Genomic DNA, 122,304 nt, shown 5'->3' with positions numbered 1-122,304 from the left:
ATTCAAATAATGTTTCTGTAAAGAACTTCTTTTGATAAGTTGTTCAGAAGAGATGATGTTGTGTTGCTTTATTTTTTAACTTATTTTAATGTGTATTTATTTTTGAGAGAGAGACACAGAGCATGAGCACGGAAGGGGCAGAGAAAGGGAGACACAGAATCCGAGGCAGGCTCCAGGCCCCGAGCTGTCAGTGCGGAGCCCAACGCGGGGCTCGAACCCACAAACTGTGAGATCATGACCTGAGCTGAAGTCGCGCTTAAACCGACTGAGCCACCCAGGCGCCCCTGTGTTCCAGTTTTTGAGTCTGTGATGACTTCAATCACATTTCTATAAATGATAGTTAAAACTTTTTTATCATTCAAAAAAACATGAGGAATATGAGGAAAACACATGAGACTTAAAACACAGGAACAAGTCCAAGTTTATCTAAACTAGAGTGTAAATGTATAAGGGAAAGTGTGAAACATTGAAACATATGTGGGCTTAATTAGCAAATTTTTACGCTGTTTGACACGTTCTAAAATATTTTTTAAAGGTGATTCTTCAAAAAAATTATTTTAGGGGGGCACCTGGGTGGCTCAGTCGGTTGAGTGTCCAACTCCGGCTCAGGTCATGATCTCACAGTTCGTGAGTTCGAGCCCCACGTCGGGCTCTGTGCTGACAGCTCGGAGCCTGGAGCCTGCTGCGGATTCTGTGTCTCCCTCTCTCTCTCTGCCCCTTCCCCGCTCATGCCCTGTCTCTCTCTGTCTCTCAAAAATGAATAAATGTTAAAAAAAAAAAAATTAAAAAAAAATATTTTAGGGGCGCCTGGGTGGCTCAGTCGGTTAAGCATCCGACATAATCTCGCGGTCTGTGAGTTCAAGCCCCACGTCGGGCTCTGTGCCGACAGCTCAGAGCCTGGAGCCTGTTTCACATTCTGTGTCTCCCTCTCTCTCTGCCCCTCCCCCACTCATGCTCTGTCTCTCTCTGTCAAAAATAAATAAACATTAAAAAAAATTAAAAAAAAATTATTTTAAAGTCTAAGTGTTCCGAGGTAGAATAAATTTATGAAAGAGCAAGCCTACTCTTTCTGGTGGATAAAATGTGCTTTCACACCACACACATGTATACCACACACACACCAAAAAACACACGCACACATCCAACACACATCACACATACACGACACAAGCCTCACACAAAATACGCTGACTACACGTATACAACACACATACTCCACACATACACCACACACACACCACACAAATTCCAAAAAAAAAAATCTATCTTCATTTTTTACATGTTTTCTGGCGATTACTCTCTGTACTTTATTCCCATATAAATGAAAATTTAATGTTGACTTATTTTCCTTTGCTCATACCCAAATTAGGGTTAATGGAAATCAGTGTGTGTGTGTTTATTTTACTGAAGTTTATAATAAAATTGGAGAACACTGAAGTGTCCGTGAGCGGAAATATAGGTAAAGCGGATGGATTAAATTCAGCTGAACATCCCATTTTACTCTGAGATAAAAATTATGCTTTAATTAAATATGGCAGTGATCGGGCAAACCTGGAAGAAATGGGGTTGTAGTAGAAAGAGTATTCATTAAATTCTGCTTTTATTTTAACTGTCAGCCTGGCTTTCAGGTAAAAAAAAAAAAAAAATAGAGGGTGATAGTAATTGTTTTTGCAGGATTAATAGGGATTAAATGAGATAAGGTAGAGAACCAGGCTGAGATCTGGTTAAGGAAAGCCTAGGAAGCCATTGACGATCTTTCGGAAAGAAAGTCTTTGATTTGGCCATCTAAGCATTAAAAAGTTATCTTGTAGGGGCGCCTGGGTGGCGCAGTCGGTTAAGCGTCCGACTTCAGCCAGGTCACGATCTTGCGGTCCGTGAGTTCGAGCCCCGCGTCGGGCTCTGGGCTGATGGCTCAGAGCCTGGAGCCTGTTTCCGATTCTGTGTCTCCCTCTCTCTCTGCCCCTCCCCCATTCATGCTCTGTCTCTCTCTGTCCCAAAAAAATAAATAAAGGTTGAAAAAAAAAAAATTAAAAAAAAAAAAAGTTATCTTGTAAAGCGGAAGAAGGAATCAAATGGGTAGAAGAGATAAAACATGGCGGACTTTGGCAATAGCCCAGTTGAGAGAAGTTCATAAGTTGACTAGGGTGTCAGACACTAGGAAGGAATTGGATTGGCTGCTCAGGCCGAAAGGGCTGCATGGAGAAATGCAGTGAAGGAACAAAGAAGAGCTGTGACAGACCCCTATCCTCTTTGTTTAAAATTGGATAAGAGAGTCTTGAACCATCCCATCCTGGCACCTCACCTTAGTGCCGCCTATTCCCAATACATGCCATAAGCCTCATGCGTGTTGGAACCAACGACATTTTGAAGCAGACATCCACCAATTTCTGTTTGGAATGAGGAAAAATGGAAGCCTCTGGCCCTGGTCACATACCACACAAACTAAGCCTCTCTTTTTTTTTTTTTTTTTTTTTTAATTTTTAAATGTTTTTATTTATTTTTGAGACAGAGAGAGACAGAGCATGAGCAGGGAGGGGCAGAGAGAGAGGGAGACACAGAATCTGAAACGGGCTCCAGGTTCTGAGCTGTCAGCACAGAGCCCGATGCGGGGCTCGAACTCACAGACCGTGAGATCGTGACCTGGCTGACGTCGGATGCTTAACCGACTGAGCCACCCAGGCGCCCCGCTAAGCCTCTTTTCTAAGCCGATCCAAATTCTGTAGACCCTGCATGTCCGTCATATGCTGTTGTCTACTTAATATGTTTACTGAGCGCAAACTTGAAGCATTGTCAGACCTTCACATGTGCTATCTCAATGCCTCCCCCAAATATCAGGTGTCCTGTCCTCTCTATTTAAGAAAACTGAAGCTCGGTAAAGTTAAGAAACTTTTCACATGTATTAAGGACAGAATAAGAATAAGAAGAGAGCCCCAGTTTGCAAAGCTTGGTGTTTGTTTGTTTGTTTGTTTGTTTGTTTGTTTGTATATATTAGTTTGAAGCTTCTTGGTAGAGAATGCTTTTCCAGTGAAGATAAACTGGCAAGGGCCGGAGATTTATTATTAACTTTAAATTAAAAGTTTACACCATTAGGTTTGTGACTGTGCGCTTGCTGTATACTCAATAATTTAGCAGCCGATTGTTTCCCGAAAGTTGTAGGAGACGCTGGCTGGATGAGGAGAATTATGTGAGAAAATTCCAAGCACTAAATGACGCTTTTCGTTTGCTCCACAGATTACATATTGTTGGTTATACTAAGAAAAACAGCTGTGTTTACATCTCACCGACAGGAATTTTTTCTGAGGACTGTGACACAGACAATAAATGGATCTGCCAGAAAGAACTACAACCTGTCAGAAATAAGGCGTGTTCTGGCTCTTGACTATGCATTCCCTCTCAATTTCTCTACTTTCCATCACAGGCCTCTGCATCTATACAGCTAACCTGGGCCGGTGTATATCTAGAAGCACAAAGTGAACCAATACTGACTCTTCTAAAACTGTCGTGAATCTTGCAGAAGTTCACGGCTAACCTACTCATTGTATGAATGAGGAAGCAAATACATAGGGAAACCAAGTATCATTTTAAGATACAGTGACGTTCCCTGGAGAGGAGCCCAGACCAGCTGACTGGTTTCCAGTCTTGGCCTATACATGTGGCCTTCATTGATGCCCTCTATGCTTTAGCTCACCTCTAGAAAAGTTACAGTAAAAGATTTCTAAAGTCCTGTGGATATTTCATAGTCTATGATTTTTCATATTATCACACAACTGGATTGTTCCAGAACATTGGCCTAAGTCCATTCTCTTGACTCTGATATCAGAATCTCATGACCAAAGGATCTTGGGAAGGGACCTAAACTCTTCCGCCATTCCAGTGTTCTTCCTATTTTAATTTTCTCATTACTTCTTTATTTTCCTTCTATGTCCCCTTCTCTCTAGGCTCACACACAGGCGGTAGGAAATATGTAATTAAATTTTTCATTATTTAGTGAAAAATAAGTGATTTTTTTCATCAAAAGGGAAATATTTATTCAGATAAATGGCGGGAGTGTTCCCTTTTTAAAAATATGCCACATTTTCTATGGAGATCAAACAATAATAATCCTGGACTTATTCTGTAAGGAGGTTTACAATAAAATTTCTGAAAAGTAGGTATCTACTTACTTTGATCATTCAATGCCAATTTGAATTACATAAATTCAAATACATACAATAATGACCTAACTATTTCAATTTCTGTTTTTCATGATGACTTATAATACTTGTTAATATAAAATTTTGAATATATCCAAACCCCAAAGCATAATTCATTTTGTGTCAGATACTTGGGAAATAAATTACTTAGGGAGACATTCTACACAAGAGCGTCATTACAAACGATGTAACATAAAAGTGAGACTAGGAAATGTTTGGCACCCTTGAGGAAATGACCTGCAAAGAACAGAAACCTGTGTTGCAAGAAAAGAGTGTTTCCATAACTGACAACATACATTTCCACCCCTTGGATGACATTCAGTCCCACCTTCTAAAGCGAATCAGGGGGCGCCTGGGTGGCGCAGTCGGTTAAGCGTCCGACTTCAGCCAGGTCACGATCTCGCGGTCCGTGAGTTCCAGCCCCGCGTCGGGCTCTGGGCTGATGGCTCAGAGCCTGGAGCCTGTTTCGGATTCTGTGTCTCCCTCTCTCTCTGCCCCTCCCCCGTTCATGCTCTGTCTCTCTCTGTCCCAAAAATAAATAAACGTTGAAAAAAAAATTTTTTTTTTTAAAATAAAGCGAATCAGGATGAGGCTAAGTGCATCCAGTTAAACCAGAATTCATTCCAAACATGGGCCTGTTCCTTCTCCTACACCTGTTACATCTGAAATGAAGTGCCCCAAAAGTGCACGTCCATAAGAAACTTTTACAAAAAAAACTGACTCCAAGAACTTAGGGTCTTGGACTTTTGCTATTGCAGTATGAAATTATCAGGTAGGCTTACCGGTGGACGATAGCGGAGAGCATCTCTGAGACTCAGACTGTGAGGATGCAGTTTCCTGAGGAAGGCAGGTCTAACCGTATTCTAGGCAGATTAAGAAATATTAGGTCTAAGGAACAATTTTGGTTACGGTATTTGAGTCAGTGTTTGTTGACAATAAGCCGACTGCGACTCCAAAACACATCAAAAGAGATCCCGTGTCATTCAAGACCTGCCATCTACATTTTCTCTAAGCAGCCCATACGCTCCAGGCACAGACGCCTTGCCTGTCTCCAGACACCTCCTGATGTTTTAGGATTAGGAGTTTCATACCTGTTGTCCCGCAAGGGTGTGACGCTGTTTTCACACAACATCTTTATTCTTTATCTAGAAGAACCCTAGCAGTTGTAAAAGGCTTAACTCAAATGGTAGTTCCTTTCTGAATTTTTGCTCAAACTTCTCTGTCTCCCACAATTTGTCATTTATTTCTCTTTCCTCCTCTGAAATGTAATGACATTCCTCCTTTGCTGTCTTTTCGTGGGCTGCTTTTACGCTTGTAAGGCTGGTTCCACTGCTCTCCTGGCTAGGGTTGGACAAGTACCAAGATAGAACAATGGAAGGAAGAAAAGAGAAGTCCCTGACTCCTTTTGATACAGTGAGCTAAGCTGACTAACTGGCACAGTAACAGTCTGTTTATGTTGTAGGAGATTGACCTTGAAGCTGAACCAGTGAGATTCCTTCTGTTTCTTTTCTATGTTATGTGCTTGGATTTGAAATCTATTTGCTTCTGTTTGACCTTCCCACCTATTCACTTCACTGCTCTCTTCATTAGGCACCTTACCTGTTAAAAAGTAGGTCTCATGGGAAAACATGGTGGAAAAAACTAAAAACTAAAAATAAAATATCCTCGATACCTTAACCTAGCTTTGTTTTTGTTTTTGTTTTTGTTTTGAGAGAGAAGGAAAACCCAAGTGGGGGATGGGCAGAGAGAGAGGGAGACACAGAATCTGACACAGGTTCCAGGCTCTGAGCTGTTAACGGGAGCTCATTGGGCGAGGGCTCGGAATCACAAACCCTGATATCATGACCTGATCCAAAGTCAGCAGCTTAACCAACTGAACCACCCAGACACCCCAAACTTAGCTTTTTCAAAAAGTCGTTGTTTCCAATGCACAGATGTGTAGGCAGCCAGCTATGAGATTCTTTTCCTTTATAATGCAGGTATGGGTAAACCAGAATAACTTTTGACTTCCGTACCAAGCCTGGAAACTTGAAATACAAGGCCAACAAGGGATATGTACTTGTACTTCAGTGGTTTGCTGTGGACTCCATTCTGCCCCCTTGTGGACTTAAAATCACTGTACAGTAGATTTTGTTTATTGAATGGGTTTACCTAGATGGCTCTTGCTTGGGGTGTCTAACGCAGTTTGTGTGAAACGGCGATTGGGGCTGGTGTTATTTCAAATCCTTCCGCCTAACATCTGGGGCTCTTGATTCCGACCACAGACCTTTGCAAGGTGGCTGAGTTATAAGAACAGTTTTCCTAAAAAGCCCATTTTTCAAACAACAATACGAGCTGCATAGAATGACTTGTCAACATTCGGGAAATGACCCACTGAGAGAGCTAGAACCCAAATCGGACCTCCCAGGTATAGGAAGCCAATTGCGTGGCTACCTCTCTTTCTATCCCAACACAATCAGTCAGGGCCCTTTCAAAACAAACATTTGAACATTGCTACCCAGAGTGTGCTTTGGATTTATCATTTGTGCTCCCTGGGACACTTGCAAAATTCTGCTTTAGGTAACTGCCACGTGGCTACAAATTCCCAGGTGCAGGCATTCAATAGGCATAATCTCTCCATGTAATTCCAATTCTGATTTCAGTTTCTCTCCAGATAGTTTGTTTCTCCACGCTTTTATTCAGATATTTTTATTCATTAGTAATAATTTTGGGGCTGAAAGCACCAAAAACAGTATCCAATTATTAGTACTTTGTTTGGTGCTAATGAGGACATAGGATGATTTAAATTAATGATTATTTGTAAGTGAAGTGATTTTGCCCAACTAGCAATGGAAGAGTGGATCCAGAATGCAAGCTTTTGAATCACAAATTCTCTCTGCTTGTTTCTTCACTGATGTGTCCCAAGAACCTAGAAAGATGTCTGGGATATGGCAGGTACTCAGTGAATAGTGCATGAATGATGATTTAAAAAGAATAAATATTTTGGGGTGCCTGGGTGACTCAGTCGGTTGAGCATCTGACTTTGGCCCAGGTCATGATCCTGTGGTTAGTGAGTTCGAGCCCCATGTCAGGCTCTGTGCTGACAGCTCGGAGCCTGGAGCCTGCTTCGGATTCTGTGTCTCTCTCTCTCTCTCTGCCCCTCCCTAGCTTACGCTCTCACTCTCTCTCTCTCTCTCTCTCTCTGTCGAAAATAAATAAACTTAAAAGCATTTTTTTTAAATAAAAAAGAAAGAATAAATATTCTATATCAGAGTTTACTTTGTAGGAAATTTGGGGTAGTTAATAAAACAATATTTAGGAGCTGATATATGGGATGTGAATGCCTTTGTTCATGCTGCTTTTCTGAGTGAATGCCCTCCTTTCCTCTTTACCGGTTGGGAACTTCCAATATTTTTAACATTCAAATGAAGTCTATCTTCTAGAAAGTGACCTGTGATTGTTTTGGCACAGTATATGTTGTTTTCTATGAAATCTTGTGCGTTCAGCCTTACCCACCGACTTTGTATTACATATATTATCAATTCCTTTCTTCCTCAATTTTGTCATTATGCTAAGACAAATTCAGGTCTTTCGGGTCATTTATCTTACTTATTTTCAAATTTTCACACTACTTAGGGGCTTAGCATATAATTGAACTGCTTCTGGCTTATCAGTGTTTTTTTCCTGAATTAATATCCCTTGCAGTTATCAGGCAGCGACAGACAAAAACAACACAGAGGAGGGATTGCTACAACAAACCGAAATAATGTCCCAAATCTCTAACCAGTTAAATCAGAGCAAACGAATCCTCAGCAAATTATATTTAAATTTTTCACATTTAATTAACGGGATTATATAATGCCAAAATAGACTTACAAGAGAAACAATAAGTACAAATACAACCGTATTTGCTACCTGCATCAGTTAAGTTTTGCTACGTGACAGATCACCTCAAAACTCAGTGGATTAAAACACAATGATTTAGTTTGCTCACCAGATTATGGGTCAGCCAGAAGCTTCTACTGATCTGAGCCTGGTTTGGCTGGTCTCGTCTGGGCTCACTCATGTACCTGGGGGCTGCTGACTGACCAACTGAAGGCCGACTGGGCTAGGGGGACCTTAGTCAACTGTGGGCCAGTTGGCTTACTGTCCACTTGGCTAATAGGCCCACGCGTTTCTTATTCTCCATCAGACTATCTCAAGTTAATCAGACGGTGGCTGGGAGAGTTCCAAGAGGTAGAAGGCTCTAGGTTTGCAACTGGACTTGTTACTCTCCCCGCATTTGATTGGACAAATCAAGTCAAAAACTGGCCCAGATTCAAGGCGTGGAGGTAATAGACTTTTGGTCTTAATGGGAGGAAGTTCAAAGTCCCACTACAAAGGGCATGGGTACAATGGAGGGGGAGGGAACCAGTATCAGCCCTATTTCTTTTTATTCAATTTGCATATAACCCTTTAAAAAAACTTTTAAGTGTTTATTTATTTTTGAGAGAGACAGAGACAGAGTGCAAGTGGGGGAAGGGCAGACAGAGAGAGAAAGAGATTGAGAGAGAGAGAGACACAGAATCCGAAGCAGGCTCCAGGCTCCGAGCTGTCAGCACAGAGCCCGATGTGGGGCCTGAACTCACGAACTGCTAGATCATGACCTGAACCAAAGTCGGGCACTTAACCAACTGAGCCACCCAGGCGCCCCTGCATATAACCCTTTAAAGTGATTTCTGGTTGTACCATACTTCACGTAGTGTATATGCAGAATTTTCTCCTAGTAATTGGGATATTGGTACTAGATGTCCACAAAGGCATTTTTCAGTGGAAGGATTCAATAATTCTATGGTTTCAGCCCCAGAAATCAGAAGGGGGGGGGGGAGGTATAAAAGGGACTTCCGATCAGTAAAACTTGTCACTTAGTTTGAAGATATGTTTTCCCTATGGAATGGACTTGAGTTTTGAGGAGGAAAAGAGCTGCAAATGGTTTGATAATGGTGGGCATGATAAAAGAGGGAAGATCTGGTTGCTTCTGAAGCTCCCCGAAAAGATTAAAAGGACACCAGCTTCCTGGTTATGGCATGTCAGAAAAGTAGCACGGATCATGAACAAGATGAATTGGTGCAGGGTGAGAAAGACGAAATTCGCAGGCCAGTTTGTTCAGAGCGAGCTCTATTTCCTTTCCTTATCAAAGAAATGTATCATTTAAATCTTCCCAGATCTTTGTCTTGTGGCCTATTGCCCACTGCCTCTTCATCCCTTACAGTTTTGTTCCTTTACTCTCTCCACGTGGCTTACACGTGGGGTGACAATGCACAGAAGCAGAAGAGAAGTGATTGGCTCTGATGAACTGTCCACTATATGTATGTATATATGTTTTCAGAAACACCTATGCATGCACAGCAAACAGATATAGTGCACAGGAATATTTTATGGCATCTCCTATCATATAAGCATATCTTTTTTTCTTAAGTTTATTTATTTATTTTGAGAGAGAGAGAGAGAGAAAGCAAGCAAGAGAGGGGCAGAGAGAGGGAGAGAGAGAAAATCCCAAGCAGGCTCCACACTGTCAGTGCAGAGCCTCATGTGGGGCTCAAACCCACAAACCACAAGATCATGACCTGAGCCAAAACCAAGAGCCGGTCGCTTAACCAACTGAGCCACCCAGACGCCCCTACGTACAGTATATCTTAAGAGGAACTATGTTTCCTTCTCCGTAGGAAACTAGTCTCAGCAACAGAAAGTCAATTAAGTTATCAGGCATTTCCTTCTAGCATCAAGGTCTCTGAGGAGTTTTAGACTCAAGAAGTTCATTATTAGTTACCATATGCAAGTTGGACCAAAGAGAGACGTGACTTTTTTGACACATGAAAAGAAAGTGAAAGATTCCTGAGTCTATTTTGTTTTTTGTTTTTTGTTTTGTTTTGTTTTGTTTTTCGTTTTATACATGAGAGCTACTTATAGGTGACTTGGGTAAGGTCACAAAATTAAACATTAATTGAGCCAGGACGAGATAGTGGATTTCTCCCAGTCAGTCCTTGCTTCTTCCTATTTCAGTGTTTCTTCCACTTTCCTGCATGCCTATGTGAATGTTCACTACTCGATCTTAAGTGCAAATTTTTTCAGGGATTCTTAACCTCCCGAGATTTTTTACACACGTCATCTCCTAGAGCTAACAGTTGAGGATGTTTTGTTAAGTATTTTTTTTCTGGGGACACCTCAGTCGGTTAAGCATCTGGCTTCAGCTCAGGTCATGATCTCATGGTTTCTGAGTCCAAGCCCGGCATCAGGCTCTATGCTGTCAGCACGGACCCCACTTCAGATCCTCTGTCTCCCTCTCTTCTTCTCCTCCCCCGTTCACATTGTCTGTCTCAAAAATAAATAAATATAGGGGCGCCTGGGTGGCTCAGTCGGTTGGGCGACCGACTTCGGCTCAGGTCATGATCTCGCGGTCCGTGAGTTCGAGCCCCGCATCGGGCTCTATGCTGACAGCTCAGAGCCTGGAGCCTGCTTCAGATTCTGTGTCTCCCTCTCTCTCTGACCCTCCCCCATTCATGCTCTGTCTCTCTCTGTCTCAAAAATAAATAAACGTAAAAAAAAAATTAAAAATAAATAAATAAATATGTTTTTAAAAGTATTTTTTCTGGATACTCCTTTCACAGCAGGAGTGTTCTTAAATTCAAAGCGAATCTATCGCCACCTTGTGACTATAATGTGCCACTACAACTGGAAAAGCACAGTTTGGTGGGGGGGGGGGGGGAAGTTTCACATTCATAAAAAAGATTCTTACCTAGACTTTCCTTACGTAGATCTAATAATTGTTAGAACTTTTCCACATTGAACTTTACTTCTCTCTTCTGTTTTATGATCTTCTTTTCTGAATGATTTGAAAGTAAGTTGTCCATAGAAATTAATCTATACAAAGCATATATTCTAAGATATATTTCAATCCAAATTTTCCCAAGTGGTCTTGGAACTACCTTCCTCAATCCACTTCCTTCCTCAATCCAGGATCTAATCAAAGTTTACACTCTGCGTTTGGTTATTATCACTTTGATCTCCTATAATAAAGAATAGTCTATATGCTCTTTCTTTCTTATGCACAGCATTTATATATTAAAGAGTCTGGGCCAATTTTATTATAGAATGACCTGCATTATGAATTCTTATATTTTTTGCTTACAATATCAGTGTTCATTTTAATATGTTCCCCTCCCCCCCCCCCTTTTTTTTAACATTTTCCATTTAGGGCAGTGGTCTGAGTTTCCCCATCCTTGAATGTGATCAGGCTTTGACGATACCAAATGTGACATCAGATGCTAGATCACAAAACTCAGGGTAGCTTCTGCTTACACTGAACAGCTCATGGGAAGCTTGCTCTTGGAATTCAGCCTCCAGGCTGAGAAGTAAGACCACATGGGGGTGTTCTGGACAACTTCGGTCTAAGCTGAAGTTCCAAGTGACCGCCATCTTCAATTGCCAGATACCTAAGTGAGGGAGGCTTTGCAATGACTCCAGACCCAGTGACCTTCTGGCTGGAATTGCACTAGAAAGAGAGAACCGCCTGGCTGAGCTCTGTCAGCCCTCAGAACTGTAAGAGATAATAAAATGACTGTGGCTGCTTTAAGCCACTATGTTTTGTGGTAATTTGTTTTTTTGGCCACACTAAACTGGAACAGTGTTATTTACACTGCTTCATCCCCAACTTAAAATGTGATGCAGGTGTCACTAATGCTGCTGAATTATAAGGACCTGATACTTTAGTTTTCTTAAAACAAATTGTAAAAAACCCTCGGTCTCTGGAGTGCCTGAGCGACTCAGTTGTTTAAACATCCGACTCTTGATTCCGGCCCAGGTCATGATCTTGAGGTTCATGAGTTTGAGCCCCCTGTCAGGCTCTGTGCTGACAGCGTGGAGCCTGTTTGAGATTCTCTCTCCCTTTCGCTCTGCCCCTCCCCATTCTCTCTCTCTCTCTCAAAATAAATAAACATTAAAAAAAAAAAAGTCTTTGGGAATGCAAGCTGGTGCAGCCACTCTGGAAAACAGTAGGGAGGTTCCTCCAAAAACTAAAAATAGAACTACCCTGAGACCCAGAAATTGCACTACTAGGTATCTATCCAAGGGATACTGGTGTGCTGTTTCAAAGGGACACATACATGCACCCCCATGTTTATAGCAGCACGATCAACAATAGCCAAATTATGGAAAGAGCCTAAATGTCCATCAACTGATGAATGGATAAAGAAATTGTGGTTTATATACTCAATGGAATACTACGTGGCAATGAGAAAGAATGAAATATGGCCTATTGTAGCAACGTGGATGGAACTGGAGAGTGTTACACTAAGTGAAATAAGTCATACAGAGAAAGACAGATACCGTATGTTATCATCTTATGTGGATCCCGAGAAACTTAACAGAAGTCCATGGGGGAGGGGAAGAGAAAAAAAGGTTAGAGAGGGAGGGAGCCAAAACATAAGAGACTCTTAAAAACTGAGAACAGGGGCGCCTGGGTGGCGCAGTCGGTTAAGCGTCCGACTTCAGCCAGGTCACGATCTCGCGGTCCGTGAGTTTGAGCCCCGCGTCGGGCTCTGGGCTGATGGCTCAGAGCCTGGAGCCTGTTTCCGATTCTGTGTCTCCCTCTCTCTCTGCCCCTCCCCCGTTCATGCTCTGTCTCTCTCTGTCCCAAAAATAAATAAACGTTGAAAAAAAAAATTTAAAAAAAAAAACTGAGAACAAACTGAGGGTTGATGGGGGGTGGGGGGGAGGGGAGAGTGGGTGATGGGTATCGAGGAGGGCACCTTTTGGGATGAGCACTAGGTGTTGTATGGAAACCAATTTGACAATAAATTTCATATTTAAAAAAAAAAAAAAAAAAAAAAAAAGAAAACCCAAAAATGAATAAACAGAAAAAAAAAAAGATGTGGTATATGTATACAATGGGGTATTACTCTGCAAACAAAAAGAATGAAATCTTGCCATTTGCAACTACGTGGATGGAACTGGAGGGTATATGCTAAGTGAAATTAGTCAGAGAAAGACAAAAATCATGTGACTTCACTCATATGAGGACTTTAAGAGACAAACCAGATGAACGTAAGGGAAGGGAAGCAAAAATAATATAAAAACAGGGAGGGGGACAAAGCATAAGAGACTCATAAATATACAGAACAAACAGAGGGTTACTGGACAGGGTGTGGGAGGGGGGATGGGCTAAATGGGTAAGGGGCACTAAGGAATCTCCTCCTGAAATCATTGTTGCACTATATGCTAACTAATTTGGATGTAAATTTAAAAAATAAAATCAAATTTAAAAAGAAAAAAAGTCCTGGTCTAAAGGAGCTCCTACCCAATCATTTAAGTTATTACAGTATATATGCATTCGGTTTTTAAGTGTCTCAGCAAAAATTTCAATCTGGAAAATATTGTCTCTCAGTGTTACATATTAGCACTGTCTGATTTTTAATATCAGTCCCAATTCATATATTTTTAAAAAATTTTTTGTTTGCTTCAGAGATGAGATAGGAGTTCTGAGAGACTGTTGGTTAGCTATTATTTTGTTTTCCAAAAATCTTTTCTAAACAGAAACATCACATAGGTTATGCAATGAGACAATAAATGGGTCCAAGTCCTAATCCAGCAAGAGGAATTATATGATCTTGAGTAAGTGAGTAAACCTCTTGGATATTTAACTTATTCATCAGTAATAAGAACACTCAAGACAATGACCGTCTTTCTGGTTAGGAACTTGGCCGCAATCCTACACTTGACCCCTATCCCAGCAATGCCGTCAATATCATTTATTGTAAATACTCTGTAGTTATTGTTTGAAACTCTCTTCAGTTCAGGAATTATTTAGAAGAGTAATTTCCTTTTTTTGCAAGTATTGAGTTTTTTGTTTAAAATCTTTTAGTGGTTGGGGCGCCTGGGTGGCTCAGTCCGTTGGGCGTCCGACTTCGGCTCAGGTCATGATCTCGCGGTCCGTGAGTTCGAGCCCCGCGTCGGGCTCTGTGCTGACAGCTCAGAGCCTGGAGCCTGTTTCAGATTCTGTGTCTCCCTCTCTCTGACCCTCCCCCGTTCATGCTCTGTCTCTCTCTGTCTCAAAAATAAATAAAACGTTAAAAAAAATTTTTTTTAATAAAATCTTTTAGTGGTTTCTAAGATAATGACAATACATCTTCGCATTTTTTGAAAAAGAAAAAAAATCTTCGCATTTTTTGAAAAAGAAATGGTGTATTCTCTGAGGTACAGAACGGAAAGAGTACATAGATTTGTCTTAGTAGTTGTATTACAGTCTATTATATCCAAAGGAGTCTTTAGTCAAGTGAACCTAAAAACTACAAAGTCTGGTGGGTCAAAGCTTCCCAGTGTCATTCTGATTCTACACATTCCACACCTATTTTTAAACATTTCTGTAGGTAATCTGTATGGGGTCCATTAAAGCTCAGAATTAATTCTTCACTGAAAAAATACCGACTGACCTACAATGTCTGCCAGTTTTTGTCACTTGGGCTATGTCAGTGAACACAGTGGAGAAACATCCCAGACCTTGTAGAGCTAACATCTCGTAATGGCCAGATTAACAATAAATAATTGCTATAAGTAAATGCATAAAAGGCAATAAAATAAGAAAAAAGGAAACAAAGGGTGAAGGATTTGAGGGATGGTGGTGGTATAGACTGTTCTAAATAAGATGGTCAAGGGGCGCCTGGGTGGCTCAGTTGGTTAAGCGTCCGACTTCAGCTCAGGTCTCACAGTCTGTGAGTTCGAGCCCCGCGTCGGGCTCTGTGCTGACAGCTCAGAGCCTGGAGCCTGCTTCAGCTTCTGTGTCTCCCTCTCTCTCTGTCCCTTCCCCACTCATGCTCTGTCTCTCTCTGTCTCAAAAATAAATAAAAACATTAAATAAATACATAAATAAATAAGATGGTCAAGGGCAGATATGTTGAGCAAAACTTTGGAGAGATGAGGAGATAAGACAGGCAATGGAATATCACAGCAAAAGCAGATCTAGGTGAAAGGAAGAGCCAATGAAAACCAAAAGTATGGCCAGCATATTCCAGGAACACCAAGAAGGTGAAAATGGCCGATCCATGTAAATGAAGGCACAGTAGCAGGAACTGGTGTCAGGGAGATAACAAGGTGAGATCAGGTAAAACCTGTCGGTCACTGTGGAGAGTTTGGCTTTTCCTCTGTGGAAAACGGGAAGAAGCCATTGTGGGGTTTTGAGCACAATAAGGGCTTGATTTGGTTCACGTTTTAGTTTTCGGTGTTCAACTGGATTTCTGTATTGACAAAAGACCATGGAGGGCAAAGACAGAAGCAAGGAGGCAGGTGAGGAGGCAGTTGTGATAACACAGGAAGGCAATGATGGTGGCTCAGAGCAGGGTGACAGCAGTGGGGATGGTGAGAGGTGTTTAGCTTCTGGATATATTTTAAAGGTAAAAGTTAAGGGGTACCTGAGTGGCTCAGTCGGTTAAGCATCCGACTCTTGATTTCAGCTCAGGATATGTGGGCTTGGTGCGGAGCCTCCTTGGGATTCTCTCTCTCTCTCTCTCTCTCTCTCTGCCCCTCCCCAGCATGTGTACTCGTGTGTGCTCTCTCTCTCTCTCTCAAAAAATAAATTAACAAATAAATGAACTTTAAAAAATGAAGGTAAAATTAAAAGAGTTTTCAGACAGATTGGTATGGGACACGGAGAACAGTCCAGAATGGCTGCAGATTTTATGGCCTGAGCACGGGAAGGGGAGATTTGTTTTCAAGTGAAACAAGGGAAGACTTTGGGTAGAAGCAGGTTTGGGGTAGATTGAGAGTTCTGTTTTGAACAAGTGGGACCAAGATGTTCATTAGATATACCACTAAAGATTCCCCGCAGGTAACTCAATACACAAATCTCAAATTAGGGTGAGGGCTCTGGGCTGCAACCAGAAATATGGGGGTTACTGGCATAAAAAGCTAAGGAACTACATGAGGCCACTGAGAAAGGGAATGAAGGGTTATAGAAAAGAGAAGAGGGCTTAGCCCTGGTGGCACCCCACACTGAACAACAGAAACAGAGGACTCAACAAAGACTGTGGATAAGACGCTAATGAGAAGAAGGAAAACCACAGAGGGCGGTGCCCCAGTAGGCAAGTGAACAAGGGCATCAGGAAAGAGGAAGCATGTCAAATGGTGACGTTTCTTTTCCACGAAAGATACCTTATGGTTTACGTTCTTAAATCGGTTAGGTAGAAACTAGATAAGAGCCGGAGAAGGAATGTCCAGAGGCAGAGTCCCGAGTCGGTGAAGGGGAATGATGGAGACCTGAGCTGGGACGTAAGAATGGTGATAAATAAACTACACATTATAAGCCAGGGAGCTCAACATCCTGACCTTGTGGCTTCCCAGACCTTGGGCCTGAGAGATCAAAAATGGCGGTGGGGAGCATGCGTACTCCTCTTCCACCCCTGCCCCAGGATAACCTCTAGGCTCCTTACGATGCATTTGCATTGCAAGAACAGCCCAGCCCTAAGGAGAGAGGCTGCCACTCCTCTTCGGTACCTTGTAGGGTCAAAAACTCCCCCTCCCAACCTGTGGGAGGAACTTCCCAAAAGATTGGAAGCAGCCTCCGTTAGAGACCACTTGGGTGAGCCCCCCTTGTACAACCTGCCCCCTCTGCTACCTTGAGAATGTGCTTTCGCTTTAATAAACCCAGGTGTGATTGCTGCTTTCCCTCTGGCTGTCATTGTTCCCAGCCCGATCCCCATTCACACGAAGCGGACTCTCACCCCCGACAAATCCATGAATAATTTGATAACGCTCCGTGTAGTATTCTCAGGTCAAAATCTTAATACCAGCCTACACAAAACCTCTGTGGGGGTTCACTTGTAGACTTCTGGTTATTATAGCCTCGAAGTGGAGACCAGCCTTGTTTTTGTCCTTGGAAGTCAATCTGTGTGCTTCTCTGCTAGCCCCCAGTTTCCAGGCCCACCTGTACCCTTTTCTTAAAATAAAAAGGCAATTGTATAGTCTATGATTAGGCATCGACGTCTCTTAAGGGAGAGCTTTAACTGTATGCTGATTTTCAGTTTGTGTCAGCGAAATCCAAAGACGGACCTAATTGCTCTGTTTTGCCGATCTATACTTGATCCTAAAATAGAGAAGTATTAGTGGGATTATGGAAGAGTCTTATAAACATTTCCCCTGGGTTTTACTGCTCTTCTAAATAGAGACCATCAGATCAAGGTCTTTTTTGCATCAACCTTTTTTTTTTTTTTTTTTTTTTTGGTCTTTCTCCACTGGATCTCGTATACCTACGGAAGACAGTCTAGTGTCCACTACTCATGCAAGTTTTCTCTTTTTGTTTTTCATTCTTCTTTATATTTTGAGGGTTCTGGAAGAGAATAGTTCTGTGGCCACATTTATACTTCATCTCTAGCCTCTAGCTAGCTAGATTGCTGCATCATTTCCAGCTGTCCTATTTTACTATCCTTCAGGAAAAACCAAGAAAAAAATATCTTAAGTCTCTGTTTTCTTCCTTTTTTGTTTTTAGAGAGAGAGGGGGAGAGGGAATGGGTGAGAGGGAGAGAGTGAATCTTAAGCAGACTCCACTGTTCAGTACAGAGCCCAAATCAGAATTCAATCCCACACCCTGGGGTCATAACCTGAGCTGAAATCAAGGGTCAGTGCTCAACCGACTGAGCCACCGAGGCGCCCCTAACAGTCTTTTTTTTTTAAACGCAGAGCAATTCAGTTCTCTTTAGCTGTCTCCCCGAACATTTTTCTTTTATACATGCAATGATAGATACATTAACGTTCTCTTCTAAACTCAGCCATATGCTACGGTTCTACCCGTTTTCTTTCCGAACGCTTTGTTCAAAAAGTAAAATGTAGTATAGATAAACGTTTTCCACTGATGTAACCTATGTCTGTCTACTTTAGTGCTGAGATTTCTACCTTGATTTCCCACATTGACGTCTACCAGCTTCAGACAAGAACAAATCTGAGTTAGGGGCGCCTGGGTGGCTCAGTCTATTGAGCGTCCGACTTCGGCTCAGGTCTGTGAGCTCGAGCCCCGCATCGGGCTCCGTGCTGACAGCTCGGAGCCTGGAGCCTGCTTCGGATTCTGTGTCTACCTCTCTCTCTGCCCCTCCCCCACTCTCTCTCTCTCTCTCTCTCTCTCTCTCTCTCTCTCTGTCAAAAATAAATAAACATTAAAAAAATTAAAAAAAAAAAAAAAGAACAAATCTGAGTTAAAGCTGGGTTTATTAAGTGCTATTGCAAGGGATGCCCACACCACGGGTGCAAGATTTTGGACACTTTGAATAACTGAGCAATTATAAGACTCCACAGAGCGTACTCATGTCGGTCTTTCACCTAAAAGCCACAGATATAGTGCAGCCAGAGAAAGAATGTGTAGGAAACATTTGGGGTCCTTGGAGACTTCCATGGTCAGTCACCCCAGGGTTCTCAGCCACACATGGCTTGCATTCCATTTCCAGATTGAACCACCTATATCTATGCAAGGGAATGTAACTTTGGGAAAGCTCAAAACAGAAGTTTCCACCTATTTCCCATCCCTACTCCATTGGTGACATTATCGTCAGGCTGCCTAATTGGTTGGACCAGTTGAAAACCGTCAGTCAACAAACTAGCCCTAGGGGTCACCATGGACGTTTTGAAATTTAAACAGCACATCACAAATCTTACTGAGCTTTTTTTTGCCAAGAGTCAAAGACGGACAATCAACAGTCGTCAGAGATAAGGCTACAGTTTTCTGTTCCAGTTCACCTGTGAGTCAACTTTACCCTTCACAGCGGACTATTTTAGTAGGAAAGTATTAGGAAGGGCTTGTTAAAGGACTTGGCATTATGCTACGTGATTTGGGGGAGGGTTCCATAAAGTTGGTCTTGCTCTATATTTGATGCTTTCAAAAACTAGCATTTTGGTCCACAAATTTGATTGTTGAGTGTTGATTTTGATTATTGAGGGACAGAGCTAACCTGCAGCTGTTTTGTGGTAGCTCTGTCATTGTCTCCAGGGGTGCCTGAAGAAATTCACTAGTTTATAATTTATAATGTGAGGTTTAATGTGCCAAAAAGCACATGCGTGTGCCCTCTATCAGCTCAACTACATTTTTTACTGAAAACGTACAGATTGATGTTCTGTGCTGGGTTTACCTGGTTTCACTGGTAGGTTTTGGCTATGTGACCAGTGGGAGATAAGACACCTCTCAATAGACTTGTCCCTTGATTTCCCTGAGACGGAAATATCATCCACATGTCATGGTGGTTCATGTTCCAGAGACAAAGCATGTTCTGTGTGGATGGAAGAGGACCCTGGAAGATGTGCACGGATATCTAGAATCTTCGGGGTATTTGCCTATGTTTTCTTTCTCCTGTAAGCATAGATCTTCTGTCTGTATCAAAACTTTATTTAAGTATGCTCTTTGGAGATTCCTTTCACTGCGTAATTCCTGAAGGTTTCTTAACAGTCTTAATGTAGGAGGCAGGAAGAACACAGCAAGACCTGAGGTGTAATGGAGAAAGAAGCTGGAATCACGTATGTAGCTCAGAGAAGGAGATATGTGATCAGTCTGCCCAATGTGCTGATCTGTGTCTGTCCGAAATATGATTAGGCCTTGCTTTTGTCTTACCTTAACATGATCCCACAGTGATCTTGTGTAATGTTTGTATTCTGTAAAATTATTATGTTCAGCAGGAACACCAGCTAAGAGCTGCCAGGGATGCTTTTTTTTTTTTCTATCTTAAGCCCCTGCTTTTGGTTAAAGGAAGATGAATTCAAACCATAGGACATTAATCTGTGATATCCAGGTCTTTGCCGTTGCTGAAATTCTGCGAATCTGGAGATTTTCTAGAAAATGTTGCTTACACTCGTTTGTGCTGTTGTTAGAAGTTGCGGAATCACGGGATGTAATAATAACTATGCAGTAGCACCTAAGACCCAGGATAAAACGCAGTCACCCACAACACAGACTGCCAACAAAATGATATTAATCCTTGAAATAGATCACAGGGCAGGATCCTAGATAACTAAACCCAGACCATTAAAACATGTCTCAATATCCTTCTAGGTCGGTTTCAGAGAACCATGCGCCTTTTTCTGTTAGTTTAGTCACGCGCTGTTTACTGACTATATTCGTGACGTACAGAAAGAAGATTTGCCAAGGCACAAACACCCCCCACCTTGGGAGTTCCTTAAGAGGAAATCATTGGCCACGCTAAATCTGGTTGTGAGTTTAAAATGGCGTGTTGGGTTTTAAGAGACGAAGTGGTATCGATGCTAAGCAGTGATGCCTTAGATGGGCACCGTCCCCGTTGGTAGTCATTCATTTTAACAGGAGTGAATCAATCATCGGTCCCTTAAGGTGGTCACGTTTTCTGAGTAGAGTTCAGTAATTCCTGCAAAGCCACCAGGAGTGTCTCTGAGAAAACAGAAGAGACGCTATTTACCAGTGATAGTTCTGAAATAAGCACACTTTCTCATGGGCTGGATTTAGCTGATGAGAATGCAGTGACCTCAATAGAAGTATTCTGTTGGGGAATGGGAGAGTCAAGGCCCAATTTTTACAAGACTAAAGGTTACAATGAATAATGTAACGGTAATTTAAGTACCGGACAAGTCCTGCGAAAGAAAATCTACCTTTTGAAATCTTTTCACAATGTTTCCCAATCTTTCTTCAATTTTGTCCCCCTAAGGAGCCCTTTGAAGTGGTTTGTTTCTAATTGTCATACCCAAGAAATTTTAATACCATAAATTTAGATATGCTGTATATCTATTTATGCCCTGTATATATAATCATGCTTAAGCTTAAAAAAGTAAGACCTTTTCAACCCATTAGAACTATCTTTGCTCTCTTAGAGGTGACATCACTCCTGTTGAGAATGTATACTTTAAAGAAACAGCTATTGGTTGTGTGACAGGAAGAACAGATGGAGGATAATAGACCCGCCAATCAGTTCTTTGCTATGGTCTGCAGAAAATGCATACGAAAATTTTGCTTTTCTTAATGACAGAAGGCCACAGTGTGTCAACAGTAAAAAGATGTAGAAAGACTCCCTTGGGTGAGCTTGTTGGGAAATCATTCAGCCAGTCAATATGGGGTGGTAAAATACAGTCGGAGGCAAGATTAGAGAAGAGAAAACAGAAAGAAAGGAGATGGTGGGTAATCAAAAATTTTATTTTGTTTTATCACCTTGTGTGGGAATTTTTTACTCCGGGCAGCTGTCTCTTTTTAGAGGACTTGTAGGAATCTCCAACTTCAAGTCCCTCAATGAAGAGGACAGCAGTGATCAGACCAAGAGGATATCTGGTATAAAGAGAAAATGGCGTCTGTCTTCTTGGTTGGGAAATGTGGGTCCAGTGATCAACAGTTTGGAGCTTTACTGCTGTCCTAGTTGTTCCAATACCAGGTAAGATCCTTTGCTGGCGCTTAACCAGACCAGGGTGAATTTTTTGTATAGTGTTTCTTTGAGAGGACTCAATGTCCATGTTCAAGTTATGAAGGGATGTGTTGAGTGGTTATTCGAAAAAAACTGTACCTATTTAATAACACTGGTTGTATCTTGTTATATCTGTTCATAATAGGGAAGTCGCCTAATGCATGGGGCGGCCTGTTATTAATCTATAAGAGAGAGTCTGTATCCTGCGTACTGTGGCAATCCCTGAGGCAAAGGAAGTTCTAGACTCTCTAAGAGCTTTGCCAATTTTTGTTTTTGTTTTTTTTTAATTCCATTTGTTCTACTTTGCACTGAAGATGGAAGATAGAACCATGAAACTTTTTAAGTCAAAAGTAAAGCCTTACGTAGGGATTTAAGAATCTCTCAGTGAGGGGAGCCTGGGGGGCTCAGTCGGCGTCCGACTTCGGCTCAGGTCATGATCTCACAGTTCGTGGGTTCCAGCCCGACATCGGGCTCTGTGCCGACAGCTTGGAGCCTGGAGCCTGCTTCGGATTCTGTGTCTCCTTCTCTCTCTGTTCCTCCCCTGCTCTCACTCTGTCTCTCTCTCTCTCTTAAAAATAAATAAAGGTTAAAAAAACAAAAACAAAAACAAAAAAATCTCTCAGTGAAAGGCATTTCCGAAAATAAACAAATAATGGCCAGATATACGGGAACATGATCATTGTGTAAATGTTGATCTTTATCTTTTTTTTTTTTTTTTTTTTTGACCTTGGAAAGCCCAGATGAAGATTATTAACTCCGTCACGTGGATTGATTTAAATGCAGGAAGCGTATCAGGTTGCAAGATTGAATTTGAATCCTTAATGGATAGAGGATGATTTCAAGTTTTTGTTTTGAAGTGTAAACCACTATAAAATGAAATTAAATCAAGATTATCTAAGAGAAGTACAAGAGGCCTGTGTACAGCATGGAACATTTTTCTAGCGGAGATTAAACCACTGAGGAATTTCCTCAAGTAGAGAAAGGAACACTCCTGAATTCAGCATGCTACCATGGTGGATCTGATATGTAAGGAAGACTCAAATAAAATGGGACTTTAATATAATTCCAAGTGCCTGCAACTAACAAGAGTATTTAAATCCAGAATCCTAGAAGCAAAAGCTTTTTGTAAATAATTATTATACCAGTCTTTGTGCTGAAACATGAGTGTCCTTTTTTTAATCTTTTGTTTTGTAATCCTTTTTTTACAATCGCTGCTAATTCACATTAAGTTACTTAACTTTTATGTAATAAATCCAGAAAGCTATACTTTCTTCTAGATTTATCAGGTCTTTTAAGTTCAGTAAATAAAGTGTTCTCACGGTACTATGAAATACTCAAATTTTGAGGCTGACAAACATATTTGATTATTTTTATTATTCCTGCCTTATCCCTTTCAATAAAATTAAGGAATAAATGTGTTACCCGGGGCATTGCCAGGACCCAAAAATTGATTACACATAAAAAGATATCTTAACAGTTATATTATTATTCCAATTTGGGACCTAAATTTGAGACAGGCAGATTGACTACAAGAGAGAAACAGCATACTGTGTTTTAAAAACACATCTCCACAGAAAGCAAAGATTAATAGGAACTTTTAATGTTAAAAGAAAGAATTTTGTTAGAATACATCAAGGTAAAGTTTAACAGAATAGATTGGTAAACAAACTGAGCATTTGTTATCTGGGCACAGAAAAATAGTCACTTAGGGGGCGCTTGGGTGGCTTAGTTGGTTGGGCATCCGACTTCGGCTCAGGTCATGATCTCACACTCTGTGAGTTCAAGCCCCATGTCGGGCTCTGTACTGACAGCTGAGAGCCTGAAACCTGCTTCAGATTCTGTCTCCCTGTCTCTCTGCCCCTCCCCAGCTCACACTCTGTGTCTCTCTCAAAAATAAAATGAAATAAATTTTTTAAAAAATCTCTGTGTTACAGAACACATTTTTTAAAAACTAGTCATTTACAGAAAAAAAAAAAATTCCCCATTTTGCTCATGTGTACCATTTGTGTGAAAATTTGCAGTAAAAGGTGATTAACATATTTCTATTTCTAACATATTTCTATGCAGTAAAAGATGCATAAAACCCTGAGTAAAAACTCAGGATTCGCAAGTTTGAGCCCTGCGTCGGGCTCTGTGATGGATGACAGCTCAGAGCCTGGAACCTGTTTCAGATTCTGTGTCTCCCTCTCTCTCTGCTTCTCCCCTTCTCGCACTCAGTCTCTCTCTCTGGAAAATAAATAAACATTAACTATATATAACACAAAGTATATTAAATAGAACATTGTCTATAGTATATTACAATATAACAATGTTACACTGATAATTCATACTATATTGAAATCACCATCTTAATAAAGTGTAAAATGCCCTTAAGGAGCAGATAAATCATATCATCTTGTGTATAAATCCATGTTTCTCAGCAAACACTGGACCAAAAATATTTAATCATTTACATTAATAACCATGTTCAACCTCGCTGATAATTCTCTATATTATGGATAGGAGTTGAGTAACTAGTTTCTGGATTTCTCTCAGAGAGAAGCGATCCACCGCATAGCTGTAGGTTTGGCACGTCCACAGGAGCAGGAAATTCAGGAACTGCCTGTGTTTCCATCTTGGTGACATCTGTCTTCAGTGCATTACTTGAGCCAAGACTTTAGAGCAGCCTTTCTCAACTGGGTTATAAGAGAGAATTAAGTCCTGGGGTGCTTGACTGATGGGAATTTTTTTTTTTTTAATTTTTTTTTCAACATTTATTTATTTTTGGGACAGAGAGAGACAGAGCATGAACGGGGGAGGGGCAGAGAGAGAGGGAGACACAGAATCGGAAACAGGCTCCAGGCTCCGAGCCATCAGCCCAGAGCCCGACGCGGGGCTCGAACTCACGGACCGCGAGATCGTGACCTGGCTGAAGTCGGACGCTTAACCGACTGCGCCACCCAGGCGCCCCTAAACGTGAAAAGGTTCTTGTCTGATCCTCAAGGAACTGGAAGTTGCCTCTCACATCACACGTTGCCCCGCTACCTTCTCATTTCGCTCACTTCTGATTTCCAAGTCTCACAACAGTGCCTGCGATCGGTCAAATTTACATTACCTCCCTGCTCCCTGAATTCAAGCTAATCCAGGAATGGAGATTTCCAACTTCTTTTTTGGAAGCGAACCACATGTGTTGGAAAATTACCCAAGTCTACGAAAAACCCAGCAAATGGCCCGAAGTGTAGGTCTACACCATGTTACGAGCCTTGACAGCTGTGTTGCAAGATGATTATAGAATTAGAACGAGATTTATTGGGGGATTACTGCAATTGTGACTGAGGGATGAGAAATGTTGGAGGGCTTGTCCTTTATGCCAGAGATGGAATGTGGGGTGATTCTGGGAGCCAACGTGTGAACATGGCAGTAGCTATTGCAAAATGCTTGTTTTCCATTCTTTGGGAATATGAACTTTTCTGGTTTACGTGTTTTAGGACCCAGGAAAGAAACGTATTCAATGTTTATGTTTTGTTAATGTTTATTCATTTTTCTGAGAGGGAGAGAGAGAGAGAGAGAGACAGAGACGGAGCACAAGTAGGGGAGGGGCAGAGAGAGAGAGAGAGGGAGACACAGAATCCGAAGCAGGCTCCAGGCTCTGAGCTGTCAGCACAGAGCCCGACGCGGGGCTCGAACTCACGGACCACGAGATCATGACCTGAGCCCAAGTCGGACACTTAACCAACTGAGCCCCCCAGGCACCCCTATTTTTGTTAATAGGCTTAAGAATTCCATTGAGTTGGAAGCTGTTATCTGGATATTTGTCCACGTCTCTGGTATAACACATACAAACTGTCAAAAAAAAAAAAAATAGATTTCCTGACACACAATGGGAGCAGGCGTATGAATGCAACCAAGACGATCTCAAGAAGCCCCTCCATGTACCACCATGCAGTAATCACATTTAACATGTGCCCCTGGGTGCCCCTGAATCACCAATTTCAAATGCAATGTAATACAAAGGAGAAATCATAAGTAGTGACATGGATACAAATATTAATTAATTGATTAATTAATTAAAGGGGGAATTATGCTAGTGTGAAGATTTAGTTTACTAATATATTATCTTAAACCTGATGTCTAGGATAGGTTTTCCAAGAAATGAAAAACAAAAGCATCTTTGTTATACAGCATAGCATGGGTAAAAACCATGTGGTGAAAAAGACCTTCCTATTTGAGGAATTGAAAGAATTCAATTCCTTAAGGTTTTAAGAGTGGCAAACTTTAAAAAAAAAAACAAAACACGTTTGCTGTGGGGCGCCTGGGTGGCTCAGTCGTTTAAGTGTCCAACTCCGGCTCAGGTCATGATCTCGTGGTTCGTGAGTTGACAGCTCAGAGCCTGGAGCCTGCTTCAGATTCTGTGTCTCCCTCTTTCTCTGCCCCTCCCCTACTCACACTCTGTTTCTCTCTCTCTCTCTCTCTCTCTCTCTCTCTCTCTCTCAAAAACAAATAAACATTAAAAAAAAATTTTAAATAATAAAAACACATTTGCTTCTGTTCCAGACTTTTGTTGAGCTTGGACTGTGTTATTGTAAATTGGAGATTGAAAACTAAAGGCAAATTTTACTAGAAAACTTATGTTATTCTAAAGCTATGTAAATGAAATCTGTATAAAGCAAAGAGTGCCAGTTCTCCGTAACTTCGAAGAAACAGACAACCTTTGTTTATTTAGGTCCTGACCTCCATCAGTTACACTCGGTTCATGCAAGGTCAGCTCCTCCTGTTCACCACCTCAAGCCTCAGGGTTATTCTTGGTAATATTCATAAGTACAGTAAAGTCAATAGTCCAAGATATTATAAAAGTGAATGTGATTTCACTTAAATATTGAAACAGGAAGTGTTTTCGTCTATTTTTGGCTAACATTTTTTGTTCAATTGCACATTGCAAAGGCATTATCAAGACTGCATTCTTATAGATACGATGAGGCAAGACCTCGTTGAGTCAACATATTAGCTTGTTTCAGCCATGGACCAATTGTTTAAGAAGTACAAGTTCAAAGACACGGACAGAATGGGATCCAAAATACAAGTGGAGGAATATTTAATCTTCTGACATCATAAAAAAAAAAAAAAGGAATTGAGGAAAAACGAATTCAACTGTATTTGAAAGTTTGTGAGAGCAGGGCGCCTGGGTGGCGCAGTCGGTTGAGCGTCCGACTTCAGCCAGGTCACGATCTCGCGGTCCGTGAGGTCGGGCTCTGGGCTGATGGCTCAGAGCCTGGAGCCTGTTTCCGATTCTGTGTCTCCCTCTCTCGCTGCCCCTCCCCCGTTCATGCTCTGTCTCTCTCTGCCCCCAAAATAAATAAACGTTGAAAAATTAAAAAAAAAAAAAAAAAAAAAAAAAAGCTCCATTTCTTTCTTTTTGTTTAAGATAAGAGATTGGTGGTTTCTCTCTTTACTTGTTTATAATAAAGATATCACAGGTCAACAGACAAAAGAAAAAAATATATACACCATTCAGATCTTTACGAGGCTTTCAACAAAGACTTAGCGACTTGTGATTCTAGAATGTTTTCTCATTTACACAGTATTTAGTTTGCAAAGGAAAATGCCTGGCTTTCTGAAAACTCAGTTACCTTTAGATTTTTTTTTTTTTTTTTTTTTTGTCCCAGTGGATGGGTTGGTAAGGAAATCTGCCCATGTTTGTGTTGGACTAGATTAATCAAATATGGCTGTACTAATTTGCACAATTCCAGACCAACTAGGCTGAGCCCATGTCATAGCAAGCAGCTGATTCTCCTTCCTCCTTCCTGGAACAATGCAAATCACTGTCCTGGCACCAAGCAAATGACCACCTGCTGTCCTAAACAATTGATTCTATTTATTTCTTGGAATATCAATTAGTCTAACTTCAGAGATAGGATGTATAAACATAGAAGGAATCATAGACATTATGTATGGTTCAATGACCACATTCTACAAAAGCAGACGTGAAGCCAGGTCAAAGAGTTTTACTTTGCTTACACCAAATGTGTTAGCTCACCTTCTATGTCCTAATATTTACTGAGTTTTTATTACGTGACAAGGATTGTTCTAAGCACTGTATCTCTAATAACACATTTAATCTTCATAGGAACTCTGAAAGACTGATACCTTTATTTTGTGCATTTTGTCGATGAGGATGTCAGTTTCCAAGAGGTTTCAACATGTCCAATATCGATCGGTTTGTAAGTGAAAGAGCCTAGATTTGAACCCTGTCAGGCTCCACGGCCCACATTGTAAACACAATTATTCTAACCTCTCTTAATACTAGCAATATTGTCTAAAGAATTTACTATATGTGTAAAATCATACACAAGTATTTCCATTATTGTATCAATATAGCATAGTCACATTTTACATAGCTTATTTTTCAATGGTAAGAACATCATTTAAACTATACTTACTTAAATCTACTTTAACATATATTGTTTTTATTTGTTAAGACCATCGTCAATCCCTATCCAATGTCTGTACTAATCACAAATGCATTTGTGAAATGTAGCAAGCTCTTTACACTAAATCCATTAAATCCATTATCCCACAAAAATGTGTCTTTAGAAATTTTACACTACAGAATTTTCTCCCTTTTCTAGTCAGTTAATACCAACAAATCTCAATTACAATGAATAATGAATTTTTTTTTCCTAAGGCATAAACAAAACCCAGCTTTTGTTAAGTTTGTTTACTTATTTTGAGAGAGACAGAGACACTACAAGTAGGGGAGGGCCAGACTGAGAGGGAGACAGAGAATCCCAAGCAGGCTCCGCGCTCCCGGCTCACAGCCCTATGTGGGGATTGAACCCACAAACTGTGAGATCATGACCTGAGCGGAAATCAAGAGTCGATCACCTAACCAACTGAGCCACCCAGGCAGCCTTAGAATATATTAAAAATTTTTATCATGTCAGTGGGTGCTTGTTAACTTTGCATAACTGGATAGTTAGACCGAAGAAATGAAACAGCAAAACAAGAAATAAACCCAGGTATATATGGAAGTTTAGAACTTGATATAAACAACATTCAAAAAAACAGTGAGGTAATGAATGATGTTTGAACAGCTAGATAGCCATCTGGAAGTGGAAAAAGTTGGAACTAAACCTGACACTGTACATCAAAATAAACCCCAAATTGATCAAAATGTAGATATTAAGATATATATATATAAATTCTAAAAGACAATAGAGGGTAATCTCTTCCTTACCTTGGGTTGGAGAGCTTTTTAGAGATAACTCAAGATCCAGAAGCCAAAAGAGAAAAGGTTTTTTAAAAATTCATCTATGTAAAAATAAAGGTGGCTGCATCATTTAAAGAGGTCATTAGCAATGTCAAAAGACAAATGAAAAAATCTCAACATAAAGAGTTAATTCTGGTCCCCATATAAAAAAATTATGTGAGAGGTTATTGCAGCCCTGTTTCTAAGAGAAAAAGATTTGAATTAATCTAAGGACCCACATAATTATACCTCCGCTCCTGCAAAAGTCAACGATGGTGCACGCCATGTAATGATTCAGCAAGATTTCTAAGACAGATTAGTAAACGAAGAAAGAAAGAAGCAAGACAATGCATGGAAGGTGCAAATATTATTGGTAGGTAATTCTCCACAGAGAATTACCGCTGTGCACATTTTGGGAACAGAGACACGAAGGATATTTTCTTCCGGACTGTCTTTTCAAGGATACTTGTATAGCGAACAGCCTTATATAATACAGATGGTACTTCTCTCTCTAGAGCAGAAAGCAGATTCATTTGCCATCCGATATAATAAAAAGAATGTCTCCTTTATTTTTTTTTATTTTATTTATTATTATTATTTTATTTACTTTTTTTAGAGAGAGAGAAAGCATGAGCAGTAGAAGGAGAAAGAGAGAATCTCAAGCAGGCTCCATGCCCAGCACAGAAACCGATGCAGGGCTCAATCTCACGACAGTGAGATCATGACCAGAGCCGAAATCAAAAGTCAGACGCTTAACCGATCCTGCCACACAGGCACCCCTCCATTATTTTTAAAATAATTGATTTAATCTATTTTTAGTATTTAAAAAGAATGACCTATGTCTGAAGTAAAGATCAGGTAGGCTTGTTCAAAGCCTACTGCACAAGATCAAGGTTTCTTAAGGTGGGGACTGCTGAGCTGTGACTCAAACCCACTACTTATGGAGAATATCTCTGGGTCACTCCTTGTTGGCCCCGTGGAGCTAGGAGGGACCACACAAAACAAAGTGAACATGTAATTTACACGGCTTATCACGAATAATAAAGTTGCTTTGTCTCTGCCCCACGAATCTAATGTCTTCTGCTAGCATTCCTGAAATAGATGGCTACCTTGTTCCCCTGGAAAATAGGATAAAATCTCAGATTCTTCACAGTTGTTGACACTTTTGGAGGTTGAAATGGGATACTGACAGAAGCGTGCCTTCCTAGAAGAGAAAGGACAAGAGTTCCATGCATCAGGCTAGGGAATATCAGAAAAGTCCCTAGGATCTGCTAGTGAATGCTCGAGCAAGGGTACTTCACCATCCTAAATGTTAATGAATGCTTAAAGGCTGAGGGGCTAAGAGGTAGAATTGAAACAAGTCGTTTGAATGGTACCTTACTTGTTGCTTACTCTCTTCCAGGTACGAGGAGGAAGAGACGTGTGTGTAGTAAGCAGAGGTCTCCAGAGCAACAAAAACAGTAAGGGGTGTGTGTGTGTGTGTGTGTGTGTGTGTGTGTGTGTTTTATTAAAATTTTTTTTTCAACGTTTATTTATTTTTGGGACAGAGAGAGACAGAGCATGAACGGGGGAGGGGCAGAGAGAGAGGGAGACACAGAATCGGAAACAGGCTCCAGGCTCTGAGCCATCAGCCCAGAGCCCGACGCGGGGCTCGAACTCACGAACCGCGAGATCGTGACCTGGCTGAAGTCGGACGCTTAACCGACTGCGCCACCCAGGCGCCCCTGTGTGTGTGTGTTTTAAATAATGATGCCAGATCATAGATAGATACATGGATCATAAAAAGATAAAGTAGGGATGTATTATGGGAATCGGTTCACTTGATTGTGGAGGCTGGTATATGCCACAATAGGTTGTCTCCATCTGGAGGACCAGCAAAGGCCAGTGGTAGAATTTAATTGGAGCCCAAAGACCTGAGAACCCAGAGCTCTGATGTCTGAGAACAGAAGAAGATGGATGGGCCAACTCAAGAAGAGAGAGAACTTGCCCTTGCTCTGCAGTTTTGTTCTGTTCTGGCCTTCATTGGATCGCATGATGCCTGTCCACACTGGCCAAGGCAGATATCTTCTTTACCCAGTCTACTGACTCAAACGCTAATCTCTTCCCGAAACACCCTCACAGATACGCCCAGAAATAATGTTTACTGCCCATCCTTTAGTCAGGCTGACACATAAAATTAACTATCCGGGATGCCATTATGAAAATAAGGCCTGAAGTCTTGTGATCCCAGCCAAACTCCAATGTGGTTGTAGCTGCTAAGTCAGAGTCCTTAAAGTCGAAACAAATGGTGTCGGCAATAAATATGTCTAGCTTTGGGTGGGTAGAAGTCACTAGTACTTCCTTTGGTTGAGCCAAGAGCATTCACCATCTTCTCAGAACGGAAAGCAAATGTTCCTTCCTTACTAATACGGAACTTATTTCCTTCCATGCTCTCTGACCCCTGCCACACCTTTTACTGACCTCAGCGGCTCTAAGAGGAAAAGTGATGGGAGGTGGTGCAAAGGTCCCTCTGGCCCCACGAAGGACCAAAGACCATATGCACCTGTATGAGTATGCTGGGAAACTCTGGAGAGGGGAAGGACTCAAACTTTTTTGACAGCCCATCTGAAACCAGGCAGATACCCAGACCATCATCCTACCCAATCCTTTGGAGACTGGGGACATCCAAAGTCAACTGATAAGGGTCGAGCCTAAGGGATTTAACCTTAATTGTGCTCCAGCCATGTGGATTGTCTTTTTGGACTGACAAGGTCCTGGATTGGAAGAATAATGACCACTTGGTTGAGGATATCGCTTGCTGAGTTCCCGTACAATAGTCCATGCGGGCCAAAGTAGACACATAATAGGTCTCTGTAAATTCTATCCTTAAAATGCCCTTATTTGTCGGGGCGGCTGGGTGGCGCAGTCGGTTAAGCGTCCGACTTCAGCCAGGTCACGATCTCGCGGTCCGTGAGTTCGAGCCCCGCGTCAGGCTCTGGGCTGATGGCTCAGAGCCTGGAGCCTGTTTCCACTTCTGTGTCTTCCTCTCTCTCTGCCCCTCCCCCGTTCATGCTCTGTCTCTCTCTGTCCCAAAAATAAATAAACGTTGAAAAAAAAAAAATGCCCTTATTTGTCTTGTACCTGACAGTTTGGAACAAAAGATCAGGGTAGACCGAAGGGATGATTGAGAAAAATATATGAGGTTATAGCTACTCTAATGGGACACACTTTTTGGAAGCTGTAATAGAGTATGAATTCTAACTCCTAGGGAGGACATTTTGCAGACCCCAAGATGTATGGGGAAAGGAGGAATATTAGTGGTCTTTGTCTTTCCAAACACCTAGGTGTTTCCTCATGAAGGAACACGCCCTGGGTGCAGCTCTCTCCAACTGCTTCAAATGCCCTAACTTTAAATCGGTGCCTCGTCTGTCATCCTCCACCAAATAGTTCTAACCACGATTGGTTGTCCTTTCCCTTAAGTTTTCTAGGAAGTCCATTGGAAATGGAAAGGGATGGCTTCAGCTCCTGTATCTCTCCTGCAAAACTCCTGCCACCCCTCCAGTGTATTGCCCATGCCTGTCCGGTCTCTTTTAGTAAGTGGCATCTATGCTGCCCAGCTGTCGGCTTGGACAAAGGGAAAGTTGGTATGACTTTCTTCGGGCAGTCCCTCCAAAAAGAAAGAGTAGCCTCAATTATTAGAACTCAACGAGAACTCTTAAGATATGTCCGGGGCACTGTCAGTCTATGCCTTAAGACAGAAATCCCACTTGGGTGCACCAATGACGGTAAATAATACTGTCTTCTTAGACACACCCTTAGAATTATGCCCCCTGTGTGGAAATCGGGCATTAATTTGCCTTCCTCCCCAATACACGGTGACTGTCATAAGGGTAGTTAGATAGACTGAAATATATGGGGTGCTAAGGGAAACTTTTGCTATTTCCTATTTAGTTAGAATTAGCCCAATTATTTTCATCCCAGATATTCTAAGAATACTTCTGCTTTGATAAGATGGTCATTACATTTCCTCCATAGATGAGGACAGTTTGGATTTCATAGCTCAATAAAATAATATAAAATAAAATAAATAGGAAGTTGACAAAGGTGGCTGAGTGTTTTTTTTTAATTTTGCTGCTTAAGGAATGAAAAATTAAGAAGTATGATCATTTATTTTTACCATTATTCTGTAAAAGAAAGGACATATGATACCAAACATGCAGGAAGACGGTAAGCTCAGAATAAAGAGCTTAATGTTCCATCAGCTGTCCTTATCTCCCCAAGGATTAACGCACACTCTGTCCCCAACACCAGTATCTGATTCTCAGCTATTCTTGCATTATCATTTGACAAATACTGTTCCTGGTGGTTCTCAACTGGGGGAAATTTTGCCCCCAGGGCATACTTGGCAACGTCTGGAGACATTTTTGGTGGTCATGACGTACCAGCCGCTAGTCAGTAGAAATCACGGGTTCTGCGAAACATCTTACAAGGCAGAGGACAGCCCCCGCCACAGAGAATTATCCAGCCTCAAATGTCAGTGGTGCCGAGGCTAAGAAACCCTACTCCAGGGGATAAAAAGAGTGAAGAAATTCCTATAAAATTACTATAAAAATGGTAGCTCAGTGAGCACCACAAGGCAGCACTGTTTAGAAAGGAACGTTGATGTCTTGTTTCCTGGGATTTTATGACTCCAGTTAGGGACTGTTACCTGTCCCTGAAGCCACATGGGTCAGAGCTAGTTATTGTTGAATCCAGTTGCATTTCTTATTACCCTCCTTTCCTCAGGTTAAATTTGCAGGAGAAAGTATACTTGAAAGACTCCGGCACGATGATGTCTGGTAGGTAATTAAGTCTCAATAAGTGTTGCTTTCCTTGTTGTTTTTTTTTTTTCTAAATCTTTTTTTCTAATAAACCTTTTTTTTCATGTATAAATCCATTACGGAACTTAAGAACCTATATGAAACAACTCACCAAACATCCCCTCACCAAGGAAAAATGATCATCTTCCCTGCTGAAAAGATGAAGGATGGATGGACAGATGTAAATTTGTCCAGGTTTATCCGACACGTTCTGAATATTTTAATTAGCAAATTTGAATGCTAACCAGTCTTGGAACTTCTTTGAACACGATTTCAAACAGCTGTTCCTGTCACTCCCACAAGGAAAACACTGTAACGGATTACAGTTGCCCTTTGAACAACATAAAAACAAAATGGCCACACGATTTGGCCCCTCACTTTGCTGGCTGCCTCATATTTCACTACACCCTGTTCTCTCTTTCTGCGTTCCACCTACTCTGGCCACTCTGAATCCTTGTACTTGACAGACTTTCCCTTACTTTTATGTTGTGCACACTTTTTACCTTCATTCGAGACCGACTACTTACCCCAACAACATATGTCTACATTACAAACATATACCTTTCACTTGTATCATACGTTTAAGGAGGTAGACTTCCCTGATGCTCTGGTCTGTGGTGGGCAGCTCTCTTACTTGCTCCCTGTACACCTTGCAATCCTATCAAGGCACTTATCACACTATAGTATAACTGCTTTTTAAAATGTCTCCCCCCACCCCGGGGCACCTGGATGGCTCAGTCGATTAAGCATCTGACTCTTGATTTCAGCTCAGGTTATGATCTCACAGTTTGTAAGATCGAGCCCCGTGTCTGGCTCTGAGCGGACAGCGTGGAGCCTGCTTGGGATTCTCTCTCTGCCCCTCCCCGACTCTCTTTCTCTCTCAATAAATAAATAAACATTTAAAAAAATTTAATACAAAATTCATAAAGTAAAATGTCTCTCCCATTAAGTTGTAAAAGCTTTTACAGTGGGAATCACACCATGTCTTGTTAATTGTTGACTTCCCAATACATTTTTCAAGGTTTACCAGATAGTAAATGTGCAGTAATTATTTGTTAAAGAAACGACAAATTCTTTTAAACAAATTAACCTGCTTTTTACAGTCTTCCTTAGTTAATTCTTTGGAGGACTTCTCGAGCAATACTTAACTGATAGGCATTGGCAGGAGTCCAAAGACAAGAGGGAAATGACAAACTCTCACACATTATACAGAAGTAGGAGTTTGGCAATCATGCCCCAGAGGTATCCCTGAAAGTTCATGACCAGTTATGAATGGAGTGATTGTAGAATGGCATTTGAGCCAAATTACTGAAGTATGTCTTAATCTTGTTCCATGAATGTCAGGGTAGCAACTCAGCTTAATATGCTTGAGATTTATCATCAGAGACACAGAGTCAGAGTTAGAAAGATATTTGGACCAGCCTTGGGCAAAACAGACTGTTAGAAAATATATGTGAAATTATAACGCAGGCCGTACCAACATATATTTCCATTTAATGTATCTTTCCTGTATTCCTGTGATATTAGGAGAGAGTAGAAAGACTGATTCACAAAATTACATGACATAATGTGGCAAGAGTCATATATAAACCTATTCTTCTATCACCATGGTCATCACTATGAGCTAGGTGTCTAGACCAGAAAGGTCTACCAGAATCATCAAGGTAGCTTGATGATTGCCCAGATAGTCACAGCGAACTCGGTCAGATCCCCTCAGCTAAGGTTATTTTGCTTTACTATCTCGTCATTTACCCACTAAGGGAAGCATACACAAGAAAATAAGGATACAGCCTCCCAGGGCCTCCCTTGTTCTTTGAAAACCTTATTTGGTTTTATCCATCCTGTTGATGATAGAAGGAGAAAGAGACTGCTAGTTCAGAGGAATCCAGAACCCTGGAGTTTATACCCTTTTATTCTGGGGAAGAAAGAGAAAATCATACCTTATCCCTCATGCCTACCGTCCAGGTTCCCCTAGCTTTTCATAACCTAACTTCTTCCAGGTTCCATGTACTGCTACAACTTCCGGTCTATTCAAGTTACAATGTAACAGCAGTTCTGGGTAAGGAGTACATCTAGTTGAGGCTTCTGATTTTTAGATAATAATAAAATTAAAAGCCTGAAGATTCTTAAATGACCCCTCTTTGGTGGGATCCTCTTTGATCCTGCTCTCCTCCAGGCAGAAAGCTTCCTAAAACCCATCCTTCTTTATTATTCCATTGGCGTGGTCTGGAGTTGATTTTGCATGTATCTCAACAATTCAATCACCATATTCTTGAAGAAAATAAGCTTTGTGGTATTATTATTATTACTATTTGATTCTACCCAATCACAAGACCTATTACTGATATGTGGTCATATGAAATGTATTCTGAATATTTTACAAAGCAGTCAACAAGTCTCTGTGTTGAATAATGTTAGTTGGAGTCTAAATGTCTTGCTAAGGCCATGTTTCCCCAAGGACAGTCACAGAAATTTCCAGGCGGATGGTTGTTCCAGTGAAGAATAACGTAACTATGCATACTGTACTATATTGTTACCATCATTACACATCCTTTCTCCATCTCATCTACCCCTCACCGCAACCTTTTAATATTTTCTCTAGTAAAGAAAAGGGCTGTAGAACTAAAGATGTCTGAACCACCATATGGGTGGTAGCATTCGGTAAAGACTCCATTTGACATTTGTCTGCTTGGGTGGAGTGATATTATTTGAGATTGGTAGTGGGTGCTTAGGCAAACAGAAGGGCACAATTGACATTAAACAATCTTGGATAATCTTATCTTTGACACTGTTGAGTTTGGTTTGCAGAGTTGAAAAACGTGAAAAACGTGGCTTTGTAAACGTAGCCATGCCCTAAGTATTCAAGTGGTCATTCATCATCCATCTGGTTTTTTCCCCATTACTTTTTTTTTTTTTTTTTTTAATCACTCATCCACAGGTGGGTATTGTGTGGTTAGAAGTTTCTTGGCCACCTTCACAACCAATCAGTGAGGCAGGAGATAAACATCTGAGAATAAGAAAGGCAGTTTCACTCGCCAAGTAGGTTGTTCCTTTAGGAGGGAAAGGTGACTTCCCTTTCAATGGATTGCAACATCGGGAACTGAACAGCTTTATTTTAAAACGGAATTAACTGCCTATATATTACAGGTCTTGGGCAATGCTCTTATTTCTAATGTTGACTTAAACGTTTCACAAAGGTGAACTAGATGTTCAAGACTTTCTCAGGAACGCTGAAATAGGCTTTACATTTCGCACACGTAAAATGCGCCGTTATTAGTTAGGTAGCTAAGAAAATCAAGAAGTTTTCTTGCTGTTGAAAGAATTCGTAAAACGCATCGTGTCAAAACATTTTAAGGCGTTGCCTCAGATTCATCTCATTCCCGCCCAGGTGGGATATATGTGATATTCCTCGGACACTCGTAGCTGCCCAAGAACAAAAGAAAGGAAAGGAAGCAAATGGTTGGCTGATAGAGATCACAGTCATGCAGCACAGGAGTCTCCCTCAGTTCACGGATAACTCAGTGAACTGCAAGAAAAAGGCAATCTTATCCGTAGCCTAATCTCCAGAAACCTATAGACTCCGTTGCTGGGAGCCCTAGTCTCGTCCTCATCAAGATGTGAGGGGGTTTAAGTGCTTGCCGTGGTGGTGTGGGAAACAAAGGCAAATGAAAAATGATATTCCCGTACTGCCTACAAGCAGACTGACCTTCCTCAAGGAGCTCAGCTGCCTCGATGATGACACTTTGCTCTGGGGCAAAAGGGAATCTTAGCTTAACACTATCTTGACCCCCCCCCCCACCACGGCCCCAGGATCCTGTGAGTCTCCTTAAACACATAAAAATTCCTTTGCAAACCTCTTTTATCTTTCACCCCCAAGTATATGTTGGCAATTATACTCCAAGCATATGGCCCCTGATATACATCTGAAGGGTCTCACGACTGAGGTTTTACTGAATGGTAATAAATGACGTCTTCCTAACAATAGCTAGCCTCTCAAGGTCCTGGAAACCTTACTTCCAAAATTCCTTAGAGATGTACACTGTCCCCAACCCCCTCCAGACCTAATCAGTCAGTCTTCACAACTCAGGTGCAGCTCTTTCCGCCCACGTGTCCTGTCCCCGTGCTTTAATAAAATCACCTTTTTGCTCCAAAGACATCTTCAAGAATTCTCTCTTGGCCATCACTTCTGAACCCCACCATCACCCCAAGCCCCCATCAATCTCTACATTCATTTTGTCTTCCCTGTCTTGTCTAATTACAATGGCACTCATGCTTCGTGTCCATCTCGCCCTCTCCCATTCCTCATCTCCATGTCAAAACTCACCAAGTTATAACACCTGCAGTATCGAAAATGTTTCTTGAGGAGATACTGTCATCGTTCAATCCCTTACCTGTGTAACTTAGAATAGTCTTTGAGCAGACTTCCACATGGTTCTCTCACCACTATTTTGCTCACTCCCGTTTTCCAAGGAGCCCAGTCATTACGTCCATTACCCTCCAAAGTGACATTCAATCTCCTTGGCACAAGGAAAAGACTTCTCCTAAGCCAGCCACAACCTTTTTCAATCTCCTTATCGAATGTCATGTCATACCACCACCTTGTTTTCTCACCAAAACTGAGCCTGTTATTTTGAAAATATGCATAATATTTTATTACAGTCTTACAATTTTCTTCCAAAAGCTGTTGCTTCAGAAACGACAAATGTTGGTGAGGATGGGAGGAAAAAGGAGCTCTCAAAACAGTATGGAGGTTCCCGAACAATTTTTATTTATTTTTTTTTTATTTTTTATTTTTTTATTTTTGAGACAGAGAGAGACAGAGCATGAACAGGGAGGGGCAGAGAGAGAGGGAGACACAGAATCTGAAACAAGCTCCAGGCTCTGAGTGGTCAGCACAGAGCCCGACGCGGGGCTCGAGCTCACAGACCGTGAGATCATGACTGAGCCGAAGTCGGACGCCCAACCACCCAAGCCACCCAGGTGCCCCTCCCGAACAATTTTTAAATAGAATTAAAATATGATCCAGTAATTCCACTACTGGGTATTTGCCCAAAAAAAAAAACCAAAAAAACTAATTTGAAAAGATATATGTACCCCTATGTGTTTTGCAGCATTCTTTGTGACAGCCAAAATATGGAGGCAACCCAAGTGTCTACCCACAGACAAATGGATACAGAACTTATGGTGTCCATATATACGATGGCATATTCCTCAGCCATAAAGGAGAATAAAATCTTTCCATTTGCAACAACAATGATCGGGTCTACAGGGTATAATGCTAAAGGAAATAGGTCAGTCAGAGAAAGACAAATACCATATGATTTCACTCATATGTGGATTTAAGAAACAAAACAAATGAGCTAAGAAAAAAAGGGACAAACAAACAACAGACTCTTAAGTATAGAGAACAAACAAGTGGTGGCCAGGAGGGAGGTGGGTGAGGGGATGGGTGAAATTGGTGAAGGGAATTAAAAGTACACTTATCATGATGAGCCCTGAGTAATGTAGAGAACTGTTGAATCATTATATTGTACACCTGTTATAATCTAACACTGTACAGTAATTATACTTGAATTAAAAAAAAAAACTTTTTTTAAAGCTGTTATAACAGTTTCTTTAATTTCTACTATACCTGGAAAATTCATAATCATGTTAATATTTCTAACTCAAAACGTTATTAAACTTGTTTCCAGCTTTCTAATTTATCATTCTAATATGATTCCATTGAGCATTGCTCATAGTTTCAGTATAGGATAGTCTTTGTGCCACATGGCATTGTAATGTATGTTTACATTTCTTGCTGAGTGGACAGGGAACTCTTCTAGGAAAAGAAGTGGCAGTACTCGGGGCGCCTGGGTGGCTCAGTCGGTTGAGCATCCGACTTCGGCTCAGGTCACGATCTCGCGGCTCGTGGGTTCGAGCCCCACGTCAGGCTCTGTGCTGACAGCTCAGAGCCTGGAGCCTGCTTCAGATTCTGTGCCTCCCTCTCTCTCTGACCCTAACCCACTCGCATTCTGTCTCTGTCTCTCTCAAAAATAAATAAACATTAAAAAAAATTTTTTTAATTAAAAAAAAAGAATTGGTATTACTCATCTGTTTATCACCAGGACTTAGTTTAATACTAAGTACATCCCAACATACATTCTCATGGTGCCCTATAGTTGTTTCTCCTCTGTGAGACTTACCGTGATTTTAATGACTTATTAGTTGTTAAGCCTCTGCCCTTCCTGATAGAATGGTAACTCCAAAACCTACATTCACCTCTTCCTTTCTACCATCTACCACAATTCTAGCAGATAGTAGTTACTTAATAAACATGTACTGAGTGAATGAGTCAATAGAGGTATTCCCACAGCAGTAAATACCAATAACTTAAATAGTGTTGAATCTGCCAAAAGATGTTGATGTAATATCTGTTTTCTATTACATATGGCTTTGCTCAGCAGAAACCTACTGAGAATTTAGAACAAAGTACATTAATCCATGTCCTTTCATATTCTTACCTATGAACATATCCTTTGATCTCATTCAATTTATGATTGCTAAAAGAAATTCTTCCCTTGGGGCGCCTGGGTGGCTCAGTCGGTTGAGCCACCGACTTCGACTCAGGTCGTGATCTCACAGTCTGTGAGTTCAAGCTCCGCTTCGGGCTCTGTGCTGACAGCTCAGAGCCTGGAGCCTGCTTCAGATTCTGTGTCTCCCTCTCTCTCTGCCCCTCCCCCACTCATGCTCTGTCTATCTCTCAGAAATAAATAAACATTAAAAAAAAAAAAAAAAGAAATTCTTCCCAACCCCACTTAACTGTCTGGGAGACCCTATGAAAATTAATGATATTTTCCAATACTGTATTTTTCTTATCTGTACGATGAGAATAACTGATACATTTAAAATTGTATTTTCTGAGGATTAGAGATACTGTCCATATCAGCCCCTAGTACACTGTCTGCTAGGTATCAAGTACTCAGGAAATACTCTCTCTTCTCTATCATATCCCTTCCTTCATCTTCACTCTGCCCCTTCCCTTCTCCCATGTCTTTCTCTCTCTCCTTCCCTCCCTTTCTGCCTCCATTCTTTTCTTTCTTCATTCTCATCTTCTTTCCTCCCTTCTTCCCTTGTCTACTAGAAGGTAAACTGCTTTAGAGAATTGTGTCTTACTTATCTTTTTATTTCTAGAACTAGCACTTTTGCCCATATAGAGCAAGGCTTCAACAGATAAGTTTGAATCCATACCTGAATTCTCTGGAGGAAATGTTCATCAGATAAAATTATATTTGAGGAAAGAAATGTCGTAAAACCCTGCTAGTCCCTAAGATGAATGAAAAGAATTGCGAAAAAAACCCACATTCTTGTTAGTAGTAAATTCCCTCGATTAACGTTAAGATCAACAGGCATTTACCCAACATAAAGTTTTACATTTGGAGGGGCGCCCAGATGGCTCAGTGGATTAAGCGTCCTAGTTTGGCTCAGGTCATGATCTCACGGTTCGTGGGTTTGAGCCCCACGTCGGGCTCTGTGCTGACAGCTCAGATCTGGAGCCTGCTTCAGATTTTGTGTCTCCTTCTCTCTGCCCCTTGCCAGCTCACACTCTGTCTCTATCCCTCCCAAAAATAAGTAAATGCGAAAAAGAATTTTTTAAGTTTTACACTTGGAAAAGTGCAAATATTTTAGAGAAGATTCAAGCTCTTTGGATTTATCATCCCTGGGAATAAAGAATTCGTTGCTTTGATCTATCAACAATCTGGGAAGCTAGTGATTTAATTTATCTTATGATATCAGTATGGGGAGTGGAGTGGAAAGAGTGGTTCTAATAATAAGCCTAAGGGGCTATCAGAGGGAAGGGTGTTGGTCAAACACAGAGATTAACAGTCTGGGGTTCCAGTGGAAAAAAAAATTAAATCTTAAAAATGATTGGACAGGTCAACAAGTGAGAATTAGTGCCGAAGCAGAGACTTTATTTTTTTTTTTTAATATTTATTTATTTATGAGAGACAGGGAGAGACAGCATGAGCAGGGGAGGGGCAGAGAGAGAGGGAGACACAAAATCATAAGCAGGCTTCAGGCTCCGAGCTGTCAGCACAGAGCCCTACACGGGGCTCGAACCGAGGAACCGTGAGATCATGACGTGGGCTGAAGTCGGGCGCTTAACCGACTGAGCCACCCAAGCCCCCCCCCCCCCCATGCATGCAGAGACTTTAAAAGAGTTGGCTTCCTCTGCAGGAAGAGTTGGCTTCCTTTCTCTTCCTTTTAGAGAAAAGGCAGACAAACACAAAAGTCTTAATGTGGAAATGAGGAAGGGAGCAAGGTCTCACTTGTACTGAGAAAGCAACATGGTCAGAGTTTTGGGGAACACACTTCTGCACTGGAATTCAAAACGGGGTCAACCAGGAACCCTTAGTCTCCCATTCCTGAGGGCTCTTACTACTTCATTACAGCTTCTCATCTATTATAACTGCTATTTTTTGTTTGTTTGTTTGTTTCTTTTGACTTTGCATTGCCTTTGCAGTGTCGTGGGCCTATTTCTTTCAGAAATGAGGACCGAAACCAGCTCCCTTCATCATACAACGTAACATTCTTCAAGCCAGATGTACTAACTCCATCCATACTTGAAATAGAAAATATGTTTAAAAATAAAAAAAGGAAACGAGACAAGTGGGAAAAATAACACACCAGAGACACAAGTCAAGAGGTTGCCAGTTTCTTTGGCATGGCTCATTTTCCATTTAGAAATGCTTTGCAATCAAAATAAGGGTGAAGTGACTACTGGGCATGTATACACATGTACATGTATTTATTACTTTTGCTTGAATTTTTTTCCTATTATATTTAAAATCTTTTTAACTTTGTATTCAGTTTGTTGAGAGATGGAGAGAGACAGAGCATGAGCGGGGGAGGGGCAGAGAGAGAGGGAGACACAGAATCCGAAGCAGGCTCCAGGCTCCGAGCTGTCAGCTCAGACCCTGATGCGGGGCTCGAACTCACGGACCGTGAGCTCGTGACCTGAGCTGAAGTCGGACGCTTAACCGACTGAGCCACCCAGGCGCCCCTTTTTCTTATGACATTTAGGGTAGAAAAGGATATTGAACATTGTCAAAAAAATCTCCCTAAGAAAATCATCGTAAATGTTGAACACACGTCAACATTTTAAAGGTTCCATTCTGCATTTTGAATTTACAAAAGAATAAAAACAGTGTCAATTATCCATAAAATGAGCCTGTATTGAGATATCTATTTCCACCTGTGTTTTGATAGCATCGGATATTGCTACTTTTCTCAGCAGCTTAAAAAATGTACCTTTTGGCAATCAGAATGATAACAGCTTTTTGGAGAGGTATTTTTCTGCCCAGTGCTAATTCCTATCTATCAACGCTTTCTGATACTGCGGTCAGCCCCGGGAGGGAAGTGCTAAATTAAATGAATGAGCTCTTAAGTGTTGCACAACTGTTTTCTTTGTTTTCTGTTGCTTCCTGTCCAACCTGTGCTGCTGATTCCAAAAACAGAGCAGCATCCAATGAACTTAAGAAGGAAGTTTTATATATAAAGCGATAACACGCCCCTCCTTGCTCCAGAAGTAATGGGAGAGGCTATTCTACGTGTGATTGATGGGTCCCAAGTGACTTGTTCCAAAAAGTAACTGATCCTTCGTCGTGCCTGACTATAAAAGCAACAACGTACAGGGAAAGGCAGAGTGGAAGGAAGAAAAGAAAGTGGATAATTGGGGCAGCTAACATCGAATAAGAAGAAAAGAGAGAGAGAGAGAGCTTGAATATTTACCTTGAAGTCTGTATTGTTCAGACACTGGGATAAAATGGTGCCCACCATTTTTCTGAGCACCTTCTTGCTTCATTTTACTGTTTCTGTGGCTTCAGAACCGTAAGAAAATGTATACTCTGTATTCTTACCCTGAGTCCTGGCAAAGCGACCGGGGGAAATGCGTGCGGTGTTAAAATATGATTCTACTTGACCGTTTCAACTTCTGAGACTGAGTGCTGGTTTGCCTTATAAATTTTAAATAAGCGCATGAGGGAATTAGGACCTTTTTCTTAAGATGCCTCTCTCTACATACTCAAGTTTATCGCAATGCTATGAAAAATGTTTCAGAAACATTTCAATACGTTAAAGTTGTTTCTTATGCGTGTTCTGCGTTTCTGGTACACTTGTTTAAAGCCTTGTTTACTTTCTTTGCACAGGCAATATATTCTATGGGTGTCCTCCGTGATGCAGAGTCATTCTACAGACAAGGCTTGTCTCCACCTTTCAAACCTTAACGAATCTGTATCCTTGAGTGTTGTCCTAGAATATGATGGATACAACACCACGATTTTTGACCAGTCTGTGGACGACGATAACTTCTACGCTTGTGCAGATTTCAAGGTGAGGCACTGAACTTGCCGTTTCCGAACTTCAGCGGGGGTGAGGAAATTATTACTGAAAAATTATTTTTAGAGAGGGGTCCCTGAGCGGCTCCGTCGGTTCAATGTCTGACTTCGGCTCGGAGGTCATGATCTCATGGTTCGGGAGTTCGAGCCCCACATCAGGTTCGCTCCCGTCAGCGCAGAGCCTGCTTGGGACCCTCTGTCCCCCTCTCTCTGCCCCTTCCCCAACTTGCGCTCTCTCAAAAACAAATAAGCATTAAAGCATTACTTTTAGAGGGATAACAAACCTTGATTTTGGATGAAATGTGGAAGCTAGGGAATGGGATTAGAGACTTCCTGAGAGGCAAGAAACAAAAGGAAAATTTACCCATGCAACAAAACCTGTGAAATACTGCCATTATTCTTTCATAGGCAGTGATAATCAAGCACAATCACTGTTCTTTGGATAGAACCGTTTAACAATATGAGGAAAGAAAATACAGGTAAAAAGAAGCAAGATTGACAGTGAGGGCAACACACACACACACACACACACACACAGAAAATAGAAGGCTAGCGGACGTAAAAATAAGTTTGTCAGAAACAGTCCTCATGCTAACTAAAGCAATTGTAAAAAGTGGTCTCCGAGTCTCCCTTTAAGACATAAGGTCCTCTCTAGAAGCTCGCGGCCTGAGAAGCCAATTTAAGACCTTGTTTACCGGCTCAATGTCTACAACTTGTTTTCCCATTCTCTGCTCTTTAACATGAACAGGTGTCTCAAAAGTCCTCTGAGCCGTTGGCCTTTGTGACATTGCGGGCTAAGGGAGAGACTCTTAAAATCTTCGAGAGGAGGTCCGTAGCACTCGCTTCAGAGGAGACCGTAACCTTTGTGCAGACAGATAAGCCCATCTATAAACTTGGACAGAAGGGTAAGTCAGTGTTCTTGTTTCCTGTGTTTCACTGGCCTCAGGAACATATTCCTCAAATTTAGAGCACCCCAAACGTGTGAATGTCAGTCTAAAGTTTATTCTGAATGTTATGGGATCACGGATTTCTCGAATTTCTACTGGCCGCCTAGGTCAGTTACGTAACAGTGCCCCCTCCAGCCCCAGGAACTGAATGCTTTGCTTCTTAAACTCGTGCATGCCACTTTAAAAGTTTAAAAGTTCTAGTGACAGACTTTCGTAATAAAATGGATACGAGCCTGGGATGCAAAACGTTTGGTTTCATTTCTTGCTCCATAATTTACCAGTTGGGCCAGCTAAGTAAATCTCTGTGTAGACTCAGTCTTTTCATCCGTAGAATGGAGGGAATAAAAATGCCTCCCTTCCGGAAATAGTGTGAGAATAAAATGAGACAGTCAATGTAAAATAGGACCTAGCACAAAGACTCCTTATTATTATTATTATTCATGCCAGTGGAAATAATCACTAATCTGATAACCTAAGCAGAGTTCTTCTATTTTCTTTAGTATTGTAGTAAGTAAAAGGTGGCAGAAAGAACACCAAACCAGGATTCTGAACTGGGGTGGTTTTTGTTTCGGCCGTACCAATAAATTATTGGATTTCGCCAAGGAAATTCTGCTCTTTGAGATCTTTAGCTTTCTCATTTGTAAAGTTAGGGGGTTGGATGACAGCATCTATGCATTTTCTTCTAATATTACATATTTGTATGATTTATTTTGAAAAGAAATAAAAGAATTAAAACAGAATTCCTATAGTGAGATTTTTTTCCCTGCATTATATTCTCTCTGTACTTATTAAAATGTTATAATGACAGTTACGTATATAAAGGTAGTTAAAATGATCTTTCTGGAATTCTCCTAAAATTAATTTAATGTTTGCCAACGTTACTATCCTTTTCCGGAAAATTATGTTTAACTTCCACTCTACATACTTCACATTTTTCTTTCTACAATTAATTCTGGCACCAATTTTTTATAACGTTTATGTATTTTGAGAGAGAGAAAGCACGTGCGTGCATGCGCACACATATGCAAGCCGGGGAGGGTCAGAGAGAGGGAGAGAGATTCCGCAGCCGGCTCCACACTGTCAGTGCAGAGCCCGATGTGGCGCTTGAACTCATAAACCTTGAGATCATGACCTGAGGCAAAATCGAAAGTCAGATAGATGCTCGACTGACTGAGCCACGCAGGTGCCCCGAGGCACCAATTTTTAAGGTGTTCCTGTGGGCCATTTAGGGCCAAACTTTCCAGTGGTGGTAGCAGCTTTGGTAATAATAGAGCATCGTCAACAGTCAACAGAGGAATTACAAATGTGTAACGAGAGCTCTTTCCAAATAGGACCCAAATTTCAAAGGGTCACATCAGAGCTAGGGGACACAGGGCAGCATTCCGTGACAGCGAGACAATTAACTGCTATGTCTATTTACAAGCATTCATAGACATACCTATGTCTATTTACAAGCATTCATCCCTTCTTCCTCTTTTCTTTTAGTTCAAATTCGCATCGTGACGCTGGATACCAAGTTCAGACCTGTTGAGGAATTGGTGAGTTCATTAATTTCTACCGGTACAATGAAATCGAAGCAAAGTAAACAAATCCATTACCATCTAAAGTGTCACCAGGAGGCTTTGCATAAGTACGGAAATTGATTCTAACATGGAATACTGTGCAAGTGGAGTTTTAATGCTGACCCCCAAATTTAGAACTTGTCTTTATTGGGAGTTAGTTTGTACTTCTTTAGGTCTTTTCATCATATAAGGGGGAAAAAATGGGTTGCATGGAACCTGCCTTCCACCTCCCTGATGAGGTTCAGGATCTCTCACATTTGGGGTTTCCTTGGCACGCTTAGCTACGGAAACTTGGTCTTCTGCGAAACTTAAGGCCGTCTCAACATGAAGCCAGACGATCTTAACAATGCAATATCTGGCAAAAAAGAAAAAAAAAGCACTATTACAATATTAACCTGCATTTTTTTCTTTTCAGTATCCGTTGATCACACTTCAGGTAAGCGATCTGCTTTATCACACTCGTTATTTTGAATATTCAGATAAATAAGGATGTGTCTGTGTGTGTGTGTGTGTGTGTGTGTGTGCGTGTGCGTGTAGTTTTCATGAGGTGTAGTTAGAAAGTAAGGGAACTGAAATAAGGGGAAGAGAAATCTTTATCTACTTACAATGTAAGGCATCAGCCGAAGATGTAAATAAAAAGCTGCCACTTTGGTGTTGATCCTGTGTGGCAAATGCAGTAATGGATTTCCACAGAAAATAAAAGATTGGGCTCCTTCTAAGGGAGGTTTATGTTTAAAATTGCTTAATTTTGGCCACTGGCCCTTCTCAATGTTAATTTAACCATATCTTATTTTAAGGAAATAGAAAACATAAACACCTAAAGATTTGAAATAGAGTCGGTGATATTATTACAAAATGGACCTTTTGCTTTCAGAAAATAGTTAATGGAGTCTCCTTCTACAGTTCAAAGCTCTAGTGCAGTAGAGTGTGACTTAATTTCAGATCTTAAGTCTGTCAGTAAATCTTTTGTGTCCATCAACTCCAACACACATACTTTAATTTCTACGTGCAATATGTATTATTACTATTAACTAAGTCTAAATGTTAATATACTGAGGGGCGCCTGGGTGGCTCAGTTGCCTAAGCGTCTGACTTCGGCTCAGGTCATGATCTCGTGGTTCGTGAGTTTGAGCCCCGTGTCGAGCTCTGTGCTGACAGCTCAGGGCCTGGAGCCTGCTTCGGATTCTGTGTCTCCCTCCCCTCAGCTCCTTCCCTGCTCACACTCTGTCTCTCTCTCAAAATAAATAAAGATTTAAAAAAAAAAATTAAATGTTAATACACTGAGATCTAGGTTCATCGTCAATATATACGTATATAAATATTCCAAATTGTCTTTATAATACGAATTTTTTTGACTTTGTTACGTGGGTGGCAAATAGCTCATCCTTCCGGTAGGATAAATATCAAGTCAGCCATTTTCATGTCTTCCGCACCATTCGTAATCTGTAAATGGCATTATCTTCACATCCTAATTCAGCTACTGTTCCACTGAAAGCACCAGAAAGCTTAACCAACATTGGTTTAAATGAGTAAAAGTTTTATTGTTTTCACAAACCACTAAGTCTGGGTGCAGGCACTTTAAAGTTGGGACAAGAACAACATAATATTACGAAGGATCTGGGCTTCTTCTACTTAACCTCTCTGCTGGCCTCAGTGTGTTGTTTTATTCTCAAGGCCAGCCGCATCTGATTCTTTTAGAAATAATGTCTACTCGGTGACTTCTGCTTACATCTCATTGGCCAAGCTGGTTACATCGGTCATTTCATTGGCCAACTTGGTTACATTGGTCATACGGACAATCCTTACTGAAAGGAAGCCTGGAAAATTAATTTAGTTTTCTAGGCTTTCTTGTAGAGGAAAGAAAAAAAAAAATTAAATTAAGTGAGTAGTAAATAATGTTTTTGTTTCTTTGTAGAAATCTTTTTATCAGGAATTCTTTAATCACAACTGGTTGATATCTTTAAATAAGTTATGGAAGCAGGCTCACATAAGATGCAATGTGCTAAAAACAAATAAAGGAGAAAATGTAGAACTCCCATTAAACAGCTCTTGCATGCAGTGTGCAAACTCATAACCAGTTTATTTATAGACCAATAAACACCAGTGACAAATAGAAGTATTTGCTAGAAGAAATCCCTCCTTATGCATCTGTTGGAGTGGGTCCACTCTACCGTGGAAAGCACTACTCTGGAACAGGCACGTTGTGTTTTATTTTTTTTTTTAATTTTTTGTGTTTAATTTTATATTTGAGAGGGAGAGAGAGACAGAGTGTGAGCAGGGGAGGGGCAGAGAGACAGAGCCAGAATCTGAAGCAGGCTCCAGGCTCTGAGCTATAACACAGGGCCCGACAAGGGGCTCGAACTCACGAGCAGTGAGAGCATGACCTGAGCCAAAGTCAGATGCTTAACCGACGGAGCCACCCAGGCGCCCCTGTGTTTTATTTTTTTTTTTAATTTTTTTTTTAACGCTTATTTATTTTTGAGACAGAGAGAGACAGAGCATGAACGGGGGAGGGGCAGAGAGAGGGAGACACAGAATCTGAAACAGGCTCCAGGCTCTGAGCGGTCAGCACAGAGCCCGACTCGGGGCTCGAACTCACAGACTGTGAGATCATGACCTGAGCCGAAGCTGGCCGCTCAACCGACTGAGCCACCCAGGTGCCCCGCCCCTGTGTTTTAAACTTGTTAACTATGGAACTCTGGTTCAGAAAGACAAAAATCCAAAGCAATAGTTAGAGATTGTTGTTCTTATCCTTTTGGGGCTTAACAGAGACATACTGTAATATTGAATTTGTATACCCGAGGAAGTTATGTTATTTTTACAGTGCGAGATATTAGTGCAATAAAATGGTAGTTTTCTTTACTTCCAATAACTATAGAAGGTACTCAGGGGGCGCCTGGGTGGCGCAGTCGGTTGAGCGTCCGACTCCAGCCAGGTCACGATCTCGCGGTCCGGGAGTTCGAGCCCCGCGTCGGGCTCTGGGCTGATGGCTCAGAGCCTGGAGCCTGTTTCCGATTCTGTGTCTCCCTCTCTCTCTGCCCCTCCCCCGTTCATGCTCTGTCTCTCTCTGTCCCAAAAATAAATAAACGTTGAAAAAAAAAAAATTAAAAAAAAAAAAAAAAAAAAAAAAAAGAAGGTACTCAGAATAAAGAAGGAAAGGATAATACTCTACATGACCTCTAATTTTATTTCTTCTTTATTTCTAGGATCCTCAACACAATAGGATTTTTCAGTGGCAAAATGTGACCTCCTTTCAAAACATTACCCAACTCTCATTCCAACTGATTTCAGAACCAATATTTGGAGATTACTCTATTATCGTGAAAGAAAAATCAGGAAGGACACTGACACACCAATTTACTGTTGATAGATATGGTAATGAATTACTACTTATGGTTGTTCCCTTATAGAGGAAGAGTTCAAAGGGCTGAACAAAACAATTTTTATGTTAGATTTAGGCAAAAGATTTAGGTGAGGCTTGATTTGATTTTCTGCCATTTTCCTTTCTTGCGGTTTTTTGTTTTATCATCCTTCCTTCTTGCCCCGTATCCTTATTCTACCCCTGACCTTCCTACCTGGGAAATGTCTCATCTTCTAGAATCCAGACAATCTTCTAAGACGATCTAAATGATTACGATAAATAACATGTGAAGTTCTGAGGACAGGGAAGATAAAGGAAAGGCCCTATCACTTACCGGTGCCACACACAGAATTGGGGGCAGTTGGAATGTGGGCTATCGAGATGCACACGTAGGAAAATGTTGTGCACAGAAACCTGCCTAGTTACATGATTGGTTACATGATTGCCATAAGTTTTTCTCACCAGTGATTGTAGGGGCTGAAGTCTATTTCTTTTTGTTTCCAGTGTTGCCCAGGTTTGAAGTTAAGGTCAGTGCACCACAAACAGTAACCATTTCGGATGATGAATTCCAAGTGAATGTATGTGCTAAGTAAGTATTCAGGAGATTTGACTCCAACGGTCAATATAGAGCTCAGAAAGAGTGAGAAATGAGATTAACCATGGAACTTTATTTATATGCTTCCTTTAAGATTGTTAGAGAAAGAGTGAATTCTCATTGTAAAATATTTTAAAAACAAAGAAAACCATAAGAAATTACCTGTAATTAATTCTGCCGACTGCCATTTACCTTGTAAGGTATTTTCTTCTAGTCTTGTATGAATCTTTTCATATTCATCAACTGCAATCATCCTTTTCTATACACTATAATTAAGAAAACACGTCTTCATATTCAGCTCATCTTTTACGAATTCCAATTCCTTGCTGCATAAACATAACTATGTGGCCATACCAAATTAACTCTTCTTTATTATATAACATGGAGGCTATTCAATTTTTTTTCCACACTATTATAGTATATGTCTTTGTGTATAAGTGTATAAGAAGTGTCTTCTGAATTAAAAACGATTTACTTAAGAAAGATGTCCAGAACTGGAATTGTCAAGACAATGTATAGCATTCTTTTAGTTTTTTGATTGCCGTATTACTCACTAAATACGTTGCATCAGTGTAAAGTTCCAGCAGCTGATACAGAAGTACCTGCCTCACTGAATCTTCACCATCATTGATATTTTCATTTTTTTTTTAATTTTTTTTTCAACGTTTATTTATTTTTGGGACAGAGAGAGACAGAGCATGAACAGGGGAGGGGCAGAGAGAGAGGGAGACACAGAATCGGAAACAAGGCTCCAGGCTCTGAGCGGTCAGCACAGAGCCCGATGCGGGGTTCGAACTCACGGACCGCAAGATCGTGACCTGGCTGAAGTCGGACGCTTAACCGACTGCGCCACCCAGGCGCCCCGATATTTTCATTTTAAATAAAAAAGAAACTCTTCAAAATGTCATAGTGGGAAAAAAGGTATTTTTAACAATTAGAATTAATTTGAATCCTCCTCGCGTGAAAAAAAAATCCTGTATGATTTGAGAAATTTTAGTTTTCTTTTTGGGAAATTATTTCGAATGCCTTTTACATTTTTAAGAGTATGATGCCTTTTCTCAAATTTTTAATAATAATTAATATAGTTAATATTTATTGAATGCCAATTTCTGTGCTGAGCATTGCCCTTATTATATTCTTACCCCCATGCTATGTGATAGGAGCTATTATCATCTTTGTTTTAGAAAAAAAAGACAACAAGACACAGAGAACTGAAATAATTTATCAACAGTAATGGCGCCTTTTGATAGTCGACTTAGGATTTAGACCAATACTATTTGACTTCAGAAGTACTCTTCTAACCAAGACCTCTGTTATAATTTATATAAACAATTAAAAATTTTAATATATGACATATTTGTTCCAACTTTTTATTTAATTGGCGACATGGAAATAGTTTGCTTTAGAGCATTTTCAGAGGATTTCAAAGTAGATTTTGACTTTCAAAATACTCTTGAGTAGAGTCAGGGTACTTTAAAGATATATTGGGTGAGGGGCGCCTGGGTGGCGCAGTCGGTTAAGCGTCCGACTTCAGCCAGGTCACGATCTCGCGATCCGTGAGTTCGAGCCCCGCCTCAGGCTCTGGGCTGATGGCTCAGAGCCTGGAGCCTGTTTCCGATTCTGTGTCTCCCTCTCTCTCTGCCCCTCCCCCGTTCATGCTCTGTCTCTCTCTGTCCCAAAAACGAATAAACGTTGAAAAAAAAAAAAAAGATATATTGGGTGAAAGGCTGACAGTATCTACAATGTTCTTTGGACTCTAGTACAACTTTATGCATATTTTCTTGTTTTGGTGGAGAGTAGCTGACACGTGCTAGAATTTCATAAACGTAATATATGAAAGATGTAGATATGTGTGCTAAAAATAAGGAGGTAATCAAATAAGCTTCAAAAAATCCAGGCTCCTAAACTAGTTTCACTCATAAAATCCCACACGAGCCAGAATTGTCAATGGGATTAATACCTATAATTTATCTGCCCAGGGGTATGCTAAAAAAAAAAAGTACGACACAGATATCAGGAGAGCCAAAGTATTTATCAAGTATCGCCTTCATAGGAGACTTGCTAAACTGTTGATACAGAATTGGGAGTTCTCAAAAACTTCTTGAATGTTACCTTTCATTTAGATTTGACATGACATGGTATTCAGTTATCAGCAATCATGATGCCCTGCAACAGGACCAGGCAGTTGAGACAGAAGCTCTCGTGGCTACAGAAATATTTCTGCGCAGGTTACAGGAGCAGGATGAATAAAATCAGTATGTCTAGGAGTGAACATCCATGCAAGAGTTGCCTACTTCAGGTCGCACGCACTACGTCTGTGCATTGTTTCTTCAGGACTCCCTGGCACTTAACTTGAGAAAACAACAGCAAGCCAGGGTATTTTGGCAAACGGCCCCCTTTTAGCAAACAGGGAAGAAAACGCGCCTATAGGCAAAGACACCTTAATAAACCGCATTAGTATCCACCAAAAGCTTTTCAAATCACAAAGGGAAAATGTTTATTCTTTCTGATCTGTACGAGCACTTAAGCTACATATTTCACAGGCATGTGTTAACCCCTAGAAAATACGACAATGAGAGTTTTATTTTGTAAGCAAAAGACAGTAAGAAGCAATAACAAGATACGTTCAGGTGTGTCACCTGTGGCCTGATCTGAGTCTTGCCGCTGTGTTATATGTAATTGATCTTTAAAGCTCACGGATGATTTTAGCGATTTGACTCGAATCGAATTCTCAGAAGCATTGAGAATTTTTAAGTAAGGAGAGAAAAGCAACTTAGTGGAAGAGCCCAGACTGTGGGAAGGGAGGAAGATCAGAGTTTGAATTTCAATTCCGTATCTTACAACGTAGACGAGTTGCTTGACCTCAGTTCACTAATCAGCGCAATGACATTATACGCCTACGTCTCAGGATCACTTAAAAAATAAATTAGATCATCTGTGTAACCACCAGATACATAGTAGTGCCCAACAATTAGAAAAAAAATATTATCATTGATAAATTTAATTATTTTCAGTTTTACTACTTACTAATTTCACAGGTGCTATGTTTTTCTAAATGAAGCAATCCTCAAATAACAAAAAATTTCAAATCAACTGTATTTGCCTTTGATTGAAATTAAAAAAAAAAAAACCCCACCTTGTGTTGTGGGTTTTTGTGTGTTTTAGGAGAAAATGAGATATTTATTTAATCTCACCCCACAAGACATACTTTTGATCAAAATTTATCTGTTTATGCCAATCTTCATACCTGCTACATTTGTTGGATGTACAATGAGAATTGTTGTTTAAAGTATTGATCTGGGGGTGCCTGGGTAGCTCAGTCGGTTAAGTGTCCAACTTTGGCTCAGGTGATGCTCTTCCGGTTTGTGAGTCACAGACCAGTGTCGGGCTCTGGGCTGACAGCTCAGAGCCTGGAGCCTGCTTCAGGTTCTGTCTCTCCTTCTCTCTCTGCCCCTCCCCTGCTCGCACTCTGTCTCTCTCTCTCTCTCTCAAAAATAAATATAAAAAAATTTTTTTAAGTATTTATCTGGAAGTATTTTAAGATCCTAAATAATCCAGGAGCGCCTGGGTGGCTCAGTCGGTTAAGCCTCTGACTCTTGGTTTTGGCTCAGGTCATGATCTCACGGTTTCTTGAGTTCGAGCCCCACATCGGGCTCCAAGATGACAGTGCGGAGACCGCTTGGGATTCTCTGTCTCCCTCTCTCTGCCCCTCCCCTACTTGCACTATCTCTGCCTCTCTCAAAATATAAATAAACTTAAAAAAAAAATCCTAATAATCCACATGTTACTTAGATCCATATATATTTTCTGCTAAAAAAAAAATGGTGCTGCAGACAAATTTTATAATATTCCTATCAGGCTAAAATGTAATTTAAAAAACTCGATGTGATCATTAAATCCCTTTTGCTGAGACTTTAGGTTCTCCATTTCCCTGAATTTGATTTTTGTTTTCTTTTAAGTAAGCTCTGTGCCCAACGTGGGGCTTGAACTCACAGTGCCGAGATCAGCCGACACACGCTATATCAACTGAGCTAACCAGGCACCCCTTGAGTTTGATTTTTAAAAAGGCAGCCGAATCCTCATAACAGATCACATGCCTAATTGAACTTGAATTCTGTGGGGAAGATAGCACTAATAGATGATGATTGCTAATACAATTCAGTCATTGGGGTAGCCATACGTTCCGGATTTCATATACAATTTCTGAAAAAGCTCATAAAAGAGGCCCATGGTATTGTTCATCTATAATTGTCACTACACTTTCTCCTACCAGGTACACCTATGGCCAGCCGGTGCAAGGAAGAGCTCAAATCCGGGTGTGCAGAAAATTCTTTTCCTCCGAGAACTGTGAGAACAACAACAATGAAATATGTGAACAATTTATTGCGCAGGTACAAATCATTATTATTATTGTCATTCTCATTATATTTCATTATTATTCTTTCTTCGATTCTGTAGAGAAGGAAAAATCCTCCCTCTACCCTTTAAAGTCTTCCACTAGACTAAATAGAATGAAGTTTACATGAAACAGGTTAACAGGAGAAAAAAACCCAAAGTTTTACTAGGTACATACAGCGGTCCCATAATGAAATTGAGGTCCAAAAAGATGACCAAGGCAAGCAGCTTTTATACTTTTTGACAGAGGGACAATAAATGTGTGAGGAATTGACAGGACAAAGAAAACAGGTGTTTGTAAGCTTTAATTAGTAAGGAATTCGAATTGGAATTTGGGTCGAGGTAGTAGATTAGAAAAAAACCAACAAGATTTTTTTGGGGGTTTTTTGGGTTTTTATTCTAGAGCTTTCTTGGCTTTAAAGTCCCTGACTCTGGTGGTAAGGATGTCTTTTTACTTTTTAGTGCAGCGAGGGTGCCTTTCACCTGGGAGTTTTTTTTTCCCTTCTTTCAGGGGGACCAAGGAGGATCTAAGTGTCCTTGCACGGGCTCTTTCTTAAGTAACTTTTATGTAAAATGATCAATATGCCTTGGGGCGCCTGGGTGGCTCAGTAAGTTAAGTGTCCGACTTTTGATTTTGACTCAGGTCACGATCTCATGGCCGTGAGATCGAGCCCACATCAGGCTCTGTGCTGACAGCATGGACCCTACTTTGAATGCTTTCTCCCTCTCTCTCTATCCCTCCCCTTCTCTCTCTCTCTCTCTTTCTCAATAAGTAAACATATAAAATAAAATAATAAAATTAAATTAAAATAAAATGAAATGAAATGATAAAATAAAATAAAATATCGATATGCCCACGTGGCATGTTTGGGGGGAACCTGCCCTTGGCCCCTACAATTCCATTTATAAAAGGGACTTAAAAACATTATTTTCATTTTGTGGGTAATGGAGGCTGTAGCTAGATAAGGTGAAGAATCAGGAGCAAATACAACGTCCACCAATAGTCTCTTTCTCTAGGCCGTGTAAATGGTTACCCACCTATGGATTCACAGAATTTTTAAATTTGAAAAACCTTATTGGTTTTCTTGTTTTATATACCGTCTAGATGATCTCTCTGGTCTTCCCATGTGGAATCATTAGTCATCTGTTAAATTAACAAATCCCTGATAGGAACCATGCAATCTAGAATTGTCCTTGTGAAAAAAGTTCATTCGCACACACCTGCGATTCGGAGTACCTACCTGCTAATCTCAATAAACAATCCTGTCCATTTATTTGAGGATCAACTTAGGACCTCGAAAATGAGATTTGCATATATTTCAGTTTATAATTTAAGTCTGATTGTCCTGAAGTTACTCACCAAATTGATGAACATCAATTGGTAAATATCGAGATTTGCTAAAGACAAGCAGAACTCCTGTAGATAAGAATTGCAGGCAAAGAAAGGCTGAGTCGAATTCTTCCATATCAGCAGTGCAGTTTTCTGTAGTGTGATTTTAATGTAATTTAGTCATTTTACCAAGTGATGGGTGTTCTCTCCGCGAATGGCTTTTTGCTCCCCAGTGTGACAAATATAGCAATAAATAATCTGCTAAAACTATCTTTCTTTTTTTTTTTTTTTTCAACGTTTATTTATTTTTGGGACAGAGACAGAGCATGAACGGGCGAGGGGCAGAGAGAGAGGGAGACACAGAATAGGAAACAGGCTCCAGGCTCTGAGCCATCAGCCCAGAGCCTGACGCGGGGCTCGAACTCACGGACCGCGAGATCGTGACCTGGCTGAAGTGGGACGCTTAACCGATTGCGCCACCCAGGCGCCCCTAAAACTATCTTTCTATATCAGTGGTTTTATGTATTTCATACAGATTCCTTCGCATGGGTTTCATGAATCAAAGTAGATTATAGATAGATAGATAGATAGATAGATAGATGATAGAATCACACACAATTTTACATTTGAAAAATATTGTCAAAAAAAATTTTAAGCATTTAAATTCCTGTCAGCAATGTGTGAGAGGACTATAGTTCCCAAGTTACTGCCTGCAATATATATAGCAGGTTTTAAAATGTTGCCATTTTGAAAGAAGTTTATTTTGCTTTAATTGGTATTATTTGTGAATTTGAGCGTATTTTCATATTTTCGTTATGAGTTTGAATTTGTTCTTTCAAGAATTCTTAATGATCCTTGTTTTCCCTGTTTGTGTGAAACTGAAACTTTCTTTTAGTATAAATATTGCCCTCTATCCCCTAAGCAAATATTTTTTCAAGTCTGTCATTTAAATATTGACTTTGATTGTGTTATTTTTGAAATACCAAAGTTCCTGATGTTTACAGGTTCTCAGCCTCAGAAAAAGTTCTCACCTACCACCATGTTGTACGTGTAGCTATCTAAGCGTGATTGTAACATTTTAAAAATTTCCCTAATCAACATAAAGTAGTTTTGATTATGTTGTAAAATAACACATTTCGTTTTCTTCTAAATGGATACTAAGTTGTATTAGCATCTAATCTTATACAACTTTGGTCTCCCTCTTTATTCTAAATAGTGCTCGTAAAAGGTTATTCTGTTTTGTTGGACTTCCTCTGACTTTTGTTTATTATTTCCTTTCTGATATTATTTTTTTGTTCCTAAATCATTTATTTTTTTTTTTTTATGTTTTATTTCTTATATTTGAGAGAGACAGACAGAGGGACACGGCACAGGTGGGGTGGGAACAAAGAGAGAGGGAGACACAGAATCTGAAGCAGGCTCCAGGTTCTAAGCGGTTAGCACAGAGCCTGATGAAGGGCTCGAACTCATGAGCCATGAGATCATGACCCGAGCCAAAGGAGGATGCCCAACTGACTGAGCCACCCAGGCGCCCCTAAATCATTTATTTAAAAAAAAAATTTTTTTTAACGTTTATTTATTTTTGAGACAGAGAGAGATAGAGCATGAACGGGGGAGGGTCAGAGAGAGAGAGAGACACAGAATCTGAAACAGGCTCCAGGCTCTGAGCGGTCAGCACAGAGCCCAACGCGGGGCTCGAACCCACGGACCGCGAGATCATGACCTGAGCCGAAGTCAGACGCTTAACCGACTGAGCCACCCAGGCACCCCTATCATTTATTTTTATAATCATCATATTCTTTCTTTTCCCTGAAATTTTAGTTTATTTTGGTGGTTTTAAAAAATGTTGTTTCTTCTCCTTAAAAACATTGTGTTTTACTTTCTCTTTTAACCATAGCTTAATACCATAGGTTTTGATGCAAAACCCTTTTTTCCTTGTCTTTAATGTCAAGATTCTTATTGATTTACGTTATATTTTCTCTTTGACTCAGGTATTACTGAAAAATGGTTTTTTTCTTAATTTCAAGGCATGTAAGATTCTTCTGATTACATTTTATTTTCATTTTTTTAATTTTTAATTTTTGTTTTTTTAGAGAGAGAGAGAATGCGTGAATGGGGGGGGGGAGGAGCAGAGAGAGAGAGAGGGAGGGAGAGAATCTTAAGCAGGCTCCACATCCAGGGCACAGCCCAAGGTAGGGCTCGATCCCACGACCTTGGGATCATGACCTGAGCTGAAATCAAGTGTCAGACGTTCAACCAACTGAGCCACCCAGGCGCCTCTGTCATTTCTTTGTAATTTGATTGTATTATAAATAGACAAAGTAAAACTGCCTGTTTTTGTTGTTGTTAACATTATAGTTGATGGTTCAGAGGAGCATATGTTCTGGGATCAGAATGCCTAGCTACCACTTTCTATCTGTGTGACCTTGGGCAGATTATATATTTCAGTTTATTCATCCATATAATGGTGATGACAATCGAGTCTCCTCATGTGGTAGTTTTGAGAGTCAGATGAATTGATCTATCCCTCTACCATTTTAAATTTAGAATTAATAGTACCGTTCATTTTATTTTTTTTTTAATTTTTTTTAATGTTTATTTTTGAGACAGAGAGAGACAGAGCATGAACAGGGGAGGGGCAGAGAGAGAGGGAGACACAGAATCTGAAACGGGCTTCAGGCTCTGAGCTGTCAGCACAGAGCCCAACGCGAGGCTCGAACTCACAGACCGTGAGATCATGACCTGAGCTGAAGTCGGACGCTTAACCGACTGAGCCACCCAGGCGCCCCAGTACCGTTCATTTTAAAATATAAGTAGATCTACGTTTCTCTCATTCCTGATGTCACCAATGAAAGATCATCTATAGATTTGTTCTTCATTTTAAATAATAATTTACCTTAAAAAGAGTTCTTGTGTGACACACTTGAAGACTCAAGATGATTTTAATCTCTAATTCTTAAAATAGGATTCTCATCTTTAATTTTTGCCATCTACATTGTTGTCAATAGAATATCCCTGAAGTCTGTCAAATACACATTACCTCCTTCACTTGTAATTGCTGATGGACTCCCAGCCCTTCTTTTGGCATTCTTGGTCATTTCAACAAGTTTGTGAGATGAAACCATGGGGTGGTGGGGGAAGGTAGAAATCTGTGCTAAAAGTCTAGATCCCTTTAAGACTTTTGAATCCCTAATCTTTTCATTATACCTTCTCTTCATTTTTCAGTTGAGAAACGGTTGTGTGACTCAAATTGTGAATACGAAAGTCTTCCAACTCTACCGTTCAGGATTTTTCATGTCATTTCAAACCGCTGTAACAGTTACGGAATTTGGGACAGGTAATGATCATGTTTTATGGGCAACCTGGGGGTATATGCAGCTTCCTAGGGAGAAGTGTATCTAGTAAACAAGATTCGCCAAACAGAGATCAATAATTGTTCCACATAGTAAAGTGGAGTACATTTACCAATAGGTCGACTTGAAGGTTGCTTCTGAAAAAAGATTTTCCTCGTAATGTTTAAAATAAACTTATTCTGTAAATGTTACAGGTTTATATCTACTTCTGTGCCTGCATCAATCAGACAGAGATTTCTTCTGAAGTAGCAAGCTAAGCTAATAAAGTAGGCACTCTTTTTAATTTTGTGTAAATCAGTTGATAACCAATTGACCAGGTCTGAGCTTTGATTTAATACAAAAGTTCACAATCTACAGCTAGAATGTCAAACCCAGCTCCACGCTTCTTTATGTAAAGTTTACTAGAACACGACCCCATTCGTTTACCTTGCTTAACAGCTAAAATATGAAAGTTGTGTAGCTTACGGTTCACAAGCTTAGAATAATAGCTGTGAGGTCCTCTTCACAGAAGTTTGTCAACTTCTGATTTAATACAAATGGAGACATTTGCAGGTATAAAATATCATTGAGAAATTTACAAGATGGCACATGAGTGCTCATCAAATCATTGTTAAAAGATTAACAATTGTTAATTGTTAACAATTAACAATTGTTAAAAGAATAACAAAGAAAAAGAGGAAAGTGGAATTTAATTTGGAGTGGAGAAAGCCAGATTCAATTGCTATTTTTGTTGCTTAAAAATGAGTGACATAATATTATTTATAAAGTGCTTTGTATAAACACACTTGATCAATAGCGTGATGGCATTTGTTATGGGTATTTGTCACATTGTAACTTAGCTAGGTATGTTTACCTCTGCTTATCACAATCCATTCCTATTTACTTTGCTTTCAGATATTTTTCTTATCTGGGAAAAGTCTAAAAGCATAATTATCTTGACAGGCTAAAGAAAGATTTAAAGGAAGTGAAAGCCTTCTCTCAAGAGATGTCTGTGACATTCTCTGCTATAAAAGGAGTTACAAGCCAGAACTGAGTAGAATGGTCACAAGAAAGAAATTAAAAGCATTTTCTCCTGCTTCTGGTCCAAGCATTTTCACATTAATTATGTTATTAAGTTTGATGTATATTATACCAGATAGATACAGAGTATTCTGAAACATACTCCAAAGCACCTACGCTTTCCTTTCAATGCAGAACAAGAATGTAATTCTCTGTATAGAAGTTTGCACATATCCCCTAAGCTATTTGTTCTTTTGAGATTCTAGATTAAACAACTCATCCTCCCTCACACTATTTTTTTTTATTTCTTACAGGTGTGCAGATCAGTGAAAAGACTTCCATTTTTCTCACTCAATTGCTTGGGAGTGTGAGCTTTGAGAATATGGATTCTTTCTACAGAAGAGGAATTCCTTATTTTGGAACTGTAGGTTTGACTTAAAAATACATATTCTCATTTCATTTTCTTGGATCATGGATTGCCCTTTGAAAATTTCTGGACATCTTTTTCCTACTTCTATAACACACTTGTAGCCTCACGATGTCTGATAGATGAGAGAAAGTCCCTCACGGGGGAAGGAAAGTGATCAACACAATTATAGCTGTTTCCATTTTATGTATCTATTTAATAGACCATCTTTCTGTCTATTGGATTTTAATAAAATTACAAATAAGCGATCACATTTATGAATAGAAAATTCTTGGGGCGCCTGGGTGGCGCAGTCGGTTAAGCGTCCGACTTCAGCCAGGTCACGATCTCGCGGTCCGTGAGTTCGAGGCCCGCGTCAGGCTCTGGGCTGATGGCTCAGAGCCTGGAGCCTGTTTCCGATTCTGTGTCTCCCTCTCTCTCTGCCCCTCCCCCGTTCATGCTCTGTCTCTCTCTGTCCCAAAAATAAATAAACGTTGAAAAAAAAATTAAAAAAAAAAAAAAAAGAAAATTCTTTCTCTATAGAAATGTGAAGTTTTGAGTTTTAAAAATTAATGCTTTTTTTTTTTTTTTTTTGGCACAGCTTAAATTTTCTGGACCTAATAATGTACCGATGGGGAACAAGCTATTGCGATTGGAGCTAAATAACAGATTTATAGGAAACTACACCACAGACGACAATGGGGAAGCTCTGTTTTCCATCGACACTTCAGATATATTCGATTCAGAGTTCAACCTGAAAGTAAGACACCAAAGAGTAGACAAGATCCCACAAAGTATTTGAGTGTTAGGAATTTTGAACATTAGGAATCTCCTAAAAGATCATTTATATTAAGAATATATTTTAGGGGCGCCTGGGTGGCGCAGTCGGTTAAGCGTCCGACTTCAGCCAGGTCACGATCTCGCGATCCGTGAGTTCGAGCCCCGCCTCAGGCTCTGGGCTGATGGCTCAGAGCCTGGAGCCTGTTTCCGATTCTGTGTCTCCCTCTCTCTCTGCCCCTCCCCTGTTCATGCTCTGTCTCTCTCTGTCCCAAAAATAAATAAACGTTGAAAAAAAAAAAAAAGAATATATTTTAGGGTCACCTGGGTAGCTCAGTCGGTTAACCGTCGACTTGGGCTCAGGTCATGTTCTCGCAGTTCATGAGTTCGAGCCTCATGTCGGGCTCTGTGCTGACAGCTCAGAGCCTGGAGCCTGCTTCAGATTCTGTGTCTCCCTCTATCTCTGCCCCTCTGCCACTCACACTCTGTCTCTCTCTCTCTCTCTCAAAAATAAATACAAACATTTAAAAAATTTTAAATATATATATTTTTAAAAAGTTGCAAACTTTCACGTATTTTATATGTCTCCTTGTTCATTAAATAATATGTAAGAATACTTACTCAAGAGGATGAGATAATAGCCTGGTACAATTGTTATAAAGTCTGTAACATCCAATATTTTCCTCTGAGACACCAGAAATAGTTCATGAAGATGATTTGGCATTTTTATCCCCTTTTATCATTTGATGCCTGGATAGGGGAGATGCTACGATTTCCATTTTTCTGCTTCTTGAACAGAATTTTAGAGTTAAACAATTCATCCACGTTCAAATATAGCTGACAGACACAGGGTGTAAGACTATTCCCTGACTTCAGTTACAAAGTAAAAATAAACTAGCGTAGACCTAATAAAATATACATACAACTATGGTCATGTTTTGTACGCCAAAAAAGAAGAAAGCGTAATTATTGTTTTACTTCCAATAACTTGATATTTGAAACGTCAGCCACAAACTAAGATTCCTCTCTACTGTGAAGAGATAAGAAGCCTTCCATTCTGGAATAATCCCTGTCCTTAAAAGTGTTTATAGCTCTAACATCCTTTACTTCTCTTTTCCTAATAGGCCACGTATATTCGACCTAAGAACTGCTATCCTCCCAGCTGGTTAGCGCCGGAGTATGTGGATGCTCATTTCTCAGTTTCACGCTTTTACTCCCGAACCAACAGCTTCCTGAAGATTGTTCCTGAACCAAAACAGCTTAGATGCAATCAACAGAAAACTGTTACTGTGCATTACACCCTAAACAAAGAAGCATATAGGGATGATTCCAATATCAACTTTTTTTATTTGGTAAGTCTCCACTGATGGATCCTTGGGTCTTGTCTGATTGTCTGCTTAGCACAGGGCGGCTTGGAACGGGGACATCAATCATGTCATTGTTCCTGAGTGAGCAGACCCCACGTGGCTGTGACTACCCTTGGATCTGCTAAAAACAAACACAGAAACAAGTAAATGAACACGTAAAAACATCCAAGGCAATTTCAATTTCCCTAAGGTTGAAAAACCTGCTATTCAGAGTCCGCTCTTTTAAACATTCAGTTATAATTCACATCGAGTATCCATGACCCTTCATGAGAGTACAACATTAGGCAGAGACAAGAGAGTAAAGGGGAAGGCTAATTTTAATAAGCAGTAAAAGGAATGAGCCCTTTTGGCTCTGTCTCCATATTTATCCATTTCATCCTTATGAGGCAAAGGGAAAAAATAAAGTTACACTTTTCAGTTTACAAATAAGGTAACAGTGGTGGAGAAGTGACATGACTTGGCTTCCTTGAAGCGAGACAGTCTAAATAATTCAGGGCTTTGTACACTCCCTTGCGTGGTGAATTGCATATTATTTACCAAGTTGCTAGCACATAATAGACTTTCAATTCATCGTCGTCAGTTTCTGTGTTCTTTTCCAAGTGGTGCAGTTTTGCATTTGTTCGTAGAAGTTTCTGTGTTCTTTTCCAAGTGGTGCAGTTTTGCATTTGTTCGTAGAAGCTACCTTATCTTTGGAACAGAATTATCATCAGACCGTCATTAGCAATTTTTCAGATTCCGTTAGATAGCGTGATGTTACACGTCGTGTTTCCTGTGTTCCGTCCAGGTGATGGTAAAAGGGGCTATCTTCCTCAGCGGACAAAAGGAAATCAGAAACAAAGGTAAACATAATACAGTCATTTGTGTTTTGTTTTTTTTTTTACGAGGTACTCTGCCTTCGTTTTTCTTTCCTTCTAAGAAAATGTTATAGGGATAGAGTCAAGAGCACTTAACGTTAACGATTAGTGGGTGGAAAGCAATAGTATGACCCCAGGGTATTCTTCCAAATCTTGCAGAGAAAGTGATTTCAACTCCTTTCAATCGTTGCCAGGCTGTCAAGCCCGTTATAGAAACGTGCTCCGCCAAACCCAAATATTGTTGCCGCCTAAATTATGCAGTCTTTTTTATCTGCCCACGTCGTTCCCATTATTTAACTTGTTTGCCTTTAACACAAAGCCCAATTCGCTCCCGCTACCCATCAGCCATTCTCTTTTATTCCAAGTAGCCAGTGAGCCAGGAAAGTTTTGGCACTAAAGTTAATGACATCTCCTACTACACAGCCTGGAATGGAAACTTCTCGTTCCCGATCAACATCAGTGCCGATCTTGCTCCTGTGGCTGTCATGCTTGTCTACACCCTTCACCCGAGTGGGGAAATTGTGGCTGACAGTGTCAGATTCCAGGTTGACAAGTGCTTTAAAAACAAGGTGATGTTTCTTCTATTTCTTTCCTGTCCTGAGAGAGAGGAGCGAAGCAGTTCTCTCCCCGGTGTCCCCTTCTTTACATGACTACTATCGCCTTTACGCGGTGATCTCACAATAAATGTCGGTGTGATTAAAACAGGAGGGATGAGGGGCGCCTGGGTGGCTCAGTCAGTTGAGCGACTGACTTCAGCTCAGGTCATGATCTCGTGGTCCATGAGTTCGAGCCCTGCGTCAGGCTCTGTGCTGACAGCTTAGAGCCTGGAGCCTGCTTTGGATTCTGTGTCTCCCTCTCTCCTTGCCCCTCCCCCCCCCAAAATAAATAAAGATTAAAAAAAATTTTTTTTATAAGTATCTTACTCTCCTTTTCTTCCTCCACTTTAGGTTAGCGTGAAGTTCTCTAAGGAGCAGGGGCTACCTGGCTCCAACACGGATCTCTACCTTCAAGCAGCCCCTGACTCATTCTGCGCACTCCGGGCTGTGGATAAAAGTGTTCTTCTGCTGAAATCAGAACAACAGCTGTCAGCCGAAAGTGTAAGCTCTCTGATCTCCTCCTGTTCCTCGTTTTCATCTGGACTCCTTGCCTTTCAGCCGATGTACTTTATTTGAGACGAAACAAGTTTTAGAATATCAAGTATTCTCCTCCTTTGTTCTCTCAGGGGTTATACACTTTATTTTTCTTGAAACTTAAAGTTAAATCTCTGTGTTGGAGGAGATGCTTGGATACAGTCTACAGTTGTCTATTACCTATTAAGAGATCTTATATTCTCGTAAGCATTTCCAGACCAGCAATTCTAGAATTTCACATCAAAATTGTTTCCATTAATAACTGTTGGCTATTTTCCCTTTATTTTTTTTTTGGGGGGGGGGGGCACGAGGACATATAAATATTGAAAGGTATGATCCCATTTATAACTAATTGAAAAACTAAAAATTTTTCTTCTGATTAAAATTATACTTATTGTCTTAAGCTATTTGAACTGCTACAAGAAAATACCCCCAAACTAGGTAGCTTATGAACAATAGAAATATTTCTCACAGTTCTGAAGGCTGAAATTCTGACATCAGGGAGCTGGCATGGTCAGGCAAGTCCCCTCTTCTGGTTTGCAGACTCCTTGTGTCCTCACATGGTGGAAGGGACAAGGGACATCTCTCAGGCGTCTTTGATAAGGGCATTAATCTCACTCTCTACCCACTCCACCGAATCACCTCCCCAAGGCTCCACCTCCCAATTCCATCACTCTGGGTATGAGGATTTCAACATACAAGTTCAGACCACAGCACCCGTGTCCTGCGAAAAATGTGCAAAATACACAAAGGCAGAAAGAAGGAAATCTTTAAAATCATTCATAATCTTAACACTAAGATAATTTGTTTTAATTTCACAAAATGGACTTTTATTATATAATATGGACACTTCTGATGTAATTTTTTAAATCTCTTTTCTGAAGGCATATATATTTTACAAATGGGATCTCACTAAAAAACACAATTTAGTATTCTGCTTTTAACAATCTATAGTATATCCAGCTGTAAGTATAAATTATAAAAATTAATGACTTAATATACTAACAATTAATCATGACATAAGCTATACATTTTTTCCCAATGTCAAAGTTGAATACATTTAAATTTCTTATTGGGGTTGAGAAGCTTCTTTCTTTTTTTTTTTTTTAAAGTTTATTTATGGGGCGCCTGGGTGGCGCAGTCGGTTAAGCGTCCGACTTCAGCCAGGTCACGATCTCGCGGTCCGTGAGTTCGAGCCCCGCGTCGGGCTCTGGGCTGATGGCTCAGAGCCTGGAGCCTGTTTCCGATTCTGTGTCTCCCTCTCTCTCTGCCCCTCCCCCACTCATGCTCTGTCTCTCTCTGTCCCAAAAATAAATAAACGTTGAAAAAAAAATTTTTTTTAAAAATATTTAAAGTTTATTTATTTTTGTCGGGGGGAGGGCAGAGAGAGACAGAGAATCCCAAGCAGACTCCACACTGTCAGCACAGAGCCCAATGCAGGGCTTTCGAACTCAAGAACCAGGAGATCGTGACCTGAGCCGAAATCAAGAGTCGGATGCCTAATGGACTGAGCCACCCAGATACCCTGGAGCTAAGAAGCTTCTAACTGACTTCAGAGTCAGAAAAGTATCAACAAATAAAGGATAAACTTACCTATAAACATGGAAAATCTATATATACTTTTCTTCTAAGAGTTTCATGGAGCCAGAGTAAATCATCTCTACTCATTCTTCCTACAACTGGAGGTAGCAAGGTCTTAGAAAAACCACCTTGAGAGGGGTGTCTGGGTGGCTCAGTCAGTTAAGCCTCCGACTTCAGCCCAGGTCAAGCATGATCTGTGGCTCCTGAGTTCTAGCCCCGCATCGGGCTCTGTGCTGACAGCTTGGAGCCTGGAGCCTGCTTCGGATTCTGTCTCCCTCTCTCTCTCGGCCCCTCCCCCACTTATACTTTGTCTCTCTCTCTCTCTCTCAAAAATAAACAAACATTAAAAAATATTAAAAAAAAAAAACACCCTGAGGAAAAACCATCAAGGGCCCACCAATAGAAAATTCCAGAAGCATTTCACCAGACCAGAAGATACAAGTGAATTAGAATAAATCAGAGCCAAAGGAGGTTGCCCTTGTTTATTATCTATGGCCATATTAACAGTGTAAATCAAGCGATGTTATATAAAGGAGAACGTTCCTATTCATATTAAGTTTATAGTACTTTCAATATTATGTTATATAAGTTTAATTTTTAGTTTTAAATAATGTTAAAAGATATAAGGATTGTATAGAGAACTCTCATGTACTCTCTACCCAGATTCACCAGTTTTTAACATTTTGCCACATCTGTTTTCTCTTTCCCATTCTCTCTCCCCCCTTTCTCTCTCTCTGTCTCTCCTCACTCTCTCTCTCTCTCTCTCTCTCTCTCTCTCTCACACACACACACACACATATGTATATAGCATTTCAAATTTTTTTTCTAAACCATTTGAGAGTGAGTAGAAAACTTCATGCTATATTATTCCTTAATATATCAGTGTTCATTTCCTAAAAGCAAGGATATTCTCCTGCATAATTACAATACAGTTATCAAATTTAGGATACTGCACATTGTTTCAGTACTTTCGATCTAATCTGCCAGCTATGTTCAAGTTTTGTCAGTTGTCCTCTATACCACACATTTTCCCTAATTTAGTGCAAGATCCAAGGCAGAATCGCATATTGCATTTGGTAGTCATGTTCCTTTAGTTTCCTTTAACTTGGAACAGAATCTTTCTTTGTCTCTAATCAATCTGACCTTTTAGAACAACATAAGCCAAGTATTTTTTTTAAATAGGATGTCCCTCATTTTAAGTTTTTCTGATGTTTCTCATGTTTGGGCCAAGATTATGCATCTCTGTCCAGAATACAGCGTGTAAGATACTGTGTGTTTTTCAAGGTACACAAGATTCAGCCGCGCATCTGGTGACGGTAATTTTAGTCACCTGATAAAGGTGTTTCCATATATCTCCACTGGCTATTTTGTTCCTTAACCTAATGAGCAATTTGTGCTTATTAAGACTCTTTGTACATCCTGCTTCTCATCAGAATTTCCTTGGAGTTAGCATCCATTGATAGTTTTTGCCAAAACCAATATTGGTATGAGAGTTGGAACATGATTTTCTAGTTCTCCCTCTTCCTCTTTACTTATGGATGCAGGAATATTTATTTCCCAACGTTTATAATTTTGAATTAATAATTCACAATTCAGGGGTGCCTGGGTGGCTCAGTCGGTTAAGTGTCTGACTTCGGCTGAGGTCATGATCTCATGATTCAAGAGTTGGAGCCCCGCGTCGGGCTCTGCGCTGAGAGCTGAGAACCTGAAGCCTGCTTCGGATTTTATGTCTCCCTCTCTCCCTCTTCCCCTCTCCCACTCATGCTCTCTCTCTCTCTCTCTCTCTCTCAAAAATAAAAATAAACATCACAAAAATTTTTTAAATAATAATTCACAATTCATTACTATCCTTGATTTTTATGTTACAATTATCCTAAATTTTCCCAGTGGGAGCATCTTCAAATCGGTGCCCGTGTTCTTGTGACGTGCCCACATCATGGTTTTAGCAATTGCTGATTTTCTGGCGCAAGATGCTATAGGCCCATCTTGTACTTTCTTTGCTCCAGACTTGAAAATAACTATTTTTCCAGGGATCCTTAATTCACTAGACAATGGAATAGTGCTTATTTTATTTCTCTCTTCTTAAAATTTAATATCTATCCAGTTGATACAACATTATCTTTGCTGTGCTGGTTTGCAATACTTTTCCATAGACTGTATTTCTATTTGCAATTATATTTATTTCTGGAGTTTATATTCTATCCCACTGGTCTGCCTGTCTATGGATGGGTCAGCACCACAGTTTTAATTATGGAAGCTTTGTAGGGTGCATTAATTTTTGGGTAGAAATCAACTCCTCATTCTCATCCCCCCGCTCTTATATTTCAGAGTTTCCTTAGCTATTTTGCCATGTTTGATTTTCTGTAGCAATTTTATCTTTAACTTGTCTAATTCCAGAAAGCGTTCACTGATATTTTTTTATTGTGATTGTATGGAATTTATAAATCACATCAAGTACATCTTGATGGTGAAATGTCACATCAAGAACGTGGAATGCCTTTTTCATTTGTTCAACTGTACTTTTACGTCTTTTGTGAATTTCAATTTTAAATAATTTTTATGTAGTTTCCTGTTAAGCTTATCCAGAAGCAGGTTAACTTCTTTTGTTGCCATTGTGAATAAAGTTTTCTCTTCTATAACACATTCTACCTTGTTATGATTTGTGTATATGAGAGGTATTTTTTTGCAGAATAATTTTATAATTTTGCTAACTTGCTGAAATCCTTTAGTGATTTAGTTCTAGAAGTTGTTCTCTAGGCTTTCTAGGGATACTGCCATATTACCAACAAATAGCACAGAGCGGGAAGCGGGCCTCGAACTCACTGACCGCGAGATCATGACCTGAGCCAAAGTCGGACGCTTAACCGACTGAGCCACCCAGGCGCTCCCCTGATGATCTATTCTTAAAAAATTGTTTGCCTCATTGCAGTAGAATATTAAATTGCAGGAGGAATAGCATCCTTGCCTTGTTCTGGACTCTAGCAGAATATCCTATGCCTGGTGCTTTGTGCATGGTAGTTTCTTAATAATTTTATTTCTTTTGTAGAAATTGGTCTGCTTAAGCATTCTCTCTCTACTGGTGTCACTTTTGGCAATTTATATTTTCCTAAGAAATTAAGTCTTTCTATATAGGCTTTCAAATTTGTTTGTACTGAGAAGTGCAAAGAAATCTCATGATATTTAAAAACTCTGTGCTGTATATCAATCGCTACATCCTTCTTTAATTTTTTCCTCTTTATGTAACTTTTATTTTGCATATTTTTAGTTTCTTCCTTTTTTTCTCCTTATTAATTTGTTAGTGGTTTACCTGTTTTGTTGATTTTTTCAACTTCAGATTTTGATTGATTAATTTGATCTAATATGGGCTTTTTAAAGTATTCTAACACATTAATTTTTGCTTGTGTCCATATAACTTCTTTATTGTTGCTTGTTTTGTTGATGTTATTTTTAACTTCTTTTACTTAGAAATTTGCATAATTTTCATTTACTTATATTTATTGGTTTAAGCGTTAAGGCCTACGAATTCTTCTCTGATCTCTACTTTTAAAGTATCCCTTAGATTGGATCTGTAGCAATTACATCATCATTTTTCAGAAATTCTATACTCTCTGCATTTAGCCTTTCCCTGAAAACTTACTTAGTGAAGCATTCTATAATGTATATGTAGACAGGCCTACCTATATGGGAATTTTCGTTTTAATTTCAAGTTATCCTGCCTCGTGATCAGTAATCTTTCTACTTTATGGAAACTACTGATATTTTTTCTGCGTGTCCAAATGTATCAACAGATTCTGAGAATGCTTCACTTGTATTCAGAAGATGCAATCTCTTTTATCGGTTCGTTTTCTATCCGTAAGATCTCATTTGTTTCCAAGTTTTTATTTATATTCCAGATAGTTAACATACGTGCAATATTAGTTTCAGGTGTGCAATATAGTGAGTCCACACTTTCCCACAACACCAGGTACTCATCACGACAAGTGCACTCCTTAATTCCCTTCATCTATTTAACCCATCCCCCATCCACCTCCCCTCTGGGAACCGTCCGGTTGTTCTCCACAGTTAAGAGTCTGTTTCTTGGTTTCTCTCTCTCTTTTTTCCCCCTTTGCCCATTTGTTTTGCTTCTTAAGCTCCACATAAGAGTGAAATCATATGGTGTTTATCTTTCTCTGACTTATTTCGTGTAGCATGATACTCTCTAGCTCCATCCACGTCATTGCAAATGGCAAGATTCTGCTGTTATTTTTTAAATACACTTGACTTGTCTTGTACTGAGAGTAGTGTGTTAAACTACTCCGTAAAGAGTGTTTCTGTCTACCTCCCCTTGCACCTTCTGCTGTTTCTACTTTGCATAAATGACTGCTGTATTTTTTTTTTAATTTTTTTTTTCTAACGTTTATTTATTTTTGAGACAGAGAGAGACAGAGCATGAACGGGGGAGGGTCAGAGAGAGAGGGAGACACAGAATCGGAAGCAGGCTCCAGGCTCCGAGCGGTCAGCACAGAGCCCCGACGCGGGGCTCGAACCCACGGACCGCGAGATCATGACCTGAGCCGAAGTCGGACGCTTAACCGACCAAGCCATCCAGGCGCCCCAAATGACTGCTGTATTATCTGGTGCACAGATATTCATTACTCTTGTCCCTTTATTGTGCAATGGGGGTTTTAGCACTATAAAGTGCCCTTTTCTATCTTATTTGATGCCTTTTGTCCTTAATTCTACTTTGTCTAATATCAAGACCATTACAACCTCTGCTTTCTTATTAATTTCCTTTACCTACACTTCAGTTTTAGTATCTTGAAATATTGTATTTTATAGGTTTTTTCTAGAAGTATAGTCCTGGATTTTGCTTTTAAAAAAAAGCTTTTTAGAAAAGAATTAAGTCTATTTACTTGTATTGATATGAGTGATATCATCAACTCTATCATAACAGGCATCAACTCTATCATAACGTTTTTGTTATAATTACTGTGTAACATTTAAATTTACTTTATTTCTTTTTTTAAATGTTTATTTTGGAGAAAGGGAGTGAGCGAGGGAGGAACAGGAAGAGAGGGAGACAGAGGATCCAAAGCGGGCTCTGCGCTGAGAACAGAGAGCCGAATGAGGGGCTCGAAATCACAAACTGAACCTGAGACCATGACCTGAGTGGAAGTCGAACGCTTAACCGACTGAGCCACCCAGGCACCCCAAATTTAGTTTATTTCTTTAGCTTTTTGAGTTTTTCTTTGCTCTAGATGGTTTCAAATTTCTTGCATTTAACTGACGTTTAATTTTTATTTTAGTGATCGTCTTTGTGTTTATATCTTTTATAATACTCTAATCTCACTTTTTTCTTGCCTAACCTTTCAATCTAACCAGTCATTTTTAAGTATATCTTTTGACTCCTTCCTATTATCTCTACCACAGTCAATAATTTTATTGTACTTTCACCTTTTCTCTCATGTTAAAGTTGAATCTTTACTTCTTTGCCAAAACATCCTATGTTTACATTCTACTTTTCTCTTCAAACTCACCGAGTTTTGCCCATTGCCTTAGCCATCCTTTGGTTGCCCAAAGCTCTTTTATACTAGACTCCTCAGAAGGTCACCTGGGTAGAGAATTCCCTGAATTTCGCATTCACAATTCTTTCACTAAAGCTTTGTTGTGGGAAGGACAAGTTATCTATATTTTAAATTCTTGGTTCCCACTTTCTTTAAATTTCTTGAAAATGCTGCTACCCTATTGGAATTGCTTCAAATCTTCCTTTTAAGGACACTGACATAAGTCTAATCCATGTACCCTTGTAAATTATTTGATTTTTTTTTTTTGCCTGAAGGGCTTGGCTTTTTCCCTTTATATTTAAAATCTAATATTTTTAGTAAAACACCTCTCAGAATCTGTTTGGGAGATGTTTTACCAGCTAGTCAGTAGACCCATGCATTGGGTAAACTCATTTTTTATTTCCAGAATTTGTCTTGAATTATAATTTTAAATATTAGTTTTTCCATTTTCCTCTTTCTAGAAAAACTCTTTAAGCAATATTGGATCTTCTTTGCCTGCTTTCCAAGTCAACTGCTTTGCCTGTGACTCATTTTAATTTATTTTCCTCTCATTTTTATTCTTTTTTCTTTATTTTTATGTTGCTTTTTAAAGTTTTCTTTCAATCTATTTTTTCTTGAGCTCTGTATAATTTAGAGTTTATATCTGATATTAATTTGACTATTTCTGACTTTAATAAATTATCATTTTATTTCTTCCTAGGTCTTTCTCATTTCCTTTCTTTCTTTATTGAATTTCCAATTCATGGTGCTTTTTTTAGTACCCCCAGTGAATGTTTAAGAATATTTGATTTAGGGGTGCCTGGAGCCAGTTAAGCGTCCAACTTCGGCTCAGGTCATGATCTCACCGCTCATGGGTTCGAGCTCCATGTGGCACTCTGTTCGAGCCCCGTGTGGGCTGACAGCTCAGAGCCTGGAGCCTGTTTCAGATTCTGTGTCTCCCTCTCTCTCTGACCCTCCCCCGCTAGTGCTCTTTATCTCTCTCTCTCTCTCTCAAAAATAAATAAACATTAAAAAAAATTTTTAAGAATATTTGATTTATATGAAATGTTTTTGGTTTTTCTTTTTTTTGGTATAGCTTTTTCTCTATTTGTTCAGTTAGTGACTTTAGCAGACAAGTTGCATCAGCTGAAATGTTTTGCTTTTCATTTTCTCCTTTATCTTATAGCAGTTTGGTATGGAATTATTTTTTTCCAGTTCTTGATATGTTTGTGGACAGTGTTCATTGATAAAGAGTGCCGTTTCCAGTTATTTTAATGAAACGCTATTTGTTTAATTACAAATATTGTCGCTGATGGAAATAGGAGTGGAGAATGCTATCCTACATGCTATCCTAAATCCTGAACCAAAGCTGAAAACTTTATGAATGTGACATTGACCACCTAAAACAAAATTGAAGTTTCCCTCTTCTGGAAGGATGAGTTGACAAAAAATGTTGGATTAAATATTATGGCTATGCTCTTAAAATAAAGAGAAGATTACTATGGAACAAAAAAGTATTTACAATACTTGCCAATTTTGTAAGAATAAAAGAGGAATGCTTAAAACCATCGGGAACCATGTGATTTTTCTCATAGGTGTACGATCTGCTTCCACATGTAGAACTGTATGGTTATTTCTATCATGGCCTCAACCTTGATGATGGCAAGTTTGACCCTTGCATTCCTCAGAAGGATATATTCTACAATGGTTTGTATTATATACCTGTAAGCAACTATGGGGATGGAGACACCTATGATATTCTCAGGGTAAGATCGCTTAAGACTTTAAAAATTATTTCATTTCAATTTTAATTGTAGCATTCATAATGCATACCTGTGTTTTATTAAATGTGTCGTTTTCTTCCTATTCTTGGAGACTGGTGTCAGTAATCTGTTTCAAGATGACTCAGAAACTATCTTATAAAAAGATATTAAGGGGTGCCTGGGTGGCTCAGTCACTTAAGGGTCTGACTTCGACTCAGGTCATGATTTCATGTTTCATGCGTTCGAGCCCCACGTCGGGCTCTGGGCTGACAGCGCAGAGCCTGGAGCCTGCTTCGGATTCTGTGTCCCCCTGTCTCTCTGCCCCTCCCCTGCTCATGTTCTGTCTCCCTCTGTCTCTCAAAAATAAGTAAAAGATTTTTTAAAAGGTATTAATTTTTGTGGATTTTCTCCCTCTTTTGTTAAAAATAAGTGGCAGTGAAATTATAAAACTTTGTGTTCGAAGTAATGAGCCAGTCTTCAATTTATTGCAATAAATGTTCCACAGAAATTACCGAACCAAGAAGCTGAAATATAGTCCAGGCTCCATCAATTAGATCCGCTGAAGTCTCCATTAGAGGAGTCAGAAGGCATGGAAGAAAAAGGGCTAGACAGACTTTAGTTTAATCTACAAGGGACTGTGCATTGCATGTGTATATATCTACGTGTTTGCATCTGTTTGACGTTAATTAGGGTGATGATAGTGCTTACCTCATAAGTATTTTTCCCTTTGCATTAAATGGAGAATGACTTAAAATACTTAGCAAAATCCTGGCACATACATGCTAGATAAATCATAATGCTTATCACTTTTGTTCCAAATTAAAGACTTTCCATACATCAAATAGAGCTGACTTGACTTCTAAAATCCCACACCCTTGCTGGCAGAGGAAACCTCTATCATCTGTTTATCATTATAATATATAGTTGGTAGGCCTTTTTTTAGGTCTTGCATGAAAGAAACGCACAGCTTTCTTTTGTTGTTTGTTTCTTTGAAGGCTATGGGTCTGAAAGTCTTTACCAACCTTCATTACCGGAAACCGGAAGTATGTTCAATGGAGGGAAGGATGCCATTCCTCAGGCCATTGCATCTAGACGCAGAAGGATATGGGCCAATATACAGTGCCCCATCTAGAATTGCATGTGGGTATCACCTCACGCCAGTCAGAGTGGCTAAAATGAACAAATCAGGAGACTATAGATGCTGCGAGGATGTGGAGAAACGGGAACCCTCTTGCACTGTTGGTGGGAATGCAAAGTGGTGCAGCCACTCTGGAAAACAGTGTGGAAGTTCCTCAAAAAATTAAAAATAGATCTACCCTATGACCCAGCAATAGCACTGCTAGGAATTTACCCAAGGGATACGGGAGTGCTAATGCATAGGGGCACTTGTACCCCAATGTTTATAGCAGCACTCTCAACAATAGCCAAATTGTGGAAAGAGCCTAAATGTCCATCAACTGATGAATGGATAAAGAAAATGTGGTTTATATACACAATGGAATACTACATGGCGATGAGAAAGAATGAAATATGGCCTTTTGTAGCAACGTGGATGGAACTGGAGAGTGTGATGCTAAGTGAAATAAGTCATACAGAGAAAGACAGATACCATATGTTTTCACTCATATGTGGATCCTGAGAAACTTAACAGAAGACCGTGGGGGAGGGGAAGGGGGGAAAAAAAGTTAGACTTGCATGTGGGTAATCTAGAATTTTGTGTCTTAGAGATGGCTAAAAGAGTTTGTGGAACTGGGTGTATTTGTGATAAAACTATAAAAATTGGGATTTATATGTGAATTAGGCCATGTTTTTGACTACAACTAGACATCCTGCAGGATAAGGCAGACTAGAAATGGTTTTTGGGTTTTGGTTTGGGTTTTTTTGTTGTTGTCGTTCAAAGGAAGAATTAGCTTCGGATGTGCAAGGAAGTTTATTTTTATCAGTAGAACACAGAATCAGAAGTGTTTAAGAGCAGGCAATGTGTCGTGATGCGGGAGGGACAATCACTGTAAGTGAGTGTGATACAGGAGAAGGTGTCCTGATGGGGCCCTTATACCTGTATTACGTGTAAACCACAATCCACAGGGTTCAAGACAGAAGGCATTTTGATTCCCAGATAGCCGAAAAGCTGGCATCAGAGACGTGAGTTCAAATAGTAGTCCGTTTCCTATTGAAAGGGCTGTAATCACAAAAATCAGCCATCATCTTAGGCGAATGAGGTAATGAGACAGATGTTCAAAACGGGAATGTAGTCAGGAAAACAAATGAAACAAGATCATCGGAATGGGACTAAAATCAAAGCTGAACTCCAGATCTGAAAATACGTGAATAACACCCACAAATCCCCCTACACAATATCGAGTGCGTCCAGTAGTTGAAGTGGGGCTGATCCTGAAGATGAGTACCAGAAACTACTGGAGAAAAATGAAAGCCCTAACAACTTCATGCAAGGGTGGATTCAGTGGGTACTCAAGAGACCCTAGAAGTGTAGAGTTTAAAACCGCTTCGAAGTCCTAGTTAAGAGGTTGAAGCTCTGTACTTTTTTTTTCTGCTACTCAATGACACTACATTCAGTAATCTTTATCAGACACATTTAAACTGCTTAGTGTCTTTCGATGAAATATACTGAACCTCAAGGTCATTCCCTGTAATGTCCTCCTTCTTCAGTTTTTCATTTGTTAACTCACTCAACAAACATTTATTGAGGCCAGGTACGGAGTTACGCATCGTAAAGGCAGTGGCTTCATCTCGGCTTTTCTGGAACTTTTAGTCTCACAGGGAAGCACGACAAGTGAAACAGGAACACCAAAAACCTGGGAAGAGTGCACGAAATGGGAAGAATGTAAACAGGAGACATAAATTCCTCCGGGGCCTGTTAAATCCTTGGCATTTACGCCAAGACCTGAAAGATGAATGATTGTACATCGCAAAAGAGTTAGAAGCGCATTCCAAGCAGCGAGGGAAGCACTATGCAAGACCAGCGAAGAAAACAAAAGTGTTTCAGGGTGGCAGAAGGATGGCTCAAAGGCAAGAGTAAAGATAGCCCAAGCAAGAGGGATAGACAGCTCAGGAAGACCTTGTAGGGCATTGAAAGCGCTTACAATTCATTTCAGTGAAATAATACACTATTGACAAGTTTTCCGCCATCTAATATGTGTTTTTAAAAGATATCTCTGGCTGCTCTATGGAAAAGGGGATTGGGATTTGGGCTGCTTGGGTGAAATATTCTAAATGCTAGTAATTAAACTGAGAGACGGCAGTGCTGGGACTACCATAAAAAGGCAGTGGAAATAGAGAAACATGGATAGATCTGAGAGCTGTTTTCAGAGATTGGTTAGGATAGAAAACGCAGAAAGGGGGTCTGGGATCAAGGGCAATTCTTAAGTCTCTGATTTGGGTAAGGGAGTGGATTTTGGTACTTTTCAGGGAGACAGGAAATACTAGAGAGGAGAAGGGGGTGTATATAATGAGTTTACTTTTGGAACAGTTTCATTTGAAATGCCTGTAAAGTATCCAAGAAGAAATGTCCAGGTTGGAGATGCAGAGGTGGGGGGGCGGGGGCGCTGGGGAGACCTCAGCACACGCATTGTAATGGCGCCATGTGTGGGGATGTCAATGGGGAGACAGTGCCTAAAGAAGAGAAGAGGTCTTAGAAACCAGAGCTCTTAGAAACCAGTCAAAGAGGGGGAGATCACAGAATGGGGAGAATGGGAGAATGGGAGTGGCCAAAGAGAAGAAAACTAGAAGGATGTGGTGTCACGAAGGTTATCGGGAGTGACTAAAAAGGACGCAGTGATTAAGAATGCCGGTTACAGCCTAGAGGCCAAGTAAGTGCAAGATACCAGAATGTCCAATGAGAAGCTCAATTCAGGAACAGACATCACTTTCTCTAAATCTGGCCCTGGAGGCACAATGTAGCCCGGTTGTTATTTTTGTCGGTTTGTTGTGGCTTTGAATAATGGCAGAGATTTGAACGCCAAAATGCCGGTGCCTAGGTGTAGATATACATTTATTGGCAATGAGCCCCGGGAGCAAAGCCCTATTTTGCTTCACATTAAGCATGGGTGATTAACGACATAGCTTATAGGTGCGTGCCTTTGAAACACGTAACTTTATTCTCTCCAGATAAAGCATTTCTCTTGTCTTTTAGCTGGTGGAGGCCTGAAGGAGAATTTTGACTATGTGGAACAGGCTATAATAGAAACGGTAAGAACAAACTTCCCAGAGACGTGGATATGGGACCTCGTCAGTGTCGAGTGAGTTTTTGAGTTTTCTCTCCTGCGTTTATTTCTATTTTCTTTTCGTTGTTATTTCTTAAACTTCACCATCGGCCGTATAAAGCAATACCGTATTTGTAAAATAGAGACTATCATTCATTGGTATGTCCTGACCACGTTATTTTTTTTTTTCTCTAGCATTGTTTCTCATTTATTAATCCCATGCAGGCAGATGCAAGCTGCTTCAGCTTTTTTTTAAATCGTGCAGGGTTCAAAGAAATTTGCCATTTTTAAAGATAAATTTGATAAAAATACGGCTTTCAAGATTGTTATCTAATGCCCTGTCTAAACATTTTAACTTACTTTTAACCTTCAGTTAATACGTTTTTGCTTGCTCTGCACTACGTTTAGCTTCCTTGTTTAGACAAGGGATGCATTTTATCAATGATGTCTCCTTAGTTCCTCAGGTTCAGCAAACATGTCCTTCCTCGTCCCTGATACCATAACCCAGTGGCAGGCAAATGGCTTCTGTGTGAATGGTGACGCTGGGTTTGGCATTTCATCAACAGTCACTCTGGAAATCTCCCAGCCTTTTTTTGTTGAAATGACTTTGCCCTTTTCAGTTGTTCGAAATGAACAATCCGACTTGGTTGTCAGTGTCTTCAGCTACCTGAGTACATGTGTAGAGGTAAGTTGTTCCCTTCGATCTGGACACGAAATCTACCAACGCCAAAAGATCTCTCAATATTTTCCTTGAATATTGCCCTGGTCTCTTTATTCTCAAATGCAAAAATGGCACTATCAAGTTATAAGACCTGTTCCCATATTCCTCAGGGAGAAATACTTACTTTAGGGGAGCCTGGATGGCTCAGTCTGTTGAGCAACCAACTCTTAATATTGGCTCAGGTGGTGATCTCCCAGTCGGCGAGACCAGGTCCCACAATGGGCTCTGTGCTCACACTCTGCTTGGTTTTTTTTTTCCCTCTCTCTCTCTCTCTCTCTCTCAGAATAAATCAATAACCACTTAAAAATTTAAACAACATGGGGCGCCTGGGTGGCGCAGTCGGTTAAGCGTCCGACTTCAGCCAGGTCATGATCTCGCGGTCCGTGAGTTCGAGCCCCGCGTCGGGCTCTGGGCTGATGGCTCAGAGCCTGGAGCCTGTTTCTGATTCTGTGTCTCCCTCTCTCTCTGCCCCTCCCCCATTCATGCTCTGTCTCTCTCTGTCCCAAAAAAAATAAATAAACGTTGAAAAAAAAAATTAAAAAAATTTAAACAACAACAGTTGCTTTAATTCACAGCAATGATTTCAATACAACTTTGAGAATATCATATCATACCGCTGTGTGTTTCTACCATGTTTATCTTCTTGTGAGAAGTAATTTGGTGTCTTTTGTTTTTGCTAGCAAATTGGTTAATTTTCTCAAGATGGGAAGAGGAATCGTAGCAGCAAAGTTTTTAGAATGCCACCCTCATTGCTTGACTGGTTTTTTTTTTTCAGATTTCAGTCCGGCTGGAATCATCTCAGTATTTTGAAGCAAATATCAGCACCCCTAAAAACAATGGCAGTGAGATTATCCAAGCTGGAGAGAAGAAAACGTATGTCTGGACTCTTCTACCGAAGACATTGGGTAAGTCAATGGGTATGCCAATCCCTCATGGAAAACCAGCCCTTTTGTTTTTTAACTTTTTTTTTCTTTACTTTTATTTCCAGTATAGTTGACACAAAGTGTTATATTAGAGTCAGGTGTACAATAGAGTGAGTCAACAATTCTATACATTATTCAGGTCTCATCATGGTAGGTGCAGTCTTAATCCCCAGGATGGATGAAATAGATGTAGGGAAAAAACAGCCTACTTTTATGGCCTTCATTTATTTTCCTTAAATCCTCTATACAAACATGGTTTTCTCCCTCACATTTTGTAAGTCTCATTTTTGTAAATTTTCTTTAAAAAAATTTTTTAAATGTTTATTTATTTTTGTGAGAGAGACAGCACGCAAGCAGGGGAGTGACGAGAGAGCAGGAGTCACAGAATCCAAAGCAGGATCCAGGCTCTGAGCCATCAGCACAGAGCCCGAAGTGGGGCTGGAACCCCTGAACCATGAAATCATGACCTGAGCCGGAATCAGACGCTTAAATGACTGAGCCACCCAGGTGCCCCCCTCTTTGTAAATTTTCAATTAAAAATCCTATTTTGATCATCTCTTTTCCAGTTGCTAATGCAAAGCCACCATTCATTTGTATAAAAGCATAACGTGATTTAAACACACTATAAATGCCAATTTTCATGATCAATCAAATCCGTATGTCTTGTCCCAAAAGGAGGTTATATTTTCATTAATGTTGCTCAGGTCCTCCACTTCTAACTTGCTCCTTTACCTATCATCGTGGACATGTGTCACCTATACCAAAATTACTCCTCAATCATGATGATTGCCAGGACTTCTAAATTTGCTAGACATATCATGAAACATCAAAAACAGTGAACCATGGGGCGCCTGGGTGGCGCAGTCGGTGAAGCGTCCGACTTCAGCCAGGTCACGATCTCGCGGTCCGTGAGTTCGAGCCCCGCGTCGGGCTCTGGGCTGATGGCTCGGAGCCTGGAGCCTGTTTCCGATTCTGTGTCTCCCTCTCTCTCTGCCCCTCCCCCGTTCATGCTCTGTCTCTCTCTGTCCCAAAAAAAATAAATAAACGTTGAAAAAAAAAAAAAAACAACAGTGAACCCTTGGATGGAGATCAGACACTGAGAAGAGTATTTTCTTCACGCATGTGTTATCTGCAATATAGAAAAATAAATTTGGAAGTATCTTGTTGAAAACATAAGGGAAGGGAAAGTTAAAAAAAACTAGTAAACAAAATGTTAGATGTGGTAGATCCATGATACTCATTATCGCTGATGTAAAAAATTGTCATTAAAATTTCCTTTATTTCACGTTCCATGTTCATTGTGTTATTGCAGGCAGCAAAGAGTTTATTTATGCGATTATTTTGGTTCACCTGTGATGTTGGTGTGACTAAAACTACTTTCCCTGTTAGATTTTGTTTCTCGATTTTTCTGACTACACTTAAGTCTTCAAAAATCTTACCCTGGCAATTGAGATAGAATACTATACGGCATGTTTTATGGTAAGTTTTATGGCATTAAGTGGGGGACACAGTTCTAAGAATAGAGAATCAAAGTCTTTCTTAAAAGGAAACAAATGAAACAAAACACAGCAACAAGTAAAAACAAGAACAGTAATTGGTTATATATATTGGTATATAGGCATACAGTAATAGGAAGCCAAAAGAATTATCTTTTTCAATCTTCCAACTTTCACAAGCAATGACACTGAAGATCAGTTTTAATTACATGACCCATGATTCACGGGGAGTTAAAAACAATGGATTCCTTGCTAGCACTGACTTAAATCCAGTGCCCTTTCCACTATGTCATATTCTACTATTTGTGTTTGTTCAAACTTGGGAAAAGTGAGGATCCCTGGTTATTTGATGTTCTGTCCCCATATTGGTATACGTAACCTTTATCGACAACCAATTATCAAGGAATTTTCTCTGGTGGCTTTGCAAATTATTATTTGTCCTTAAAATATTTTACTTTTTAATTAAATAAATGAATCATTTATTTTTTTTGTTGGGTTGGTTTTTAACTTCTTTTTTATTTGAGTAGAGTAGGCACACTGTGCGACATTAGTTTCAAGTGTAAAACTTAGTGATTGAACATCTCTATGGTATAACCACCATCCGTCTCCATACAAGGCTACTACAATGTCATTGACTATACTCCCCATGTTGTGCCTTTTATTCCCATGACTTATTCATTCCATGACTGGAACCCTCTCCTTCACGCATTTTGCCCATTACCCCACCCCCTTCCCTCTGGCAACTATCAGGTTGTTTGTATTTAGATCTGATTCTTTTTGTTTGTTTCCTTGTTTTGTTTTTTACGTAATGAATCGTGTATTTAACATAAGGATCTTGGAACAGCTAAAACAGAGCATATCAAATCATCTTCAGGCAGGAGAAAGAACAAATTATTTTGGTCAAGCACAAATACGATGATAGTATGTATTCAGTTCATCCAATTCAAGATGTGGTTTGTAGAGTCTAACCATTTCCCATTACAGAAGAGGCCTATGGTCGACAATTTAACTTATATTCAGGAATGTTTTCCAGGTAAAGTGAATATCACGGTAGTTGCTGAGTCCAGACAAAGTAGTGCCTGCCCCAAAGAAGCAACTGATCAGCAGAATCTAAACTGGAAAGATACTGTGGTCAAAAGTCTATTGGTGGAGGTATGTACATGCAAAACTGTCAGGCTCTTTCAGATAAGCAATGGGTTAAATATAGGGAGGAATTCTTCTTGAATATACTTAACGAATTGACTATAGTGACTTTTGACACAAAACATATCATTTTAGATGAATTAAAGCAGCAGGAAAATTCATCCTTTCTTTAATTAATATCTGACCCAGGATAGTAAAGCTCAATATTTGAAACAGGCTTGATGATTTTTTGCTTGCTCCCGACTCGTGGTTCCTGTAGACCTGTTGCTCTTCCCTTCCTTTCTTTTTTAATTTTTTTTTTTTTTTTACATTTTATTTATTGTTGAGAGAGAGAGAGACAGAGCACAAGTGGGGGAGGGGCAGAGAGAGAGGGAAACACAGAATCCGAAGCAGGCTCCAGGCTCTGAGCTGTCAGCACAGAGCCCGATGCGGGGCTCGAACCCACGAACCGTGAGATCATGACCTGAGCCAAAGTCAGTTGCTTAACTGACTGAGCCACCCAGGCGCACCTTCCGTTCCTTTTTTTTTAACCAACTCTTAAATCCGAGACGAATCTACTTGTCCTACACTCCGGTGTAGATCCCATCATCCTCAAAAAGAATTAACAATTCTCAGTAGATAATTCTCACTTCGCCTCTTGGTCCTACTCCACAAAACACTGTCATTTGTCATTGGAGATGCTGGACGGGATCGGGGGGTCGACAGTGTCCCACGATGATATCGAAGTTATCTCTGTTCGAACAACGGGAACACAGGGTCTAAAGTAGGTCTTGGTACTATACAGTGACTTCCAAATTTAAACAAAAGGGGTCAATGAATGGATCATCTCCCGGGGACAAACATGGGCCAGTCATGCCTCTCTGAGCTGATTCTGGATTACGTTTCCTACATGGAAGGTGCCCCAGACTCATTACTTTGTGCTTGTCTTTGTTTACTCTTTGACAGCCTGAAGGTATTGAAAAAGAAATGACTCAAAGTTTCCTTATCTGTACCCAAGGTAAGAGACTCTTTTAGGTGGTCAAATTAGTCCCAAAGAAAATTTGTCAACAGAGTCAACTTATTTCCTTTCCTTACACATTAGTTCCCTGGCCACACTGAGTAATTTCAATGGTTTCATGTTAAGTACCTAACGGGGGATGATTTTATTTCATCCCCTATCTTCATTGTACAATTTTGGCTAACCAAAAGTATAATTTGTGAGAATTTTTTTGTCAGTTCATCTATGACATTGGTCTGCCTCAACCCGTTTTCCCATTTTACATATTTTTTGGCTTCTCTTGCCATATGATGTGTTGCACAGCATTGGACAGAGGAAGATCAGGACTTGGAGAAAGCAACCCACAGACACATCACCACCCCTCAGTCACCTGCTTTGTGGCCATCTTGTTGATGATGATCTGATGTTAGTGGGAATCTCCAAACTTTGCCTTCTGTGTGTGCTGTTTTATATGTCATAGTCAGTAGTTTTTTACATTTTTTTTTCACACATAAGGAGTTTAGGCACTCCACTAATGGAAACTAAGGGCCATTATCTAATACACACACACACACACATACACACACACACACACACACACCATTCTCTGAATGTATTATTATTCTAAACGAGATCAGAGATTTCAATTTCATCTTTCTAATAAGCAACTTGCAAAATAAAAGTCAATAATGGAATCTGTTTCCTAATATGTTTGTCCTACGTATCTGGCTGCTATTGTCTGTAAAAGAAAGTTATCACATTATCTTTTTTATCAATATTTTCCATCTAGGGACCAAAGTCTTCAATCAGGTCGTTTTGGACTTGCCAAACAATGTGGTAGAAGGATCATCCAGGGCCTTTTTCACTGTTGTGGGTAAGTTGGCTAAATCTTGTCTTTCACAATGAGTTGAAAATTTTGATTGAGGTGATCTTAAAAAAAAATAATCCTCAAGATAACAGAATGGAGAGATTTCTCTAAACTATTAGTTGGAGGGAAAGATTGTTGAAGGTCATTCTCTATGCTTATTTCCATGTGGGATCTGAAAGGAGAATAGTACCATTTTCTTTTTTTTTCTTCCACATTTTTTTTAATTTTTTTTTTAATGTTCTATTTATTTTTGAGAGAGAGACAGAGTATGAGCGGGGGAGAGGCAGAGAGAGCAGGAGACAGAATCCACAAAGCAGGCTCCAGACTCTGAGCTGTCAGCACAGAGCCCGATGCGGGGCTTGAACTCACAAACTGTGAGATCATGACCCGAGCCAAAGTCAGATGCTTAACCGACTGAGCCACCCAGGCGCCCCATTCTTCCACATTTTTTATTTAAATTCTAGTTAGTTAAGGAGCACTTGCGTGCCTCAGTCAATTAAGTGTCCAACTTCGGCTCAGGACATGATCTCGTGGTTGATGGGTTCAAGCCCCACATCGGGCTCTGTGCTGACAGCTCAGAGCCTGGAGCCTGCTTCAGATTCTGTGTTTCCCTCTCTCTCTACCCCTCCCTCACTAGTGTTCTGTCTCTCTCTGTCTCCCTCTCTCAAAATAAATAAACACTAAAAAAATTCTAGTTAGCTACATATAGTGTAATATTGGTCAGGAGGAGTAGAATTTAGTGATTCATCACTTGCATATAACACTCAGTGCTCCTTACAAGTGCCCTCCTTAGTACCTATCACCCATTTAGCCCATTCCCCCCCCCCACCTCTGTCCATCAACGCTTAGTGTTTTCTCTATTGTTAAGAGTCCCCTGGGGCACCTGGGTGGCCCAATTGGTTGAGCATCCCCCTTGGGCTGAGGTCATGATCTCCCAGTCTGTGAGTTCGAGCCCCACATCGGCTAACAGCTCAGAGCCTGGACCCTGCTTCGGATTCTGTGTCTCCTTCTCTCTCTGCCCCTCCCCCACTCATACTCTGTCTCTCTGCCTCTCTCAAAAATAAACATTTTAAAAAATTTTTAATAGAGTCTCTTATGGTTTGCTTTCCTCTTTCTCTCTTTTCCCCTTCCCATATGTTCATCCATTTTTTTCCCTAAAGGTCACATATGAGTGAACTCATATGATATTTGTCTTTCTCTGACTGATTTAGCTTGCTTGGAATAATACACTCTAGCTCCACCCACATCATTGCAAAGGGCAATATTTTATTCTTTTTGATGGCTTAGTAATATTCCATCATATATGTATATATATGTATATGTATGTATATATGTGTGTGTGTGTGTGTGTGTGTGTGTGTGTGTGTGTGTGTATCTCCACATCTTCTTTATCCATTCATCAGTCGATGGACATTTGGGTTCTTTCCATATTTAGCTATTATTGATAGTGCTGCTATAAACACTGGGGTGAATGTACCCTTTCAAATCTGTATTTTTGTATCCTTTGGGTAAATACTTAGTAATGCAACTGCTGGATTGTGGGGTAGTTCTGTTTTTGACTTTTTGAGAAACCTCCATGCTATTTTCCAGAGTAGATGCACCAGTTTGCATTCCTACCAACAGTAGAAGAGGGTTCAATTTTCAAATCTATGCCCTTAGGAAACACTTGTTCCGCTGGACGATAACTGCCATTTAGAAAACAAAGGCTTCTATTATAGCTCATGAATCGGAAATATTATACATATTTATATATTTCCCCTTTGAAAAGTCAGAATAAACTTTGCTTGGTAAAGATGCTGAGAATTTCCTCAGTGACAGGCAAAATCTATTTGACAAAAGGCAAACTTCTCTTTCTAACATTAATGCTTTTGTGGGAGGGATAGATTGCAGTTATAATTCACAGGCCCAGTTTCTCAAAAAGCTAACAAGCAAACAAGCAAAGACACACTTTTCTAACTTCCCCCTGTCTCTGGTGAGGAGATTTTCAGAAATATTTTGTATGCTTTGGGGCACCTGGGTGGCTCAGTTGGTTGAGCACCCAACTCTTGGTTTCGGCTCAGGTCATAATCTTGCAGTTCGTGAGTTCGAGCCCCGCGTCAGGCTCGGCGCTGACAGTGAGGAGCCTGCTTGGGATTCTCTGTCTTCCTCTCTCTCGGCGTCCCCCCCTCTCAAAAATAAATAAACATTTAAACAAAAAAGAAACATTTTGCATACCAGAAACTCCTTTAACTTCACCGGCTACGCCTATCTCCTCTTTAGAATTACCTCAGGAGAACGTTCCTTGTTTCCACCATTTAAATGCAATTTTAGGGACACCGAGGTGGCTCAGTCAGTTAAGCATCTGGCTTTGGCTCAGTTCATGATCTCAAGGTTCATGAGTTCGAGCCCCGTGTTGGGCTCTGTGTTGACAGCTCGGAGCCAAGAGTCTGCTTCAGATTCTGTGTCTCCCTCTCTCTCTGCCCCTCCCCTGCTTGTATTCTGTCTCTCCCTCAAAAATAAACAAACCTTAAAAAACAATTGTAATGCGATTTTTAATATTTCCTACTTCCACTGTGTGTCTTTTATCTGTGGTTGTTAATGCTGAGGTACCAACAACCATAAGCGGTGGTAACCTTCTGCTTTTCTTATTTTTAGGGGATATTCTAGGACTTGCGATGCAGAATCTGGAGAATCTTCTCCAAATGCCCTATGGATGTGGAGAGCAGAATATTGCCCTACTCGCATCAGATACCTATGTCCTAGACTATCTACAATCTACTAAACAGTTGACCGAGGAAGTTAAATCTAAGGCTTTCTTTTTCTTGTCTAACGGTGAGGCTATTTGAGTAATTTCCACCCATAATAAATAAAATCAATTGTCCCTGATACCAAGATGTCCTAAAGCTATTATTATGAGGTGGTCTCGTCGGGGGGGGGGGGGGGGTTGGCAGGTAGGTATTTATTTTTGACCCATAATAGTGGGTCTGGACTCCGAACTGAGGTGCTCTGAGTCCTAGCTATTTTTTCTTTTTACTTCAGTATCTACACGGTCATTCAGCTTCACAGATTAGAACAATAACTTTTAAAATTATGAGCCCAGTTTTTTTTTCATCTGAACATTGTGCCACCCTACCTAGTTTGTTGCGCTTGTTACTAATAGCTATAAATAGCTCACTCATCAAGTTCTGTATTCGTTTGCCCAATTGTATTCCATTGCAATGAAGTGACTGGATTTGTATGTAAAAAAAAAAAAAAAAAAAAAAAAAAAAGGATATACAACCCTTGCAAAATGTGACACCAAGAAGAGATCCAAGGGGATAATTTCTCCAGGTTTACTTTTCAGAAAGATACCACAGAAATAAATTAACCTTAAGGAAAAGGTATTAAACAATTAGTTAAGTGCCACTTATTAAGCTAGGCATAGTCACATGTCATATCTGGTCATTAAAACCCTGTAAAGCATGACTTACTTTTTCTCACTATGGATAGAGAACCCAAATTTCAGAAATTAAACTTGAAATGATCCTCCTAGTAATTTCTGTCTGTCTAAAACCCAAACACAGGGCTTGTACTATGCCGTTCTTTTTCTTCTAATTTTCATAGCTTGAAAAACTAATTTCCTATTTTTTTTTTATTTTAGGTTATCAAAAGCAGTTGTCTTTCAAAAACTTTGATGGTTCATATAGTGTGTTTTGGCAGAGTAACCGGAAAGGAAGCTTATGGTAAGAGATGAACATTTTATTTTAAGTAATGTAAGAGTGATCCGAAGAGGGCTTGTGACAGTCTGAGGGGGCTGAGTTGGGTGGGATTTGGAAGCAAAATGAGTTTCACAGTGACTTTACAGAAATGAATCACATTGACTAAAATGTTTGACTATTCTATCTCTAATACAACCATATACCTAAAGTACCGTAGCAATTTGCCTAGCAGTCTGATCATTTAATGACACCCCCCTGTACCGCCACAGCCTAACATTGTGGCAAATGACACAGGTTGGTCTACACTTCTCAGAGAGCCATGTAGATTCAGGAGAGAGGAAAGTAAAACCAGAAGGCCCCAGAGCATCTAATTAAACCCATTCTGTCTCCGTGTATAGATAATCCAATGAACCACAAAACAAGAATTTTGAGTGGAAACACGCTGGAAATTACCTACGCTTAGGTTCACATATTGAGGTTCACAGCATTTTACTGACCCAGTGGAAAAATCCACTCTCAGTAAATGTTCTTTGTGGTCAACTTGAGCCAAATTAGACGCAGCCACTCTTGTAGGGGGAACAATGCTGATGAACCTGTTGGAGAAATGACGTCTCTTTCTTATCTGTTGTCTAACTAGTGATTTGTATTACAGGCTCAGTGCCCTTACTTTTAAGACATTAGAGAAAATGAAGGAATATGTTTACATTGATGAACAAGTTCAAAAACAGACCTTGCTCTGGCTTTCAAGCAAACAGCAAATCGATGGCTGCTTTAAAAGTGATGGCAAGCTTTTCAACAATGCCTGGGAGGTGAGAGATGAACAGAATTAGGCCTGCCTCGCGTCATTGCATTGCCTACCTTTCCTACTTCTGGTCTAACTCATCTAGAACAGGAATATTTTTCCTGGGAATATTACCCCTTCTGAGTCCACCAAGGTTGTAGGTCCCTGGTGTACTGGTCAACAGCCTCATTCCCCTGCATGCATGTTAACCACAGCTAGACTAACTCCTCCTGAACCTGCTGTTTGCCTCATGGTCTTTAGTTCTTCCATAGAACTAGTCTCCTGCAGTGGAGAAACTAAAAATAGGAGAGAAGGAAGAAAAAAGAAACCTAGAAGGGAAACATTCATAAATGTAAAGTCAGACAATATGTTAAAGAATGGGGCCCTAATTAGGGAATTCATTCCTATTTATGGATGGCAAGAACGTTCAGGAAGAATATCCATTCACAGCATTTCAGTGAAACTCTTTCAGTGTTTTCTCAAGTCAAAGGATGAAGGCTTAGGTTGCTGTAGGTCAAAATACAAATGAGATGAACTATGTCCTTGAAGGTACGCACCCCTTCCCTTCCCCTGTGCATATGTAGGTAAATCACTAGGCATTTTCCCTTCTGCTTTCCTTTCTTTGAGGATACCTGTACACCTCCATTCCATCCTCTACATTCTTTTTTCTTTTTAATTTTTTAATGTTTATTTATTTTTGACAGAGAGAGAGAGAGAGAGCATGAGCAGGGGAGGGGCAGAGAGAGAGGGGCACACAGAATCTGAAGCAGGCTCCAGGCTCTGAGCTGTCAGCACAGAGCCCGATGCGGGGCTTGAACTCACAGACCGTGAGATCATGACCTGAGCCGAAGTCGGCTGCTCAACCGACTGAGCCACCGAGGTGCCCCTCCGTCCTCTACGTTCTTTATTCTCCTAACCTTTGTATTTCCCTCTGAAAACAAGCCCTGATCATGATTTTTTAGCATGCCATAGTATCGCCTAAAATATTCGGGGCTTTCCCTCTTTATTGCTCAGAGTCACCACATCTATTTTTGGATTTGAAACCTAAAGCTAATCCACTTCAAAATATGGACAAATGGCCACTCTGTATGGTATTTCATTTTAATGCAATTTTTTTCAAATTGTTATACTGTTTGTAGTGTAGAAAAATGTCTTTATCTTTTTACTGTTTTAAAGTTTGTTTTTGAGAGAGAGCACGCGCAAGCGTGAACAGGAAAGAGACAGAGAAAGAGGGGGAGAGAATCCCAAACAACCCTCGCGCTGTCAGCACAAAGCCCAAACCTGTGGCTCGATCCCACGAACCGTGAGATCATGACCTGAGCCGAAATCAGGAGTCGGACACTTAACCCGCTGAGCCACCCAGGCACCCCTGGATAAATGTCTGTAAATTATTTCAAATCTCTTCTTCACAATAGGAACACCCTATTGAGAAGAAGCTCTTGTCCTTATGTAGAAAATGAGAATTGTGTATGTTCTTTTCTAAAACATCTCTGCAAGCTTTCTTCTTACTGGGCTCGTTACTGATCACTGCTTCCGTTTGTCTGATCTTACCCAATCCCTTTTCCACGATTCAGTGTGTGTGTGTGTGTGTGTTGAGTTGGGAAGGAGTAAGAAGCAACAGAAAAACAAGAACCCATACTGCAAGAGAATGGTGATAGAACCTGTTATAATTTAAATGGATCCCCACAGCTTATTTTGGTGTTCCTTTCTACAGTTATTTGCACCTTGAAAACTGAGCTCCTCAGATGTTCATTTTCTGAGGAAGAAAGAGGTCACCTTTTGCTTAAATAGAGAAACTGAGAGGTTTATGCCAGATCAGAGGATCTCAAACGCCATCTGAATGCTATGCACCTATATCATTAGAGCACCCATTCATTTCCCTGTGTCTTATTCCTAACTTTTTGAATCAGAATCTCTTGTGTGAATGCTGGTTTATCTAATGCTTAAGTTCCCCACTGCATTTTTATGCATTGTCAGCTTACAAATTGCATAACTTATAGATGCTTTTCTGGTTTTACACTCTACAAATCCTTAAGACCTGACTATCGTTACCTCCTAGGATACGTCCCCAGGGATGTTCAGGCAGCTTCGCAGCAACCTTCTGCTCGAGGGCAGCAGAAATTCTGTGTTTGTTTTTCCAAATGAACAATAAATAAAGGAAAATAGAGCCATGGGAGTTATTTGGAATTCATGCTCAATCCTGGGTCATGTAAACAGATTGTCATTTCGTGTACTTGACATTAATTGTATTTTTGTTTATTTCATTAGTGTAATGAATCTTGATGGATTCTCACTCCGATAGCATAGTTATTAACCATCTCATTTTAAAATTACATTTAGGGGGCGCCTGGGTGGCTCAGTCGGTTAAGCGTCCGACTTCGGCTCAGGTCATGATCTCACGGTCCGTGAGTTCGAGCCCCGCATCGGGCTCTGTGCTGACAGCTCAGAGCCTGGAGCCTGCTTCAGATTCTGTGTCTCCCTCTCTCTCTGACCCTCCCCTGTTCATGCTCTGTCTCTCTCTGTCTCAAAAATAAATAAACATTTAAAAAAAATTTTTTTAAATAAATAAATAAATAAAATTACATTTAGGATGTTTTTATAAATAAGAGTATTGGTTCCAGTGTTTCTAGCATACTTAGTTTCACTTCAGAAGAATAGTTCTTTTTTGTGTGTGGTCTACTATCCTGTGTGATTAATTGTTCCCTTGTGTTTAGGGTGGAGAAGAAGAGGACGTTTTACTCACTGCCTATATTGTCGGAGCGTTCCTTGAAGCTGGACTCAATTTCACCGTACGGATTCTTATCATCCTCGAGTTCCAGCCAGTTGAATGCACATTAAATGCATTATGGGTTCAGAGCGATTTGAAATCCTTAGACTGAACGAAATATCGGGAGAGTATTTAATTCATTACCCCTCCTTAAGTTAAAGCTGCTCAAAGTTTTTCTGATTCATAGAAACCTCTGATGAATGCTTGCATTTTTCTCTAGGGAAAATACACATAGGCACACATCCACAAGCTTTTCATAGCATTTCAGGTATTGAGATATCTCCTTATGTCCAGCCCTGAATTTCAGGTTAAGAAGTCCTGTTTTAGGTGTAGACGTAACCGAAGAGTCTGTTTGTCAAACCAGTTTAAAAAAAATTTTTTTTTCAACGTTTATTCATTTTTGGGACAGAGAGAGACAGAGCATGAACGGGGGAGGGGCAGAGAGAGAGGGAGACACAGAATCGGAAACAGGCTCCAGGCTCTGAGCCATCAGCCCAGAGCCTGATGCGGGGCTCGAACTCACGGACCGCGAGATCGTGACCTGGCTGAAGTCGGACGCCTAACCGACTGCGCCACCCAGGCGCCCCTGTCAAACCAGTTTAGTACGTAAACATTTTCAACTTAAGTGTGATCATATTGGCTACCCCCCGATCCCAAATTCAGATTATCTGACTGAAAAATCTATTCCTGAACTAAGTGAAATAGCAGGAATTTTTAGTCACTAGTATATCTCGAAAAGCATCCTTAGAAATATAATGCATATTACTTGGCTTTTATTTCCCAAACACTAATATTGTCATTAAAACTGAATTTTAACAATATTTATGAACTATCACACATACGTGTATATGAATAAGTTTATATGCAAAATATACTTCAAGGACATATTGTATACATTTTACAGAACGATTAGTTTAAATAGTCAGCAAGCTTATAAAGTATTCAGGTATTATTTTAAAATATATTATTCTTCGCCTTGACTAGTTTCCTGCTCTACGAGATGGGCTCTTTTGCCTAGAGGAAGCACTTCAACACGGCGTCACTAATGGCTATAATCATGCAATTCTAGCTTACGCTTTTGCATTAGCTGAAAAAGAGGAGCAAATGGAATCCTTACTCCAGATCCTGGATCAATCTGCTACCAAAACAAGTAAGTATTATTATTCAGTCTTACTAATGAGGATGGCCTTAAGAATAAAGAAATGAGGGGGCGCCTGGGTGGCGCAGTCGGTTAAGCGTCCGACTTCAGCCAGGTCACGATCTCGCGGTCCGTGAGTTCGAGCCCCGCGTCGGGCTCTGGGCTGACGGCTCAGAACCTGGAGCCTGTTTCCGATTCTGTGTCTCCCTCTCTCTCTGCCCCTCCCCCGTTCATGCTCTGTCTCTCTCTGTCCCAAAAATAAATAAACGTTGAAAAAAAATTAAAAAAAAAAAAGAATAAAGAAATGAAACTTACTTATAATCATAATAGGAACCCTGTCTTCACTGGTCTGCTTCCATTTCGCTTGTGGAATTTCTCGGCGCCCCTTTATCTTTAAAAAACATTACATAGGGCACTTGTTGGCTCAGTCAGGTGAGCATCCAACTCTTGATTTCGGGTCAGATCCTGATTCTGGAGTCAAGGGATCAAGCCCTGCTGAGTGCAGAGCTTGCTTAAGATTCTCTCTCCCTCTCTCTCTCTCTCTCTCTCTGCCCTTCTAAAATTACAAAATTAAATTTAAAATTAAAAAAGTTTTAAAACAATAAAAATAAAATCAAGAACGTTACACGTTTTCTATTTCCCTCTTTCTCCTTTCTGTTAGTTTCTTTTCCAATGAGTGAAGTAGAGAAAATCAAGCATGGCGACCATGCCGTCGACCAATATTACTGTTTGTGTGACTTAATCACATACTGCTTTTAACCTTAGGGAATTGCTGTTGGAAGCTATATGGGTTTTCTAAGACTGCCATAACAAAGTACTGCAGACTAGGTGGCTGAAACAACAGGAATTTATTATCTCACAGCTCTAGAGGTTTAAAGTCCAAGATCAAGGTATCAACAAGTGAGGTTTCTCTTCTTGGCTTATAGATGGGCATCTTCTCCCTCTGTCTTCACACGGGCGTTCTTCTGTGCACCTGTCTGTCTGGTGCCCCTTCTGTGTATCCAAATTTTCCCCTCTTATTGGAATACTAGTCATACTGGAGTAGAGCCCACGTTAACAGTGTCATTTTCACTGAATCACCTCTTTAAAGGCCCCATCTCCAAAGAGAGTCACATTCAGAGGTACTGGAGATTAGGGCTTCAATATGTGAATTTTGAGAAAACACATCTCAACCCACAGCAGAGGTCAGAAATGGAATTCGCACTGTTCTTATGTGTAATCAGCGGTATTTATAGGGACTATGTGAAAATTCTTCCTTTTCCTTAGATAATGTCATATACTGGGAACGAGCAAAGAAACCCAAGACAGAAGCATCCCCGTTCTTTATTCCTCATGCACCTTCTGCTGAGACTGAGAAGACTTGTTATGTGCTCTTGGCTGTTCTTTCCAAGAAAACTCCTGATCTCACCTATGCGAGTAAAATTGTGCAGTGGCTTGCCCAGCAGATGAATTCCCACGGGGGTTTCTCCTCCACTCAGGTGATTGACATGGGCCTGATATTAATCATACGTTTCATGCGAAAGATGCTAGCCTTCAGTAATCTAGATAGCAAAGGTAATCATAGAAAATACCTTCTGAGATGAAGAATATTTGATATTGTGTATGCCCAGCGATTTGTTGGGCAGTTCTTGTACAACAGAGACTTTACCAAGAATTCTTCATATACAGATGAATAAACTGAGGCCTCTGTTCAAGGAATTTGTGACTGATTTTTACCTCCCTTTGCACAGTAAAAGTAGAATATAAGTCTAGAAGGGATTGTTACCGTAAGTACCAGAGTCCTGATGATGTTAGATATCCAATAATACTATGATACTACATAGAGACCAAGAAAAAAGATTTCTCTCTATTTATGTGGTGTAGACATTGGGAAAAACAAATGGAAGTAATGAGTAACAAAAGAAACGGGTATAAAAAACAGTGCCTTATGTCTTTCCTTAACAGGAAAAAAAGTAACATTCAAAGAAATGCCATTTCATTCCTATGAAGGAAATTGTTACTTCCCTCCTTATTTTCTTTGCTTTAGTCTTAGTATCTGAATAAAATCATATGTTAGTGAATCTCCCAACATCCTTTTCTGATTCTGACTCCTTTTCTTGAAAATTGTTGGGCATAAGCATTATCCAAGGCAGCCAAAGTACATAGAACCTTAATTTTTAGAAAAGATTTGACACTATTTTCAACAACAGAGACTACATTGCATTAAATCCTTTAAACGAACATCTAATTAAGATGGGTTGAAGAAGATTAAATGGCAATCATTGCATAAGCAAATGTATCTTCCTATGACTTAAGCTTTGTTTCTTGGTCCGTTGACCTGTCTTAGGGCTATTTTTACGGATTGATTTAAAGTTCATGGTCAAGTGATGACTAATATTGCAACATAACAGAACTTAGATCTTGGCTTCTACTGTTCTTTGCAGGACACCGCAGTCTGTCTTCTTGCCATGACCCGCTACATGAGGTTAACCTTCTCTGATGACCAAAACACCGTCACCTTTCGCAGTGAAGAATCCAGTGAGATTTTCCAGGTTAACAGTGACAATCGCTTACTGGTCCAGCGTTCCGAACTAACAAAAGCACATGGACAATATACAGTAGATGTGGAAGGACAAGGTTGTACATTTATCCAGGTAATAGAAATCTACCTGAGGCAGAAATAAATATTTGCCAGTTAAAAAGCCAGACTAGGGGCGCCTGGGTGGCTCAGTCGGTTGAGCGTCCGACTTCAGCCAGGTCACGATCTCGCGGTCCGTGAGTTCGAGCCCCGCGTCGGGCTCTGGGCGGATGGCTCAGAGCCTGGAGCCTGTTTCCGATTCTGTGTCTCCCTCTCTCTCTGCCCCTCCCCCGTTCATGCTCTGTCTCTCTCTGTCCCAAAAATAAATAAACGTTGAAAAAAAATTAAAAAAAAAAAAAGCCAGACTATCCTTTTAGTTATAGATAGAATGTTATTTTGCCGTTGTATATTTTCATTATTATCTCCATTCTTTCTCTCATTGATATTTTCTAATCAAAAGCTGAAAATGCAAGTTACTTTATGAAGAGACACTTACAACTAAAGTTAGCTGGGTAACTGAGAAGTTTCTCGAGGAATGTCACTGTTAGAAAGAATTCCGATATTTCCATTAAATTATGTAAAGGTTCTTACATCTTCTGCAAACTGAACAATTACATTTAGCTTTATTCCCTGATGGTAAAGATACAAAATAAAGTGCATTAGAAATAAATATAGAGGAGGGGTGCCTGGGTGGCTCAGTTGGTTGAGCGCCTGACTTCAGCTCAGGTCATGAACTCACAGTTTGTGAGTTTGAGCCCCACGTCAGGCTCTTTGCTGACAGCTCGGAGCCTGGAGCCTCCTTTGGATTCTGTGTCTCCCTCTCTCTCTCTGCCCCTCCCCTGCTCACGCTCTGTCTCCCTCTCAAAAACAAATAAACGTTTAAAAAATTAAATTTAAAAAATAGAGGAAACAGAAGTCCTTCAATTTTTACTTCAGGATAAATTTGTCTTATGGTTTTCTTACGATTTGCTTTTCTTTTTAGGCTACCCTGAGGTATAACGTACTCCTACCTAAGAAAGCATCTGGATTTTCCCTTTCCTTGGAAATGATAAAGAAAAACTCATCGGATACATTCCAGAGCCATTTTAACCTGACTGTAACCCTCAAGTGAGTGTCCCATTTTGACATCAACTCCCAGCTTAGACAGAGGGCAATAGATCAAACAATAATTATTTTAAGTAGTAGCAAAATAAATATTAATGATGGCAACCATGATGAGTTCATAGGTTGGTGGTGATATTTCTACAGCATAGTTACTTTATAGCTCTCTCTGTACACACCAGTTTAGTACTTATGCAAGTATGATTTGTATTATAGGCAAGTATAAATTTGAAAGCTTCTGCTGGAGATATATTCCAGCAATGCTCCCATTTGTGTGTGTGTATGTGTGTGGTGTGTGTGTGTGTGTGTGTGTGTGTGTGTGTAAGATCTGTCAGATTTGGGCAACAGAGATACTATTTTTTTTTTCCTCCTAAAGACCACACAGTGGGGCCAGTACAAGGAAACTTACAAATACTGGTTCTCTATGCAGAGCAAAATTTTAGATTTTTATTATTTGGAGTAGACAAAATCATTCTCTTGAATTAAAATATAATTTATCGATGCCAGAGAGCTTTAATCCTAGTTAATATGTGGAGAAACACCGAGTAAAATTAGTTTGGGGGATTTTTCTTAGGATTTCCGAATGAAAATCTCTTAAACATCAGAGCTAAGATAAGAACTACATCCGCTGTGGAACCCTCAACTTCATGTCCAAACAATGCTGTCCAGAGTCAAGGACATAATCTAGTAGTCAGGGCATGACTACTCTAAGATTCTGCCAACATCTTGCTTTCTAAACAAAAATATCCTTTATTGTGCAAATCTAAGGCTAACATAAGTATATGTCATATAAATTTATCAGCTTTGTTTAAAATTCATGATTTTGAGGCCTCAGGTAAACTTAAAAGAGATTGGAGAGATTCTGGGTCCAGATAATTCACTCTTTACTCCAAATTATGCTCCTTTGTATCTTCTCATCCATTATTATTCTAGTAGTGCCTATTCTCAGATGTTTGAGAATGACTTTCTTCGCCCTGTTCCCTCTTCAGTTTTTGCCTTTGCTCCAGACGTACAGACAGTTGGTATCTACGTTCTCCATCATCCTTGCCTTAATATAGGTCACTTTTCCAGACAGTTGTCTCAACTTGTGTTTGTTTTTAAATTTCAGATATACTGGAATCCGCAATAACTCCAATATGGTCCTTGTTGATGTCAAAATGCTGTCAGGATTTACTCCAGACATGGCATCTATTGAGGAGGTAAATAATAGAAGCCTAAAACTTGAGCACAGAAAAGGCTATAGTGTATACACGGAATAATTCGTTAGCAAAACAAAATCGTGCAATTCTTCCTTTAAACAAATATATTCAGAGTTCATTTGTTTGTTTTTGCTGTCACACTGGAGGGACGGTGTTCTTACTTTGTAGCAATTAGAAGTCATTTTTTCCCATAGTTCATAATTAATTTCTTTATTTAGTTCCTACTTGTGTTTATAAAAATATCATGGCATGGAACACCTAGGTGTCTCAATTGGTTAAGCCTCTGATTTCAGCTCAGGTCATGATCTCACAGTTCATGAGTTCGAGCCCTGCATCGGGCTCCACGCTGGCGGTGAGGAGCGTGCTTGGCATCCTCACTCTCTCCTTTCTCTCTCTCTCTCACTCTCTGCCCCTCCTCTACTTGTGCTTTCTCTCTATCTCAAAATAAATAAACTTTAAAAAATATCATGGCATAAGGGAACATCCATAAAATGGATTCCTGACAATCAGTTAAGTAAAAAGCATGAAACATTCAATACTAGAAGATATTCTTTAATATCTATTCTCCATCCCTTCCTGCCAATTTCTTTAAAGCTTGAAAATAATGGCCAAGTGATGAAGGCTGAAGTCAAGAATGATCATGTTCTTTTCTACTTGGAAAGTGTAAGTTGAGCAATAATTGTTTTTTTTTTTTCTTCCGTGGCTTTCTTTTGTTTTCTGAAGGTAATTGGATGCTTGTATTTTATTGATACATATATGAATTTTTATCCAGTTGACCTTTGAATGACACAGGTTTGAACTGCATGGGTCCATTTACACAAGGATTCTTTTTTTTATAAGTGCAATACAATACTGTAAGTATATTCTCTCTTCCTTATGATTTTCTTAATAACATTTTCTATAGATTTAATGTAAGAATACAGCATATGATAGGGGCGCCTGGGTGGCGCAGTCGGTTAAGCGTCCGACTTCAGCCAGGTCACGATCTTGCGGTCCGTGAGTTCGAGCCCCGCGTCGGGCTCTGGGCTGATGGCTCAGAGCCTGGAGCCTGTTTCTGATTCTGTGTCTCCCTCTCTCTCTGCCCCTCCCCCGTTCATGCTCTGTCTCTCTCTGTCCCAAAAATAAATAAACGTTGGAAAAAAAAATTTTTAAAAAAAAAAAAAAAAAAGAATACAGCATATGATATAACATACAAAATATATGTTAATTATTTATGTTATAGGTAAGGCTTCTCTTCAACAGGAAGCTATTAATAGTTAAGTTTTGGGGAGTCAAAATATATATGCAGATTTTCAACTGCACAAGAGGTCGGTCCCCTTAACCTCCATGTTGTTCGAGGGTCAACTGTATATCTGATGGGGTTTATTAGAAAATATGAGACATTCAAGATGCTCAGTGTTCTTCCATTCCCACTTCTCCCTCTTAACTCTAAATGTCATTAGATATTTAACATATTTAATGATATCTAAATATCACTAGATAGTAAGAGTTAACAAGCATGTTCATAATATGCTTTAGCTACTTTACTAGAATGACTCAAGTCAGCAATATCATTTTCCTGTTTTTCATTCCTCACAGCATCTAACATAGTATGGACACAGAGTCGATGTAGAATTCATGTAGAGTTTAACAGGAACTCCCAACAAAGGCTGGCATGAGTTTTAGAGTCGTCCCTTCTATGTGTACATCATTACCTTTCACATAAATACCTACATTACACTAATGCTCTGAACTAGATTCCTTTCACTTCAATATAAGCAATAGGACTTCAAATTTCTTATAATTTAATGTCACCTAACACATGATTTTGTCATTATGTAAGATACTGATACCCTAGCTCTTTTTTTTTTTCAATATATGAAGTTTATTGTCAAATTGGTTTCCATACAACACCCAGTGCTCATCCCAAAAGGTGCCCTCCTCAATACCCATCACCCACCCTCCCCTCCCTCCCACCCCCCATCAACCCTCAGTTTGTTCTCAGTTTTTAAGAGTCTCTTATGCTTTGGCTCTCTTCCACTCTAACCTCTTTTTTTTTTTTTCCTTCCCCTCCCCATGGGTTCCTGTTAAGTTTTTCAGGATCCACATAAGAGTGAAACCATATGGTATCTGTCTTTCTCTGTATGTTATTTCACTTAGCATCACACTCTCCAGTTCCATCCATGTTGCTACAAAGGGCCATATTTCATTCTTTCTCATTGCCACGTCGTACTCCATTGTGTATATAAACCACAATTTCTTTATCCATTCCTGATACCCTAGTTCTATTTAATTGGGTAAATCATGAACTTCTGGATATGATTTGCTCAGTGATTTTCTCTTTGCAGAACTGCTGATGTATTTGTACCTAATGCATTTATCATTTGCGTCTTCGTGTGATGTAGACCTGATGTATTTACCATTTGTATCTTTCTAGGTTTTTGGTACAGTGACCAGTTTTACTTTCTCTGTTGAGCAAAGCAACCTCGTGTCCAACATACAGCCAGCCCCAGTTATGGTCTATGATTATTATGAAAAAGGTAGGCAAGCAACGCCCTTGCCCTAAAGTTACTGAACATGACCATGATATCTGGATCTAAGACTCCCTGAGCCACTAAATTTTCCGAAATCAACCTCAGTCATCAAATACTAAACAGTAACTGGTTTTACTTTCTATATTGCTTTTTTGCCCTCCCTGTTATATCTTCAGACTGGGCCATTTTCCAGTTACCAAAGATTTTCGGCACCTAGAATCTTTTTGACATAGTGTGAGAAAGCGCCCCTTTAACTTGAAATACAAACCATTCGACACTTCCAGTCTCTTTGTTGCTCTTACCATTTCGTGCTACCTTTATGGACTTTGATTTGAGAAGGAGAGTGGACAATACTCTGAAATGTTATAGAAAAATCTTGATAGATTAGGTTCCAAAACAGTTGCTAAGATGTTGTAAGGACCATAAAAATTTTCCATGGACGCTCAGTGCTGTTAGTTTCTCATTGAATGTCACGTGAAATTTGTCAAGTAGCATTTGAATTCCTGCTCCTGTCCTTTACTAATTGAATGTACTTCATCAAGCGCTTTAAACTTTAATACGATATTTTTGGATTTAGAAAATGGAGAAGTGATTGACCGTCTTACAAAATTATTGGAAAGATAAGACCTAATGTATCTATATAGTCTGATGTAATCTGATTATAGAAAGTTGGAAACTTAATAAGGGGCGAACTTTCTCTTTATTTTCCAGATGAATATGCCTTTGTTACTTACAACATCAACAGCGTTTCAGATTCCTCGTGAGAAAAAACAAAGCACCGGAAAAGGTAAGGAAATTACAAATATTGAAAACATATCTGCAACGAAAGCCTAAAAAGATAAAAACAATAGATGAAACAGAGGGAAGTCTGCCATATGTCACAGGGTTTGAGTAGCTATGTGTACTAAATGAGTATCCTGATAGTCAATAAGATTTTATTTCTTTCTTTAAAATAGCTTTAAAGAATTTCCAACTGTATACGTGGCTTTTGTACATGACTCATTTTTTAAAGCCTCTCATCTTTGTTTTATAAGTTGATAAGTCATCAAATATAGATGCACATACATTTATACACATTCACGTATAGATTAGACGTGTATGTGTATTTGTGTGTGTGTATATATGTTTGTTCTGCTATGTCTATACCTATCTATCCATCTGTCTATCTATCATCTATCTATCTCTCTCTCTATGCACACACAGTTATTTATTGTTTAACCTATGTTTTTAAATTCCAGATGGAAAGCTATTTACTTTGAATAAACTCATCTTTCTGTATCAAACCTGGAAGAAAGCCATGCATCACCTCCCATATTGAAGAGACCACAGTCTTCTGTGACTTCTTATCAGATTGTATTTTTTATTGTCCCATAAAATGCTTTCATTTCTCATCTGAGTCTGTGAGTTTCTCTCCTTTCAGTACATTATATGTAATTTTCATCCTGGGAAACTTAGGACTTTCTTTGATAGCGGCTCTCATAATTTTCTTTACTGGTGTCAATTCTGAAGTCAAGTTTCTAGACGCTATGGTGTACAGACTATGGGATCCTCCAATATCCCGAGAAAGAACAAGAAAGCCAGGGTCTCAGTGGACGTGAGGGAAAGAGATGAAGTTAAAGAGGACTTCATATGGGCTCAAGGAAATAAAAGAAACACAGGCAACACAAAACACACAGACTCTTCTCCATGAAAGATCATCAGAGAATAAGGGAAAAAGTACTTAGAAAGTCACAAATTAATTGATGGATTTATTAATTTCCTTTATAGAATTGAGAGGGAAGTCCAATGGCATTTGATCTTTTGAAAAATTAATTTATTATACTGATTAATACAGGCTTATGACTCTGCTGAGATACTACTACGAGTAAGAAAAAGATACAGATAAATTCTCCAGTTGCTGAGCTGAAAAAAAAAAAATGGAAACAGAGTATCCTGGACTCTACCAGTATCCCCAAAATTAAAAATATAGTGTTTTAAAAGAAAATGGTTAAACTTATTTTTGTAGTATCTCTGCCCAATGTATATTGCTCACAGTGCCTCAATTGCAACTGGGCCCTTACTAAATGTTTATTAATTGATTCATCATAGATATACTGTTGGGGTGAGTCCACAGGCGGTGCCACAAAAGTTTATTTGATTGGGTTAAGAATTGCTTTATACCTTCTCAGTTCACTTATCTTACATGGCACATCAGATATGTAGATACGACATCAGTACTCCATGCTTTTAAAGACACCCTAGGCTCTATTTAAATTCAAGAGTTTCATTCAAGGAAAATATGACTCCTTGGTACATGGTAAAATAAGGGGAATTTACTTTGTGGTAAATAATGTCCCTATGTAGGAAACTTTTTTTTTGTGCCTAAATAAAGAATTCTTAATCCTCATTTCACGTATTCAATAGTCTGCAGACATAATAAAATCGTTTCCCCAATTCTAAGGAGGCAAGGAGGGCACGATGAAGTCTGCTAATGGCTGTATTTCAAGGCACAGAGAAATTCTAGAATTTAATGTTTACTTTTCCAAAATTTCTTGGTGTCACAGTGAGAATGAGAGGTAACAGGGAACTGAGAGCTATGTATCTTCTAAAGAATGAAAGACTATTGATGAACAATATAGCTCTGTTACTTGCCCTTTGCATTGAAACCTCTTTCCAGTTTATGTTGGACAGAAAACCAAAATAATTTTCCTGGTCCACATTTCAATATAAAATGGGGCCTAAAGGAGTACCTGGGTGGCTCAGTGGGTTAAGAGTCTGACTCTTGATTCTGGCTCAGGTCATGATCTCACAGGTTTGTGAGATCGGACCCCACATTTGGCTCTACGCTGACAGTATGGAGCCGGCTTGGGATTCTCTCTCTGCCCCTCCCTTGCTTGCACACGTGGGCATGTGAACTCTCTCTCAAAATAAATGAATAAACAATTAATTAATTAATCAATTAAATGGGGCATACCGGACATTCCAGTTTAGGAGTATTGAATGGGAAATGCCAAGTTTTGATACGATTGTGTGTGTGTGTGTGTGTGTGTGTGTGTGTGTTTAAGAAAAGATCTTTAGTGAACTAGACCACCATGGAATATTTAACGGAGGATATACAGCTTTGATCTAGGTGACACTTGCCTTATCAAAGCATCATATGACACTTGTCCCTCTTGCCCCTCTACACAAAAGTACTTGGACAACAGGAATAATTCATTCCATCATGTTTTTATGTAGCAATCACACTTTTTTGTGTTTGCATTTTGATATGTTATGTCTACATTTAACTGGTACATGAAATACTTAACCCTAACATCCCCTTTACTGTCTTCTAGAAATCTCATCCTCTTTGACCTCCACCTCATCCTATCAATTTTTTCTTATTTCTCTTGTCTTGGCCTCTTGCCTTTTATTGTTTTATTTTCCTCCCATCATCCCTTAAGGATTTGATCCCCTCCCATAATATACACCTTTTCCTTCTCACTCTCTAGATACCAATTGATCTTCTTCTTTTTGGCCCCACTTTCTTTCTCCAAACATTAAATAATATTTTTCATCATGATTCTAGCAAGCCCTCTTCTCTTCTCTTTATACATACTAAAAATCCTGTGACTTAATTTGCATCTATATTTTTTATGATTCCCAAATATATGCCTCTCTTTCTACATTTCAGCCCCGTGAATCCCACTGCCTACTGTAATTCTTTAGACACATGTCCCACAGGCGCTTCAATAACATTCATTATTTACCCCCAAACTAGCTTATTTGACAGAGATCCTTATCTCAGTGTGTGACAATATCATCGCTAAACAATTATCTAAGTATCAACCTTAACTCCTTCCCTGTCTCATCTCGTGCATTTTACTTATTTACTGTTGATAATGGACCCGTGTTGACCTATCACATGAATGATTCACTGATCCATTTGCTTTTATCGACGTTGCCATGTTGCATTAGGTCAGACCACCAGTCTTGAGGGCCCACACGTGCCAAAAATCTCTTCTAGATGGTGGGGCTATAGCAATGAATGAAAATAGTAAGAAATGGCTATCCTTGTGGAGCTTACATTTGAATGGGAGATATACACAATATATGTAATCTAATCAAACAATATATGTAGGCATAAAATTAACATCATAGAGAAGCAAAATATAGGAAATAGGAAGGTGATAAGTGTTAGGGAAAAGAAAAACTGTAGAGATGAGTAGGAGGACCCACAACATCCAAGGAGACAGGAACAGGAGAAGGACTGAAATACTGAGTAGATTTAGTTCGACCTCCTTAAGGCAGTGACATTTGAAGAAGGGTCTGAAGGAGGTGAGGGAGTTAACTACATAGATGTATCGGGGAAGAATATTCCAGGCAGTGAGAGCAACTAGAAAAGCAGGAAGGGAGGAACATGTGGTGGAAACGTGTCTTCTGTGTTCACAGAGCAGCAACTACCTCAGTGTGACTAGAATTGAGAGAGCAGAGGGGAGCATATAGCAGGGGGGAAGGAAGTGGGAATCGTAGCGGGGAGTTAGATCAGGTAGGGCATTGAGGGTCACCATTGGGACTTTAGCTTTCCCATCTCTCCCAACTTTTCTTTCTTTTTACAAAAAACATGCATATATACACAAGATATGGTGGTCCTGGGGGAGACCCCCCAACACACACACACACACACACACACACACACACACACAGCTTTCGGATGTAAAAGAGCAAGAATAGAAGTGTGGAGATCTGGTAGATGCTATCATGTAATCCAGACAAAAGATGACAGCGGTTTGGACCAGAGTTTGTCGCAGTGGAGACGGTAAGGAGTGATCAGATTCTCAGTGCATTTTGAAGGTAAAACCAGTAGAATTTCCTCACGGATTGTATATAACAAATGAGAAAAAGAGCGGTCAGGAATCATTTCCATGCCTTTGGTCCAAGCTACTGGAAGAAAAGAATCGCCATCACCTGAGCTGGCTGTGACTGAAGGTCGAAGGAGGAATTCGTGTTTGGACTTGGTGAGTTTGTGATTTTTATATACTCAAGTGGAGATATCAAGTTGGAAACTGAACAATCGATACAGGAATGTGGGCGAGAGCTCGGGGTTAAAAAAAAAAAAACTGATTTGGGAGAGATTAGAACCTAGAGAAGAGTTAATGAGAAGAGATTGCTCAGCAGTTAAGTCTGCTGTGAGTACTCGAAACTTAAGAGGTGGGTTAGGGGCAGGTTAAGGAAGAATCAGTAAATATGACTCTGAAAGAGAGACCAGTGAAATAAGAAAACCAAAACAGCGTGCTCATGAAGGCCAAATGAAAAATGTATCAAGGAACATTGTATCAAGGAACAAGGGGTGATGGACAGTGTCGAGTGCTCATGATGAATCAAGTAAAAGAAATATTGCAAATTGATCATTTACCGACTTGGAAAAAAACATTACCCACAAAGGGACATCATAAACCAAAGTAAATGGCATTCATTCTTTAGGACAAAGGTCTTAGGAGAGTCATGTTTTGGGGGAGTAAATTTTTCCTAAACTTCCTAAGAGTCTGTGGTGTTAATAAATATATATATATATATATATATATATATATATGGGTGCTGATCTCTTACCTACACCAATTTAATTACAATCTCTAAGGCAGGAGTATTGCCAAAAGTCTATTGTCATGTTTTACCCAAACACATGGAAACAAAATCCACATTCAAACAAGACCGTCAGAGGACACACGTGCATCTGAAGGTTTGCACAGACCATCCCTGAATTCTTCCCTTGGAGAAATCTGCAAAAGTTAGCATAGCATAGCATAGCATGCTGGTCCTCAATCTTTGAGAGCTTACACTCTCTCCCTGCTGTGCCAAATAACATCTCATCACTTATCTTGCTCACAACTGTCTTACTTCTCCTCTTCCCCAACCATCTGCAATATCTGAAATAAAACATGTTGGAGAATGCACCCTTCTGTGTTTGCAGTTGCTCGCCCAAGAGTATCCTTCCTTCTTCAATTTAGAGAACTTGTGTTTTGCTCCGGCCCCGGGGTGGTTTGGGATGAATCCTAATTTTAAGCCAATCACATTATCACAGTTCTCACTGTGAGTGAGTGGTGTCCGTGGGTCAGGTTCCCTAGGTGTAGACTCTGGGATGGAGATCTGGGTTGGAGGGGGTTTACTGAGGAGAGCTTTAAAGAACAACACCCGTGGAGGAGAAGAGAATCTGGATTGTAGAGAGAGAGGGGTTGAGCTGCGATGGGTCCCAACGAACGTTTCAGCCCGCAGAAAGCTTTGGTGCTGGGATCGGCTTGTAGAATTCTCCCACTCAAGGCAAGGGAGCCAGGTCTTGATATCACCACAGCAGTGGTTATTGGATACCAAGCTTACCCTAAGGAGAAGGGGGAACTTGGATGAAAAGTCTCTCTGACACTGAGGGAAATTTTCAGAGCTGAATTCATCGGAGAGCCGTCTAGAAGCTGGGATTAGGAGTATTTCTGTCATAGAGAAGAGTATCTAAAGGACACATCCCAGGTCGCTACTCTGGTCTAGCAGTGAGTTACAAGAACCAGATCCAACTAAGGACCTACTACGGGGATGTCTCCTGGCACAGCATCTGGGATGGTTTTGCTCCTCGGTAGAAAAAGAGAAAGACAGAGGGAAGGAGAGATTCAGGAGATTAAGGAGAAGAAAATTCTTTTTCTGCTGCCCCCTCCCTTTAAGATCGAGATATTACTGGGAACAAAACACCTTCGGTAGCGCAGAAGCCAAACTGGGACTAGAAAGGCAAAACGATGCTGACCCATCAAGTGGCAGAGCAGAAAGAATGACACAAAGGGACGAGCTGCTGAACCAGGGCAACACCACCCTCCTCTGACTTTGTGCCACATGAGGTAAATGTTTGATGTTTTTGAAGTCTCCGTTAGTCAAGCATTCTGTTCCTTGCAGCTGGTGAAGATTTTCTCATCGTTTTTTCCCCAGTTCTTCATCTTCTCTTCCCTCTGTCGTGTCTTTCTAGAGAACTTGTGATATCTCCTTTTTTAAGTTCTTTCTTGATTCCTAATCCCGGGGAGATCATGTTGGAGAGGGGCCAGTACAAGGCTGACTGACTGACTGACATGAATCATCCGTCGTTCACAGTATTGTTCTTTACAGCTAGAACGTGAAGGATGGCAAGGCGAGTGCATGTGTGCGTGATATTTAGTCTCGGTAGGGACTTATCCTATGTTTTCTCTGTGCCAGGCACTGGGCTAATCACTTTAAATTAATATTAATTTAGGGGCATCTGGGTGGCTCAGTCAGTGAAACGGCCAACTCTTGATTTCCGCTCAGGTCATGCTTTCGTGGTTCGTGAGATCGAGCCCGCATTGGCCTCTGTGCTGACAGCACGGAGCCTGCTTGGGATTCTCTCTCTCCCTCTCTCTCTCTCTGCCCCTCCCCCCCCCACACACACTAGCTCTCTCTCATCAGAAGTAAATAAACTTTAAATTAATTAATTAATTTATTTATTTATTGAAACCCCACCACAAGCTTCTAAAGTTTCGTTATTATCATTCCCATTTACAGACAAAGCAAGAGAAACAACAGGGAATCTAAGTGACTTACTCAAGGTCATTCCTCTAGTAAGAACCAGGATCGAAACACTGGCTTGGAGGCCCCAGAGCCTTCGCACTGTAACCGCTTTGCAAAGAAAGGGAGGAAAATTCCACACACACAACCCAAGTCCTTAAAGTACGACTATTTTTTTTTAATTTTTTTTTTAATGTTTATTTATTTCTGAGACAGAGAGAGACAGAGCATGAGTGAGGGAGGGGCAGAGAGAGAGGGAGACACAGAATCAGAAGCAGGCTCCAGGTTCTGAGCTGCCAGCACAGAGCCCGACACGGGGCTCGAACTCACAAACCATGAGATCACGACCTGAGCCGAAGTCCGTCTCTCAACCGACTGAGCCACCCAGGCGCCCCACGTACGACTATTTTTTTTTTTTTTTCAACGTTTATTTATTTTTGGGACAGAGAGAGACAGAGCATGAACGAGGGAGGGGCAGAGAGAGAGGGAGACACAGAATCGGAAACAGGCTCCAGGCTCTGAGCCATCAGCCCAGAGCCCGACGCGGGGCTCGAACTCCCGGACCGCGAGATCGTGACCTGGCTGAAGTCGGACGCCCAACCGACTGCGCCACCCAGGCGCCCCACGTACGACTATTTAAAAGACAGGGTGAGTAAATGGAGTTTCCTCTGGGCTACAGCAAAAGTAGAACTTCATTTACGCAAAGGGGTTGTAGTTACTGCAAACCGGTCCCAGAGGGGTGCGTTTGCTCCCAGTCCCGCTCTGCCTGAAGGACAAAGTCGGCCGCGGCTGGCAGGAACCTTCTGGAAATTTTTATAACTTGCTTGCAAAACTTCGATGCCAAAATCAAAACAAGTTTACAGACACCTCGTTGTTTTCAGGAAGGGCAATTCAGAAGAGAACACCGTGAGCTCGCTCCCCCTGACAGAGGCCCACCACAGGTACATACTCTGGTTCTGCACACAAAGAGAGGTCTGAAGGGAGAACACGGGTGAACATTGCTTACCATCGACTGCCTGAAATGTCTGCCTGCTGGGGTTGTGGGTAGACTTCTCCTCAAGAACAGGTTCCACAGAGGAAAGGACAAGTTCTCATTTGTTACCTGACTCAGAGCAAGTTCCTGGCAGAACTCTAAGCCTTTTGGCCTCTGTCCTAACACTCAACGTTACGCAATAAGGACAGTCAAAGGTTTGCAAAAATGGTTAGGGTTCTTCCCAGAAGTTTCACGTTTTACCATGAAAACTTATAAACAACACCTGAGGAGCCCCACTTTAAAGAAAGTGAAACAGGGAAGGTGGGAAGGACATAGCACAAAACAGAAGTTATACTTCACAATCAACTTTGGAACTGAGAATATATTTTCACTAAGATGGGAAACATAATTTCATCCTTTTCTTTCTTATTTTGACGTTTTCTTTAAGTTTATGTATTTTTAGAGAAAGAGAGAGAGAGAGAGACCAAACGAGGGGGGGCAGAGAGAGAGGGAGAGAGTCCCGAGCAGGTTCCACACCGTGAACGCAGAGCCTGACGCAGAGTTCGAACTCACAAACTATGAGATCATGATCTGAGCCAAAATTGAGTCGGACACTTAACTGACTGGGCCACCCAGGCACCCTTATTTTGACTTTTCATGAGTATTTATTACCTGCTTACTTTTTAACAGTGTCTATTGCCTATATATTTTAAATCCAATATAACTGGATTTAAAATGTCCTTGTATGTCGCATACACAAATATATTGAAATAAAAGCACACAGTATCAATTAATAATATTATTATTATATATTCACAAACATACAGACTTGGACTTATGTCTTGTTTATATCTCATTTTGACAATTACTGGACTCATTTTCTTGCTTTCGTAAAGGAAGTTGCTGCTGTTCTTTTGAAAACATTTCCCATAAAGGGAATCCCAGGATGCATTTTAGACCAGAGCCATGATCTTGAAATTAACGGCATTAGTTTAGATTCTGTCCGCACCTCTTTATTAGTAACTACAAGGAGGCCTTCTCCCAAATTTACTCTTTTATACTTCATGATGATTTCATCTCTGCTTTGCAGGATGAAAAATGAACATTTCTATGTAAATAGAAAAAGAGGGATTTCCCACATGTTGGAAGGATTACACCAGTTTTGCCTGATGCAAAACCCAAGCCATCATTTTCTCCACTTTCTCCACACCCTGAACTTTACAAATGAAATCCTTCCTTGCTGGTGAAAGCTTTCCCAGGATAGAAGGGAATTTCCCCATGCGATGGACTGAAAATCAGAAGCCATTGTTCTGCATTTCCTATGTAAACAACATTCTTTTTTTTTAATTTATGTATTTACATTCAAGTTAGTTAACATACAGTGTGATATTGGTGAGTGCATATGACACCCAGTGCTTCTTAGTCATTGAATTTATCCTAAAAACCTTGTGTGTATCTGGTTTTTTGTGCACACACATTTCTGTTACTGTTACTGTTTCACATTTAAATTTCACACTTAAACATCTAGGTAACTTTTACCAAATTTAGAGGGTGTGTTTGAGAGAGACACTCACGCCCATGTGCACGCGCACACATTTACACACAACGTCTACCGTGCAAAATTCACTTTGGAGGTCCGCGAGGGACATCTCAAAGCAATAAGCAATCGTAGTCTCAGTCAGGTGCAACTGAATTACAATCACAGGCAAATATAAATAACATTAAGAGGATCATTTTCTAAGTATTATAATTCCATGAAGAGAGAAAATAAACCATAATTCCAAACACGAGCCCCAGACACGAAAATTATAGGGTAGATACTACAAATTTTAGTTGCTAATTGTCAATCTAGAAAATTCTCATATGGGGAAGTCAGTTGAGCAGGCTTAATGCTAGATATATATTTATTTATCAGAGGGGTATGTATTCCAATGTTTCATAATTATGATTGTCTCCACCAAATCAGATCAGATTACATGCATGGGTGTAAGTATAAACTCAATTCACCTTATTAAAAAGAAGTGTTATGCGAGGTTTTTCTCTCATTTAACAAACTTAAACATTTATAGCAATTACCTTGTGTTTTTGAAACTCTTCATGTTGAATGTCCTCTTATGGATGTTAGATTTCAGGCATCCAAATTATAATATGGTAAAAAAAAGTCTTAGAAAGCATTTGACTTCCAGGTATGCCGGCTGCTGCTATGATTGTGTTCTGCATTTTGATTAACAAAGGTGTTCTAAATATAGACACCACTTTGGAATCACAGCTTAGAGTGAGTGTTATAACACGGGGCAAAGAAATCCCAAGGAATCAGTAACGGAAAAGCATGGAGGGAGGGAGATTTTTGTTGTCGCTTTTTATAAGGGATAACATAAAGGATCACCAGTCCGAAACTAGATCCCATCTGTGATAGAGAGAAGCATGAGGTTAAAGGCATAAAGACAGTCTTCATCAACTAAATGGGACCAAATTTCTTTAGGTTTGGCCAAAATCTTTAAGGTAAAGAAATATACAATACAAGGCTGTCTTTTTTTAGAAAGAGGTGAGTGAAAATATAACAAGAAGAAAACGCAAGTCGATGCCTCCTGAAGTTGACCATACCGTGCGTCAACCTTGCAAAAGAAAAAGGTGAGCGATTCAGCCAGTAGAATTGAGTTTATTTAAAAAAAAAAAAAAAAAGAGTTTATTCAAGAATAGCAGAGGGATTGCAATTCGAGACAAGCAAATTATGGCCAACCATAGACAAGTCCAGAGAACAAAGGAGGAGAGCATCCTTTTATAGAGGAAAGGAGGAAGGTGGAAGGAGTCATTTTGAGCAAAAGTGTATTGAAGGAAAATGCGAGTTCGAAGCCGTGGTGACTTCTCATTGTCGCCAAAAGAAAATGATCCTACTTCCTGCTGAACTATGCAAGCTGGGACAAGTGCAGGTGCCTAAAAGCCCTCCTTTCATGGCTTGCCAACTGCCATTTGACTTAGGTTTCCTTAATATATTTTTATATCTGAGCTCTAGATAATTACTGGCTTTAGTCCTTTTCATTGTCTGGAAGGTGCAACAGTCAGAATCCAGCAAAAAACACTATTGATTGGAAAGGTGCATCTTTCTGCATTAAAAGGACAGTGTCTAACTCTGGATTACACTGCCTAACCACTATAACACCACTGTCAAATGGGTTTTTGCTTTTAAAATTGGGGGATCAAGAGTGCTTCCTTCATTGTGATATATATATATATATATATATATATATATATATATATATATAGTGAAACATTATTCAAAAAAAGAGAATGAAGAGAATCCTGCCATTGTTGGACCCTAAGGGCATTATGCTAAGTGAAATAAGTCAGAGAAAGACAAATGATGTATGCTCTCACTTATATGTGGAATCTAAAAATAGAAAGAAAAAAGAAAGAAAAAAAACACAGAAAAAGAGATTGGATTTGTGGGTACCAGAGGTGAGGGATAGGGGATGCGGGGGTTGCAAGAAGGTGGTCAGAAGGTACAAACTTCCAGTTAAAAGATGAATAAATACTAGGGATGTATTGTACAACATGAGGACAATAGTTAACGCTGTTGTACGGTGTGTTTGAAAGCTATTAAGGAAGTGAATCCTAAGAGTAAGAGAATAAGAACGTTTTTCTTCTTTTTCTTCTTTTTTTGTATTTATATGAGATGATGAATGTTAATGAAACAATATGGTAACCTTTTCATAATATATGTTAAGTCACATCATTATACTGTATACCTTAAGCGTACACAGTGCTGTATGTCAATTACACCCTAATAAAACTTAAAAAAAACAAAAGAGTGCTTACTTCAAACACACATAAGGTGAGTTCAATGAATAGCAAGTTTTCTTTCTTGCTAGAATTAAACTCTCCTACTTTACTCCCTAAGAATATGCTCCCTTGTGAGCAGAGGCAAAATTCTATGGAAAATCTGAAACTGACTAACAGCCATAAGTAATTCAAAAGGGGCTTTTATTAATTTATTTTAATTATTATTTATTTTAATTAATAAAATATTAATTAACTATTTTCATTATTATTTATTTTAATTAATAAAATATTAATTACATATTTAAAATAGCATTAGCGTTTATTAAAGGCTTGTGATAGTCTAACCATTGGAAAGTTAGCCATGAATAAAAACATACCAGTTGTGCCTTTGAGATTCTGACAGTCACGTGCAGACATACCATAAAACCAATCATTTATACGGGAATATGATATTCTATAATGGAGATATCTACCTGGAGTAGATACCTATCTACCTGGAGTCTAAAACAGCGTCAACTAATTTCATCTGGAGAATCACGAAAGTAGAGCTGGCAGAAAGAAATTCAGAGGGAGACATTCTAGATAGAGGATTTGGCACATTATACATATTCATGGAGAGGTAGAGTGTGTGGTTCATGTAAGAAATTGCTCATGTTTTCATGGAAATTAGCAAAGAGTGTCTTAAGGGAAGTGGAAAGTGCTGAAGGGTGGGTAGTTAAGGACTTCTTAGGAAGAAACTTGCTAAAGAGTCTGGGATTTATCCTGTATGTAATTATGGACCATTAAGGAGTTTTTAAAGAGGACGTGATATTATTAATTTACCTTTTTGGGGGGAAAGTTGATCTATTGGCAGCATAAAATGATTTCCTGCTGTTTTCAATTAAAAGGCAGTATTCAAGGCAGAGCCCAGCAGAAGAAATCCTTCGTGACCCGTGATGACATCACAGCCATCACGTGAGTGGCTTCCAAGAGTTTCTTACTCGGCAATACTCTTGGAATGGAAAAGAAGATAATACAATGCAAAAAAAAAAAGGGGGGGGGGTAATGCTTCAGTGTCCTGCCAAGATCCTTTTATTTCACAGATCACGAGGCCTTGATAAGGTTTACCTCTCTCCACTCAGATTCATCTTTCCATGTTTCCCTAACTGTGAATGCTAAGGTGATGTCTTTATCTCCCAGAAGTCTTCTTATGGTTCTATGGCAAATTGCTCCCACGACCTTCCTGACTTCTGTCTACTTACCAAGGAATAAAAAGAGATGTACCTTGAAAAAGTATTGGGGTGGGGGACACATTTAGACTGCCGTGACCTCATACGTGACCACCATCTATCTGGGTTTTGATATTTGGACATTCATCTCGCCCTCTTCTTCTGCAAAATTACAGAAGACATAACATCAACCCACACTAAAGATTTTACAGGAAGTTACTGATGGCGAAGTAGTTGCCACTTTAGCCATTTAAAATTCTTAAGACTCGTAAATCATCCAGATGCCTCTTCTAACTTTCCCTTTTCCAGCTTCACATTTGGCATTTACCATACATGGAAATTCCCTACGTTTGTAATTAATGAATTCTTGGAGAGCCGGTTTCACTAGAATCATCTGCCTGGCTGAAAAACTGAATATGCGTTTAACTCTTCTGGAGTGTTATCACCGCTTCTGCCCAAATTTGCCAAGGACAAGGAAAAAGCAAACAATGAAATTTCACTCAGCGATCAGAAAAAAGGACAGGCTGACGAATGTATTTGCCTGCCCTCTTACAGGCAGTGACAACAGGGTAGGCCTCGAGAAATTTACAGTCTATTTCACCTTGTGTAATTTCCGGTTGCAAGGCCCTCCGACAAAATGATCACCACTGCTAGTCCTTGAGTCCCGAAATTCTGTAGCAAGAGCTTCAGTGCATTTATTTAAAGTGTTTATCCTGCTAGAACACAAACTTAAGACAACGAGCTATTTGCTTTATGGAAACTCAACAAATTGTAGTGTTTTTCTTAAAAATACAGACTCACAGGTAAAGAGAGAGAGAGAGAGAAAAGAAATGCTCATCAAAAACTTGAAAGATGTTTTAAGCTCCGAAAGCAACCATCTAAATGTCATTGAATGAGGAAGGGAAGGTTATTTGCACTTACCCCTAGGAGCCCAGAAAAAACAATAGGACTGCCTAGAAAAGAGTATTATGTTTATACTGACAAGTATTGTCATTCTGTCAAGAGAGTTTTACCCTATTTTGGCAATTTTGTGCTATCTGGTTGTTATTTCACTAGAAATATCTGTGAAGTATATGATTTTGAAAGTGTTGAGGTGAGTGTGTGTGTGTGTGTGTGTGTGTGTCTAAATCCCACTCTATCTTCGTAGTCTTAGTGAATGAAAATACCCCCTCATATTTTTCAACTGACAAAAATGTTCCAGTGTTCATAGTTTTAAAGCTCGCAAACTGAGTGTACTATAAGCTATTTATGCTATGGCCCGATGGGGACTAGACTTTATTCCACAAAAAACACATGTCATGAGATCATGACCTGGGCGGAAATTAAGAGTCAGGCACTTAGTCAGGTGCAAGAGTCAGACTGAGTCACCCACGCACCCCCTGAATGAGTTTTAAATTGAGATTTTCAAGAACATATCTCTTACAAGAAGAGTGCCCTCTTATAAAAAAAAACAGTAATAAAATGTTTCTGTTGTGATCTAATATTACGTAGCTGTCTCAAATGTTTCACACAGTGTTAACACAATTCTTTTAAAAATTTTTTTTTTCAACGTTTATTTATTTTTGGGACAGAGAGAGACAGAGCATGAACGGGGGAGGGGCAGAGAGAGAGGGAGACACAGAATCAGAAACAGGCTCCAGGCTCTGAGCCATCAGCCCAGAGCCCGATGCGGGGCTCGAACTCACGGACCGCGAGATCGTGACCTGGCTGAAGTCGGACGCTTAACCGACTGCGCCACCCAGGCGCCCCAACACAATTCTAAAACACCTATTTTATTCTGTTGTAAATTTTAAAAGAAGGAAAAATGCAGTATCATTAAGGTGAGTCTACATGGAAAATAGACACACAGGTGTAAGCCCCCAAACCATGAACCAGTTTAGATACTGTTTCTATAATTCATTCATAATGAAGTTGTTTTTATCTTAGGACTTTTCAACAGTGAATAATGTAGTAATAAAATACCAGGTAGAATTTCCATTTTTTAATATGGTTAAACAAATCAACGAACTGATTGAACACTTGTTACGTGCTGGGTAAGCCGACATATGGTAGCAATACAAAGGTGAATTAGCGATACAAAACTCATAAGCAGGAAACTGATCAGGGAGCCCAAATAAAAATATTTATAATTTATAATTTACCATGGGAACTGCTGTATACTGGCATGGACAAAGTATAATGGGAAAAGTACAGTTGAAAAAAAATAAAATGACTAATTCTTCAGGCAATAAAGAAATGTGTTAATGGGAATGTATAGGAGTAAATTGGAGAGATAAAGGATAAGGCAGTTAAGTCATACACAAAGTCTTTAACAGATTCCAGTTGTGTTTCGGAGAATTAAAGGGGCTGTCCCATGCTTCCAATGGTAAAAGAGAAAGTGGCCCCTTGTATGGAAGGAAAAGGGCAGAATACATCATATTTATAGCAATAAAAGAAGTAAAGCTAATTCTAAAGAAGGAATAACTATAGGAAAGACGTGCCCTGTGGCGTCAGTTTAGGTGGCATCCTAAGAATGACTGGATAGGGGCCTTCGGAAGACGGCCAGGCCAGGACTCGAACAACAAACAATGTGTGACCGGCTCCCTATCAAGGTATGAAGACACGGACATTTACGAAATGGGAGGCTTTCATCAGAGAAGAGATAAGATCAGGAAGTTAGTTTTTGAAAGGTTAACACTGATAACTATGGAAGAATTAGCTGATCCAGTTAGAGACTTTTGCAGGAGACCAAACAAAAGAAGATTATGTCTTAAACAAAGACAATGAGTAAATGGTGTTAGAGCAAAGGAGAAGTCGATTGTACATCACAGATGACAATAGTCTAATGCCTTCTGATTTATCTAATTAATTTCGTAAGGAAGTTCTTAAGACACAAAAAATAAACACTTTCTTTACCTTACCTTTATTTCCTTCTCAGGGGGTGTGTTGAGTTGTGTCTCTAGATGATCATTTGAAGCCTGTTGAAGAATTTGTAAGTTATAATTGGAAATACGTAGGTATTCATTATGCACATTTTTGTTTCTCATGTCTTAAAAGTAATTCACAAAGAATGAGGTAGGCTAGTCTAAATTATTGATTCTGTATTCTTAGTAGCCTTAGGACCCATTAGTCAGTGGAGCATGTGACTCGATGGTAAGGTCATGAGTTGGAGCCTCATGTTGGGGGTAGAGTTTATTTTAAAATAAAAACAAGTAAGGAAATAAGTAAATAAATAAAATTCACTCCTTTCTTCTTTCTCTCTCTCTCTCTTGGGTGAGCAAAGTTAAATATATTTCCCAATTCCTAACAAGGTTCCTAATTTACTGAACCCTTACTACATATAAAGCAACGTGCTAGCTAAGGTGAAATCAAAATATAGGGAAGATACTGTTTCCCCCTCAAAATGATGTCATAAGAAGTACATGGAGACGAACATAAATAACCATAATCAAAGTGACATTAGGAAAGTTTATAATACAAAATGTATTTCTGTATCCTTGATATCTGGAAGAACAGGACTTGGCATATAGTAGTCTCTTAATATTATGTAATGAATAAATTATATAATGAGTAAATATTACATAATGATTGAATTATGTGATAAGTAAATGAAAGCCCTAGGGATGCTTCATATTTTAGTTATCAAGGAAGTTATTATCTTAGGTCTGTGTCCCCAGAGTCAGATTATGAGACAGAAAGAAATAAGCCAGTGAGTTATTAAGAAAGTGCTCCCAACAGAAACCAAAAAGAATGCGGAGGAAAGCAAGACAGGGACAAGAGGAAGCCAGTCGAGGGGGCAGTTGATCTTGGACAGTGTCTTAACTTCAACCTGATCTGGCCGGAAGCTCCAAGGCATAAATTACACTTCAGTTCATTCCACATTTAGGTAAGGTAGCTAGGTTTTTATACTGTAGCACCAGGCAATTACTAGTGATGGGCGATTCCCAGGGTCGAGGTAAACCCTTAGGGACGTGCCAACGGGCCCAAGGACAGGCTTCTTAAAAAAAAGTTCACAGGTGCAAGCTGTTAGAAGCAAGCAAAGCACAATGAAGCTGGGAGTAGGACAAAGGGCTAGTAAAAAGGGATCTAGGACAGGCGGGTGGGGCATTGACCATAACAGCTACGTGCATTACCGGGCGGATGAAATTTAAGAGACCTTAGAGAATAGAGATGATCAGTGTTTCAATTAGGGATAGGAGGATATTGTGAACAGAGGAGCAATGTTAGTGAAGGCACAAGGGTGGAGAATCAAGAGAACCTTGGGACTAGTAATAATCCAGCTTTGCTGAAACATACAACAAACAGGAAGTCAAGGTGAAAAAAATTTGGAAAGGAGACCTGGTGCCGTGTTGTGAAGGCTCTTGATTTACAGTTAGTCATAAAGGCACCCTTTGTGATTAGAGAAGAGGGATAAAATGATTGGGGAAGTGTTCCAATGGCATTACTCATTATTTATGCTAGGATGGTAAAAGAGGGAAGTGTTTTTATTCATTCAGGAAAGTGACCCCACCTTACAGAAGTACTGGGGAATTATTTTAGAGATACTGATCCACAGTTAAGGGACTAAATAACAAGAATATCGTGAGGATACTCTAAAACGAGATTTTTGTCAATGGGAGAGTACTATCCAGCTAGGGGGTGGTAATAATGCAAATGGTCAAAAGAACATGAATCATGACTAAATGAATCACGACTTCGAAGAGATAAAGTTGTGGTAACAGGATACCTGACGTGTTTTACAACCCAGTGTGTTAGACATAACCATTGTACTTTGGTCTCCCATGTCAATCTGTCAGCTGAACACAATTACATAGATGCCTGCTAAGCTCGCTCGTAGACTTACGCAGAAAATAGGCGTGTAAAAACTGGAAGCTTAAAAATATACCACGTGTTATAATATGTAGCTGTGTGAACCCAGACAGGAGAGTCATCAATTCTCCCTGGGGAATCAGAGGACATCCCCATGGTTTCAATCAGTAGGCTGGAATCTTAATAACTGGGAAGCTCCTTACTGACATTTTCCGATAAATAAAAAAATCCAGCATGCAACGAAATACACTTTTTTTTTCCTCAAGATCCACATGTTAATCAAATTCAGCGGGCGAATGGGGAGCCTCTGAGAGGCAACTCTCCTTCCAGTTACCCTCGGAGCCCATCCTTGGCTGGTGTGAAATCACCATGGAGATGCTCTCTGAAAAGAAAACACGTTATTGCTTCTCAGGGGGAGGGCCAGATGTAGTAAATAATAGCTACGGAGATGTTATCCACCAATGATAAGAAAAATAATAAAAATCTGTCCCGTTTTGGAAGGGCATGATTATTAAATAGCACTTTTACGTGTGCATTTCTTCCTTGCCTCCTTCCTTATCCTTTGTTATTATTTCAGCATCCTCCACCTGGTATGTCTTTATCCCCTAGTTCAGCCTATAATTTTCGTGTAGTTCTCTGCTAACCTAGGCTCCCCATCATAAGTTCTTTTTGTGGTATTTGGGATCCCGTTTATATGATGGTTTCTAAAGCTTTACCTCTCTTTTTAAGGCACGTTTATGCTTCAAAGCACTCTGTATAAAAGGACTGGAATTAACATTAGTTATGGAAGAATGTACTCCCTTTTTGTTGTCTCATAAAATCCTCATAAAAACTCTATTTTGGTGTCATTCTTCCCATTCTACAGACAAAAATATCGAGACTCACTTTGCCAAGACTAATACCTGAGAAGCGATGGATTTGGAATTCAAATACGCAGTTTTCTAAGCAACTCCAAAATTCACGTAGTGTCCTCTGTGTCCTCTGAACATCATTTATTAACAGCAAACATAACAAAAGCCCATGGTTTGTTAAGGGGAAAATAACCTCTATATGAACACTTATGTTATTTTTTTTCTTTTTACTGACGGTGTCCCCCAAATGACTACGGATGTGCCAGAAAACGTCTCCGTTGTGGACCCTGAATTCAAAGTTGATGTCTGTGCCTTGTCAGTTTAAATTGCACACAGTAAAATAACGCATTTACAGAGTAAGATGAAGACAACTAAAAAGAAATATAGAAATAGGTAGCAGGCAAGGGGGAAAACGTGTGAAACGGTAGTGCTGATTTTATGAATTCTTGCTATATGTCAGTAATTATTTACATATGGATTGTGGCACATGGTTTTAGGTAATAGCTTAAGACTATCGGGGCACCTGGGTGGTTCAGTCGGTTAAGCGTCCGACTTCGGCTCAGGCCATGATCTCACAGTTCGTGAGTTCGAGCTCCCCGTCGGGCTCTGTGCTGACAGCTCAGAGCCTGGAGCCTGCTTCACATTCTGTGTCTCCCTCTCTCTCTGCCCCTTCCCTGCTCATGCTCTGTCTCTCTCTGTCTCAAAAATAAATAAACATTAAAAAAAAAAACTTAGGGGCGCCTGGGTGGCACAGTCGGTTAAGCGTCCGACTTCAGCCAGGTCACGATCTCACGGTCCGTGAGTTCGAGCCCCGCGTCGGGCTCTGGGCTGATGGCTCAGAGCCTGGAGCCTGTTTCCGATTCTGTGTCTCCCTCTCTCTCTGCCCCTCCCCCGTTCATGCTCTGTCTCTCTCTGTCTCAAAAATAAATAAACGTTGAAAAAAAAAATTAAAAAAAAAAAAAAAAACTTAAAAAAAAAAAGACTATCAGCTACTGTCTGATTTCCATCACGACATAATACAGTGATTTGCACTGTCTCATACCACAGAGATTCAATTAATTAAAATTAAATAAAACTTAAAATCCAGTCTCTTGGTTGCACCAGCCACATTTCAAGTACTCACTAGCCACGTGTGAATTGGAAAGCACAGGTATAGAACCCAGAACATTCTCATCATTCTAGAAAGTTCTATTGGACAGTATCATGTGATTGACTCCTTGATTAAATCCTTACACGTCACGCGATTAAAGAACAAAACTGTAGCTCAGAATTCTTAGAAACAGCCATGAGCAGAGCTGGAAGTGACTCTTGGGTAATGCTGATGCACCGTGTGGAGGGGATTAAAGGCAGACAGGGACTTTGGCGCGAATAACAGGGCACCTTATTCGTGTATGATGGAGTACTAGCCAGGTAGTTCGAACTGATTTCTTCCCCCCTCCTCACTAAGTGCAGAAGCATTCGCAGGGCCTGTGTAACCAGCAATGACAGCTAACTAGCGTGCAAACAGAAAGCATTGTCTCCTCAGACCTGATGTGAGGATTAATTCTTTCTCTACGAACCAAATCTCATGTCTATTACATTCCTTTTTCCTTTTCTTTTGGATAATTAGAAAGAAAAAGTACCTGGTGATTGCTAGTGATAAGGACAGTCTCATTCTAATAATATAAAATTCCATGCTAAACTTCCAGGTTAAAGCCTTGCCCACTCTCTAGCTTCTCTGCTTTAGGCTGGAAGTCCGTAATGGTCAAGAAGGGGCATGGCCGACCTTTTTATATCCCTATCGTGTGCTTCACCTCCACAGTTGGAGCCACAGGAGGCAAAAGAAGTACCAGAAAGGAAAGTCCCATTTTAAGCAGGTGGAGAAGGCAGGACATTCCCAGCTTTGCTGGAAATACCCCTGGGCAAAGGAAAATCCCCAAAGCCCAGGACGAGGTACCACCAACCATGCTTGGCTGAATGTGAGCATCTGTGTGGTCTTGTTGGAGAAATCTTGCAATTAGCAGACAGGTACTCTGAGACGGGCCCCAAACATAAATGGTTGAAGACTCTAACCACTTGAAATAAAAGTATTTAGCTGAGGGGCGCCTGGGTGGCGCAGTCGGTTGAGCGTCCGACTTCAGCCAGGTCACGATCTCGCGGTCCGTGAGTTCGAGCCCCGCGTCGGGCTCTGGGCTGATGGCTCAGAGCCTGGAGCCTGTTTCCGATTCTGTGTCTCCCTCTCTCTCTGCCCCTCCCTCGTTCATGCTCTGTCTCTCTCTGTCCCAAAAATAAATAAACGTTGAAAAAAAAAATTAAAAAAAAAAAAAAATTGAGGCGCTAATACCCGAGAAAACGGTTGGAGACCAAATAGAACAAGAACTTAGAAATAAGTAAGATTTGTATACTCAGAAATGAAGGGGCGACGTATCTTTTTAAAATACTCAATGAAAGATCTTGGAATTCAGCATATCGGTTTTTAAAATGAAAATGTATAGATGGACTGATTAGGAGAATGGATAGCACTGAAGAGAGAATTAGTTCGTCGGAGGATGAAACCAGAGAATTGTCACAGAATGTAGCCCAGAGGAATCTACTGTTATTCCTTACAGACAATTTTGTTCTTGGCCTTTTCTACCCGTTATTTAAATTTTTTAACAATTAAAACATGTATGTAATCTGTGTAATTCAAAATAAAGGTAATTTATACCTTTTTAAAGTAAACAAGAAACAATGTATGCTCATTATAGCATATTTTGGAAATGAAGAAAAGCTGAAAGGGGCGCCTGGGTGGCTCAGTCAAACGTCCGACTTCAGGTCAGGTCATGATCTCACGGTTCGTCAGTTCAAGCCCTGTATCGGGCTCTATGCTGACAGCTCAGAGCCCGGAGCCTGCTTTGGATTGTGTCTTATCCTCTGTCTGCCTTTCCCCCACTTGTGCTCTGTCTCTCTCTGTATCTCAAAAATAAATAAATGTAAAAAAAAAAAAAAATTAAAAAAAAAAGAAAAGCTGAAAGATGCAAAATATTATCCTAAAAACTTAAAGCCAATGATCATTTTCTTTCTTTTTTATTAATATTTTTTCTGTTTATATTGTGCTTTAGCTACTTAGACATATGGCCTCTACATGTTATCGGTAACTTTTTCATTAAAATCTATC

The 122,304-nt window shown here is 40.0% G+C and overlaps 2 protein-coding genes across 4 annotated transcripts in view; both read left to right on the top strand.

Annotated features, from left to right (window-relative positions):
• KLRB1 (killer cell lectin like receptor B1) overlaps nt 1-3,730 on the top strand; it is a 13,595-nt gene extending 9,865 nt beyond the window's left edge. The window contains exon 6 of one of the 2 annotated variants that reach the window (XM_045464328.1): nt 3,232-3,730. In XM_045464328.1, coding sequence (XP_045320284.1) covers nt 3,232-3,379 — 148 coding nt within the window. In that variant the 3' untranslated portion in view covers nt 3,380-3,730. The remainder of the gene's footprint in view (nt 1-3,231) is intronic. The other variant, XM_045464329.1, reaches the window with a different exon arrangement.
• A 39,500-nt stretch (nt 3,731-43,230) lies between these two features.
• Nucleotides 43,231-119,940, top strand: LOC123590576 (ovostatin homolog 2-like). Of its 2 annotated transcripts, XM_045463851.1 has the most exons (37): nt 43,231-43,528; nt 43,846-44,029; nt 44,783-44,939; nt 46,467-46,519; nt 46,959-46,979; nt 49,750-49,918; nt 50,409-50,493; nt 54,773-54,890; nt 59,450-59,561; nt 60,891-61,000; nt 61,584-61,742; nt 62,884-63,111; nt 63,911-63,965; nt 64,404-64,549; nt 64,928-65,077; nt 73,809-73,979; nt 74,972-75,116; nt 78,127-78,232; nt 78,653-78,881; nt 79,693-79,822; nt 82,370-82,488; nt 83,425-83,476; nt 84,246-84,329; nt 86,958-87,134; nt 87,943-88,024; nt 88,653-88,809; nt 91,496-91,570; nt 92,533-92,698; nt 93,953-94,164; nt 95,110-95,319; nt 96,226-96,350; nt 97,453-97,543; nt 98,138-98,206; nt 99,960-100,062; nt 100,768-100,843; nt 101,013-101,021; nt 119,902-119,940. In XM_045463851.1, exons 1-35 carry the CDS (start codon nt 43,464-43,466, stop codon nt 100,818-100,820), a joined length of 4,368 nt encoding a protein of 1,455 aa, XP_045319807.1. In that variant the 5' UTR covers nt 43,231-43,463; the 3' UTR covers nt 100,821-100,843; nt 101,013-101,021; nt 119,902-119,940. The 2 variants fall into 2 exon arrangements, with proteins under 2 accessions (XP_045319807.1, XP_045319806.1); XM_045463850.1 differs by lacking the exons at nt 101,013-101,021; nt 119,902-119,940 and adding an exon at nt 101,295-101,447.
• The last annotated feature ends 2,364 nt before the right edge of the window (nt 119,941-122,304 follow it).

This window comes from Leopardus geoffroyi, chromosome B4, assembly GCF_018350155.1.
Source record: "Leopardus geoffroyi isolate Oge1 chromosome B4, O.geoffroyi_Oge1_pat1.0, whole genome shotgun sequence".
Classification (NCBI taxonomy): domain Eukaryota; kingdom Metazoa; phylum Chordata; class Mammalia; order Carnivora; family Felidae; genus Leopardus; species Leopardus geoffroyi.
This window is presented reverse-complemented; position numbering and strand designations above follow the sequence as displayed.

Bases quoted from the DNA above. Each gene is read 5' to 3' on its own strand.
- LOC123590576 (XM_045463851.1), top strand. From the start codon at position 43,464: ATGGTGCCCACCATTTTTCTGAGCACCTTCTTGCTTCATTTTACTGTT. The intron at 78,233-78,652 runs GTGAGTTTTTGA...ATGTCTCCTTAG, and splicing joins TGGGACCTCGTCAGTGTCGA to TTCCTCAGGTTCAGCAAACA. The intron at 88,025-88,652 runs GTAAGAGATGAA...TTTGTATTACAG, and splicing joins AACCGGAAAGGAAGCTTATG to GCTCAGTGCCCTTACTTTTA.